Source organism: Capricornis sumatraensis, unplaced genomic scaffold (genome assembly GCF_032405125.1).
Source record: "Capricornis sumatraensis isolate serow.1 unplaced genomic scaffold, serow.2 scaffold1, whole genome shotgun sequence".
NCBI lineage: Eukaryota > Metazoa > Chordata > Mammalia > Artiodactyla > Bovidae > Capricornis > Capricornis sumatraensis.
Genome location: NW_027184612.1, coordinates 2,526,797 through 2,670,975, shown reverse-complemented (window position 1 = coordinate 2,670,975; position 144,179 = coordinate 2,526,797). Strand labels below are relative to the sequence as shown.

At 38.3% G+C, this 144,179-nt stretch overlaps 1 protein-coding gene across 3 annotated transcripts; it reads right to left on the bottom strand.

The window, feature by feature from the left end:
• Positions 1-50,968: 50,968 nt before the first annotated feature.
• On the bottom strand, positions 50,969-106,450 carry LOC138072308 (lysozyme C, kidney isozyme). 3 transcript variants are annotated; one of them, XM_068963425.1, is made up of 7 exons: positions 106,296-106,450; positions 76,191-76,300; positions 64,804-64,892; positions 56,799-57,135; positions 55,032-55,196; positions 53,101-53,179; positions 50,969-51,867 (listed from the first exon to the last, which is right to left on the bottom strand). In XM_068963425.1, the coding sequence occupies exons 4-7, from the start codon at positions 56,932-56,934 to the stop codon at positions 51,801-51,803; spliced, it is 447 nt and encodes a 148-aa protein (XP_068819526.1). In that variant the 5' UTR covers positions 56,935-57,135; positions 64,804-64,892; positions 76,191-76,300; positions 106,296-106,450; the 3' UTR covers positions 50,969-51,800. The 3 variants fall into 3 exon arrangements, with proteins under 3 accessions (XP_068819526.1, XP_068819525.1, XP_068819527.1); XM_068963424.1 differs by lacking the exon at positions 64,804-64,892; XM_068963426.1 differs by lacking the exons at positions 64,804-64,892; positions 76,191-76,300.
• Positions 106,451-144,179: the final 37,729 nt, after the last annotated feature.

Below are 144,179 nucleotides of genomic sequence, written 5' to 3'. Positions count from 1 at the left end.
CTTTACTACTTTTCAAAATCATAACATGGATAAATCTAAAGAGCTTTTCTATTTAGTATCTCTTGATCATAAAATTCTTGTTGGAAAGATTATTTATTAACAATCCAACAGCAGTCGGTAAACACATTAAAACTTAATAAAAGGTATAATTAAACAATATTTTACTGATGCTAGTATCTCCTTAGAATTTTTAATATGATAGAAAACTCAGTGCCCTGAGTTTATCATGGAAGCCTAGATAAAAGCCTGTCTCATTCTTCAGCAGTGTAGACCCTCTGTAAAATAAGAAACAAATATTATATATATGTATATATATTGGTCAGGCCCCCAGTGCCTGACACAGAACTCTTGAACTTGGAGATAGAGACACAAAGCTCTTGAGACTTTTGTTAATTTACTGAGTGATGGGACCATCTGACACAGAGCTCTTAAGTTCTTTGTGATTTCCTAGGTGATAGGAATATCTTTCTGTTCTAATGAGATTGCTCTTGGGTGGAGGATGGTCACCAGAAAGATCAAGCTGTGAGCAGAAGCCTGGGACTTGTGGTCCCATCTCCTATTCTCCAGGAGGGGGAACAGGTTGAAAGTGCAGTTTGTGATCATGCTAACATGATGAAGCCTCCAGAAAAACCCTATCAGTACTGGGTTCAGAGTATTTCCCCATTAGTAAACACATCTACGTGCCTGGAGGAGAGTGCATTTTAATTATAAAAGGTAGACTCTTACACTCAAGATCTTTCCAGACCTCATCCTATGTATCTCTTCATCCAGCTTTTCATTTGTATCCTTTATAAAATATAAAATAAGTAAACTGTTTTCCTGAGCTCTCTGAGCTGCTCTATCAAATTACTGAAACCAGGGATGGTACTGTGGGAACCTCCAATTTGCAGCCAAGTCGGTGAGAAATTTTAGGTAACCTGAAGACCTACTACTAGTGATTAGTATCTGAAGTTAGGGGTTGAGGGAGGGGCAGTCTTATAGGACTGAACCCTTAACCAGTAGGCTCTATGCTACCTCTGGTTAGTGTCAGAATTGAATAAAGGATATCAAGTTGGGAGAATCAGCGTGGGAAAAATCCCAGACATCTGGTGTCAGAAATGTTATGAACAGTAATTAAGAAAAAACACAGCAAGTTGGCCTCTGTTGCTGTTGATGCGATTTAGTCCCTAAGTCATACTGAATTGTTTTGTGACCCCACCAGCTTCCTCTGTCCATGGGATATTTCCGGCAAGAATTCTGGATTGGGTTGTCATTTGCTTCTCCAGGAGACCTTCCCAACCCAGGGACTGAACCCTCAGCTCCTGCCATGTCTCCTGCATTACAGATGGATTCTTCACCACTGAGCCACCAAGGAAGCATTCAGTTCAGTTCAGCCGCTCAGTCGTGTCCAACTCTTTGCGACCCCATGAATCCCAGCATGCCAGGCCTCCCTGTCCATCACCATCTCCCGGAGTTCACTCAGACTCACGTCCATCGAGTCAGTGATGCCATCCAGCCATCTCATCCTCTGTCGTCCCCTTCTCCTCCTGCCCTCAATCCCTCCCAGCATCAGAGTCTTTTCCAATGAGTCAACTCTTCGCATGAGGTGACCAAAGTATTGGACTTTCAGCTTTAGCATCATTCCCTCCAAAGAACACCCAGGGCTGATCTCCCTCAGAATGGACTGGTTGGATCTCCTTGCAGCCCAAGGGACTTTCAAGCAAGCACTAAACACCCACATATCAAGTGGAAATTACAACTCACTTGAGACTTGAGCTGAAATCACAAAAGTCATTCTAAAAGTCAACAGATTCATAAATGTAAAGAGTATACCAAACTCAGGGGTTGGCACAAGAGTCAGAGATTTTATTTTAAGCTTGAAAAGCACTTTAACATTGGTTATCCTGTTTGAATTACCCCGTGCATTGGAGAAGGAAATGGCAACCCACTCCAGTGTTCTTGCCTAGAGAATCCCAGGGACGGGGGAACCTGGTGGGCTGCCGTCTACGCGGTCGCACAGAGGTGGACACGACTGAAGTGACTTAGCAGCGGCAGCAAGAGCATTTTCTAGTGGCAGTGTAAGGGAAGGAACAATATGAACAACCCTCTTTATTTGTGAATATACACATACAAGCACACCTCATTTGATTGTGCTTAGTTTATCAAGCTTCACATACATTGTGGTTTTTACATATTGAAGGTTTGTGGCAACCCTGCGTTGTCAAATGATGGTTAGCATTTTTTAGCAATAAAGTATTTTCTATTGAGGTAGGTACTTTTTTAGACATAATACTATTGCACACTAGACTACAGTATAGTGTAAGCATAACTTTTCTGTGCATTCAAGACACCAAAAGAATTCATGTGACTCACTTTATCATATTTGCTTTACTGCAATGGTCTAAAACTGAACCTCCAGAATCTCTGAGGTGTGCCTACATATAAATACAATGAAGCCCTAAGAGCCTAAGTCTAAGGGCAGGGGACTTCTCTTGGGGAATTATGTTATTTTGGTGTTTTTGAAACATGTGAGCAATGTCTTGTAATCATTTTTCCCACCATCATTATTTTATTTTTTAATAGTTTTAATGTGTGCCCAGATTTCTAAAGTCACTAAAAAAACAATACATTCTAAAAAGAAATGGCCCTGAGACAAAAATTGCTGGCCAGTTTCTTTCCTATCATTGATATCTATTGACACTTAACATAATATGCCAATGGTTGTGCTATCAATGTCATTTCAAATGTGTATCCTTACATTCTCAAACACAGACATGAGTAGACATTTTATTCATACAAACAGAATCTTTTTAACTACTTTTAAACTTGAAATCATAGTACTTATCATAGTGAGAAATCTACAACTTAATTAATTACAACACAATTTGTCAAAAACCTTTTTTGAGAAAACTCAAGTTTTGAAATGTGAGTGTGAGAATCATATAAATCAAGCTCCCCTCTCCTGTAGAATTTTGGCCTGGAGTTTTTAATAATTATTTCAGGAACTATGTTAAGTGAAAAATTATAAACACATTTCACAGAACTTCTTATATATATGGCATTATAGTATATACAACCAAGAAAACAATTCTGCAACAATAAGCAATAGTCTTATGACTTGAGATATGCTTACTGATCATTTCTGATCAAGTATGTAATATTTAGTATTTTGATAACAAGAATGGTATGAGACCATCTCTATTTCTTACAATGGAAAATAAAACAAGTTATTATGCATGCCTCCTTCTTATTTCTGTATAATGCTTCCCCTGCATGCATTGTGGAGCCAAAACCTGACATGAAAGTTTATGACAGAGTGACACTGGAAAAATGTATTTTTTATTTGAGACAATTTTGCAATAAAAGCACATTTCAGTCCCTTAAAATAACAGTCAACAAGATTTACTGTATCAAATGTAAGTTTCACACCTCAGTCAGTGGTTAAGATTTCAAACAAACCCCAGCCGCTAAGCTGAAATTGGGTTTTAAAACCTTTAAGTTAGTTTGTTCCCAGATGAACATTTTTTTTTTTAACATGAAAAATCACACTTATCATGCAGCTTGCAAATTCTCTGGTTTCCATTTATCCATTTTATTATCTTTTTATTATTGACAGAGACAGGAGCCAAGTCAGAGCTACATTAATCCAGAAACCAAAAGTAAGTAGACAATATTGTGAATATTAATGCAAGGTGGCAGCTCTTATTTTTCACCATCCCATCCTATTTTTCCTTGGAACCAATTTGTACAAAACGTATTTAAAAATCAGAAAGTTAAAGACAACCAATTTCCAACTCATTGACCTACAAATTTGTCTTTGATTGCAGTGCACTTCTGTTGTAGCAGGGAGATTAGGAGTGGGTGCAGATCCCTTGGGGAGGGTACAATCACATGCTGACAATGCACCTGAGCTGCTTAATGTCCAGGGTAGGAACTGGAGGACATCTAGCCAGTTTATGAGTCCCCAGAGAGGGGGCAATGGATATCCATAACCGTAACACCTCACTCTGTGGGGAGCCTGTCTAGTTCTTGGCAAGAATTTTAAGCTTAATTTTTCCTGGATAGCTTTCCCCTCTCTCTTTTTCCTTCACTCTCTTGTTGTCTAAGTAAATAAAAGTAGACCTAAAAGTACATTCACACGCACACAGAGAGAGAGAGAAAAGAAAATTAAATGAAGAAAATCTCAACAGATTCGACCCTAGATTTGTTTTAGCTATTATGAACACTCAGACTTAGCACCCACTTGCTTTGCAAGTTTATCCCTAATAATGACCAATATTTGTGTACTGCCCTTAGGGTTACCAAAGTGAAAGTGAAGTCGCTCAGTCGTGTCTGACTGTAGCCTATCAGGCTCCTCCATCCATGGGATTTTCCAGGCAAGAGTGCTGGAGTGGATTGCCATTTCCTTCTCCAAGGGATCTTCCCGACCCAGGAATCGAACCCGGGTCTCCCGCATTGCAGGCAGACGCTTTACGCTTTACCGTCTGAGCCTTCGCAAATGTAACATCTACACAATAAAAAGTTTTTGCAGCAGGAATATAACTCCATCATACATATTGCAAATTTTAGTCTTGAAGATGGTTTTTTGAAATAAAGTCCCTGAGATAGAAATTAAATCTACTTTTCCAGAATTCAAAGTCCAATGATCTTTTCTCTATACTAAGTTGATATTTTCAACTTTGAAATGTTTATTAATTTGTGTGTAATTTATATAAAAATAAATTAACATTAGACTTCCTACATTTAGCATATTTAAAAAGGTAGACCTATACAGTATCCAAGTAATAAAAATACTAAAACACACAGTGTAATCCAGATAGAAGATGGATGCCAAGTGTCCTCTACTTGTTTCCTTTCCTTTAAGAATAAGTCCAGTGAAATGTGAAGGACTGCAAAATAGGGGAAGACGGCAAGCATGAAACACTGTGCCCTTTGGTTTTGTCATTTGTGTGCTCTTTTGGGAAAATGTGGGACTCACTGAGTATGATTATTTCTAATAAGCCCAAAATGAAAACTACCCAGGAGTAGTAGAATGGATTAATAGATTGTGATTTACACAAACAAGAAAATAACACACAGCAATGAAAAAGAATCATCTTCACTTCACCCAACAGTGAGACTTTCTTAAATACACTAAGTAGCAAAAAAAAAAAAAAAAAAAGAACCAGCCACAAAAGAATACATACTATATTATCAAATTTATATAAGATGCAATGCAGTCAAGCCAGTCGATAGGCTAAAAGAGGCTAGGAACAGTCCACTGTTGAAAGGAATTAGTATAGGGAGTATGGAGGACTCTGTCTTTATCTGCATGATGGGCACATGGTTGCGGTTTATTTGTCACCATCTTTAAAGTGAAACATTTATGATATTTGTACTTTCCTCTACACAGAATATACTTCAATAAAACTCGCAAAGGAAGAACATGGCTGGACCTTAAGACTGCATCTGTACCACCATGGATATCTTGGTGTAACTAACTGTAGGCTTTTTCAGGCAGAAGAACATTGGAAAAGTGTGGCCTTTGGATCCATTTGCCTGAGTTACAAATCTCCACTGCACTGTGACACTCAGCTAGCAATGTGTTCTAAGGGAAGTTTCCTAAACCTTGGTTTCTCCAGTAACTTTTTTATGGATTTGTGCCCCTCAACTACTCAGTAGGGACAAATAGCATAAACAGGAAAAAAACATAAATGCAAACCATATAAACTGAGAGACTGCAAACAAATTGATGGTATCATTTTTCCTTAGCCCTTAAATATCTTTGAGTTAGTGCTATCATTTGCAAAAAAAAAAAAAAAAATCAAATTCTGTATTAGGAAAGTTTGGTAATAATTCAATATGGCCAGCAACTCTCCATAGTTTAGTGGCTTCACACAACAGATATTATTTCTGACACTTGAATGTCCAGTTGGGGTTTTCTCATTTAATGGCCTTCAGGAATCCTGTCCCTGGCTCAGTCTTTGGGATCCACTCTCTTTTTATTTGAATAAAAGACACCTTAGGAAAGGTACATCTATTCTTAACTGCTTTGTCCCTGAAGATGTATGTGTTTTTCTCATTTACATTCATTTTGGAGGGAAGTAGCCACACGGCCCCATCTCTCTGCACACACTCTCAGGAAAGTATGACTTATCATTAGTCCATTAGCCACATCCGCCACATTGTCCTTATATTCTCCTACACAAAGTACAGATAATTTCTGAGGCTCTATCAGCTAGGCATTTCACAACAAAGTCATAGAAACGCCAGGATCATTTGATCTACAGACGCATGTGACTTCCTGAAATATATATTCCAACTTGTTGACTTTAAACTCAAGCTAAATACCAACGGATCTACTCGCACTTCTGAGACACAGCTTACATTCATTCACAAATGTTAGTTAGCCTAAGTCTCAACACCAAGGTGTCAGGTCATACCAATCTGAATTGAACACACTTTACTTTTTTGATTTTTAAGGTGAGCGATATCTTGGTGTTGTAGAAAGTACCCAGCACTGGTAACTGGGGTCATGATCCACCTTCTAAATTTATAATCAAATGTCAATATAATCAAAACTAGAGGGAATTCTTATATAGGACTTTTAAAAAATCTTCATAAACTTAAACCCACTGTTAAATATTGTTCTCTAAAACTTTGGAAATGAAAGTTTTACTTTTACAACAGAAGGCTTATATAAGATACAGGACTTATTCCAAATCACAAACTTGGGACCAGAACTTGAGGCTCTATATTACCAGTCTAATATATACTTTACTCCTTAGCAAAGCAGGAAAATGTCACAAGTAAAAATGTAACAATGTTTGCGCATAGGATACGCCAATGATCAAGTTTAAGAAAAAATTTGATAAATCTGAAAAGACAGTTTTACTGCTGAAATTCTCCCTGCTCCTTGATAGTTGACCCAAGTAGTACCAGGAACTGCAGTTGTATCAATAATACTCATAAATTGTATCTATTTCTCATTCTTCAATTATTTTTGTACTTGCAGGCTTAGGATTGCAAAACATAAGGCAAAAGGTATCACTTTGAAGAGTTTTCATCATTAGAAACTTTTGGTCCCAGGAAGTGGTTATTTCATTTTAATAGTCCTGTTTCTATACATATATAGGTGCCTCATGCCTGAAATGAATTTTCAAGACTGTCTTTATGCTAAGTATCTGGCAATCCAAAAACTATTGCTTCTGAAAATATGTATAGACCAGGAATGAAGGGTTCCATTTTTACAATGAGATGCAGATTTCCCATTAAAAAGTAAAGCTTTCATTTCCAATGTTATAAAGGACAGTATTTGAGCTTTGGTGAATTAATTTAGGAGGCTATAGAAGTCCTATAAAAGAACTCTTTCTAGTCTATGTATTTACTGTTGATTATAAATTTGAACATTACTATTAGTGTCCAGCTTGTGACTGAATATTTGGGTCAAATAAATATTGCTAACTGGTACTTAATCATTTTCAGTAACACTATTTTCAATTAAACTCAATCTCACAAGTTTATATAATTTTACAACTTAATTATATAATTACCTCATACTATTTGTACAATTTCAGGGATCAATTATCAAAATGTGTTGATACTATTTTTTCACTTGTCTCTGTCTCAATAATAGTTTACTGGTTTCAGTGACCTTTCTTCCATAAAGCAAAAAAGGAGAAAAAAAAATTAAAAAAAAAACAGGAAAGACACACGAGAAAGTGTGGAGGTTATTTCAGGGCTGACGTAAGATATGAAGAATTGTTCTAATCTTTCCTCCAGCTTTTAACAGTGTTTCAAACTCTATCAAGTAAGAATAGAAGACTGTTATGCAATGAAGGGCATTGTGGGCCTGGGGTCTTCAATATTTCTCTAAGTTTGTAGATTTCATGGTTACAAGTAAGTACAAGTAGTTAATAAGCTCTATGCACCATCTTCACTAACCCTACATACCTATGAACCAGCAAAATGTCTAGTACATAACACTTGATTAAAAATTAATGAAGTATGGTTAGCAGCAGTTCCTCTGCCTCTTGGCCAATCCTGACTTGTAGATTCTTCTCTCAATATTATAGGTAAGCGAAATAGACAATCACCCTGAAACTTATTCAAATGGCTAAGAAAACGCCTATGTCCCAAACTATACTGTCATCTGAAATTCCACTTTTGAGTTTCATTCATTTAGCTCAAAATGTTGGTCTTGTTAAAATGCAAAACAAATGTAGCAACAGAGAGTCAATAACACTTGAATCCCTTTTAAATTATTTAAACTTATGACAAATGAGTATCAGATTTATTTTTCCCTAGTGCAGTCTGGCCAGAGGAGGGAGTCATTCTGTGGTCATAGAAGTAGGATGAGAAAAACCCAAGTCAGTAAGATGAGTTTAGATGAGTCAGAACAAAGAAACTTATCTTACACTGTTGCCTATAGATGAAATAATACTAAAAGCATAGATATTATCTGGTTAATACCAGTACTTGAACATAATGAAAGTGAGATCCACTGATGTGAACTAGTTAAACAGCTAATCATTGTCAGAGTCAAGGTTAGTTTTTAAGAGACTTGACTTTTAGTTTGGTGCTCCTTCTTTCAACTTTGATTACTTACTTATAAATGCTAATCCTACTTCAAAGTAACCTAAACCTTATAAAATATTTTGGAAATTCCAAAGAACCATAAAAGGAGTATCAACAAATTTCTGCCTCTGTAATTTTGTATAGTATACATAAATAACTACTTAGGCTCCTTAAGAGTGATTTAATTTTCCAAACATGTAAACTATGATTAATTAAGTGTAAAGGTTTATGATTATGTAGTTGGAATATGGTTTAAAAATATTATCCATCATTTTCATCAATACTAAATCAGCTAATTGAAAGAATCATTGGGATCTACATCTATTAAAAAAAGGAAATTTTGTATTGCTACAAATATAAAGAAAATATCTTTCTTTCTAATTTAAAAATGTATTCAATAAGGAAATGACTGTTAAATAAAAAATTATTATACCATGTTCCATAGTCGAGTGCTGAGGTCAAGAGTCAAAATTAAGAATATCAGGCAATGTATTACAGTTCTCAAGAGAAATGGGACCAATAAGGCATAAACAAATATGTATATATGTGTTTATAACAATATATGTATACGTTTATATACAAACACATTCATTACAGTGAATTAGCTCCCAGGATTATAGAGATGCAGAAGTCTCAATATTTACAAGGTGGTAAGCAAGCTGAAGACTCAAGTCTAAGTCCACAATCCTGGGAATCAGGAAAGCCAATGATGTTGTTCCATTCTAAAAACTAGCAGGCTTCGAAGGTGGGATGATTTGGGAGAATGGCATTGAAACATGTATATTATCATATGTGGAATGAATTGCCAGTCCAGGTTTGATGCATGATACAGGGTGCTTGGGGCTGGTGCAGTGGGGTAACCCAGAGGGATGGGATGGGGAGGGAGGTGGGAAAAGGGTTCAGGATGGGGAACACGTGTACACTCATGGTGGATTCAAATCAATGTATGGCAAAATCAATACAATATTGTAAAGTAAAATAAACAATTAAAAAATAAATTAAATAAAAATTAAAAAAAAAAAAAACTACCAAGCTTGAGGTCAGGAAGAGCTAATGTTTTAGTTTGAGTCTAAAGGTAGGAGCAAAGTCAGCGTCCCAGTTTAAAGGACACAAGTTGGCAGAATTCCCTCTTCACAGGGGAAGGTCAGCTTTTCTGTTTTATTTAGGCATTCAAATGATTAGATGAGGCCCACCCACACTATGGGTGGGCAATCTGACTCAATATGCAGATTTATATTTTAATCTCATCCAAAAACACTCGAGGAAATATTTAGTGTCTTAATCCACTTGGGCTGCTATAACAAAATCCTATAAATTGGACAACTTATAAATAACATAACTTTCTCACAGTTCTGAAAATTGTACATCAAAAGATCAGAGTGATAACATGGTTGGCTGCTGACTTTTTCTGGATTATAGACTTCTTACTGTATCCTCACATAGCAGGAAACATAAGGGATCTCTGTGGGGCCTCTTTTATAAGAAAACTCATTCATAACAATTCATTTCATGACTCTTAAGTCACCTCCTTAGACCCCTAACTCTTAATACTATCCTTCTTGGAGCATTAGAATTTCCACATATGAATTTTGGGGAGACAGACATTCAGAATACAGAACCAAGAATAATGTTTAACCAAATACCTGGGCACTCCATGGCCCAGTCAAGTTGACACATAAGATTAAGCATCACAGGAAGGTCACACTTCCAAGTATCTTTCTGCATCACATTTTAAAATAGAAATACAAGAATTTCTTGGGAAAAAGGTTGAAACAGTTCTACAGTTAGGATTAAGACATACATAGGCATATATGGCAACTGAATATTCTGGGATAGATGATAGAACCAGACTTTCAAGATGTTACATAGAGCTGCTAAGAAAGACATGTCCTAAAGGAAGACTAAGTCAAGCAACATCATTATCATCAGAGAGAAGTGGCTTACCGGTACAGATTCGTGACTATTTTACAAAATGGTCTGGATTCAGCCACCCTAGGATCTAGTCTCACAAAACAGAAGGACTAAATGTGAAACCAAAGCAGCTGTCCCGTGAAATCTGCTATTCCAGAGCTAGGCAACTTGGCTCTAGACATCTTTCACCAAGCACAACAGAAAGAAAAGAAGTAACTCTGAAGATGATCTCCAAGCCCGTAGAACTGAAAAGGTACTAGGTAACAGCAGAATTGGTGGGTACTAGAGAATGTGCGAGCCAAGACTGCTCTGTCATGAAAAGGGCAGCTGGTAGCTGCATGCATGCTAAGTCGTTTCAGTCATGTATGACTCTTTGCAGCCCCAAGGACTGTAACCTGTCAGGCTCCTCTGTCCATGGAATTCTCTAGGCAAAAATACTGGAGTGGGTTGCCATTTCCTCCTAAGGGGATCTTCCCAACCCAGGGATCAAACCTGTGCCTCTTCTGTCTCCTGCTTTGGCAGGCAGGTCCTTTGCCACTAGTGCCACCTGGGGAGCCCCCTATGGCACCTGGTGTCTACATTCATCAGGGAGCACTGTGAGTGAGCCCTCTGTGATATCCTAAAACAGTGGGGGCAGCAGGAACATTCCTCAGAGTAGGGTGATTGATTCAAAATTTTATGTAGCCAAATAGTCTACTGATCAATCAGTGCTCCTGTTGTGTTTTACTGCTCCATACTCCGGAGGAGGCAATGGCACCCCGCTCCAATACTCTTGCCTAGAAAATCCCATGGATGGGGGAGCCTGGGAGGCTGCAGTCCATGGGGTCACGAACAGTCGGACACGACTGAGCGACTTCACTTTCACTTTTCACTTTCGTGCACTGGAGAAGGAAATGGCAGCCCACTCCAGTGTTCTTGCCCGGAGAATCCCAGGGACTGGGGAGTCTGGTGGGCTGCCATCTCTGGGGCCGCACAGAGTCGGACACGACTGAAGTGACTTAGCAGCAGCAGCTCTATACTCACAAAAACAAAACTGAGCTTCCCTACAATACTCCAACCCTAATTCCCTTCTCTCCAGAGGCACAGTCAGCCCCACAGTTCTAGGTCTCAATCCTCCATATAACAAGGTGAATAGTAAATAGGATTCTCTTCACACTTCTTTCAAAGCAGACATACCCAGGACCACGGACCATGATGCTGACAGTTCTTACAATGGCCCTTTGTGTCTGGAGATTGAGGACACCCAAAGGCTTCCCTGGTAGCTCAGAGGGTAAAGAATCTGCCTGCAATGCAAGAGACCGGGTTCAATCCCGGCGTTCAGAAGATCCCCTGGAGAAGGGAATGGCTACCCACTCCAGTATTACTGCCTGAAGAATTCCCCTCTGAGAATCTGAGAAAGACAAATGATAGTGTACTATAGATAGCTCATATTCTCTTGCCAGAACCACTTATCTTTTTCAGGAATTTTGTGTCGTTAAATACAATCATCATTAAAATTTAAATGATATAAACTTACTGTGAAATTAATTTTATTAAAAACAATACTAATGGATATTCAAAACTCATCACTTCCTAATTACTATACTGCATTTTATTATAATCTATGCTCTTTCTTGAGGTTATTTATATGTCTTAAATTTGTATGGTGGAAATAATTAAAAAAATCTGTGCCTAACTCTGCCTTCACTGACATCATGTTGGTAATGTGAAACTGACCGCAGTGGGAGCAGTCACACTACGGAAATTGGCAAACACTACAATTGGGGCCTCAGTTTTACAGAGAGTCAGTTATGAAACTGGCATATCAGTGGGTTGACAGAGTGAGTGTCAAGGTCTAACAAGGATGATCTGATCCTAAGTTACTGTGAGGTAAGTGAGGATGAAGAAGAGGAAAGTGGTTAGAAATTGAACATGGCACCCATGTATGACAGGATTTCTAAATGTGCTGTGTCTGTGGAGTGGATTTTAAATCATGATATTCTGAAATCCCCTCGACCTTCAAAGGGATCATTCCTGGTCTGATCAAAAAGTATTGGCAGGCATGACCTTTGCAAATGAGGACCAAGTCTCTCTTCACTTTTTCTGGTATAGAAGAAGCCTCCGATCTCTTCTACAAAATAATGGAAGGGTTTCCCACTATTAGATGATACTGTACATTTGCCCAACTTGGTGGTTTGTGTCTGGATCCAAAATAAATGTTATTTATATGAAAAAATCTGATATTACTTGTACTCCTAGTATTGTGTAATGATTCATATTTGTTATTGCATGGGGAAGGTGCCTTGTTAGTAAAAATTAAATGTGGTAGTAAGCATTTCTCATAGGGACGTTGATCATAAATTGCATTTATTACTAGGTTTCATATAGGCCAAATATTTGAAATATTTATATTGTCATAGAAAAAACAGGTGTGATTGATGTTTTAAATGTTTGAGTCTGATTCCAGAAATTATGCTGCATAGTTATAATTCCCCCTCTATCTCTCAGAGTTTGTGAGACTAAGAAATCATTATACATGTGACACCGGGAGGAGAATTTATGAAGTTGGTATAAAGGTCCTACAACCTTTCTCAAGACCCCCCAAATCATGCTACCTTAAAGATACTCTATGGATGGCGCAGATATTCCAGTTAGTCAAATGCAGCTAATGAGTTAGTAAAATTAGGGCTTAATGTTACTGGGAATTTGTTGATCCTCACTGATTAGTGAGTTAGTCATGAGAAAAACTGCCCTATCATTGTATCCCAGGGTCTAACCAAGGAAAGAGAACTATTTTATACCAGTCTGGAAGAGCTGTGAGACCAAACAAGGGATGTGTGACAATCCAGAGATTATTACCAGCAGAAGACTGCTATTTTCTTAGGCTGGAGGTCAAAGGAAGAAGGTGATATCACCAAGAGTCAAGACAGCATCTATGGTCACCTGGCTGACAGGCTTTTTAGGACCAGGGGTCACAGAGCTGAAGACATTCCTGCCAGAGATACCAGCAAGATCAAGATAGAGACAGAAAAAGACTTTGGTTTCTCCCTTCGTCCTGTTCCTCAACTACATATCAAGGATTCTCATTAAATCTAAACATGTTAACAGTGGGTCCTTGTATATGTAACTTCTAGGGGTCAGAAGAGCAAGAAAGGGAGAAGGAACAGATTTGAGGGGAAACACGTACGGGAAGAATATATCTAGCAAATCCAAAATATGTATCTATATCTAGATGGATAGATAGATAAACACAGATTCCCCCTAACATCCATTAATGCTCTGACAAGGCAAATAAAAATAATTTTTTTCCTTACCTAGGTATATTATCTAAGCGAGCATTGAATCAGTTACTGAATTAGAAGCTGGCACATTCAATTGCTATTTAGCTTCCTAAACGAGCACAAGATTGACCAAAGATCATGAGAGTCTATTACTGATCCAAGAGACTCTTTTTTCCCATTATTCTAAAGCTCTCTATCTGTTCTCAAACTGTGAGAGGTACTATAAAATAGAAAATCAGATTGATTTGACAGTTAACCCACTCTTTTTCACCTTGCCTTCTTTCAAATATGCTGAGAAAAGTAAAATGGCCTAAAGGAAAGAAGAAGAGAAGCATAAGTATCCTCTACAAACTCGGTGATGGATGATTGAGAGCTGACTCTTTCTCAAGTGCTTTTATTGGCCCACGTGTTAGCCCTGCATCCCATGAAACAGCCTGATGTAACATGCCAATATTAGTGTCACTTCTTTGCCATATCCTCTTTTCACCACCACAAAAATAAGAGTCCATCAGAAAATACATACTATGTTTCCTAGAGTTACTTCTGTTTTATGCAGATCCTCTTTATAAAGCTATCCTTAGAGTCCTCTTCAGTGTCATAAGCTTAAACTAAGAAAACTACCTTTCCTTCCTTTCTGAACATTACATCATGAGGAATGAGTCCTGTTACTTACAAAGATAGGCAGAATTCTCTCAAAGCATAAAAACCATCGATTTTGCTTGCTTTCCACATGCTATCTATGTACCACAGTTAAGAACTTCAAGCACACAAATTTGTTCTAGAGAACTGGCAACTCAAAAATACAAATAATCTTTATAGTATCAAGTAACCCTTAAACTCTTTGAAAAACAACCTTGCTTTAAAAGTTAGAGTGCAAAAATATTCAAAACAATTGGCACACCCCTCCGAAAGATTCTCTAACGTTCAGCAGAACTGAATTCACACTGAATCTGGTTTATGAGTAAAAGACAAGTCAACTTTAAAGCCAATCATAGATGACAATGTTTCTTTTCAATGTGCCTACCTTGGAGCCATAATTCTGCTGCTGCTGCTGCTGCTGCTACTGCTAAGTTGCTTCAGTCATGTCCGACTCTGTGCGACCCCATAGATGGTCTCCTACCAGGCTCCTCTGTCCCTGGGATTCTCTAGGCAAGAACACTGGAGTGGGTTGCCATTTCCTTCTCTGGTGCATGGAAGTGGAAAGTGAAGTCGCTCAGTTGTGTCCAACTCTTAGCGACCTCATGGACTACAGCCTACAGGCTCCTCCGTCCATGGGATTTTTCCAGGCAAGAGTACTAGAGTGGGATGCCATTGCCTTCTCCACATAATTCTGCTAAACACTCAAAAATTTCCTCTTGAATATTTTGTGATATATTAGAACCAGAAATAAGGGATGTTAGTGCTAGAAGGCCAGTCAACGGTCTTTAATTTAATTTAGATATTCTTTCTGCACCAGACTCTTTAAGATCATTGAGTTAGCTTAAGAATTTTGAAGCTGTGGAATTCAGGGCAGGACATTACAGTATGCCAATATTACTATTCTCCTGCTCTGACATTCTCCACTGATTGACAGATGAAGGAGAAGGAAGGGCAGTCACCATTAACTGAGAATAAATGAAAATGGAATATTAAAATTCAGGATTATCTGAGTTGACTGAATTGGCTGGCAGAGTGTTCTCCAGTTAAGAGTGGGGAAAGATTAATTCTGCACATGATGCCACTACTGCATTTATATACAAGTTTACTGGGACAATTGTTTGCCTTGAATTGTTTTCTTCATTTATTTCAGTCAGACAGTTGTGTTGACTGATTTTTCTTTTTGATGTATGAAATGACTCTTTGACTGAATTTACCATTTAATTTCCACTAATGCACTGTAAAAACAATAGTCAAATTAGACTGGCAGGTATGAAAAAGTCTACCACAGAACTAGACAGAAATATTGCGTTCTATAGGTACGTATGTCATATGCCCTGGGTTTTGGAAAATTTTTCCAATTTCAACTATTTTGCCACATGTTTCAGAAGTGTGGGGCCACTGATTTAATAGTAAAAATAACATTTGTGAAGTTCATATAAAAATAATTTTCTGTGAACCTGAGAATCACATAATGGGATCAGAGAAGAACTATTATGAACAATTTTACTGTTTCTTACTTATCAAGAGGTGTTTCTATGTGAAACTTTTGAACCTTCTTCTGGAAGATGGTTAGGAACAAAAGGTCTGAATATATTCATAGCAAATCCTTATTTATAATTTCATTTTCCCAATAATTATAGTTACTAAGATAGGCCATTTTCCATGTCCTATCTCATGATTTTAAGCTCCTATTGAACATCTGGAAATTGGTGACATGAGTAAGAAAGTGAAGCAATTTTTAAATTGTTATTGACTAATGCTGATTTTATAACGAGAGCTTCCTTACATAGTTGACTAATTTATCGTGGTGCAGATGGCTGGTTACTACTCTTAGAAATGAAAAAGATCTTAAAAAATTGTCCATATTCCATTCACCAACCTGTGTTCTCCTTCAAAGCAAAATTAATTCCTTGAAAATTAACATATTAGCTTAATTATAATTTTTAATTTTAAAATTAACTGGGGGAATGGGAATTTGGGGTAGGAAAAAGGGATGGAAGATGCGACAAAGTAAAATAAATCAAAGAATTCATAGAAAAATAAAACAGAAGTTTCCAATAGTAGGTAAGGACTTCTGCTTCCAACTATATCAGTTTACCTGAGGAACACATACTAGGAAGGTCAGGTAAATCATATGCAACATTTGACTGTGAGCATTATAAAGCCAGGATTCCCTGATGGCTCGAGGAGCCTGGCGGGTCGCAAAGAGTTGGACACGACTGAGACTTCACATTCACGTTATAAAGCTAATGAGGCAGCCATGCCATAGAAAAGTACTCAAGTGAGAATAGCATTCTGCGCATGCTTTTCTAGCCCAGTCATGTAGAAACTATTGATGAAAATCAAAAGTCTGACAAACCAAATGTGGCTCCTAAGAGGCAGAAAAGCCAGTAGATCTTAGGACAATGTCATAGGACTAAGGAGAGAGCAAAGTGAGAATTTAGAAATAACAAGGCAGCTAGAATTTTAAGGGTCAAAATCCCAGAGACAGGAAAGATTCAGAGACTCGAGCTCAATTCAGCAACAGTGGTCCCTTGACGTATCACATTTTCCATGTAGGGAGACAAGGCAAGATGCTAAGAAGTCAAACAAAAGCTAACTGAAGTCAAAGCAGAGACTCAGAAGTCTTATTATAATGCTGAGGAGATAAAACTGAGGTTCAGAACCCACCAAAGAATAGTGGCCCAGTGGAAAGCTAATGACATGAATTAGGACACTGGAAGTTTCTATATGTATGTGTATGTGTCTCTGTGTCCATATGAACGTGTGTTAGGAAGGTTGATGAAACAGCTACATTAAAGGAAACATCTATAAAGAAGGAAGATGAGTATGATGTTGGTGCAAGGACTGAAGATCAATGAGGTGATCTTTCCTTCTGCTCCTTACTTGGGAGTAGGAAATTCTCTCTTGAAAAAGGTACAGTTGACCATTGAACAATGCAGGAGTTAGAGACACTGACTCCCTATGCAGTCAAAAATTCACACATCACTTTATAGGCAGCCCTTCCCATCTATGGTTCTGCATCTGAGGTTCAACCAACCAGAGATTATGTAGTGCTGCAGTTATTGGGAAAAAATCCATATAGAAGTGGATCTGTGCAATCTAAATCCAGGTTGTTCAAAGCTCAACTGTAATGTCATTCAGATTCTCTACAACGTGTCATATCCCAAGTCTGGTATTCATTGAAGAACCACCAAGACAACCAAGAAAAGGAGAATCAGAATGAAAAACAGAACCAGAATCATGGATGACCTAAATATTAAAGTTCAAATATATTTGGATAAATATTACCAAGTTCAGAAAAATAGATGACAAGGTAGAAAATTTAACTAGACAACTAGAAACGGATTGAAGCGGAATTGACAGAATTCAAAATTATACTAAAATTAAAACTCAGTAGTGGACGTAACATAGGTGAAGAAAGATAAATGAACTGGAAGACAGAGTAACAGTAAAAATATTAAGGCTAAACATGGAAAACAAAAAGGATTAAAAAGTATAGAAAAGAGCATTTGAAACATATGGGCCACAGTAAACATTTTTATCATATGTTTAAATTGGAGTCCAAAGGGAAAAGAAGAGAGAGACTGGGGTGAAAGCAATATTTAGAAATAATAGTTGAGAGTTCTCAAAACTAAAAAGAATATACCAAGCCATAAATTCAACAAGCACTAAACAATGCAACAAGAGTAAATATAAAGAAACCATATCTAACACCACCACAGTACAACTCACAAATGGCAAAGAAAAACAGAGCATCTTAGAAGGAACCAGAGGAAAGACAACAGCGGCTGACCTTTGAACAATGCAGGAGATTACGATTACAGCTCACTTCTCAACAAAAAAGATTAATACTAGAAAATAATGGAAAGTGCTAAAGAAAATAACTGCCCACTGAGAATTCTAGAGGCAGAGAAAATGTGTTTGGAAGATGAAATAGGGAAATCTTCAAACAAACAAAATTTAGAGAATATGTTCTCATCGGAACCAACTGAATTAAATGATGAAGAGAGACCTGCAGGCAGAAGGAAAATTATCATAGATGAAAATAAGGACTTTACAAAGGAATTAAATATAACAGAAAGGATAAATAAGTGAATAAATCTAAATAAAATCTAACTGCACATAAGAGTAATAGTGAAATATATAAAAAATTAGAATGCATTAAAAACAAAAGGAGGAGGAAAAAGTAATAAAATAAATTTAAGGTCTCAGCATTGCTTGAGAAGCAGTAAAAGAGCTAATAAGTCATGGTGCATGTGTAATTGCTACTTATATAAACATTGTGAGCTAATAAAGGGAAAATGGAGTTTGATGAATTTAAAAGGAAGAGCCAAAGGAACATAAAAACGTAGGACAAGTAGAAAGCAAGGAGTAAATGGTCTATAATAAGATATATTAACTGTAAATATTCAAATTAAAGGGCAAAGATTTTTTGAAACAAAAATCTTAATTCCATGCCCCTTACAAGAGACCATAGTCTGACTGCAAGTTAAACGATGCAAAAATTATGTCATAAAAAGAATCAGCAAAATTGGAAAAAAAATAATGTGAGATTTGAAAGCAAAAAGTATCACTGGAGATAAGGCAGGATAATAAAACCAACCATTACTTTACAAGGAACATGTCATAAAACTAAACTTCAATGCAATATATGAAGGGAAATTCTAAAAACTAACTAGAAATAAAATCTAAATTACCTAGATCAGTAATTCAGAGCAACAACAAATCAGTAAACTACAGAAGATCTGAATACCATCGGTAAACTCTTTGGCCTATACACCCTGAGGAACCCAGAATTTAAAGAAACATATGTACCCCCAACGATCACTGCAGCACTATTTACAAAGCTACATATGGAAGCAACCTAGATGCCCATCAGTAGATGAATGGATACAGAAGTTGTGTATTAAATTACTCAGCTATAAAAGGAATGCATCTGAGTCAGTTCTAATTCAGTGGATGAACCTGAAGCCTATTATACAGAGTGAAGTAAGCCAGAGAGAGAAATACAAATACTGTATATTAACGCATATATATACAACTTAGAAAGATGATATCAACAATCCTACATGCATGGCAGCAAAGAAGACACAGATGTAAAGAACAGATTTTTGGACTCAGGGGGAAAAGATGAAGGTGGGATTATTTGAGAGAATAGCATTGAAACATGTACATTACTATATGTAAAATAAATGACCCATGCAAATTTGATGCATGAACCAGGGCACCCAAAGTCGGTGCTCTAGGACAACCCAAAGGGATACGGTGGGGTGGGAAGTGGGAGAGGAGGTACAGACTCGGGGGGACACATGTACACCTGTGGCCATTTCATGGTGATGTATGGCAAAAACCATCACAATATTGTGAATGTAATTATCCTCCAATTAAATTAATTGAAAAAATCTTTGGCCTAAATTTGCATAAAACACTGCATCAAGAAAGAAATGCACATTTATACACAAATTTTGAGGTGTACAGGGCACATTTTTAAGTTGACTGTATGCTGGTTATAAAACAAGACTCAGAATAATGAAGAAATTTAAAAATATATAACCAGTATTTCATCAAATATTTGGACATTAAAAACATACTTCTGGACTTCCACGGTGATCCAGTGACTAAGACTCCATACTCCAAATTCAGGGAGCCTGATTCTATCCCTAGTCAGGGAACTGGATCCCACAAAGAGTTTACATGCCACACCTAAATTGCATGCTACAACGAAGATTGAAGATCCTGAAAGTCACAACTAAAACCTGGAGCAGCTGAATATACAAATTTAAAAATATATACTTCTGATCAATATGTAGGTCAAAGATAAAGTCATAATAGGAATTAGAATTTTATTAATTGAATGATAATGAAACACGCACCTAGAGCGGGACATCCTGGAATGTGAAGTCAAGTGGCCTTAGGAAGCATCACTATGAACAAAGCTAGTGGAGGTGATGGAATTCCAGTTGAGCTCTTTCACATCCTGAAAGATGATGCTGAAAGTGCTGCACTCAACATGTCAGCAAATTTGGAAAACTCAGCAGTGGCCACAGGACTGGAAAAGTTCAGTTTTCATTCCAATCCCAAAGAAAGGCAATGCCAAAGAATGCTCAAACTACCACACAATTGCACTCATCTCACATGCTAGTAAAGCAATGCTCAAAATTCTCCAAGCCAGTCTTCAGCAATACGTGAACTGTGAACTTCCTGATGTTCAAGCTGGTTTTAGAAAAGGCAGAGGAACCAGAGATCAAATCTGCTGGATCATTGAAAAACCAAGAGAGTTCCAGAAAAACATCTATTTCTGCTTTATTGACTATGTCAAAGTTTTTGATTGTGTGGATCACAACAAACTGGAAAATTCTTCAAGAGATTTGAATACCAGACTACCTGACCTGCCTCTTGAGAAATCTGTATGCAGGTCAGGAAGCAACAGTTAGAACTGGACATGGAACAACAGACTGGTTCCAAATAGGAAAAGGAGTACGTCAAGGCTGTATATTGTCACCCTGCTTATTTAACTTCTATGCAGAGTACATCATGAGAAACACTGGGCTGGAAGAAGCACAAGCTGGACTCAAGATTGCCAGAAGAAATATCAATAAGCTCAGATATGCAGATGACATCACCCTTATGGCAGAAAGTGAAGAGGAACTAAAAAGCCTCTTGATGAAAGTGAAAGAGGAGAGTGAAAAAGCTGGCTTAAAGCTCAACATTCTGAAAACGAAGATCATGGCATTTGGTCCCATCACTTAATAGCAAATAGATGGGGAAACTGGAAACAGCGGCTGACTTTATTTTTCTGGGCTCCAAAATCACTGCAGATGGTGACTGCAGCCATGAAATTAAAAGACGTTTACTCCTTGGAAGGAAAGTTATGACCAACCTAGATAGCATATTAAAAAGCAGAGACATTACTTTCTCAACAATGGTCCATCTAGCAAGGCTATGGTTTTTCCAGTAGTCATGTATGGATGTGAGAGTTCTTTATAGTCATAAAGAAAGCTGAGCACAGAAGAATTGATGCTTTTGAACTGTGGTGTTGGAGAAGACTCTTGAGAGTCCCTTGGACTGCAAGGAGATCCAACCAGTCCATCCTAAAGGAGATCAGTCCTGGGTGTTCATTGGTAGGACTGATGGTGAAGCTGAAACTCCAATACTTTGGCCACCTAATGTGAAGACCTGACTCATTTGAAAAGACCCTGAAGCTGGGAATGATTGAGGGCAGGAGGACAAGGGGATGGTGAAGGATGAGATGGTTGGATGGCATCACTGACTCAATGGACACGGGTTTGGGTAGACTCTAGGAGTTGGTGATAGGCAGGGAAGTGTGCTGCAGTTCATAGGGTCACAAAGAGTCAGACACGACTCAGTGACTGAACCAGGCTGAATGAAAATATACTGTAGCAAAAGCTGTGGGCTGCACATAAAGCTGTGGTCACATAGATGCTTCAGCATTAGAATTATATATGTAATCATATATATATATATATATATATATGTGTATATATATATATATATATATATGTATGTGTGTATGTGTGTGTAAATGATAAAAGAATAAAGCTTCCAAAAGATACCCTATTACCTTGAGGTAGACAACTACTGAACGATACCTAATGGTGGAGGCAGGGCATACTTAAGAAGTTCAGGAGACCAGCAGAAGGCATCATTTGGAAACATGAATAGCTTCCAAATGAGGCTGTTTGAGAGCACAGTGAAGGCCAATGTCAGAAGCAGTCTTCGGGAAAGAGCATTTAATATATAAAGCGGTGGAGAAACTAAAATATATTTAAGATTTGACACTCTAATTCCTTTTAAGAATGATTTATGTTGCTAGGGAAAAAATAAGAAGTACTTGATGTAGAAGGCGAATAAGTTTATAATTTCCAGGAGAATCTTGGTACCAGGACTACAGAATGAAGAACTTGGGAGTCCCCTGGCTAATCTAGCAGAGAGAAAATGGAAACAGAGATGAGAGAGAGAAACAGAAGGAAATCTTTGTGCAATTTGGTGCTGCGTCACACCAACGCCTAGGTATGCCCTCCAAATCGTAAATAAATGCCACTATGTTCAGAGCTAACTCTGAGACAGTGATTAATATCCAAGAGATTAACTAGGGACAACTCTTGGAATCAACAATGGATGGAAGAAAAAGGACATCAGATTGGGCAAAGGTAGAAGTAAAGCTGTGTTGCAGCCTCAAGAAACCTCAGGTGACCCTTTGGGGGAGAGTTCTTAAAATGAGATGACCCCTTCAGGAGGATGTCCCATTCAGGAGGATGTCCCCCTGCAGGAGGATGTCTTAACCTTTATATTCTTACATCTGTCATTGGATGCAGGGCGTTGTAGGAAAGGGTGATGCGACCCTGGGCTAAGTGGCTCCCTCTAGCTGAGACTGGCTGCCTGCAGCATTTCCAGGGCTGGGGTAAAAGCGTCAGAATTTGAAAATAGATCAAGTTTCCCTGTCTGGGGTGCCAAAGTACCAAACACAGGCAGGGTATATTACAAATATTTCTTTAGCCTAGAGAAGAGGTCTTGAAGCGGTGAGCCACTCACTGGGAACCAGCAGGACATGAAGGAGTCTTGAACAGGTCTGAAGCTACTGGAAGGCCTTTCAGGAGCTCAATCCCATAATAAACATTGTACCTTCAGTGTAACTTTGCCCTCTCTGCCAGTCTTCCTCAGTTCCCATGCGGGCCCTTTTGGACTTGGAGTTCCCAGAGATTGAGTTGGAGACTTCCATGAAGTTTGCTTTCCATCTACTGGCTTTGGTTTCTTGCTCTCTCTGCTCCAAGCTGGTCTCTTCAAACTGCCTTTTCCATTTCTGCCAATAATAGCCCTCTCAAGACCTAACTAACACTCTTCTGGGGCAAAAGGAAGAGAATTAGTAAGGATAACTTTTATTTCTAGGAGGGAAGTTACCATATTCCTTCATAGTGTTCATCTCTTTGATTATTTAACTTGTATTCTAGATTACTCATGGGTATTTCTGCTCCCCTACCTTCAACCCAAGGAGGTTTTAGAACATTGTCCTATCTCAGCATCAAGTCTCTCTCCAACCTCCCTGTCTCTCTTTCCTTACCCACCTTTATCCACAGACTCGCAGGCTTTCTGGACCTCTGAGGAGGATAAGCACTTCACAGAATCTCTGCTACACAACCAAACATATTGAAATAACTTTTGATGAAGATATTGAAGCAACAGAAAGGAATACATGAGGATTGTTTCTCCTGAGGGTTCAATTATTTAGAGGGCCTTTATCAAACTTTGATTGATAAATCTAACCTTTCCTTTCTTGACAACAGTTGATCACACTGTGATGAAAACAAGTTAGAAAATGGAAAAATAATATTTGGATTTCAATGAAATAATAAAAATGCAGGGACTATCTTTGACTTTTGCAAAGTGAGAAAAGAGTTCACATTTCGACTATGTGGTGGCAGGAGTCCCTTTTAAAACAGGACCAGTCTGCACGATGCATTTAAAAATCAACCTTTTCAAATATAGCCGTAACACCCACAAGATTTTTCATTTCTTGGGGTCAGATAAACCATACTTCAGAGTGGTGCCTTGTATATTAAACTGCTAAACATAATCTGGAAGCACAGCAATGGCTAAAAATATGGAGCTGGCAGCTTTTCATTAAAATTGAAATATTTTTCTGTTTTTAATTCACTGTATAAAATTTTAAATGTCCAAATTCAGTCAGGTAGGTCTTCCTAATGATCATGAGCTTCAATCCTGCTAACAACTAAGCCTGCACTATTAAACTCTACTTTATCTGTTCCAGAAACTTGCTGGGTTTCTTTAATGCCTCTGTTACTACTTCCTTTGTGTCATTCATTCTGTGTGTTTCTTTAAAAACATAGCTGTGTGACCTCTGGAAGTTTTATTACTTCCTTGAGACTTGGTTGCCTCCTCTGTGAATATCTGGGTATGTATTTAGTATTGCTCAACAGAATTTTCTATGATAATGAAAATGTTTTCTATCTGTATTATCCAATGCAGTATTCACTAGCCACATGTAGCTAAAAAACATCTTTGAAATATGGCAAATCCAACGGAGAAACTGCATTTTTAATTTTAAAATTTGTTTAAATATAAAGAATCTCATGTGTTAGCCTCTACTGACAGTATAAATCGATGTAATATTTTAAGGATATTCTCCACTCTAAAACTCTACCACTCATTAGCTCAACCTAAATATTTTTGCCCTTTGACAAGCAGAAAATAATTTATGCTTCCCTTGAAATTATTTTTCAAGACCTTTGTCAGTTTGGGGACATTATATTCTTAAAATTGACTTTGCTTTATGAAACTTTAATCATGTTGAAGTTTCCTGCCCTTGGAAGCACCTTTGTTATTATGGGAAATACTGAGGATGAACAAGGACCATTTCAAGAGATCATGGAGAAAAAACTCCTTCTGGACTTAATTTCATTATGAGGATGCTCAAAATGTCAAAATGCTAAATTGCTTATAGTAAGAACCATGCCTTTTTTACACTATTTTCTGCATGGAGCTGGAAAATATATAGAATATTTTAAAATAACTGCATATCTATTTTTGAAGCTGATTTGGCTGTTCATAGCTTGCTAGCACTTTATCCATCTCACTATTTCACTCAGTAAACCAATGCAGTTGTTACATATGTGTCTGTGTTCCCTTCTAGATTATGTGTTTATGAAGTCAGAAACTGTATTTATGTCACAGCTCCTATGTATAGCACAATATTCATTGCTAATTCAGATCATGTTTTAAGATGAGACAAAATTTAACATTTTTATTGTAGTCATAAACATCTAGCAAACCAACCAGAAAATGAAAAGAATTTTGGTAATTGGCCAAGAACAAAAAAAAAAGAAATACTTACTGCAAAACCATATCTCTAATAACTACCACTGGAATTAGAACACACACAGCCTAAAATTATTTTAAAATATCTCATCAAACACTTTGAGGTGGTACCTAAAAAGATTACATCAGAAGTGAACATAATCATGTTGTCTGACCAGCATGGATCACGCATTCAAAGTAAGTGTATATTATATATAAAATAAGCAATCAGAACCCACTGTATAGCACAAGAGAACTTACTCAATACCTTGTAATAAACTGTAATGGAAAAGAATACATACACACACACACATAACTGAATTACTTACCTGTACACCTGACACCCAACATTGTAAATCGACTACACTTCAATTTTTTTTTAAGTGTAAAAGGTAGTATAGCTTCATAAATTTACCTCTGATATCCAATGAACTAACTGAAACAACAGAAGCTACAACTTTCTTGAGACAGGAAATGGACAGCAAACTGGGCTGTCACATTCAGTAATAGTCATACCTGTCCAAAAATATACAGACTCACTAATACATAGGAATTTTTCATTTTTCTGGCATTATTAGGCAATGAGGTATGCATATTAGAATTTTTTTAAGTGACAAATTTAAGAAGAGTATTTTAACCTTTACTCATTATTTTCTTCTAAAATTAACAAATGTATTCATCAGTGTATTTAATGTTTTCTTGATAACTTGGGGTCATCAGTTTAATCAACGTTTGCATGAATAATACAAATGGAAGCAAGACAAGCACTCATACTGAAATTGAAGATGACATAATATTATATCAACTGGAATAACTGATGAAGGAGTAAGGAAAAAAAAACAAAAACGAAAACAAACCGTGATCAAGAAACAGTCAAGTTCTGACTTCTATTTAGTTTCCAAAAGTGAATTGAAAGTGTTCAGTTGTGTCCAACTCTTTATGACACCATGGACTGTAGCCCACCAGGCTCCTCTGTTCATGGAATTCTCCAGGCCAGAATACTGGAGTGGGTACCTGTTCCCTTCTCCAGGGGATCTTTCCAACCCAGGGATAGAACCCAGGTCTTCCGCATTGCAGGTGGATTCTTTACTGCCTGAACCCCCAGGGAAGCCATTTCAAAAAGAGAAATCACAAATCCCAGTGGTATCTCCAACATTATTAGCTGTCTTTATCCCGTGTTTCCATTTTCCTTTCCTTTTTCTTCTACCCTAGAGGGGTTCCAGGAAATGTTTACAGCTGCTCTCAAGACAAATTCTAATTCTCAAAACTTCACAATATGTCCAGGAGATTAACAGTGTGGAGGTCAAATACAATTCATCACAGGGAGATGTGTTGTGAAAATAAAATCAGAAACTAGCTTCTAAACATGCAGAGAGAAGAGTATGGTGTCAGGCACTAATTTCCTTCCAAATTCCTCTCCATTTCTAAAAGATGTTTTTATTTACCATGATCCCTTTTTATTGGTTCCCTCTTCCAGACTGCTCCATTTCACCCATCCTCACACTAAAAAGACATTCACACTCTTTTTGATTCCAGTTATTTGCTCATTAAGTAATCATAGGACTGTCAGAATTAAATACAGAGTAAAATTAAAATACTGGAATCATTTGGAGGGTTTAAGCACCTCCACCAATAAATACTGGGTGTGGAATTCAAGAGGCTGCATTTGACTTGGCCTTGTCCAGTTCTTTCTCAAGAAGTATGAAAGATAAACCTAAACTCAGAGTTAATCAGATTGGCCTGCTTTCTCAGGTGGACTAGAATTCACTGCTTATTCCACCCACTCTGAGGTCAGTGGCTCTTTTCGGAGATGAGATGGACTCCTCTGCCCACTGCAGAGGCTCACTTCCCCCGGGCCCACTCTCTGTCTGAAATCCCACACTGAGGCCAGATGCCAGCCTTCCCAGGACATTAGTGGTCTTCTTTCAGTGTTTGAATTGCTCAGACTGAGTCCCCATAGACTCTTTCTCAGCTTGAAACCTGATCGTCAACCTCTTTACCTGACCTGGATGGTCACCTTCCTACTCTAGGCTTCAGCTGCTTTAGCTGGAAAATGATATATCTGTTCTTCATTTTAAAGTCTTCTTTCTAAAGCTCTAGAATGTGGTGACTCCATGAAAATGTTGCTCTCTGCTGGTTTCAACTTTGTAGAGAATTAAAACCACAATTACTCTAAGAGACAGTGAGTTACACTTGATAAGGAAAGTGTGATTTTATAGTTAGATTTACAGGGATGAAAGATGATTTACTATGTTTTAAGATACTCATGATCCATTCTCATGAGACTCAGGAAAGGAGAAGGGAGGGAGTAAAATAGTAAATGATTCTGACAAATTAAGTTAGCCAGGGTGTATCTAATTAGTTACAACTTGAATAAGTCACACATATCCAATTCAGGTTTTCTTTTAGTTTTCTAAGAAGGGATCCCAGTGAACAGAGTTCCATGTTCAGTAAACCCACATTCAGTGGTTTAGTCTTAAAAAATAGTTATGTTGCTGGAAGAAGAAATACTGCCCATCAGTCCTAATTGATGTTTAGCTATCAAATGCATTTGAAATAAATTTATTACTTTGGCTGATCTCTGTTTAACGCATTCCAAAAGGGGAAAAAAGCATACAGAAATTTATGGACTCTCTATCTTCTACACTAAAGTGTGTGATAAATTACATATTATTTGGCCATGAAATTAACAAGCCAGAGGAACTACACCATTAGCAAGGTATATAGTGGTGAGCAGCAGGCAATGATAATGATGTAAAACAAAATAGAGTGTGTATGTTAGCATAGCTGCCAATAAAGTAATCATTACATGCATGCATATGTATCTAAGACAGGTAAGCTCTTTGAGGGCATTTCCTATGAATTCTATATACCTATCAGGATATAGCCCAGTTTCTAGGGCTGAGAAAGCATTATTGTAATAAACTCAGACCTTTCCTCAATAGAGAATTTGGCCTACATGTATTCTGAACATCAACATTTCACACTGCTTTCAATATTCCTACACTAGCTGCCACCTCAACAAATGCAAGATAAAGTATAATGGATTATAAGAAGCTAGAAACAAAAAATGAAAGCAAGAGAGGCATAAAAAAAACATGGGTATAGAGTACTTCAACATTTATGTAGAGAGGACCCCAAACTAACCAGAGGTTACCTTAAACTCTTAGCATACACTCTAGAAACTTGAGTAAACTCTGGGAGTTGGTGATGGGCAGGGAGGCCAGGCACGCTGCTATCCATGGGGTCGCAAAGAGTCGGACACGACTGCGCAGCTGAACTGAACTGAATAGAAACTTGAATGAAAAACAATACAAGGGAAACTCAGAAAGACTGTTTTTTCACTTTACTGCATATGCCTGCCCATCTTAAATAATCTATATGTTTATATTCAACGAGAAAGCACTGTTTTGCAAAAAATATTTGGGTTCTATCAGAAAGCATGTAAAGGTTAGGCAACTCATAGCCTTCAGGTGAATAACTGTTTCTTTCAGGTTGTGAGCGTTTGAATTTTCCAGAAATATTTCCCCAAAGTTGAAAACTAAGAGAGTAGAAGGACAGTATACTTTAGAAGTTTTACACTGTCAAGATTTTTCTAGGAAGAATATCCTTATGGATTATCAACACAGTGATTCCAAGGAGATCAATTTATGCTGAGAAAATTACATAACAACATTCACTTCACCTCCATTCTATTGACAATAAGTTTCATTACTTCAACCTTGTGCTTCTTAGTAAAGTTTAAAAGATTGAGCCAAGAACAGACAGTGACAATGTCAGAGACTCAGGTGTACCTATAGGTGTCTTCACACAAAATCAGCCACCTAGGCTAAAGTCCTGATTTAAAACATTCCAGTATGAATGAATCTCCAAAACCATATGCTGAGCAAGTGAAGGTAGATCAAAAAGGTACCTTCTGTATTATTCAACTTACACAAATTTCTAAAATCAGCAAAATTAATCTCTAAAGATAGAAATTAGATCAGTGGTTACCTGAGGGTAGGAGATGGGGAGATTTTTGCAAAAGGTTAGGAGGAAACTTTCTAGAGTTTTAGAACTGTTGTCTACCTTTATGGGGGTGGTAGTTATACAAATGTATAAATTAATTAAAAGCCACTGAACTGTTGACTAAAAGAGGCAAGGCCTCTTCTCCAACTCAACTCCAGCTCCCATTTCACTCTGAAACCAAAGACTCACACCTTCCTGGTTCCTGGGCTTCCTTGGTGGCTCAGAAGGTAAAGAATCCGCCCGCAATGAGGGAGACCTAGGTTCAATCACTGGGTCTGGAAGACCCCCTGGGGAACAGAGCAGCCACCCACTCCAGTATTCTTTCCTGGAGAATTCCATGGACTGAAGAGTGTCGTGGGCTGCAGCCCATGGGGTCACAGGGAGTCGGATACGACTGAGCTACTAGCGCTTTCACTTTCAGGTCATTACCATATTGTGACAGCCCTGAAGAATAGTCCAACAATTGTTATGTCAGAGCCATTTGACAGTTTGTAGCTCTAAAAAAAAAAAAAAAAAAACCAAGTCCAGCATTTGTCAAAATTTTCCTGGTTTAAGATTGTGGTAATACAGCAGCAGTAATTCCAAAGTCATTTATGACAACCTGTGTGGGAAGCACTTCCCTTCGGGAAAATTCTTGGCAATACAATACTCCTTCCCCGACAGGTAATAAGAAAGCATGGTCATGGAAAGTTATAATACCTTCAGCTTCAAGAAGGCCTGAGGTTCATGCATTTTTTTTTCTTGAATTAGATTCCCCCTTAATTACTTTATCTGCAAGAAACTAATTATCAGAATTATGTAAGCAATTAAAGAGAAGCTAATCCATGTTCTTTCAGCTTGTTGACCTTTCCCACTTCTACCTGAAACATCAGGAATTTACATGCCTTTCTTTTTTTTACTGATTTGTACGTATGTGTCCTCATAATGAAAAGATCATTAAAATAAAATATCCTGAGTGCAATCTTAAGAAGTCGAGTCTTTTTAAAGTCTTGGAAAATGTGAAATCACTGATATTCATGGACAATTTTACATTCTGAAATTTACCCCCAATTTTGTAAATCTCTATTCTGTCTAGCAGATTTTCAAAATTTCTACCATGGTCATTTGTTAATTTTATAATTACATAATAAATGCATTAAACATACAATTTTCTGTTATCAATTGCAGTTTTTAAACTATTTCTCTCCTTGTCTTCAGCAGATATGTCATAGACTTGTTTTAAGTAAAGACTCAACATACAGAACTTTATAGTGACAAGAACTCTCCTGAGCCCTCTCCATCCTAAGACAGTGTACCATAAAACCACAATATATAACACTCCAAGTATTTCAAAATTATAAAACACTTATCTACTCAAAAAGAGAATACAAACTTGCACAGAAAATAAACATGTAAACGTTCATAAATAAACCACAATATAACTTGCTTCACAGAATATGCTGACTGTAATGTCCTGAGCCTCTCCCATCCTTAGGTAGCCGGAAATTACAACAAAATAATATTTCACCTTTGGAAGTCACACCATCTCTCATACCAACCACCCTATTGCTTCCTTGGAGAAAACAGGAAATTAACCTGAATATCATGCAAAAATATATATATAGCATTACTGATGTAAAATCTCTTTTTAAAGACAATAACTTCAATAGCAGAGGGAATTTTACCATTACAGGCTTCAGATAACCTCTATATTTCTCAGATTTCAGGCTAAATCATAAAATGCTATATTGTATCTAAAGCTATTTTTTCAATAGTCTATTTTATAAAATGCACTAGCAAAGCAATAAACACTGAGGATTATTCTGGCTCCCAAATCCTAAAGTCATTCTGATTATGTATGGGTGATCATGGGACATCACTGGACCCACCAGAAGACTGGCTGAAATGCCAGTGTTCTGACCAACTGATAAATTAGAAATTATTCAGAATCCAACTTTATTTTATTTCTTGTTAAGTAATTCCTATGAGGGATTTAGGATGTCAATGTAAAGTCCTATGATGTATAACCTTTACCCATGAGATGGGGAACAATGTCAATCCCCATCATAAATACTTTCAAAATGTGACACAGAAAATCCACTGTAGGGCATAGGACCAGCCAATCGGATATGAATCACACATGTCCGTTCATTTGGACAATCTTCAAATATTCATTTTTAAGTCTACTACATGCCAATCATGTACTGGGCTCTGAGATACTAAAACCATGCTAAATGCTAAAAACAGACAAACTCAGTTGTGGCCTTCCTGGAACTTATTACTCAGAGATGTGCCTTCACTGTAAATGGTTAGGTCTCAGCCAAAGCTGTTCTCATCAGCAAGTGACTAAGTGATACAGCTTGATTTCTAAACAGCCTGCACACTCTGTCACTTGCTTTCAATATTTTTGCTTTCCTGCAAGAAACATAACCCAGTGGTCCCTTTCTCCTCGTTAGTGAGGTTTAGGGAAAATTCACCCGGTGAACAATTCCTTGCAGCCTGTTTCGTCATCCTCTCCTTTGTGCTCTTGAACTAAAGAGACCTGGATTAAAGTCATTTGCTTTAATCCTATTATTTTAAAATATGGCTGCCCCTGCTTTGAGGATTTCTACTGGACCAAACTGGTGGCAAAGCAGCAATGAAGGACAGACAGGTACATTTCAAAAAGACAGCTCTAAAAATATCCATTCTCCTTCTGTTCTCCTCCCATCCCTCTGCTCTGAACACCTCTGCCCTGATGCACTGCCTTTATTCTCTGCTCCAAAAGGGTTTCTAAGAGCGGGGAGTATTTAGGGTTTCATTTGCTCCTGAGTCTTTGGTAGAAGAGAATGGTTCCTCATTCTTACTAATTCCACACTCCCATTGGTAACACAAAAATCATTGTTTTTAAAAAATATTTCCTCAGCTTCCCATTTCTTCTGGGCCAACACTGAAAGAATCTTTTCAAAGAAACAATATTCTCTCCCCACTACCCTTCTGGGCTTCAAGTTCCCACCTCTAATCTCATTTTCAACCCTTATTAAGGGATGCAACACAAAAATACAAGAACATTCTTTGTGCCTTCCTTGTACCAGCCAATTATTCTAATTTGTTCTGTCTCTAAAGAACAGAATGAGAAATCGATACAAAAGCTGATTATGTGATCTCTTCCAAGGGAAAGATCTGAAAGTTGTCTATTTACTAATGAAGCTCCATGTGTTTTAAGGGTTGACTGAAGCAACCATCAGGAATTTTCGTCTCTTAAATTAGTTTTTGCCACCAGATGCATGTCTTTCATTTTGGATAATGTATCTTTTCAGTTCAGGATACAACTGGGCAAAAGAAAAGAAAAAAAAAAGATAATCAACACCAGTAATATAGCTACCATCCTTCCCTGAGGAATTTCACCTACTTTATGAACACAATTGAGTATCAACTCATAAGAAAACTAACAAAGTCCAAAACCACTTCACAATAGCCTAGAGAGGTAAAGGTCGAAAATGATTATTGCCAGGCCCAGCAGACAATGGCACCTACTAGAAAGGGCACAGGACAGGAAAATCTCAGAAGCCTGGGTTCCATTTTCAGTTATTCCTGTAAGCACTAGTATGATCTGAGTGATCTCAGCCTGCTCCACTTTTTCCATTTATAAAAACTTGCATCATCCTCTCAACAGAATGAAATACAAGATCCAAAAAGCTATAAACCTTTTTAGGAAAGAAATAAAATAAGCAAGCTTTCTAATGAAAAAGAATAATTCAGTCCATGGAGACTTAGTAAAAATCTGCCATAAAGCAATTGTTTTCATGAAATTTATCTTTTGTGGCATATTTATTGGGGTAAGCAATTGAAGGAAACCATACTTAGAGTTACCATTTGTTCCAGAAATCAAAGTCATTAAGTTCAGGTTCAAACTTTGAAATATAAGATGTCCCTACACCTCATATTCACCATACATGTGAGAAACAAGATATGCAGACACATCTTCATGTAAATATCCCATATGTAGTGGTTTTCATACAGGGCCCCAAAGTCATTGCCATTCTTTCCATCCACATGTGGGCATCTCTCCCCTTGAATTTGGGCAGACTTTCTAAAGCTTCAAAGAATGGAGCAGGAGTCAGTAAATCATGGCTGGTGGGCCAAATCTAGGCCTCTATTTTCTTTTATAAATAAAGCTTTATTGGAACACAGCCATGTTCATTAGTATAGGTATTATCTGTAACTGTTTTCATATCACAGCAGTGGAACTGAGTATCTGCTATAGAGCCTGGATGGCTTGCAAGGCCTAAAGTACTGACTGCTGACACCTTATACAAAAAGACATTAAACTCCTGCAATAGACTATAACAAGGGTGATGCTATGTAATATCTAAGACTAGGTCATAACGGTCACGCAGCTTCTGCATGATTCTCTTGGAAAGCTTGAACTCTGGACACTCATTCTTGAGACACTCTACCTTGAATCCTAACTATCATGTTATAAGAAGTCCAAACCAGGCTGGCGGTCCTAAGATGGCCGAGGAATAGGATGGGAAGACCACTTTCTCCCTCACAAATTCCTCAAAAGAACATTTCAACGCTGAGCAAACTCCACAAAACAACTTCTGTAGGCTGCCAGAGGACATCAGGCAACCAGAAAAGCAGACCATTGTCTTCAAAAACAGGTAGGAAAAAATATAAAAGACGAAAAAGGAGACAAAGGAGGTGGGGAGGGAGCTCCGTCCCGGGAAGGGAATTTTAAGAAGAGAGGTTTCCAAACACCAGGAAACACTCTCCCTGCCGAGTCTGTGGCGAGCCTTGGAAACACAGAGGGCAACATAACCGGAAGGGAAAAATAAATAAATAATTTAAACCAAGAGATTACAAGCCCAACAGTAACTCCCCCAGCAGAAAAGCAGCACAGACGCCTGCATCCGCCACTGGGAAGTGGGGGCAGGGCAGGGACATGCGGGAGGCGTGGGCTGCAGTGCTTTGTAAGAATCGGGCAGGAACGCCCCACACGCAACCAGAACAATCTAACTTGGGCTAGCAAACCAGACTGTGGGATAGGTACCACACGAAAAGCTCGAACATAAGACACCTCCAGGACCGAGCACAGAACAAAGGACGGAACGGAAAAAGCCAGCTGCAGACCATCCCCCGCCGGGGATAGGCAGCCAGAGCCGTAAGGGCTGGAAAGGGGCAATTACAGACCCAGAGAGACTTTACCTACCAAACTGCAAACAGGCTTCTTTGCTAAGACTTCTGGGGGTGCTGGACGGTCACCATCTGCCTCACAAGGGGCGCCAGCGGTCCACCCAGAAAACTGAGCAGCAGGGGCAGAAAAGGCGGCAAGGTGCAGTGATCGCGTTCGCCAAACTCCTGAGCTACTCAGACCCGGGAAGGGCACAAAATGCAGTCCCAACCGAATCTGAGCCTCTGAGGGCTACCTGAGCACCAAACCTGAGCGGCTTAGACCGGGGAAGTGCATGCAGCCTAGGGCCGGCCTCAGACGGTTCCCGGCTGAGCATCGTAGAGCCGGAGCGGTTTGTGCGCCGCGAGAAGGGACAGGTCCAGCGGGGCTGAGACACTGTGTGCACACGACAGCGCTATTTGTTTGCAGCATCTCCCCTCCCCACAGCGCGAATGAACTAGCGAGCCTAAAAACCCAGCAAAAAGAAGAAGTTAAACAGAGGAAACCGCCTTGGAAATGACCCCACACTGCCCACAACATCAGAGAAGGGCCAGAAATATTTTTACTATTTCTAAAATCATTTCTTTTTTTTTAACTTTTTTTTTAATAGTTAAGTCTTCTATTTCTCCTCTAATTTTTATTTCTATAACCTATTATTAATATTCAAAAAAATGACTTTTTTTTTAAAGGCAAACACCATATATAGTCTTTGGTTGGTTATTGGTTTTTGTTTTTGTTTTTTTTTTAATAATTCTTGTGGCTTTTTTTTTCTTTTCTTTTTTTTTTCCTTTTTTCCTTTTTCCTTCTGCTTCTTTCTTTAATATTGTATTTTTGAAAATCCAACCTCTACTCTAGATTTTTAATCTTTGCTCTTTGGTTTTTGTTGTCAATTTTGTACATTTAAAAACCCAAACTTCACTACCCAATTTTACCTGAGAGCGAGATTACTGGCATGACCACTCTCTCCTCCTTTGGACTCTCCTTTTTCTCCACCAGGTGGCCTCTGTCTCTTTTCTCCCCCATCTCTTCTCTGTCCAACTCTGTGAATCTCTGTGTGTTCCAGACGGTGGAGAACACGTAAGGAACTGGTTACTGGCAGGATTTGTGTCTCTCCTTCTCATTCCTCTCTCATCCTCCTGGCCACCTCTGTCTACTTCCTCCCTCTCCTCTTCCCTGTATAACTCTGTAAATACCTCTGAGCGGTCCAGACTATGGAACGCACATAAGGAAGTGACCACTGGCTAGCTTGCTCTCTCTTCTTTTGATCTCACCGCATCTCATTCCAGTCACCTCTAACTACCCCCTCCCTCTTCTCTTCTCCTTGTAACTCAGTGAACCTCTCTGAGTGTCCCTCAATGTGGAGAAACTTTTCATCTTTAACCTAGAGGTTTTATCATCGGTGCTAAAAGAGGAAGAGGTAGGGAATCTACCTGAGAAAGAATTCCCAATATTGATAGTAAAAATGATCCAAATTCTTAAAATAAAAATGGAATCACAGATAAATAGCCTAGAGACAAGGACTGAGAAGATGCAAGAAAGGTTTAACAAGGACCTAGAAGAAATAAAAAAGAGTCAATATATAATGAATAATGCAATAAATGAGATCAGAAACACTCTGGAGGCAACAAATAGTAGAATAATGGAGGCAGAAGATAGGATTAGTGAAATAGAAGATAGAATGGTAGAAATAAGTGAATCAGAGAGGAAACAAGAAAAACGAATTAAAAGAAATGAGGACAATCTCAGAGACCTCCAGGACAATATGAAATGCTCCAACATTCGAATTATAGGAGTCCCAGAAGAACAAGATAAAAAGAAAGACCATGAGAAAATCCTTGAGGAGATAATAGTTGAAAACTTCCCTAAAATGGGGAAGGAAATAATCACCCAAGTTCAAGAAACACAGAGAGTTCCAAATAGGATAAACCCAAGGCGAAACACCCCAAGACACATATTAATCAAATTAACAAAGATCAAACACAAAGAACAAATATTAAAAGCAGCAAGGGAAAAACAACAAACAACACACAAGGGGATTCCCATAAGGATAACAGCTGATCTTTCAATAGAAACTCTTCAGGCCAGGAGGGAATGGCAAGACATACTTAAAGTGATGAAAGACAATAACCTACAGCCCAGATTACTGTACCCAGCAAGGATCTCATTCAAATAGGAAAGAGAAATCAAAAGCTTTACAGACAAGCAAAAGCTGAGAGAATTCAGCACCACCAAACCAGCTCTCCAACAAATTCTAAAGGATATTCTCTGGACAGGAAACACAAAAAGGGTGTATAAACCCGAACCCAAAACAATAAAGTAAATGGTAACGGGATCATACTCATCAATAATTACCTTAAACGTAAATGGGTTGAACGCCCCAACCAAAAGGCAAAGACTGGCCGAATGGATACAAAAACAAGACCCCTCTATATGCTGCTTACAAGAGACCCACCTCAGAAGAAGGGACACATACAGACTGAAAGTGAAGGGCTGAAAAAAGATATATCATGCAAATAGAGACCAAAAGAAAGCAGGAGTGGCAATACTCATATCCGATAAAATAGACTTTAAACCACAGGATGTCAAAAGACACAAAGAAGGCCACTACATAATGATCAAAGGATCAATCCAAGAAGATGTAACAATTATAAATATATATGCACCCAATATAGGAGCACAGCAATATGTAAGACAAATGCTAACAACTACGAAAGGAGAAATCAACAATAACACAATAATAGTGGGAGACTTTAATACCCACTCACACCTATGGACAGATCAACTAAACAGAAAATCAACAAAGAAATGCAAACTTTAAATGATACATTAGACCAGTTAGACCTAATTGATATCTAGAGGACATTTCACCCCAAAACAATGAATTTCACCTTTTTCTCAAGTGCTCATGGAACATTCTCCAGGACAGATCACATCCTGGGCCATAAATCTAAACATGATAAATTCAAAAAAATCGAAATCATTCCAACCATCTTTTCTGACCACAATGCATTAAGATTAGATCTCAATTACAGGAGAAAAACTATTAAAAATTCCAACATACGGAGGTTGAACAACACACTTCTGAATAACCAACAAATCACAGAAGAAATCAAAATATGCATAGAAACTAATGAAAATGAAAACACAACAACCCAAAACCTGTGGAACACTATAAAAGCAGTGCTAAGAGGAAAGTTCATAGCAATACAGGCATACCTCAAGAAACAAGAAAAAAGTCAAATAAATAACCTAACTCTACACCTAAAGCAACTCGAAAAGGAAGAAATGGAGAACCCCAGAGTTAGTAGAAGGAAAGAAATCTTTAAAATTAGGGCAGAAATAAATGCAAAAGAAACAAAAGAGACCATAGCAAAAATCAACAAAGCCAAAAGCTGGTTCTTTGACAGGATAAATAAAATTGACAAACCATTAGCCAGACTCATCAAGAAGCAAAGAGAGAAAAATCAAATCAATAACATTAGAAATGAAAATGGAGAGATCACAAAAGACAACACAGAAATACAAAGGATCATAAGAGACTACTATCAGCAGTTCTATGCCAATAAAATGGACAGCGTGGAAGAAATGGACAAATTCTTAGAAAAGTACAACTTTCCAAAACTGAACCAGGAAGAAATAGAAAATCTTAACAGACCCATCACAAGCACAGAAATTGAAACTGTAATCAGAAATCTTCCAGCAAACAAAAGCCCAGGTCCAGACAGCTTCACAGCTGAATTCTACCAAAAATTTAGAGAAGAGCTAACACCTATCCTCCTCAAACTCTTCCAGAAAATTGCAGAGGAAGGTAAACTTCCAAACTCATTCTATGAGGCCACCATCACCCTAATACCAAAACCTGACAAAGATACTACAAAAAAAGAAAACTACAGGCCAATATCACTGATGAACATAGATGCAAAAATCCTCAACAAAATTCTAGCAATCAGAATCCAACAACACATTAAAAAGATCATACACCATGACCAAGTGGGCTTTATCCCAGGGATGCAAGGATCCTTCAATATCCGCAAATCAATCAATGTAATTCACCACATTAACAAATTGAAAAATAAAAGCCATATGATTACCTCAATAGATGCAGAGAAGGCCTTTGACAAAATTCAAAATCCATTTATGATAAAAAAAACTCTCCAGAAAGCAGGAATAGAAGGAACATACCTCAACATAATAAAAGCTATATATGACAAACCCACAGCAAACATTATCCTCAATGGTGAAAAATTGAAAGCATTTCCCCTAATGTCAGGAACAAGACAAGGGTGCCCACTTTCACCGCTACTATTCAACATAGTTTTGGAAGTTTTGGCCACAGCAATCAGAGCAGAAAAAGAAATAAAAGGAATCCAAATTGGAAAAGAAGAAGTAAAACTTTCACTGTTTGCAGATGACATGATCCTCTACATGGAAAACCCTAAAGACTCCACCAGAAAATTACTAGAGATCATCAATGAATATAGTAAAGTTGCAGGATATAAAATCAACACACAGAAATCCCTTGCATTCCTATACACTAATAATGAGAAAGTAGAAAGAGAAATTAAGGAAACAATTCCATTCACCATTGCAACAAAAAGAATAAAATACTTAGGAATATATCTACCTAAAGAAACTAAAGACAGAAAACTATAAAACACTGATGAAAGAAATCAAAGAGGACACTAATAGATGGAGAAATATACCATGTTCATGGATCGGAAGAATCAATATAGTGAAAATGAGTATACTACCCAAAGCAATTTACAAATTCAACGCAATCCCTATCAAGCTACCAGCGATATTTTTCACAGAACTAGAATAAATAATTTCAAGATTTGTATGGAAATACAAAAAACCTCGAATAGCCAAAGCAATCTTGAGAAAGAAGAATGGAACTGGAGGAATCAACTTGCCTGACTTCAGGCTCTACTACAAAGCCACAGTCATCAAGACAGTATGGTACTGGCACAAAGACAGAAATATAGATCAATGGAACAAAACAGAAAGCCCAGAGATAAATCCACACACATATGGACACCTTATCTTTGACAAAGGAGGCAAGAATATACAATGGAATAAAGACAATCTCTTCAACAAGTGGTGCTGGGAAAACTGGTCAACCACTTGTAAAAGAATGAAAGCTCAATTCCAGAAAAATAAACGACCCAATCAAAAAATGGGCCAAAGAACTAAATAGACATTTCTCCAAAGAAGACATACAGATGGCTAACAAACACATGAAGAGATGCTCAACATCACTCATTATCAGAGAAATGCAAATCAAAACCACAATGAGGTACCACTTCACACCAGTCAGAATGGCTGCGATCCAAAAATCTGCAAGCAATAAATGCTGGAGAGGGTGTGGAGAAAAGGGAACCCTCCTACACTGTTGGTGGGAATGCAAACTAGTACAGCCACTTTGGAGAACAGTGTGGAGATTCCTTAAAAAATTGCAAATAGATCTGCCTTATGACCCAGCAATCCCACTGCTGGGCATATACACCGAGGAAACCAGAATTGAAAGAGACACATGTACCCCAATGTTCATCGCAGCACTGTTTATAATAGCCAGGACATGGAAACAACCTAGATGTCCATCAACAGATGAATGGATAAGAAAGCAGTGGTACATATACACAATGGAGTATTACTCAGCCATTAAAAAGAATACATTTGAATCAGTTCTGATGAGATGGATGAAACTGGAGCCGATTATACAGAGTGAAGTAAGTCAGAAAGAAAAACACCAATACAGTATACTAACACATATATACGGAATTTAGAAAGATGGCAATGACGACCCTGTATGCAAGACAGGAAAAAAGCCACAGCTGTGTATAACGGACTTTTGGACTCAGAGGGAGAGGGAGAGGGTGGGATGATTTGGGAGAATGGCATTGTAACATATATACTATCATGTAAGAATCGAATCGCCAGTCTATGTCCGACGCAGGATACAGCATGCTTGGGGCTGGTGCACGGTGATGACCCAGAGAGATGTTATGGGGAGGGACGTGGGAGGGGGGTTCATGTTTGGGAACGCATGTACACCTGTGGTGGATTCATGTCAATGTATGGCAAAACCAATACAGTATTGTAGAGTAAAATAAAGTAAAAATAATTTTTTTTTTTTTTTAAAAAAGAAGAAGTCCAAACCACATGGGCAGCCTTCTGCAGGCACACCAGTCAACAGTCCTTGTCAGCCCCAGTCTTCAAGTCATCCCATCTCAGGTGCCAGACATGAAATTAAGATGATCTAGATGATTCCAGCCCTAGCCACTCAAATCCTCATGAGCTGAGGTTTCAGACATCAGTTACGGAGTAGAGACAAGCCATCTCCTCTGGGCACTGTTTGAATTGCTGATCCATAGAATCTGTGCATATGTTAAAATTTCTCTTCACACACTACTAGGTTTAGACTTTCTCTCATGTAAGCGATTGATAACTGTAGCACTGTGTCTGTACACAGGAGATCTACATTTCACAGCACACGTACAAGAACTGATAAATCCCTGCATTGTATAAATTTTCTCTTTTAACCTCATAGACACTCCCTGAGAGAAGCAATATTGTCTCTATTTTATAGATGAGAAAACGGAGGCACGAACAGGTAACATACTTGAGTACTCAACAAGCAAATTTTAGTCAGGGTTTGAATCCAAGCAGTCAAGTTTCAGATCCCTTTCTCTTAGTCATCAAGCAATATGCTGAGAAAGGGGATGCAAGCTGAAAGCCATTACTTCATGTTCAAGAAGACAGAAAATCAGCAGGCATGGTTGAAAGAATGCAGGACTTGGGAGTTGTAAGACCAGAACTCAAGTTATGCAACGAATTCTCCTCTCATCTAGATATAGGTTTGTGTTAGAAAATGAAGAAGAGTACTACATATTTTGATTGTTAATGTCTGTACTTAAGAAAATTACCAAAGATGAGCATTTCACCAAGGAGTTATTTTGCAATGACAGAAATTACTGATTCAAAATTAAATCTTTATTAAGTATCCATTGCATCAGAAGTCTTTCCCATTCTGCATTTTAAAAATTCCTTTTCTGTCTATTCTTGGCTAAAGCCTTGAAGCCTAACATTTGGAAAGACAATAATTTAGGGGAGACTCCTATTTGCTAAGGTTAGAACCAAAAGAGCATGGTGGGTAAAAAGCTGCCCAAGGATATAAGTTCCTGCAGCTGGGAGGAGACAGAATGGATATCTGAAGATGTGTACTGAGCCAACACTAATTCTACAGCATCAAGTTAGAATTCAGGGAGCCAAACTGCTGGCAATTTTTCCTTATTCCACCCCCCGCCCCCGGCCCCCACCAAAAGCAGCAAAACAAGCACATTGGCAAATGAAGAGCATTAGCCATCACAAATTCCTTTTTAGAGGTGACCTAGCAAATGATTTGATGCAATGTAGACTATGATTTGGCTCCAAAAACCATAAGTCAGGCCTTTTATAAGAGGTCTGTCCTCAAATATCCATGATAGAATCTCCCCAGCTGATTATATTAATAAAATGCAAATAGGGTTAAGAGCCACCAACATAGCCAGTTCTAGACACATAATATTGGAGAGAACATTTAAACTGAAATTTAGTTTAACAGTAAAACAAACTGTGACTTTACTGGCTGGAACTAGCTAAGGGCTGTGGATTTAGCAGGATGAGAGAAAAAGATGACTAGGGAGTAAATCAAATGCTTTACACCTGTGCTTAGCTAATTGCTACTCATAATTCAGACAGTCTCATAGTACCTGCAGAGAAGGCAATAGCAACCCATTCCAGTACTCTTGCCTGGAAAATCCCATGGACCGAGGAGCCTGGTAGGCTGCAGTCCATGGGGGTCGCTAAGAGTTGGACATGACTGCAGCGACTTGGCAGCAGCAGCATAGTACCTGAACCTTAAAATCCCTTAGTTCTGTTAAAAAAAAAAAAAAACTCTTCAAGTAAATAAATTCTGAGAATTATATAAATCATAAAGAAAAAGAAGAAACCTTACTTTCTGAGTTAGTTGCTTTCATATTTACTAGTTCACTTTCATGACATAAACTAGATTATTTTTCTCTCCAGTTTATATTTGAGGAAAATACGGCTTTAAAAATGGTACTGAAACAATTGAACATCCCTCCAAATAAAAATAATGATAATAACCTCAACCTAAACCTCCACACCTTATATAAAAAATAAATCAAAGTGGATCATAACCTTAAAAAGTAGAGGGAAAAAAATAGAAAATCTTTGGCATCTAGAGCTAGGTGAGGAATTCTTAGACTTGACAACAAAAGTATGATCAATAAAAGCAAAAACAAGAAATTGGATCTCATCAAAATGAATTAAGAGTGCTTCATAGAATATCCTTTTTAAGTGGATGAAAACTCAAATTACACACTGAGAAAACACATTTGAAATCCCATATGAGAAAAATGACTTGTATCTATAATATACAAAGTATTCTCAAAACTAAACTTCAAAAAATGTAATTAGAAAATAGGCAGATGCAGGCAGAATACAGGGAAAGACATTTCCATGGAATAGAATATACACATGGCAAACAAGCACACAAAAAGATGTTCAACATCATTAGCCATTAGAAAAACACAAACTAAGACCATAATAAGATATCACAGAATAACTAAAATTAAAATACAGTGACAACATCAAGTGCTGGTGAGTATGAGGAAAAATTGTATCACATTGCTGGTAGGAATAGAAAATGGTTTAGCCACTCTGAGAAACAGCTTGACAGTTTTATTTTTTTAATCCTAAAACTAGATTTACCCTACAAACCAGTAATTGTATCACTGAGCATTTATCCCAAAGCAAAACTTAAGTCCCTGCAGAAACTTAAACATAAATATTCAACTAACCACATTTCTTTCGATGGGTAAATGTTTAAACAAGTTGTGATCAAATATTGTGATAGAATACTACTTAGCAACAAAAAGGAATAAATAATATATGCCAAAAATTGAAATAAACTTCAAGGGAATGATACTGAGTCAAAAACTTTAAAAAGCCAATCTCTGAAGATTAATTCATGATCGTGTTCATATATCATTCTTAAAATAACAAAACTGTGGAGACAGGGAAAAATTAGAAGCTGCCAAGGGTTAGAAACGGGGGTAGAAGGTGCAGGAGGGAACTTTGTGAGTTGTTTTGTTTTGTTTTTTTTGGTCCCAGTACAAATAACATAGCAATCTTCGTTTTAATCCCTAAAGATATTTAAAAGCAATTCCTAATATGAGGTGTCCAGATATTTAGCAATGGGAGCAGATCAGAGGTGACAACTTCAAAAGAGACTGTACTAATTCAAACTATGTGTCAGTTTTTACAACACCAGTGACACTACTTAAATGATACAAATTTTTTTAATGGAACATACTTTAACTATTCTGGATATCCAGTATACCAGATGGACCAGCAGCATTTTCTCTACATTTAATCTTATTTAAGAAAATAACTTTCATAATAAGACAGTAAGAGAAGAGAAGCCACAAACCTCAAGTACAGTTCTCACAGGAAGACGAGGTTAAAATAAGTGGTAGCAGTTCAAAAGCTTAAGCCATAGTACCTAAATTTGGCTGTGCCTTAGGATTATCTGAGAAACTTTTAAAAAACCCTCACACTCAGGATGCACCCTAGATCAATAAACTCATTTTAAAGCTCCTCATGACACCAACATCTAGCCAGAACCAGCAGACTAAACAGAAGGGGATGTTTCTACAAAAATCTTTTAAAAGTAAGTCCTTTCACCCAATCAGATTTACCTCCCCCAAAGACCTCCCTACTCAGCAAGTAAAGAATCTCCCTGCAATGCAGGTGTCACAGGAGACAAGGGTTTGATTCCTGGGTCAGGAAGATACCCTGAAGGAAATGGCAACCCACTCCAGTATTCTTGCCTGGAAAATCCCATGGACAGAGGAGCCTGGCAGGCTATAGTCCCAAGGGTAGCAAAAAATCTGGCATAACTGAGTGACTAAGCGCACACGCACACACACACACACATGTAAAAAAAGGCTAGATGTTGTCCATACTGAACTTTAATTAATACTTAGGACTTGCCAAAAACTTGAATCATGTTCACCCAAATTACATATCATTCTCTAAGTTTTTCAAACCCAGAGCTAAGGGGAAAAGTTTCCCAAAATGAGATTTTAAGTGCTCACAGAGGACTAGTCCCTGGAAAACCAGAAGAGCCATCACTCTGCGTTGAAACGTAAAGCGTTCTTGATAACCTTACCACTGCCAACAGATACTAGTCTCTGCCAACCAATGGAGAAAAGATATTTCCCATTCCTACCAGGGCAAATTCGGCTGTACTTCTCTTAGCTAGACCCCTTCTTTCCCAGGCACCACTGCCCTTCACCTGGTGGTGGACACTTTGGTTCTCTGACAGTGCAGCTATTTTGAAACTCTCAGGTGAATGAAAACCATCTGGAGGACCTATTATAACAAAGATCACTGAGCCCCTCTAGAGTTGCTGAGCCCATAAGTCTGGGACAGGGCCTTAAAACTTGAATATCTAACACAATACCAGGGGACACTCTCAGGCTGTCACCGAATGCCAAGTTCCTGTGCCTGAAGCACAGTGAGGCCAAACAAACCTAAACCCTGGAGTGTGGAGCAGAGAAAGGTTTACAGTAGGGCTGAGCAAGGAGAGGGGTGGTTTATGCTCCCAAAATCCCAAACTCCCTGAAGGGTTTCAGCAAAGCATTTTTTACAGGCCTGTCATAGGCAAGGGGCATCCCCAGGAATGTGATAACCTCATGTCCAATTTTGATTGGCTGATGTAGAGGTAATAGGGCAGTTAACATTATCAATCCTCAGGAGCCACAGGCCTGGGGGCTACAAGCTCCAGATCATCAAGTGGTTAATTTCTTCCATTTGGTGCTGGGTTTTAGCATCTGAAAACTCAGGAAATATGCATGAGATACTAGAGGGCAGCTACAGCTGAGGATACCAGGGACGGAATCTGCTCGAAGAAGGCCTGGTCGATTACTGCTTGGTTAATAGATGACCATACTTTGAGACCCACTCGAGGAAGGGCTGGTAGGTTACTGCTTGGTTACTAGATGACCATACTTTGAGAGCCACTCTTCTAGTGACTTGGAATGTTAAGTAATCGAATTCCTTTCCTTGTAGAGCCAACTATGGGGGGCAGGGAGTAAGTTTCGTCTTTGGTTGTGTTTCTTGTTCATTTAAATCAAAGCCTATTTGAGGGACTTCCCTGGTGCCCGAGTAGTTAAGAATCTGCCAGCCAATGCAGGGTACAAGGGTTCAATGTCTGGTCTGAGAAAATCCCACATGTCTTAGAGAAACTCAACCTGGCCGCCACAACTACTGAGCTAGCGCTTTAAAGCCTGAGACTTACAACTACTGAAATTACTGAGGTGCGCATCCCACTCCACAACTACTGAAGCCTGAGTGGCCTAGAGCCTGTGTTTCACAACAAGATAAACCACTGCAATACCTCAATGAGAAGCCCACCCAACACAATGAAGAGAAGCCTACTGCCCCCACCCATCCCCCGCCCTTGCTGCAACTAGGGAAAGCCACCGTGCAGCAAGCAAGACCCAGCACAGACAAAAATATACCTAAAAAAGAAAAAGCCTATTTGAGACAGTGCTGCACTCAAGCAGGCCGGCAGACCTGTCTCTTGCTTCAACAGAGTTTGCACAGAACCGACCCACGTATTCCCCGTCCTCTAGCCTCCACCACCCTCCAACCTCTTTTCCAGGTGCAACCTTTGGAATCCACCACTCAGCTCTCCTCGGCCTTTGGGACTAGCCAACATCAGTTTTGAGCTTACTTTACTCCTGTTCCACCAGGAACTCCCTGATTTGTCAGAATTATTCCACCGTGGTGGAGACTGCCGTTCACCGCCTGTTCATCACGCATCTGCGGGCACTTACCTCTTTCTGCGCTTCCACTGCAACCACAACAATGCGGCTCTGCACAAGCTAGGTCCACTTTTTTTTCCCCCATTGGCCCAGGAGAAGCCAAGAACGCCTAGAGTCTTCGGAAAACGCAAAACCAGTGTTGCGACTGCGCCCTCTTCTAGGATATGCAGAAGCTTCTCAAGAGAGTGGGGTAAAACCCAGGACGCTGTGAAGCCACCACTGTCATGGAGAAAAACCTGAACTGGGCCCTTCTGGATCTGTCTGCCCTGGTTCTCGCGAGCAGACTTGCGCCTCCGTGATTTCCTGGGGAGACCCGTCCTGGAGGAGCAGGTGAAACTCATATCAAGGCCTGTCTCCTCAGGCTCGCGGCCCCCCAGGCTGGGCTAGGTGAGTCTCTCTCTCAAAGGCTCACCCTCAAGCTCTACCAGGAGCCTCCAAAGCCCAGAGGCCTCTGAGGAGCCCCTCTGGCGTCAGGGCTTCTCCCTGAAGCCCCTTTTCGGAGCCACAAGGCAGCTGTTTAACCACTCTGGAGCCCTCTTTTCACGCCTTGAACCAAATGGAAACAGAAAAGCTTTTTGCAGTGGGGGGTGGGGCGGGGGGAAGCATGTTTGAAACTCAAACAGTATAATGAGATATAAAGAATAGATATATGAATTAATGTCCTTTTTACATATTTATTGCTCTCACTGTATCTGCATGAAATAAGTTTGTCCCCCTATTGGACTGGTTCTCAAACTTTGCTGCTTTTGTTTGAATTACCTAAAGAGCTTAAAAACAAAAAAAACTAGTGTCTGCGTCCCAGCCCCAGAGATTTTGATTTAATAGGTCTAGGAGGAGCCTGGGCACAGAGAGCTAAGTAGAGTTCCCCAGGTGATTCTAATGTGCAGCAAATTTGTGAACTGCCTCTTGGCTTCAGTCCAGCTAGTGATCAGCTATTAAATCTAAGACACATGGGCTATTGCGTGAGCTCTGTTGCTCTGTGTATTCCATTTTCTTCCTCCTGGAATATCTGTACCAGGGAAAAGGATGGACAGTTGTGTCACTTTGATGAAATGGACTGACATTTTCAATTAGCTTGAAGGCAGGGCGGGGGTAAATGCAATAATGCATATAGCCCTAGGTGAGTGGCTAGAAGCTTTTTCAATTGAGTCCACTCTACTGTTCATGCTAATGGTAATACTTCTCCTCTTAATGCAGCTGTAAACTTTATAAGCCCACAGGTAGAGCGCATCACAAAATATTCACCCCTCCCCATTGGCCCACTCTCAAGCTCCATTCCCTTCCCCAATACACCAAGGTACATCAGTGTGCTTGAGAGCAAAATAAACATATTGATCTTCAATTCCTCTCCTTTGCAGCTTCTCTCTTATCAGGAGATGTCAGCATTTAGTGCAAGGACAAATGCTTGCCTCTTGGGAAGTAATGCAGACCAAGCCTCCAAGAGACAAATGGCCTTTAGGGAGTGGGGGGAAATAGTCTTTCAAAAAGGTTGATGGCCTTTTCCAGTCATCTCATCTTAGAGATCAAATATCCAAGATAAAAATGGTTAAAAAGAAAAAGAAGAAGAAAGGAAAGAAAGAAAATATAACTTTCTTATTACATTATAATAAGGCAATTTTCCTTTAAATAAAACACCTTAAATTCTCTTTCCGAAATAAAATTTGCTATCCCATCTTTAGACTATCCCTCTTACTTCCTATATTATTCATGATGCTTAATTCCCCAAATAGCACATGGCTGAAAACAGAAGCTAACCTCTTGTTAAGCATGAACTAAATCTTTTCCTAGAGCCCACATTCAAGGTACAAATTGGGGTTGGCCAATACAAATATTTTATCTGAAATAAGTTGCAGTATTATGCCTCTTCAATATATTGTTAACACAATATAATTAATATAGTTACTATAATCAATATAGTTAATATAAGTGCAAGACATGGTATGATGCCACTTTGGTGATTTCCTTCATCCATGTAATTTTGAAATTTGACTGTATATATTTTTTTGTATTCTAATGAGCTTAATAATACCTTTCCAGGGATACAAAAATAAAATAAATCTGTAATATTCATGTGTGGTTTGCCCCTGGGGTGGATTATCATAATGGCGGGTGAGATATTTGAGCCTTTTCCCAAGTCATTAAAAAACCTCTGGCAAGCCGCCCCTGGTCCTCTCCAGGGGGTGGGAGGAAAGGATCTTTAATCATAATAATCCTGGGGGGAAAAATCTCGGAAATAAGACATCTGCTTCTCTGCCTGTTGTTTTGTAGAATAGCAACGATTGCTTTAGCAGCTTCCATTGCCATATGTGTACAATAAGTAAATGAACATAAAATTGAACGAACACATAAAAGAAGGATAAACCCACCCAGCTTAACAAATCCAGTCTCTCACCTGCTGTGCCCTGAAACATGAAAAAAAGAATCCCTGGATCATAAGGATTAATAAAATAACAGTCTCTGTTAACAATACTGACAGGCGGTACAGGATCATTTGTCTGATGTGGGGACTGACAGCTTAGCTGCTTAATTCTTAAGCCTGCCCTCTTTTATCACTTTTCTCCTAATTAGGCAATAAACATCACCTATACATTTGCCTTAGAAAAAATTAAAAGTTTGTAGTCCAAACATTCCATTTTGTTTTCTGTCCAGCTGGAAATGGAATACATGACTGAGTTTTCTCCATCATTCAGACAGTCAGTGTGGAAAATATCAGGGCTGTGAATCTCAGCGCAGTAAGATCAGAAATTTTTATATTGGTCTTTCCAAACCACTAATAATTAACCAGTACTTTGTATAATGCTAAAATCTTAGACTTTATCTGATATTTTACAAGTTCTGAAAACATTAGCAATTTTTCATAATCACATTTCTCATGCCTCAAACCTAGGTATTATTGAAAGTCCTTAATAATTCTTGATGAATAAATGTTTGTGAATTCTCACTGCTGCAGCAAAGTCATACTACTGATAAAAGAAATTTTATTTTAGATTTAGTAGCACAGGACAGAAGTAGGAGATTTTTGTGTGCTAACAATGGTAATAATTAAATGTGTAAAAGAAGTTTCATATATCGTTGTTGGTCATTCTAAAATGTAATTAATACCCTCAGTTTCACAAGCATTTATCACAAAGAAAGCATATCATGTGTTTCCATTCAAAGTGCTACAAGCTCAGGCAATAAATTCAAGAAGACCCAGGTTCAAGTTAATGGTTACCACTTACTGTCTATGTGACCTTGGGCAAGTTATTTAACCAAGCTAGGCCTTTATTTCCTCCTTTATAAGATAATGCTCGCTTCCCTGGTGGTGCAGAGGTTAAAGCGTCTGCCTGCAATGTGGGAGACCTGGGTTCGATCCCTGGGTTGGGAAGATCCCCTGGAGGAGGAAATGGCAACCCACTCCAGTATTCTAGCCTGGAGAATCCCATAGATAGAGGAGCCTGGCAGGCTACAGTCCATGGGGCCGCAAGAGTCGGACACGATTCAGCGACTAAACCACCACCACCACCACAGTTGCTGAGGAGAAGCTTCAGGGTTCTTGAGCCACCAGGAAGATAGTTGCGGTAAAGTGAAGTGAAGTCGCTCAGTCGTGTCCGACTCTTTGCGACTCCATGGACCGTAGCCTACCAGGCTCCTCAGTCCACAGAATTTCCCAAGCAAGAGTACTGGAGTGGGTTGTCATTTCTCCAGGGGATCTTCCCAACCCAGGGATCAAACCCAGGTCTCCTGCATTGCCAGCAGGCGCTTTACCGTCTGAGCCACCAGGGAAGCCTCAGTTGCGGTAAAAGGGAGTCTAAAATGATGCTGTACCTGGAGGGCTATTTGCAAGATGAAAGGTTACCAGGGCAGTTCTTACAGTAAAGGGGATGATCCAGCAGAGGGAGAAACTCAGGATCGGGAAACCCTCAGCCTAAACTGGAGTAGGGAGAGGGCTGTGATGAAGACTGCATGTGGAGACACTGCCATCGGCAGGAGCAAGGCCCTTCATCCCAGTGATAACGGGGAAGGAAGGGAGGGTGAGCCCACGGAAAGACATGAGCTCTGTTATGGTGGCCAAGAGGGGAGGGTTTTATATGAGTTGCTTCTGTTCTGTCAGTGTAATGTGAGGCTGGGTGGTCTACCACGGGCAGAGTGTGGAAGGCCAGTGGTTGGCGTGTGCGCCAGGACTTTGAAATGAGAGAAGTAAATAGTAACAGCCATTTTGAGGAATTGGGACACCAACACAGGATTTCAGAGAAGTGACTAAGATGACCAGGCTGATTAGAGGGCCCATTTGAGATTTGTGTTTATGAATTTAGTGTGCGGGAAATTCCCTGGAGGTCCAGTGGTTAGGGCTCCAAGCTTTCACTGTGGAGGATGCAGGTTCAATCCCTGGTCAGAGCACTAAGATCCCACAAACCTAGTAGCACCGCTAAAAAAATTTAAAAATAGAGATCTGTCAGCATGCTTATGTATTTTTCTTCAGCAATATTTAGCTATTTTTGGATTTTGTAAGAACTTTCTTTTTAAGATGATATATACCCTATCTCTTTATGATTAAATCCATTGAGGAAAAAATGTTACTTAATCTCAATGTGCATTCTATGATTAAAGAGAATATACACACAGAAAAAAATCTAGCTGTTTTGGTACAGGTGAGGATGTAGGAAATACTAAGTGTCAGATAATCTTTTTCTCAAATATATATGTATGTATTTTTTCAGAGACACTAAATGACTTAACAAAGAAAGACGAAGTATAAATTGCAAAGCTTTTACTGAAAATGTACTTTTTATAGCATTCATGATTTCACACCTGTGATTAACTAGCAATGATTTCAATACTTACAAACTCTTCTGCCTCTGAATTTGTGATAATGCATGAAACTAAGCTTATAACATTAAGAAAAAACAACAGCTCATCTAATCCATCTTTATATCCTTCATGACAGCAAGATGCACAATTGAGTTCTTTAAAAGGGCTAAAAGTGATTGACATAAATTCTGAGCTTATTTTTAAAGCTGTGTAAATGCAACATTTTTAAGACAACATTTAAAACAAAGGTCACACCTTATGAAAACAAAATTCTTAATTCAGGCTTTCTTCATTCTTAGTCATTTGGCATTCTGCTCCATTTAACATTTTATATTGCCCAACAAAGAGTGATTATCTTTCACTGTTTTTGGAGATGACTGAACAGATGACGGTGATACGTGCCTACTACACAGGTGGGATCTTGCCTAAGATCAGTTTGCTTAAAGATATTATTTTGCTATATTTTTGTTGAATATTGGGGAGTACTTGTATGATTCAAGATTAAGTCTGTGCTGTTTCTTTAAGAACTGAATGCTCTGGATATATATTTGATAATTAAGATTTTAGACAAATATTCACCAGCATTAGGTCTATTAAACTGAAATACACTGTGGGCCTAATATCAAATAATAAATACATGAAGTAAACATTAAGTATCTTAAAAGAAAGACCACATGATCCTTCTTCTGTAAAAAAAACATTATTTGTTTGAAAGTATGACCTTTCCCTCAACTATTACTTCCTGAATATGAAAAAGAGACAAAATGGGTTGAAGTAAAAACTCCAGCGTTACACTCCACAACCCTGAATGTAACTGGTGAGATCTTGGTTTTGACAATGACTTCTCCATGCCACCCTGTAGAGAAAGATGAAACAAATGATAATAAGGTTGAAACATAGCTTCACTGTATTACCTATATTTCAAGTCCTTTGGGAAAACAACATAGTTTATCAATACATGAAATAAAAGCTACAGACAGATCCAAGTATTGCTATTTATTACCTGGAGATATGTATACCAAGGACTTCACATCTCCCCCAAACCTTCGCTGGGGCACAGAACATCTGAGTACAAATGTTGAGTCCTGTGTAGTTCACAGCACAAATGCAAAGTGCATTCCATATTTACTTAATGACAAAAATAATGTCAAGATATGACAAGGAATTAGTATAAGTTGGAGAATCTTAAAACCTCTAGAAATTCCCAAAAATAAATTGAGGAGTAAAAGAATAAGATTTTGAATCTGTTAAAGTAGATTGTTTCTATGTTATACACCATTTAGCATGAATCCAAAGCTGCAATTTTCAGTTCTCAGTACCATACTTTGCTCTTTGGAAATATTCTCTCACCTCTTTCATAACAATAGGATAAAACAGCTCTCTCCTTTAATACTTAACACATACCACACTCTGTAATGGGAACTAACATAGTGTTGTACATCCATTATATTTCAAACACAAACAAACAAAGCAATAAAGTCCTAGAAAAAGAGGTCAAATTTGTGGTTAGGTAGAGTGAGGGAAGGGGAATTGGATGAAGGCAGTCAAAGGTACTACAAACTTCCAGTTATAAGATAAATAAATACTAGGGATATAATGTGCAGCATGGGGCTTCCCTGGTGGCTCAGCAGTAAAGAATTTGCCTGCAATGCAGGAGATACAAATTCAGTCCCTGGGTTAGGAAGATCTCCTGGAGGAGGGAAGGGCAACCTGCCTCAGTATTCTTGCCTGGAATCATCCCATGGACAGAGGAACCTGGCAGGTAACAGTTTATTGATCACAAAAGTCAGACAGGACTTAGTGACTAAAGAGCAAAAACAAATATAAAGCATGATAAATATAATTAACACTGCTATATTTTATATATGAAAAGTGTTAAAAAGAGTAAATCCTAAGAATTTTCACCACACACAAAATTTTTTTTATTTCTTTAATGTTGTATCCATGTGAGATAATGGATGTTCACTAAATTTATTGTGATACTGTTTCCTGATGTAAGTCAAATCATTATGCTATACACCTTGAACTTACATAGTGCTTTATGTCAATTACATCTCAATAAACTGAAAGGGGAAAAAAACCCACATACCATGCTCTAATGCCTTGTGGATCACTGACAACCCTCTTGGCACATGCTACAGCTTGAGTGATGTCATCTTGCAGCAAAGCTGAAAAAGAGGTGGTGAGAAGTGAAAATAACATTCATAGAAATGTTAAGTTTAGGCTCAGTCAGCTTTATTCTGTTAGGCTGAGGAAAGAACAACTAAAATAATTTTTAAGGGTCTGTTTATCTGTTGATGTTGGGGGAAACTCTTCATTCCATCCCATTTGGCATCTGTTTCTCATTTACCAAAGTCATTGGAAGCTCTGGAATTATTAATTAGCATGATAGAAGGTTTTCTTTTTACTAGGAACTATTGAAAAAAAAAAAAAAGACAAACAAGCAGAAACTGGTCTAGCAGGTTTTTGCTCAGCAATTCAACGCTGGAAATTGATTCTAAAGAAATAATAAGAGATGTACTGAAAGACATGTATACAAACTGTTTCATAGCAATTAATAGAGGGCATAAATGGAACTAGCCTAAATGTTTAACAGTAAGAGTTAGGTTGATACATTATAGAGCATTTATATTGTGAAAATCTATTCATTTTTAAAAAACAATAAGGATTGGTATTTGTTGACAAAAATAATTTTGTGTAATAAAGACAAAATTGTAAAGCAGTGACTATAGTACAATTTCACTTTTGTTATGTGGGTACAAATGTGTATAATATAGCTTTACATTCATGTCCGGGATTGTTGTGTATTCCAAAAGAACATGTGGATACCAAAATTTCTCTATGGTCATACATGTCTGGGTAGTAAGAATTTTTATTCAATGACAACAGGTTATTCCATAATACAAAATTTTTTAAATAAATTAACTGGATACAAAAGTATATTCTTAGACTCATCTTCACTATTAGGATTTGTAATATTTAAAAATTTAGCAGTATCAATTTTGCTATATTTCTCCAATATTTCAGGCACTAAAGATTCTACATGCTTTGGGAGGTTCAAAAAAAATGTAGGGGATATATGTGTACCAATGGCTGATTCACACTGAGGTTTGACAAAAAAGAACAAAATTCTGTAAAGCAATTATCCTTCAATTAAAAAATAAATAAATTAAAAACAATTTTTTTTAAAGATTCCACATGCTTTCTCTATTTTAAAAGGAAATCAATAGAATACTTGTTTCACCTCAATTAAGCAAATTTAGAAATTAACTTGTTAGAATGACAATTTTTATATAGGAGCTGTGTTTTTGGAGATTCGTTCTAAAGAATTTATAAATGAAATGTCATAATGTTTCTAATTCACCTTAAAATCACTCAGCAAAAAGAAGTTTATATACATATATATATATATATACACATAAGTAAATATGCCAAAATGTTAACAACTGTTAAAGTACGTGATGAGCATATTGATGCTTATTATAGTAATGTTTCTAATTGTCCATATATTTAAAATATTTTATCGTAAAAAGTAAAAACAATTTTTTAAAAATACCACGTATATTCCTCCACTTTGATTAACTAGTAATTCTTTTGTTTTCCAATAAAGGAGGGTAGATTTTTTTAAAAAAGGCCACCCAACAAAATTATCGCTAATCCTCCCCAAACAAGGAAAGTAGAAGGAATGGCATTGTTTTACAAAGTATCAATATGTCCAGTTATGATAAAGTGATAGGTCATTCCAGCAACTCCTGTATGTTAGCAAACAGCAAACTTTTATGATTAGAAACTGAAGAAATTAGGAGGAGGAGAATAGAGTTTCTAGATATTAAAATGGAGTTTTTATAGGTCCCTGATGAACCCTTCAAGATTTTTTTATTTCTATTGAATCTTGACCTATAGGATTGTTCCAATTTCCCCATAAGATGTTTATGGAAAAACCTGAACGAACTTTTTGGATAACTCAATAGGCATAACCAGGTGAGTCCTGTGCCATCACTCCACATTATCTTGTCTTACCGCTGCAGGGTATATGACAGGCATTAACTGCTCCTGGGGTTTTGCCATCATTACACCACCAGTGGCTATTGATTTGAAATATCCCATAATCAGTGCTTCTGTCTCCACTATTGTAGTTTGTAGCTTGTGTGTTATAACTGCTTTCCCATCTGGCCAAACACATCCCTGAAAAAAACATATTTTGAGTAATAAAGAGTGAATCATGTGACTTACAGTTCATAGCATAATCAGTTCTACTTAACTAGTTCTATTTTACTAACGACTTACTTTACAAGTATAAAGATGCATTTTACTTGTAAAGTGTTTTAACACTTTGGTGTTAAAGGTCCCTTCAGAAAATTCTTTTATTAGCAAATGATTTGGTAATACAAATGAAAAAGATAACATATTTTTAAAAATATCTTCCATTGCTATTACACTTTCCTTACTACTAACACCCAGGTAGGATTAAGCCTAGAACAGAAAAATCAACAGAGTTGTTGAGTGGGTTTGGTCATTAGCAGCAGATGCATATGTTAATGGAAAAATGCTTTTTATCAGAAAAAAATAAGGATTTTCTGGGAGAAAGAAAATTTATGATACCGAAGGCGAATTTGGGTATCAAATTATAATGCAGGCAAGAATCATAGAATAGGAAAGGCTGGGTCATCCATCCATCCATCTAGCAATTGGCTAACTCATTCAAAAATATTTATGGAGGAGAAATGTCTGAATTCAGTACGAAAACTACAGTGATGACATTGACAAATATGGACTAAAATACAAAGGAAATTTTCCTTATGGCACGTCTTAAATTCTGTGGAAGAAAATGAAAAATAATTAATGAACTAGAGTCAGAATAATAAAATGTCATTTCATGCTGCATTTCAGGGATCCTTATATAGATATTGATTGAGGGGAGATAGTTCTACTGTCCCTGTTTTAAGAGTTCAATGGAATTTTTAAAAAACCTTGATGTTAAAAGTGCAACATCATGTTAGGGGGATTAAAAATGAGAAAAATACTGCCTTATTCAGAACCCAAGATCCAAATTAGAAATGGCTAGAGTCAAACAACAAGGGCTTGACAGACATGTTCCAGGTGCTAAAATGTATCTTATAGTCAGTCTACATGTGCCAGTTGTCAAATTTAGTAGCACTAGAGGAGTACATGGGAACCTTGCATGCTTAGAATGATGTAGAATTTGACCCACCATGCCTCATTCCTTCACCTGGTACATCTGATTCTAAAAGAACAAGTGGATACTTTTAACCATTGTAAGTGTATAAGCTTTTGAACTGTGGTGTTGGAGAAGACTCTTGAGAGTCCCTTGGAGTGCAAGGAGATCCAACCAGTCCATCCTAAAGGAGATCAGTCCTGGGTGTTCTTTGGAAAGACTGATGCTGAAGCTGAAACTCCAATCTTTTGGCCACCTGATGTGAAGAGTTGACTCATTGGAAAAGACCCTGATGCTGGGAAAGATTGAAGGCAGGAGGAGAAGGGGACGACAGAGGATGAGATGCTTGGATGGCATCACCAACTCAGTGGACATGGGTTTGGGTGGACTCCGGAAGTTGGTGATGGACAGGGAGGTCTGGTGTGCTGTGGTTCATGAGGTCGCAGAGTCGGACACGACTGAGTGACTGAACTGAACTGAACTGAAGTGTGTAAACCCTCCAAGAAAGAAAAAAACATTCACTCAAAGACCCTTTCTTTTGGTTCATCCTCTATTAGTATCTGTTCTACACCTAGCTAACTATTTGAAAGGATGAAAAAGAGTTAACTTACAGTTTGCCAGGCTGATTCCCCTAAAGCCATCCATTCCAAATCTTTTCAGAGTTCTGGCAAGCTCACATCTCTCAAAGACCTTGCCTTGGACAGCGACCGAAAGGAGGAGAAGCCCCAGAATAAGGAGAGCCTTCATGTTGACTGAGAAGCCAGACCTCCAGGCTGACCAGGGGAGCTGGCCCTGCTTTTTAACATCTTTTCACTTCCTTCTTATGCGACTGGTTTGGGAGCTCCACCCTCTGAGACGTGGAAAACAGGAAATGTTGATCGGTTCACTAACTTTAAATTTTTCTTTCTTATGTTTGAAGAGGGACATTCTGACGTCCTAAGAATTAATCTGCAAGAAAATAGTGAAATGACATTACTTAAAGACATTGCTCAGGACTAATTGGGATTAGCAGTATTGCCAAAAGCGGAACTTTTTCCTATTTTATTATGAATTTGAGCAAGTATAAAAAAAACCTGAATGAACATTTGACTCAACTGAAAATGAATTCCAATCTTTCATTACATTTTTCTTCATTAAGTTGCTTTATGTGCCTTCTGTATGTTGCCTTCATCTTTTTCCTTTAAGATTATTTTATATACACTTTCCACAGAAGAACATTGCCTGTTGTTCAGATAGGTATATAGTACAACACTATGTTGTTCGGCCAAATTCCATTCCTAACTTCTTGGTTACTCTTGTAAATTCTTAATTTATAAATCAATGTTTCGCTATTAGAAGTAAGCCTCGTGCAAATAACATTCTTAACTCCATGAACTGTGAACTTCCAGATGTTCAAGCTGGTTTTAGAAAAGGCAGAGGAACCAGAGATCAAATTGCCAACATCCACTGGATCATGGAAAAAGCAAGAGAGTTCCAGAAAAACATCTAGTTCTGCTTTATTGACTATGCCAAAGCCTTTGACTGTGTGGATCACAACAAACTGTGGAGAATTCTTCAAGAGATGGGCATACCAGACCACCTAACCTGCCTCTTGAGAAACCTGTGTGCAGGTCAGGAAGCAACAGTTAGAACTGGACAGGGAACAACAGACTGGCTTCAAATAGGAAAAGGAGTACGTCAAGGCTGTATATTGTCACCCTGCTTATTTAACTTATATGCAGAGCACATCATGAGAAACGCTGGGCTGGAGGAAGCACAAGCTGGAATCAAGATTGCCGGGAGAAATATCAATAACCTCAGATATGCAGATAACACCACCCTTATGGCAGAAAGTGAAGAGGAACGAAAAAGCCTCTTGATGTAAGTAAAAGAGGAGAGTGAAAAAGTTGGCTTAAAGTTCAACATTCAGAAAATGAAGATCATGGCATCCAGTCCCATCACTTCATGGCAAATGGATGGGAAAACAGTGGAAACAGTGTCAGAATTTATTTTTGGGGCTCCAAAATCACTGCAGATGGTGACTGCAGCCCTGAAATTAAAAGACGCTTACTCCTTGGAAGAAAAGTTATGACCAACCAACATAGCATATTCAAAAGCAGAGACATTACTTTGCCAACAAAAGTCCATCTAGTCAAGGCTATGGTTTTTCCAGTGGTCATGTATGGATGTGAGAGTTGGACTGTGAAGAAAGCTGAGCACTGAAGAATTGATGCTTTTGAACTGTGGTGTTGGAGAAGACTTTTGAGAGTCCCTTGGACTGCAAGGAGATCCAACCAGTTCACTCTAAAGGAGATCAGCCCTGGGTGTTCTTTGGAAGGAATGATGCTAAAGCTGAAACTCCAGTACTTTGGCCACCTCATGAGAAGAGCTGACTCATTGGAAAAGACTCTGATGCTGGGAGGGATTGGGAGCAGGAGGAGAAGGGGACGACAGAGGATGAGATGGCTGGATGGCATCACTGACTCGATGGACATGAGTTTGAGTGAACTCTGGGAGTTGGTGATGGACAAGGAGCCCTGGAGTGCGATTCATGGTGTCGCGAAGAGTCGGACATGACTGAGCAACTGAATTGAACTGAACTGAATTCCTTTCTGACAAAGCCTTACTTCACGTTTTCATGTTAGAGCATAAAGAGTCATTGTAAAGCAAGGGAATTTTACAGCAAAAAAACCCCAAAAAAACAGAATATGCCACCCCAAGAATCTTCCCCTTTGACACAAGAAAAATTTTGAGCTGAAGGCAATGCAGAAGAAGAAGATCCAAGAAAAGTTCTCTGTTCTCCCCCCTATTTTCCTGAAAGCAGCACATAAATTTGTGCAAGAATTAATCATCAACATCCCTAGACACATATTAGGCCCAAGTCAGGACTAGAGAACTCTGGAAAACAACCTATACTGACTAGCTATTATTTTCCATTAGTTTCTGATGTATTTATTGTACCACTATTTGCTGCCCTTGGAAGCCCAGTACTCTTTGCCTCTGTCTTGTAGTTCCCCTAAAAATATATTGTTCTTTGGTTAAGATGATCTGTAAGTCCAAGTCCTAGACACCTCTTTGAGTTACTCACCACTTTCATTTCTCATAAGTATATATGAGATGTACATGTTAATATACTCATTTCCTTTTCTCTTGTTAAGCTGTCTTTTTGTTACAGAGTCCCAGCCAAAAACCTAAAATAGTGAAAGGAAACAAACATTTCCCCCTGTACAGTTTCTGGTGAGGAGGATGGGACCGTGAAAGGCTAGAACACTCCATTCTCCCTGGCGACTGCAATTGAAATATGGGATAACAGACAGCAGACCAGCAGAAGGTACAGATTCTTACCATGTCAGTCTCCCAGCTCTTTCTCTGTCGTGCACAGACAAGAGAGCAGGATAAAACTTTCTCCTTTTCCCTTCCTTTCCAAATTCACAGTGGCAGAAGAAAAACATTTGTGAAAACAGACCTTGAATTGTGATTCTCGTGAATCTGTTTTTGTTAATCAGCCCCTATGGTTACTGACTCTTAGCCTCGCAGGAAGAGTTACGTTTTCCTTTGTCGTCTGTCATAAGGACGAAAAACCATAAGATGAGAATCTCCATTTGTTTTGTTTTCTCTTCTGAGAACTTGGCTTTGTCACCAGTGAGAATACTCCCTTTGTGGGGTTGGCGGGGTGCAGGTTGTCAGGCTTGCATCAGCAGTTAGCCAGCCAGCCAGCTAGCAGCCGAAGACATGAAGGGACAGGCAATATTCTCTTTGTCCAACCATGCTGGCTGTCAGGGAAATTTGTCTTAATGAAGTGTCTCAGGTCATAAGAGGCCTTTAGGGCCTCTACCTTTGCTGCCTGGTTTGTGAAGGAAAAATTCTCCTCTCAGTATCACCTTTCTGGTAGCATAGGTTAGGAGGTCAGTTATGTAAGGTGTCCCACTTTGCAGGACATAGAGCTTTCTTTGTCACCTGAGACAAGGAAGGTCTTTGTTTCTTAGGCTTTCTCTGGAGTGGCTCTGCATCTTGAGAGGCCTACGTTTCTTAAGGGACAGCTCTTGCGTCCTAATAGTATAAGCTCTAATATTGGTTTTAAGCTCTTGTAAGCCCTAATATTGGTTTTAAGCCATGAAAAAGGCTCACTGGCTCAGACTCACAGTTGGAATAGATCTATTGAAGACTTGAACTTTTACACCTAAAAGGACTTTTAAGATAGCTCTCATCTTAAACAAGTGTCCTACAGGTACCAATGGGAAGATCAAATTGAGAAAAAAAAAAAAAAAAGGAAAGAAAGAGAGAAAAGATAGAAATAGATACAGAAGGTACAGGGTTTTCCTGATGGCTCAATGGTAAAAAATCTGCCTGCCAATGAGGGGGACCCTGGGTCAGGAAGATCCCTTAGAGAAGGAAATGGCTACTCACTCCAGTATTTATGCCTGGAAAATCCCATGGACACAAGAGGAGCCTCGTGGGTTACAGTTCACAGGATTGCAAAGTCAGACATGACTGAGCAACTGTGTGAAAGAAAAACAAAACACTTCCTTAACTTTCTCAACAAGGTTAGGAGGGGAACATCAGAGGACTGTCAAGAGCTACAGCTGGCACTCAAGCAGGTATAAAACTTACAGAAATATTGATAGCCAGGAAATAGCTTTGCCAAAGGTCCAGAAAAGGCACATGAAGGTTTGATTTATTGTCCTTTACTTTGTAAAGCCAACCCCACCAGCTCCAGACATCCCATATTTTGGGCCTGCACTACCAAAAAAATGTCAACATTGTTGAGTTCTCCTATCCTCCTGTTAAACAAAGGGAAAATGTAATAATAATGATCTTAGGTTTCTGATAAGGGCAAATATACCCTTGAGTTCCATCTCATATAAGACCTACAGTCCCTTCTCTGACCCTTGGAAATATTGATCTTACTGTATCTTTGAAATGTAAGCACCCAAAGAGATCCTTGTTGCTAAAGCAATTCAGTTCAATTCAGTCACTCAGTTGTGTCTGACTCTGCCGCCCCATGAACCACAGCACTCCAGGCCTCCCTGTCCATCACCAACTCCCGGAGTCCACCCAAACCCATGTCCATTGAGTTGGTGATGCCATCCAAGCATCTCATCCTCTGTCGTCCCCTTCTCCTCCTGCCCCCAATCCCTCCCAGCATCAGGGTCTTTTCAAATGAGTCAGCTCTTCGCATCAGGTGGCCAAAGTATTGGAGTTTCAGCCTCAACATCAGTCTTTCCAATGAACACTCAGGACTGACCTCCTTTAGGATGGACTGCTTGGATCTCCTTGCAGTCCAAGGGACTCTCAAGAGTCTTCTCCAGCACCACAGTTCAAAAGCATCAATTCTTCAGCACTCAGCCTTCTTCACAGTCCAACAATCACATCCATACATGACCACTGAAAAACCATAGCCTTGACTAGACAGATCTTTGTTGGCAAAGTAATGTCTCTGCTTTTGAATATGCTGTCTAGGTTGGTCATAACTTTCCTTCCAAGGAGTAAGCATCTTTTAATTTCATGGCTGCAGTCACCATCTGCAGTGATTTTGGAGCCCAGAAAAATAAAATCAGCCACGGTTTCCACTGTTTCCCCATCTATTTGCCATGAAGCGATGGGACCAGATGCCATGATCTTCGTTTTCTGAATGTTGAGCTTTAAGAAAACTTTTTCACTCTCCTCTTTCACTTTCATCAAGAGACTCTTTAGTTCTTCACTTTCTGCCATAAGGGTGGTTTCTTCTGCATATCTGATGTTATTGATATTTCTCCCGGCAATCTTGATTCCAGCTTGTGCTTCCTCCAGCCCAGCGTTTCTCATGATGTGCTCTGCATATAAGTTAAATAAGCAGGGTGACAATATACAGCCTTGATGTACTTCTTTTTCCTATTTAGAACCAGTCTGTTGTTCCCTGTCCAGTTCTAACTGTTGCTTCCTGACCTGCACACAGGTTTCTCAAGAGGCAGGTTAGGTGGTCTGGTATGCCCATCTCTTGAAGAATTCTCCACAGTTTATTGTGATCCACACAGTCAAAGGCTTTGGCATAGTCAATAAAGAACAAATAGATGTTTTTCTGGAACTCTCTTGCTTTTTCCATGATCCAGCAGATGTTGGCAATTTGATCTCTGGTTCCTCTGCCTTTTCTAAAACCAGCTTGAACATCTGGAAGTTCATGGTTCACATATTGCTGAAGCAATTACAGGACCGGAAACAAACAAATACGAGAGATAGTTTTTTAAGAAAACAAACCGTTTGATATTTTCATAAGCTCCCTTGCCCCAAATTTTGTCCATAGCCTCCACAAGATTATTCATTCAAGACAAGTAAAATTCTTAATAGTCTTTTCCACAAATATTGGCAAAAGGCTTTAGCCACCTGAGTGGGTAAATTTAACTTGTTCTATCTGCCAAAAATCCCATTTAGGTCTTCTATAAGCTAGAAAGTTTTTGTACTACTGTACTGGATATGTGGCTAAAATTTTTAAATGAAAGCTATGAGATCACAGTTTGCATCAGTCTCTATCTATATATCCATGTATATCTATGTATGTATGTTATGTATGTGTGATATTTTTATTCCTCTGGATAGTATTTGTAAAAACTTGTGAAAGACCTCTATTTAACTGGCTTAAAGACAATACAAGCACTTATTTAAACTAAGACTAGTCAAATAAGTTTATGTTGTCTCTACTTTATGCTTGAAATTATAAAATTATAAATTCTACTCAAGAACTAAATTTACAATAGAAATTATTTCCTTAATGTATGTCAATATGGTAGAGAAAAAAGTCATCTTTAAATTATTAGATTCTTTACTTCTGTAAGTTTTGCTACTTGCCTAGTTTGTCAACAAGAAAAATAACATAAAATGATGGTTAATTTTTAATATCATTAAATTTTCATGGCGACTCAAGCATAATTGTTAAGTACACATGAATTAAATAGATATAAGTGGTAGAAATGTTCGTAAATGAATTTTGCAGGTATCATTCATAAAATGTGTCTGCTTAAAAATAGTTTTCAAAATCTTTTTGTAACATTAACTTTAAATGATATTCATTGATATCTAGTTCATTTCCAAATAAAATAGTGAAATATTAATTGCCAAACACATGTTTAAGTTTATATGCTTTTCACCTCTTATTACAGAGAAACTAAAGGTATTTGGGTTTGTTAATAACATGTTGTTTTTACCACTTAAAAAAAATTGTACTATGAAAAGGCATATGTCTTTAAAAATCACGAAGTGATATATTCCTGGAAATTCCCTGGTAGTCCTATGGATAGGACTTGGCGCTTTCACTGTTGTGGTCTGGGTTCAATTCCTGGTTGGAGAACTAAGATCCTGTGGCGTCCACACAGCACAGCCAATAAATAAAGATATAAAAATTTAAAAGAGCAAATAAGATAAAAGATAAGGGTTCTAGTAAACAGGATTTTAATACAGGAGAAAGGAGAAGGGAAATTATTGAGATGAAGGGAACAGTAACCCTAAGGACTCCCTGGGGGAAAGCCAAGTTAAAGAAGTCCTGGAAGGCTTCCCTAGGGGTGCAGGGGATAACAATCCTCCTGCCAACAGCGGGCATGCGGGTTCGATCTCCAACTGGGAAGATTCCACATGCCGGAGCAACTCAGCCCGGGCGCCACTACTCCTGAGCCTGCCAGCGGCAACTACCGAAGCCCAGGTACCTAGAACCTGTACTCTGCAACAGAAGCCAGCACAGTGAGAAGCCCAGGCACCACAATAAAGAGTAGCTCCCCACCCACTGCAACTAGAGGAAGTCCACGTGCAGCAGCAAAGACCCAGCACAACAAAAAATAAACGTTAGTTGACTAATTTTTAAAAACCCTACTACAAATGTGTGTAATAGACAAGCTTAAAAAAAAAAAAAATGTCCTGGAATGTTTGAAACTATTGAAAGGAGTTTGACAACTCTGACTGAGATCTAGGGCGATGAATTAATACATGAATAAGTAAATGGAAGACTATGCAAACAAAAAGTAAGGCAATTGTCAATTCCAAGAAAACTAAAACACAAGAAAAGAAGATATACAACCAAATTATACGATCATAGTATACTCATCTGTGAGAGTTTGTACATGCTTGTAAAGGGGAACAAGACATGGGGAGTCCAGAGAGCTAAATCTTCATCTTCCTTGGCGGAAATCAGTAGAAAATACCCATGATTGAAAATAAAAAATGAATAGAATAATCATACTCTTGACATATATGGCCATAATAATAAAATAGAACTAAAGAAGCTAAAAATAGCTAAGAAGTTGAAAGACATTGCCTCTAGTGTTGGGAATTGGATAAGAAAGTTTAGGGCTATCTTTCAGCATTTAACTTATAACACCTCATTTGACTTTAAAAAATGTGCATATGTATTTTATGATTAAAAAAACTTTAAAACGTCTTATGTAAGAAAAAGGACTAAAAGATACACACCAGAATGTTTATACTGACACTCTTCAGAATTTTATTCAACTTGTATATTTTGGCATTTTCCAAGTTTTGTTCTTTCAGCATATATTACTTTTATAATTAGCAAAATAATAAATAATTACACATACAGAGAGGAGTGTGCAGAATCACTAAAAAAAGAATGATTTTTTTGAAGTCCTCAACATTCCTCTGTGTATATGAACTCACCCATATTGGTAGAAATAGTCTGCCAATTAACTTTAAATTTATCCTTCTTTCATGCAGCTCATCTGTACCCAGATCAGTGGTCTCTTAAGCTTCAATAGAAAGGAGTTAAATATTAATTTTCAATGAACTTCATGAGATGCATTAAAATGGCATATAAGCTATAGAAAAAGAAACATGAGAGAATATGTCAGAACAATCCTATTTTGTTTAGGATCATTTTTATTGTATCATTAACTTTCTTAAAAGACTGAAAAATACTCTTATAAGAATAGAATTTATATTTCTTGGAATAAGAGATAAGTTGCCAAGCTCCTGGAACACTGTCCCATCCAGGCCTTCATTTGGGAGATTATATTATTGAAGGAGGATAAAGCAGGAAGAAACATTTCCTGAGGCCTGGGTACTTGAGGAGGCAAATTTGGCCAGATCTGAGATGATAGTGGTAACAGGCTTGAGAAGTGGCAGGGCCCTGCATCCCACTCCGTGGGGGTCCCAGAGCAGTGGTAAGAGGTCTCTTGGATGGCATGCAGCTGCTGGGAAAGTGAACATGAATTGCTCTCCCTTGGGAATCAATAAAGCTTTTTTAAAAAAAATATTTATTTATTTGGTTGTGCTGGGTCTCAGCTGCAGCAATGTGAACTCTTAGTTGCAGCATGTAGGATCTAGTTCATTGACCAGGGATTGAACCCAGGCCCCCTGCATTGGGAGCACAGAGTCTTAGCCACTGGACCACCAGACAAGTCCCTCAACGAAGCTTCGAGAAAGAGCTTCTGCCTTCGAGTGAACCATGTCAGCCTGGGTAATTACCATCATATGAACATCTCAGTGATGGACTGAAACTCTAAGGTCTTCCTCAAGTTTTCTGGGCTTTGTCCTTTCTTGAGATGCTTGTAAGCTCCTGGGCAGGGGATAAGCTAAAGAAGTTTTACAACACCATCTTTTGGGGAAATGGGGCTTAGAGACAAATTTTGTTAGATTTAGAAAAATAAAGCAAAGTGATGGTTCTTGCACCCATTTATAGTATAGCAAATTTAGACCCTCTGCACTATTTGACCTAGACTTACCTTCTCTGAATGTGACTGCAGAGTGGGAAGTGAGATGGTTCTTGAGAGCCCTAGAGATGAAACTACTTTCCTGAAAATGGCTCTTCGATTTAATGATTTTGGTCACCACTGACCCTGGAGGTAAGCCACGGTGTTTTTAATTTTCAGTGACTCAGACCTCTCTGTCTTGATAATCTTGTTTCACTATAATCTATCCCATCACTTTTTTGCTGTTGTTGTTCCTGCAATCTGGTTTTTATTTTCTTGTCATTCAGTCACTCAGTTGTGTCTGACTCTTTGCAACCCCATGGACTGCAGCATGCCAGGCTTCCCTGTCCTTCATTATCTCCTGGAGCTTGCTCAAACTCATGTCCATTGAGTTGATGATGCCATTCAACCATCTCATCCTCTATTGGCCCCTTCTCCTCCTACCCTCAATCTTTCCCAGCATCAGGGTCTTTTTCAATGAATCAGCTTTTCGCATCAGGTGGCCAAAGTATTGGAGCGTCAGCTTCAGCATCAGTCCTTCCAATGAATATTCAGCACTGATTTCCTTGAGGACTGACTGGTTTGATCTCCTTGCAGTCCAAGGGACTCTCAAGAGTCTTCTTCAATACCACTATTCGAAAGCATCAGTTCTTAGGCACTCAGCTTTCTTTATGGTCCAGCTCTCACATCCATACATAACTACTGGAAAAACCACAGCTTTGACTACATAAAACTTTGTTGGCAAAATGATGTCTCTCCCTTTTCTAAATTAAAATCTATTTGTGTCAATATATGAAGGACATGAAAAACTATATGAAAATAGCATAACCTCAGGAAGTATTAATAACTGACACTGGTAAAAAAAAAAAAAAAGACCGTATTAATGAAAAGAGGCATTGGAATGAGTTTTGTCAAAGATTGTAAATAGTCACTTGCTATGAAGCAGTGCCATTCCGTGGTCAGGGCAGCTCCTCTCATTAGCCAGCTGACACTGTCCTTGTGTAGTTTGGCTCAGGGGTGCAGAGGACCTAGTCTCATCTCTGCTGTGGCAGCATGGCTGCTAGGAGAATTTGGAAGAGGCAGGGGAGATGGGAGGGCTGGCATGTGGGGTAAGGGACACAGCTGGACTCTCCCAGGGAGCCCAGATGCTGAAAGCTGAAGATGGAGTAATTTCTAATGGAGCTGTGTAATAGCCCTGTGAAACAGGACCAGCATCCAGCTGCTCCCAGCAAGTCCAGCATCCTAGCCACAGGTCAGAGTGGCTCTCTGTGGGGACATTCCCTGACTCAGGGCAGTGCTTCACCCTAATCCAAAGCTGGCATTTTGTTGGCCAGGTTCTTGGGTCATTGAAAAATGGTAAATGATTTGGGTTTGCCTAATCCAAACCAGTGTGTCTTTTTCGAGGATTAGTGATCACTTTCTGTTCTTTTAGCTCTCAATGTCTCTGTAATTTCAGTTCCCGCTCTTTGCAAAATAGATCGAACAAGCAAGATGCTTTCCTGCATCTCATAACACCACCCAAACTCCAGAAATCATCTAACTTTTGTACTTAATTTACTATGTAGTCTTGGTGTTTTTGTGTTTTGAGTCAGATACTCAGTTCATGGGCTTTCCAGGCGGCTCAGAGATAAAGAATCTGCCTGCCAAGCAGGAGACGTGAGTTTGATCCCTGGGTCAGGAAAATCTCCTGGAGAAGGAAATTGCAACCTACTCCAGTATTCTGGCTTGGGAAATCCCATGGACAGAGATGCCTTGCAGGCTACAGTCCTTAGGGTCGCAAAGGAATCAGACACAACATAGCGACTAAAAAACAACAATCTGTTCATACTGAGAAAAAATACTACTACTTAATATACACAAGAGGAATTATTTCTACTGTGGTGTCAATACTGTGCTATAAAAGTTATTGTGGTCTCGCACAGAGCCACAACTTACTGACCCATGAATTGATCTTTAAGCCTAAAACAGTACCAGCCTAGTCATCTGCCAGGTGCTTTACTGCTAATCACAGAGGAGACTCTACCATTCTTCACCCTTGCCATGCATCACTCTTTCATCTTTGTTCCTGCTGTCTCCTCAATGTGCTGTGCAGACAATGGAAGAAATAATAGGTGCTGGTGTCAAAGACAACGCTGGGGGGTGAGCAGAACCAGACCTAAAAGCTTAATCCCTGAAACAGTAAAGTTCAGCAATTAATCCCAAAGACAATGGAAAGTATTCATGAGTATTAAACTGGAAGGTAACTGGATCAAAATCTTAAAACAAAGTAAATTAACACTCTCGATTGCATTCAGGGACTGCTGCTAGAAAACTATACGAGTAATTCAGATGGCAGATGAAGTGGGAAGTGGATAATAGAACTAGGAGAATTCAAGAGATATTTAGGAGGTTTGAATAGTCAAGATTGGAGACTATTTTGAGACACAGGGATAAAAGGAAAGGTATATAATGCTAGCTTTTTTTTTACTCAAATGCTTGCAATGTGTTAGCCACTTAATAAACATTATTTATAATTCTTTCAGGGGTCTTAAAGATAGGTATTATGTCCATTTTACAAATGAAAAACTACGTCTCCCAGAGGAGAAAAGTCCTGCCCCAAGACATACAGATAGTGAGTGGGGGAGCTGGGAGTTAGATTCAGGTCAGGTCCATGGTCTTTTCAGTTTACCTCGTTACCTTGAAGTTCAAGTGAAAGGGAAGAAATTCTCTCACAACACACTATAACTTCTTTGTCTATCTACCTCTTGCTGATTTTAGTTCCCAATATAATTATACAAATCCATTTTATGTGTTTTAAGTGTGATTTTCATCTAAGAGGTTAATCTAACTCCAGGCAATGCCGTTAAACAATCAGAGACTATTTCAAAATCAGTATTCTTTTTTTGTTAAACAGAGATGTTACTTATTTATTTTTGGCTGCATGGGTCTTAATTGCCACAGGTGGGCTTTCTCTAGCTGCGACGAGTGGGGGCTGCTCTCTAGTGCTTGGGCCTCTCATTCCCGTGGCTTCCCTTGTTGCACAGCACTGCTCTAGGCACTCTGGCTCCAACAGCTGCGGCTCCCAGGCTCTAGAACACGATCTCAGCGGTGTGGCACTGGGGTTATCTGCCAGGTGGCACATGGGATCTTCCTGGACCAGGGATCAAACCCATGTGCCCTGCATTGGCAGGTAGATTTTTAACCACTGGACCACCAGAGAAGCCCCTAAAAATCAATTTTCTTAATGTGAGTACAACTGATAATTGTGGAAAGTTTTTTATTTCTTTGTGCATACTTTCTTTGTACTATTTACAAAGTACATTTAAACTTTCAGATTCAATGAAATTATAACTTTAGAGTTCACTTCCCTTTTTCACATTATGAACAGATATTTCCCTTCCCACATGGGTCAGGTTACAAAAATCCTTCCTCAGTTTACACAAAAATTGGGCATTCATCATTGAGAAATTGTAATGAAATAAGTAACTGATTTTTCAAACATGTGATAAAACATAATCTTGTTGACAAAGAGATGGGAATGTTCCTATTTTCATTTGCTCTTTCTAGAAGAGTATTCTGATTTCATTTCTCTGTTAAGTATGACTTTTGAGTTTAAGGTTTGATCTTTTTAGTTGTGCCAAATCAACTGCATATCATTAAAGTTCTTTCACTGAACTAAAACGCAGTGATTCCAATCTGTAAATTAGCTCTGGTAACATTACAAAATGCTGAGAAGAGAAGAAATAGTTGGAAATATGGGAATAAGGTAATGTACCTGGATCGTATTTTTTTTCCCTTTCTTGACAAACAAATATTTTATTTCTCCTCTTAAGAAGCAAATAAGATAATATGCTCAACTTCATATTAACAACAATTTATCTGTACACACTGAATTGAAGATGCTTCTGTTCTCTCTTTGACATCACTCTAAATGAAGATGCAGCCACAAATTATTTCACCCCAACACCTCACCTCAAGTCAATATCATACCTCTGTAAGGTGGCTGGTTGCTGGCATGTGAGTGGTCTATTTCCAACTCTGTTAAATAGGAAGGGAACTCACAAACAGCATCATTTTTCACACTGTCTCACATGAGCTGAACCAGAGATTATGAGGGCTAGTATCAGTGCTTTATACATTTATTTTGGAAAATAATTTCCTTGACTGCTGATTCAAAAGGATTTTCAATTAAAGAGTCACTTATTAATAGTAAATGAGAAATACTGTAAGAATATGGAATGATAAACTCTGCATACAGAATCTATGTGTTATCTTAGTAATTTTTATGTAAATCTCAAACTATTCTAAAATTAAAAGTTTCAGTTCAGTTCAGTTTAGTTCAGTCGCTCAGTCATGTCCGACTCTTTGCGACCCCATGAATTGCAGCACGCCAGGCCTCCCTGTCCATCACCAACTCCCGGAGTTCACTCAAACTCACATCCATCAAATCGGTGATGCCATCCAGCCATCTCATCCTCTGTCATCCCCTTCTCCTCCTGTCCCCAATCCCTCCCAGCATCAGAGTCTTTTACAATGAGTCAACTCTTCGCATGAGGTGGCTAAAGTACTGGCATTTCAGCTTCAGCATCATTCCTTCCAAAGAACACCCAGGACTGATCTCCTTTAGAATGGACTGGTTGGATCTCCTTGCAGTCCAAGGGACTCTCAAGAGTCTTCTCCAACACCACAGTTCAAAAGCATCAATTCTTCGGCACTCAGCTTTCTTCACAGTCCAACTCTCACATCCATACATGACCACAGGAAAAACCATAGATTTTTTTAAAAAAAGTATAAGAGAGAACATAGTATGTTCTGGAAATCTCCTTTGAAGTGGGGAGTGGAAGTGAAGAATTTGGCTAGGTAGGCAAAAGACTTTTTATGCTATTCAAAGGAGATTCAATACATAAATTGTATAGGCTGGATGAGGATTCCTAGATCTGTGGATGGGCTTCAGGGGTGTTGCAAAACCTCCTGAGTTGTATAAGATTATATTGTCTGAATGTGTATAGTATGTTTTTCTCTGAAGAAAGTTAAAAACTTTAATTATTATTCAATTATTCTTAAAGGGAAAAGCACATAAAATTGTTAATAATCACTGCTGAAGGTAATGTTGAAATTGAAATATTTCGAGCAAGAGATATGAAACAATTCTATTTTTGTGTGCAAAAAAGATCCCTTCCTGGTAGTCCAGACTATAGTGATAATGTGTATGTATTTGGAGAAGTAAGGCAGGAGTTAAAGCCAAGATGGTGATAAAGACCATGATCTTCAGACTTTTTTGAATTGTGGTCTACTTTGCAGGGGAAAGGAATGACCCCATAAGATACCCTACCCTACTGTTGCCACTTTCCTGAGAAAAAATTTACTCAGTCTTTGGGATGAAATGTCATTTTTGTAAACCAAAGTTTGATGGGATTATATATACATCAACTTTATCATTGTAGATAAATGCACTGTACAAAAAAGGTCTCAATGACCCATATAACCACAATGGTGTGATCACTCACCCAGAGCCAGACATGCTGGAGTGTGAAGTCAAGTGGGTCTTAGGAAGCATTACTACAAATAAAGCTAGTGGCAGTGATGGAATTCCATCTGAGCTATCTAAAGTCCTAAAAGATGATGCTTTAAAGTTCTGCTCTCAATATGGCAGCAAATTTGGAAAACACAGCAGTGGCCACAGGACTGGAAAAGGTCAGTTTTCATCCCAATTTCAAAGAAGGGCAGTGCTAAAGAATGTTCAAACTACAGTACAACTGTACTCATTTCACATGCTGGCAAGGTAATGCTCAAAATCATTTAAGCTAGGCTTCGACAAGATGTGAGTCGAGCGATTTCAGATGTACAAACTAGATGTAGAAAAAGCAGAGGAACCAGAGATCAAGTTGGTAACATCCGTAGGATCATAGAAAAAGCAAGGAAATTCCAGAACATCTACTTCTGCTTCATTGAGCACGCTAAAGCCTTTGATTGTGTGGATCACAACAAACTGTGGAAAATTCTTAAAGAGATGGGTATACTAGACCACCTTACCTATCTCCTGAGAAACCCGTATACAGGTCGAGAAGCAACAGTCAGAACTGGAATGGAACAATGGACTGGTTCAAAAATGGGAAAGGAGTATGTCAAGGCTGTATATTGTCATCCTGCTTATTTAACTTATATGCGGAGTACATCATGTGAAATGCTGGGCTGGATGCAGCTCAAGCTGGAATCAAGATTGCCAGAAGAAATATTAATAACCTCAGATATGCAGATGACACCACCCTAATGCCAGAAAGCAAAGAGGAACTAAAGAGCCTCTTAATGAAGTTGAAAAAGGAGAGAGAAAAAGTTGCTTAAAAGTCAACATTCAAACAACTAAGATCATAGCATCCAGTCCCATCATTTCATGGCAAATAGATGGGGATGGGGGCGGGGGGGGGGGGGGGGCGGAGCATGGAAACACTGACAGATTTTATTTTCTTGGGCTCCAAAATCACTGCAGATGGTGACTGCAGCCATGAAATTAAAAGATGTTTGTTTCTTGGAAGAAAAGTTATGACAAACCTAGGCAGTGTTTTAAAAAGCAGAGACATCACTTTGCCAACAAAGGTCTGTCTAATCAAAGCTAAGGTTTTTCCAGCAGTCATGTATGGAAGTGAGAGTTGGACCATAAAGAAGGCTGAGCAATGAAGAATTGATGCATTTGAACTGTTATGCTGGAGAAGACTCTTCAGAGTCCTTCGGTCTGCAAGGAGATCAAATCAGTCCATCCTAAAGGAAATCAGTCCTGAATAGTCACTGGAAGGACTGATGCTGAAGCTGACGCTCCAATATTTTGGCCATGTAATGCAAAGAACTGACTTATTGAAAAAGACCCTGATGTTGGAAAACACTGAGGGCAGGCGGAGAAGGGAATGACAGAGGATGCGATGGTTGGATGACATGAGTTTGAACAAACTCCGGGAGATAGTGAAGGACAGAGAAGTCTGGCATGCTGCAGTCCAGGGGGTCACAAAGGGTCAGACATGACTGAGAGTCTGAACAACAACATGGGTCACTATGCACCAGCATCCTGGCAACAGAGAAGAAAAACTCTTCCCCCGGAACAGGGATTCCCACATGCTGCAGCAGCAACTATCTCCAGGCTGGTGAAAGGTAAAGCCCACTAACTTCTTCTGGAGAAGGACTGAGGCTTAGCAATAGTAACAGCAGCTTTACGATCAACAGGTCATTTTCTTGAGCTGTCTGGGATGTCCAGTTTCAGGATGAAGTTAGAGTAACTATAGATACCGTGGACTGAGTAAGTATCCTTGGATTCTTTGAACTTCAAAGGAAGAATTGTTTAATAAAGAAGATAGAACACAATTTCCTGTTAATGTGGCCAAGTGGGATCTTAATTAGGAAAACATCTCAGAATGGTGAAGCCCAACACTAAGGCAGGCCACCTTTCAGGATATAGAAGTAGCTATAATTCTATTGAGTTATCTACCTGTAACTCAGGTACTGGATAAATATCCTTTCTTTTCAACCTCACCTTACCATGAAGAGGTTATCTACGGTTGAATTAGCACTATCAGAGCCCACATTTCCTATAAGTGATATAAACTTGGCTCCAAGTGCTTTATACATATTTGCCCAAGTAACCTATCTTAAAAAAAAAAAAAGGAGGAAAGATTACAAAGCTGCACTAATCTCTATGATCCTGCCAAGATCATTCTCATGAAGTTATACTTTATAAAGTATGTGCTTATGCTCATAATTTGTACTCTATGAAGCTCAATCTTTTCTTCTATAAAATGAGAGTACTAATATTCATCCTGTAGATTTGTTGAAATCACACCATGAAGATTACAGCAAAATTTTTTTTTTTTTTTTTTTTTTTAACAACCAAATGACAGCTCCTTTTCTACCCTATTAGTTCTTTCTCCTCTCTAAACAAGAAAAACAAATTATTATTTTAATATATCACATGCCATAGCATTTACATAGACCACTCTTGACGATCTCAACAAACCACAAATCCAGAGGTAAGAAGATTTTATCATAGTTGATGAATCTTATACTACAATAAGAGTGAGAGAAAACAGAAAATTTGTTACCTTCGTGGCATCTATTTATTAGTTGATTTTAGAAGTGTTTGAGGAAAACTAAATAATAAGAAATACCACCTGGAAAGACCACTATTAAAAACTTAGCACAGTAATCAAGATAGCATAATACTGAAGGGAAAATAAGACACGTAGGTCAATGGAACAGAATAGAAAGCCCAGAAACAGACTCTTACAAATATGCCCAGTTAATTTTTGACTAAAGAGCAAAAGTGACTAAATGGAGGATGGGCAGCCTTTTCAATAAATGGAACTAGAGAAATTGAAATTCATCAGCAAAAAAAAAAAAAAAAAAAAAAAACTTGACCTAAAAACTCACACTTTATGCAAAATTGTACTGAAAACAAAATTTTAATTTAAACTATAAAACTTATAGAAAATAACATAGGAGAAAATCTTTCAGACCTAGAATTAGGTAAAGAATTCTTAGGCTTGACACCAAAAGCATAATTCATAAAAGGAAAAAACAGATAAATTGGCCCTCATCAAAATAAACTTTTGCTCTGCAAAAAGACCCTATACAAGGATAAAAAGACAAATTAGAGACCAGGGGAAGATTCGGAAAATCACTTATCAAAATTCTTTTGTCTAAAACACATAAAGATCCTTCAAATCTCAACATTTAAAAAATAATAATCTAATTAGAAAACTGGGCATGGACAAAAATTCACAGACATTCCTCCAAAAAGGACAGGTATACAGCTGACAAATAAACAACTGAAAAGACTTTAACATTATCATCCATTAGACGGATGCTAATTAAAACTACAGTATCCTGTCAAAATTAACAATGGACTTATTATACAACCTAGCAATCTACTTTTGGGTATTTATCCTAGAGAAATGTCTTCTTTCCACATAAGAACTTGTATATGAATATTCATAGCAACTTTATTCTTAAATAGCCAATAACTGTAAACTATCCAAATTTCCTTGAGGTTCCTTAAGATGTTGTTTGTATCAATAGTTTGCATCTTTTTCTAAATCACTGAGTAGTATTCCATGGTGTGGACACACCAGTTTGTTTAATCATTCACCCACTCAATGAAATCTTACTAGTTTATGTTTTTTGGCTATTAAGAATAAAGTTGCTATGAATATTCATATACTTCTAAATATCACTTGGGTCAAAGAAGAAATCTCAAGAGAAATGAAAGAATTGTTTAAACTAAATGAAAATAAAAATACAGCTTATGAAAATGTATGAAATACACTGAAAATAGTGCTTACAGAGAAATTTACAGCATTAAATACATATATTAGTAGAGAAGAAGACGTAAAATTAAAAAAAGAAAAACACTAAAAAAAAAAAACCCCTAATATTCTACCTTAGGAAACTAGAAAAAGAAGAACAATTCAAGCCAAACCAAATGCACAAGAAAAGAAATAATACAAATTAGAGCAGCAATGAAATTGAAAATAGGAAAACAATAGAGAAAATCAACAAAGCCAAAATCTAGCTCTTTGAAAAGATCAATAAAATTGATAAACTTCTAGTAGGCTAAGAGTACAAGAGAAGACACAAATTACTAAATTCTGATACAGGTCCTGATCAGTCCAAGAAGAACTTTGAAAAATTATGCTAAGTGAAAGAAGCCAGTCACCAAGGACTACCTATGATTCCATGCACATAAAATGCTCATCCCAGGGAAGTACACAGAGACAGAAAGCAGATTGGTGACTGCCAAGTGCTGGGGTTAGGGGTCAGTAGGTGATAGCTGAAGGACACTTCCTTTCTTTTTGAGGTGATGAAAATGTTCTGAAATCAACTTTGGTGACAGGTATATGTATCTGTGAATACATTAAAAACCACTAAAGTGTACACTTTAAATGAGTGAATTGATGGTATGTGAACCATCTCAATAAAGGCATCTAAGAGAAACAACAGAGTGCAAAAAATTGTATACAACAGGCTAAATTTTCTAAGAAAAGAATGAGGGGGGGGTGACAAAATGTTTCAGAACAAAAAGCTTATCTATGCATAATATTTCAGGGAGGACCCAGGAAACAGAATATATCTATTGCCTCCAAGGAAGAGAACTGGTGACGGAAGGACATGCTTGGAGGAAACTTTACATTGTATTATCTTTTTGCATTTTCATGTGCCATATTATTAGGCAGATTTACCATGAAACTAATGAAGCTTAAACTTTGGGCCCCTCACTTGCACAGGCTCTTCATAAGGCCCCAAGAGGGCCCTAAACCATACTTACCTGTTTGTAAAATTGATGCTCATGTTTGTAAAATTTCCAAAAATGAGATGTGTTAACTTCCAACAACTCACCTTGCTATTTCTTTCCACTCCAAATTCCCCTTCTTTTACTTCTCCTTTTGTGATGTGTGAGGAAAGGAGAAGAAAGAATCTGGCTGCAAACATTTTTGGGAGCCCATGCTCTGCAACAAGAGAAGCCACCTTAGTGAGAAGCCTGAGCTCGGCAACTACGGAGTAGCCGGTGCTCGCTACAACCAGAGACAGCCCAAGCGTAGCAAGACCCGGTTCAGCCAATAAACAAATAAATGAAATTTTTAAAAAAGAAATGTTTGACCAGTTTTATTGAGGTATAAATAACATACAAAAACCGCACTTTAAAGTATACAATTTGATATGTTTTTATATATGCATACACCCATGAGGCCATCACCACAGTCAAAAAAGATCATATTCTTCACCTTCAAAAGATTCCTCTCGTTCCTTCATCAGATATGTGCTTTGCAAAGATTTTATTCCAATATTTTCATTATCTTAGCAGCATCTTTTTAAAAGCAAAAGTTTTATAAATTACACTGAAGTTCAATTTATTTATTTGTCCTTTTCTTGAGTATGCTTTTGCTGTTGTATCTAACAAACAAGTCACACGATTTTTGCTTATTTTTCTTGGAGGAGTTCTATTGTTTTAGGTTTTTCATTTAGGTCTACAATCCATCTTGAGTTATTTTCCGTATGTAGTGTGCAGTGTGGATTCAAGTTCATTTTTTTGCATACCGACATCTAGTTGTCCCAGCACCACTTGTTAAAAGGCCCATCCCTTCTCCACTACATTGCCTTTGTGCCTTTAAAGCATTTTTCTATATTTACAGAAACGTTGCAAAGGTAGTACTGACAATTCTGTCACTGAGTTTTCCCAATGTCAGTGTTCTAGTTTTGGCAAATGTAGTTTTCTCTTAGTTTTGTCTACGTGAGATGTAGACATTAGTAGATTACTATTAACTAAGTTCTAGGCTTTATTTGATCCCACTAGTTTTCCCACTAACGTTCTTTTTCTGTTCCAGGATCCAACAGGGAATACCACATTATATTTGTTTTCATGTCTTCTTAGGTTTTTTGGTTTACACATAAATAAAAATGCGCTTAGACCAAAGTTTTCAACAGGAACAAGAAAGAACATTAAATATTACTCTGAAGTGCTAATCGTTGTGGCTATTAAGATTTTAAAGCAAAAGTGACTTCCCTGGTGGTGCAGTGGTTAAGACTCCATGCTCCAATGCAGGAGGCCCAGGTCTGACCCCTAGTCAAGGAACTAGAGCCTGCATGTTGCAGCTAACAGCATGCGTGCCACAATTAAAGATCCTGGATGCAGCAACTAAGACACATCACAGCCAAATAAATTTTAAAAGGAAGTTCAACTGGATTAAAAAAAACGATTTTAAAGCAAAAGAATTTTCTTTCAGAGTTCATAATGAACAGCAGCATTATTAAATAGCAAATATTTCATAGGAATCATCAAAATAGCTGCTGTTTTCATCCAGGAACATTCGGAAAAATACTAAAATGAGAAAAGCTAATTAATATTTATCCAAAACACTTTATTAAAACTTAAAATGGAAAAATATGTATAAAATTAACTGGTAAAGAAACAAATCAGATAGCAAGTAATAGTCCATTACTGGAGATTTTATTTCAGATTTAACAGCCCTGATCAATTGTTGATTGTTGTGTAATATGGTTAATACAGAAAACCTTATGAGTGATTTTTAACTTTCTTATCAACTGAAAACTAGCTATGGCTTTATTCAACAAAGTGGAGCAACTTCTGGATGACTTGAACCTGTTGTTGAATGGTATTTGTAGTCAGCTGTATGATAAGAAAGCTATAATGAAAGATGTGAATAAAGCATTTTTTAAAAACATGAACAAGTACAGAATATGTGCTCTGTCTAGTTTCTTTAAATTCACTGGAGAAAATGTCACATCTTTGATATTAGGATTTGTTGAGTTGGATTCAACATTTTGCAACGATTATTTGTGTTCTTTTCAGGTATAATTCTCCACTTTTACAAAATAATTCTGTTACTAGAATTGCCTACATGATTTTCCAAAAAGATTCTAATTCCATATGCTAACTCACAAATTATCCTAAATAAATATATAAGGAGTATACATGCACGCATGCTCAGTCCCTCAGTTGTGTCCAACTCTGAAACCCCCTGGACTGTAGCCCACCACACTCCTCTGTCCACGGATTTTTCAGTCAAGAATACTGGAGTAGGTTGCCATTTCCTAGTCCAGGGGATCTTCCCAACCCATGTACCTGGAGGCAAATGAACTTCTCCAGTGTGACGGCAATATGTGAGGCTAGCTAGAGTTATGGTGAGAGTTCGTGTCCTTGCCAAGTGCTTGGATTGTTAGAAACAGAGGCTCTTTTTAAGTAGATATACACCAAATTCTGGTAAAAGTTCATTATGCCCTCCAAGTCCCCTATGAGGACACTGGCTTACTATATGAGAACAAAATGAAGGTCCATCATTAGGACTGTGGACCCTTAATGAGGTCACTATTCCAGAACTTAATAAACACACTCACTACTCTCTGACCAGCTCACTGGGAGGTGGCTATCTTGTAAAAATGTGGGCTCCTTGGGAGCTTCAGCTTTATACAAGGCAACACATGGAAGATGGCCTCTCAAATGTGGCTTGGCCATTCCTGAACACAACATGACACTCAGATTGTGAAAGACCCCAGACATCCACTGATTAACAACATTCCCTTCCAGTTACTTTCCCATACAATGTTTTCTCCCATCATCCCCTCCTGAATTCAGTTCAATCATCCTTTTATCCTTACCACTCCATTAATATCATTCCACTCAAAGTCACCATGAGTTCCAGATGTCACAGCCAAAGGTCAACTCAGTCTTCATTTTATCAAAACCGTCAATAGTATGTGACACACCTCACTCCGTTTTGAGAAACTAGGCTTCCAAGACACCCTCCTTTTCTTTCCCTCTCTCCCTCCTTTCCTCTCCTTTCCTTCCCTCTCTATCCCACACTCCCTCCTTGTCTCCCCACACTTCCATCTCTCTTCTTTCTCTCCTCTCTTCCTTTCTTCCTTGGTTCTCTTACCTCACGAGCTGCTGCCTATCTTTTTGGTTGCATCATTCTATCTTCCCTATTTCTAGGTATAAGAGCCCCCTTTTTCAGACTGTTGACCTTTCCTCTTTATCCATCATTGTTCTCCTGGTGATCTCACCTGGTCCCACTGCTTCAAATATTATTAGATACTGATACCTCACACAGTTGTACCTCTAGTCATGAAATTGTCCCAAATTCCAGATATGTACATCCAAATGAGTACCTAGCTCCCCCTTGGTAGCCTAATCGTTGTCTCAAACTCAACATGCCCAATATGAAACTTTTTATTTCTGCTCCCACCAAAAAATTAAAAAAAAAAAAAATCCCACCCAACCCTCCAGTTTTATCTCAGTAGAAAACAATTCTATTTTTTTATTTCTTAGGTCAAAGACTATAGAGATATCCTTGATTTCTTTCTCTCTCATTCAGCTTTTGTCCATCAACAAATGAAGTCAGCTCTACCTTTAAAATATACTGTCTTACTGCTTCTTCACAACTATTGCCTCAATCAAACCACTTCAATTTCTCACCACACTAATGCAAAATTGCCAGTTGGTCTGCCTGCTCCCACAACTGTTCCCTAACCATTTCTTCTCCAGATAGTGACCAGTGATAAAAGGGGGATTGCGACACTCCTCTACTCATACCCTTCCATGCTTCCTGTCACACTGTGAGTAAAAACTAAAATCTTCACCATTCCCTATAAAGCCCTACCCAGCCATGCCCCCAAACATCTTCCTAAATCCATTTCCAACCATTCTCCTCTTCCCTCATTCTACTAGCCTTTGCTGCTTCACTTATACGTAAAGTTCCTGTACACACACAGCTCTGCAGCTGAATTATCTGTTTTAATTCACCTAGTTGTTCCTTTGCTAGTCCATACTCTTGTTATAATATTTTCATCGGATCCCTTAATATCTGGTGTAGTCATCCCCCCTTTAATTTTCTTCATCGACACAGATTTGGCAACTCTGAACTCCATTCTTTTATCTGAATTTTAGAATTTGTTATTTTGGATACCCTAAGTATCTTAACAGTAATTTGATTTGCAAAGCATTGAGTTTGCAATTTGGTTGATCTTTAACTTTGAACGTGAAGTCTTCCCATCTTTAAATATGGTATATTTGCCCAATTATTAAAACCTGTTTTATCTGCTTTGTTAGAGATTAAAATATTTCCCCATAAAATCTTGAATATTCTTAATTAGTTTGATTCCTTTTCTCTTTTGGCCTCATCCTTCTCCAGCCTTTCCCCACCTTAAGCCCCATACATATATACGTGATTCAACATTACTCTCTCAGTGGCCTCTCATGAGTTTTGCATTAGTTCTTCAGGTCTTCCTAGATTTTCTTTTTTATCCTGCGGCATCTCTGGAGCTAGGACGGCAAAGGCAACATGCAGCCTATGCTGGTTTGCCCCCATGGTCCCACTGATTGTCTATGATGGTTTGAGCTGAATTATTTTACTATTGGCAAGTGAATCTCCTAATTAAAACATGTCAGTAAGTGGCACATATAACAAAATGACAAATAGGGTTGTTTATGGGCATTATAGGAGAAAGCAATGGCACCCCACTCCAGTACTCTTGCCTGGAAAATTCCATGGACAGAGAGGCTTGGTGGGCTGCAGTCCATGGGGTCGCTAAGAGTCGGGCACATGACTGAGCGACTTCATTTTCATTTTTTACTTGCATGCATCGGAGAAGGAAATGGCAACCCACTCAGTGTTCTTGCTTGGAGAATCCCAGGGATTGGGGGAGCCTGGTGGGCTGCTGTCTGTGGGGCTGCACAGAGTCGGACACGACTGAAGTGACTTAGCAGCAGCAGCAGCATGGACATTATTTTATATTTGTCATATGCTCTCTATCTCACACCATCCAGTCCTTCTTAATCTTCCAGGCTCCCTCTGAGTCCTCCAGCAGCCCAGGTCATCACATGGCTGCTAAGTCCTACTCCTCTTTCTGTTCCTTCCACCTGCTCTGCACAACAAAGCTCTTCAGCATCCAGAAAGGCTGGATCTTCCCTCTACCATCAGATCGGGATTTCTTCTTTTTGAAAAGTGATCTAACTTTAAAATTTAGAAGCGATCATTTGTTTGTACCAAGAGATTTTTCATCCTAACAGAGATAGTTTCAATCCAAATTAATTTATAATTGGTGCAAAATTTCACAGTATAACCAATGAAAGCAATTCAATAAGTATGGTAGAGAATGGTCCTGGGTTGTAGCATTATCAGGTAAGTAAACAAGTTCTAAGAGACTTCCACAGATGGTTTATTCTTTACAGTATTTTCTCCATTTTTATAACTTCTTCCTTTGTTTTCACTTTGCTTAGCACCTAGGTTTTATAATGTAAAAGTGAAAGTCACTCAGTTGTGTCCAGTTCTTTGAGACCCCATGAACTATATAGTCCATGAACTTTTCCAGGCCAGAATACTTGAGTGGGTAGCCATTTCCTTCTCCAGGAGATCTTCCCAACCCAGGTCTCCCACATTGGAGGTGGATTTTTTACCAGCTGAGGTTTTATAAAAATTCTACAGTTTTTTCTTTCTTTTTTCCTTATGCAACACTGTGACATTGTAATGTGGGCCTGTAGTTCTCTGACGGAGACAGGGTTTTATTCATCATGCTGTTTAAGTGCAGGTCAGTCTTAAGGCTAAGACACACGATATGAAAAAATTATGAAATCTGAGTCTCTTAAGCCTAGACATTAACCCAGCAAACCTCTAAATTCTGATTAGCTTTCTCTTTACCCTCATTTTACTTTCTCTTCCCATCTTCACTGTGTGAAATTTTAAGTTCGTAATAGGGTAAAATTGCTTCTACCTTTGTTTGTAAGATATGTCATTTCAAAATTTAATATCTGAAAAATATCCAGAGGGGAATTTCATCAGATACACTCCACTCATTAGTACAAAGGCTACTGAGGTTCTCTATAGAGTCTATGTAGAATATAAGGATCACTCTTTTGTGTGTCTTGCTTGTTTTATTTTTTCTTATTCTTGTCTCCTAAACTATCTGTAGTTACAAATATCTAAACAGGTATATTTGGTACATGCAGAAGTCTGTCAGCATAATAAGCAAATGTTTTAAGTTAAAGTCTCTGGTAAATTACACTTGTGTTCTTGTACCGTTTAGTATGATTTTAGTAAATCATAAGAAAATTGATGGCTGCACTAATTAACTTTTTTCAGTCATTTTTAAACTTTCAGATTTATAAAATGTAATCATTGTTGCAATTCTTAGTGTTTTATATTTCTAAAATATGGTTGTTTCATGATAATCAAATATAAGTTATATTGGAAATATACTCGTTAAAAAATACTCCCTATTTTTTATATTTTCACTAGCTATACCTAGACAACATAAAGGCAGCTATTATTTTTTAATCAACAGTGGTTGTAAATATTCTATTTTACTTTCTTAGTACTAGACTATAGCACCAAGTGATACACTTACTGTTCTATTTCTGATATTACGATTTCAAGGCAGTTGTAGAAAATGCTTTAGTAGATGTAATAGTCAAAGAAGAGTCGCTAGAATTTGGAAAGTCATTTTGTAGTTTAAGGGGAAAATTAATTTTGTTTTGTTGTTTTAACTTTTGTTTGCTTTTCTCAAAAGTCCCTTCTTAACTAGTGAACCCAAAATGTCAGGCCTGTAATCCCAGCTAGAGCTTTACCAGGTGTGTGTACTTCCCGGATCACACAGTTCAATGAGCTGTATTATCTGTCTCTGCACAATCTCTTCTGAAGTCAGTTGCTGATGCTGTAATCATAACCCTTGAAATGTATGGGTAAATAAAAGCTCCTTTATCAGAAATGTATGACTACTCACTTTCTCAAGAGACTCTTAATGGCAAAATTGTGGCAAAATGAGAAATTTCTTCCCTCCTATTTATTTGAAAACAACAAATTATAGTCATGATTTCAAGATTTCCTTCCAGGGCCTCATTAAATTGCCTCCCATGTCATAAAAAACCTCTTGTGAAAGATGCTTCCGGAGGAAACTTGTCACATTAAACTGTCAGTCAAGTCCTCTTCTCAAGTTTTGCTACTGTCTTTTGATCCAAGAGGAGCCACGGAGATGAACCATCTCTTCCTTAAGATTATTTAATAAATAATTTTCCATCCATTACTCTTATGCATAATAATCAGCAGCACTCTACACTATACAGTCTTGTATGTAGAGCCTACTTTAGATTGGGATGTGGAATAGACATTTTAGAATACTAAAATCATTTCCATACAAAAAGCCAAATTATTAACCTAGCAGGAGATTTTGTTGTGTTTGGTTTGTTTTCTAAAGACTGAGACACACTAGATAAAGCGTTGTTCATCTCTTCCATGAACCATAAAATTAAAGGAGATAACTGGGTTTTCCACACTTGATTCTTTGTCTCTGCAATAGAATAGGTTTTTAGCATTTGAGCAGCTTAAAGCCATTTGGTTAGTTTTTCCATATACTTTCTTTAAAAATCACTCTTCAAAAGTGCCAAGTTCCTGATTTGAAAACTCTAATCATTTGGTTTTGACCAATTGTGTGGGAAGAAATATAAAATAGTTTTTCTTCTGTTCAGCCATATTTTCTTTGGTCAATGCCATTTCTGTTTTCTTGGTTTATTCTTTCTGGATTTTTCTAAATCATTACCCTTCATACTGAATATTATGGGGGAAATATGAGCTTAATTTTTTTTTTTTTCCAAAACCAGTCTTTTGATAAAGGGCAAAGTTGAAGGCCAAAATAGACAGATAGCTCAATCAACAGATTGATTTGTACCTCCACTAGTTTGTTCCTCCACCAACATAGGCTACATTATATTTTCAGTAAAAACAGAATTTAAGACATTAGTAATAGAAGTGAACAATTCATTAAGTGTTTGATAGGTTCTCATTCTAGTTTATATATTAATCTTTAAAAATATTAACTACTGAGTAGCTCACACAAAATGGAACTTTTTAGAGGGAATTTAAGCTGATTTTTCTGTTCAGAAATTTTATAGTTAGTTTTCAGATCAGATTCATGATTTTCTCTCCTATGTTCTTTGTCTTACTTACACTGTTTTATCTCAGGGTACAACAAAGAACAAAATTAACAGTGCCTTAAATGTGAGAAAATACAGTGGGTCCTCATCATTTAATTCTTACAAGAATATTTTGAACTGAGTGTTTTTACTTTCATTTGCAGATAAGAAGGTTGCAACTTGAATGGCCTATGTAACTTGCTCAAAGTCATAGTGCAGAGCCCTGAGGTTCAAACTCAAACTTCTTTTATTCCAGAACCTAAATTCATAACTAAAATACTAACTCCTAAAAGCTATGTGGACATCCTAGTGGGCATTAGAAAGGTGTCAAAGAATGTTAGAATCAGACGAAATATTAGTGAGCATGTCATTTTAATATGGATAAACAGAAGTTTATAAAGGCAATGACCTTAATGTCATATTTTTGTTTAACGGCAGAAGTCAAATATCTTCCTATTTAAGTGCTCACTGAAAATAATCTCAAAATCATTATTTATAATTTTATTTAAAATCCTTTTTGACAGTATTACTTCTATAACGTAGAAAAATCTTATGGTTGCTATGTATGTATTTTCTTTTTGCTGCTCTAGTCTTGCATGTATGCTAAGTTGCTTCAGTCATGTCTGACTCTTGGTGACCCTATGGACCAGAGGCTCCTCTGTCCAAGGGATATATCTCCTGCATCGGTAGGCAGGTTCTTTACCACTAGTGTACCTTGGGAAGCCTACTGGGTTAATCAACTTAAAAATAAGTCTTTTGTCACAGAAGAAATTTCTAATTCCCAAAAAAGTTGATTTCCAACATGACAATTTGAAACCTCATGGGAAAGACTTGAAAGCCTGGCTTGTGATAATTGATTTGATTCACAAAAATTACTTATCATCTTTTTTTCAATAATTGTTGCTTAAACATTAGGTAAAACAGACAAATTTGCTTAAGTAAATGTTATATCTCAAAATTTTCAGCACTATACTGATTTACAATAATTTTTCTGAGTTTAACCTCTGTTAAAAGGCAGCCATTCATTAAAAATCATTGCTCCCTCCATAACAATAAAGCAAATAATGAGTGTGTGTGTGCACCCACCTGTTTGTGTGTATATGTTTATATACACATATATATTTGAAGATATTCAATAGTTGCAGATGTAAAGAATTCTAAAAGTAAGATATAGAGAGGAATGAGATCTTGAGTAAATAAAGGAAGATTGTTGGCAATTCCCTGGTGACACTTGCTGAATACAAGCATAGAGGAGAAAGATCAGACCTAGCATAGTGAGAGGTAATCTGTTGGAGTAAACAGCATCCAGTAGAGTTTTCCACAGCTGTGTAGGTGACATGAATGACTGGAATCTGGCAGAGCTAGTTTTTTCTTCCTATAAGACTTCACTCACCCAGTAAACATTTACTAAGAGTGTGGCATTATAGAATGCTGGGGGACAGACTGAGGAAGAAGAGGAATCTTCATAAGTCTTGCACTTTAGTTCCAAAGTCCTGCTAGAAGGATGTGCCTATAATAATATCTTATGGATATCAATCTTTAGACATTTGAAAGCTGACATGAATTAAACAAAAGTGGCGAGACTGGGCACATTCAGGGCGGTGAGGAAATGTAGATCAATGGAACAGAAGAGAAAGCCCAGAAATAAACCCATGCATCCAGGGTCAATTAATCTACAAGAAAGGAAGCAAGACTCTACAACAGAGAACAGAGAGTCTCTTCAATAAATGGTGCTAGGACAACTAGACTGTAAAAGAATTAAATTAGAACATTCTCTAATATCACACACAAAAATAAACTAAAAATGGATTCAATAGCTAAATGTAAATGTAAGACCAGACACTATACGACTCCTTAGGAAAACATAGGCAGAACACTCTGACATAAATGGCAGCATAACTTTTTGGATCTGTCTCCCAGAGTAATGGAAATAGAGGAAAAACAAACATATGGGACTTAATTAAACTTAAAAGCTTTTGCATAGCAAAGGAACCCATTAACAAAACAAAAAGACACCCCATAAAATGGAGAAAATATTAGCAAGCAATGTGATCTACAAGAGATTAATCTCTAAACTATACAAACAGCTTATATAGCTCAGTATATTTTTAAAAAGCCAAGCAAAATATGAGGTCCAAATAGACATTTCTCCAAAGAAGCCACACAGATGGCCAAAAGGCACATGGAAACATGTTTAACATTGAGAACTATTAAAGAAATGCAAATTAAAAGTATAATCAGGTATTATATCATCTCAAGTCAGAATGGCCATCATCAAAACATCTACAAACCTATTTATGAAACAGAAATAGTCACAGATGTAGAAAACAAACTTTCAGTCACCAAGCAGTGAAGGGGAGAGAGGGATAAATTGGAAGATGGGGACTGACATGTATACAACACTATATATAAAACAGGTGAGTAATTAGAATTTACTGTATAGCATGGGAGCTCTACTCAGTACTCTGTAATGACCTCGAAGGGAAGATAATCTACAAAAAGAGTGTTTATATGTATATGTATAACTGAATAACTTTGCTATACAGCAGAAACTAATACAATATTGTCAATCAACAATACTCTAATAAAATTAATTTTTAAAAACACACAAATAAGAAATGCTGGAGAGGCTGCTGAGCAAAGGGAGCCCTGCCACACTGTAGGTGGAAATGTAAATTGGTGCTGTCATTATGGAGAATAGCATGCTATGTGCTAAGTTGCTTCAGTCAAGTCTGACTTTTTGAGACCCCATGGACTGTAGTCCCCCAGGTGCCTCTGTCCACAGATTCTACAGGCAAGAATACTGGAGTTGTTGCCCTCCTTCAGGGGACCTTCCTGACTCAGGGACGGAACCCATGCTTCTTATGTCTCCTGCACTGGCTGCTGCTGCTGCTAAGTCGTGTCAGTCGTGTCCGAATCTGGGCAACCCCATAGATGGCAGTCCACCAGGCTTCTCTGTCCCTGGGATTCTCCAGGCAAGAACACTGGAGTGGGTTGCCATTTCCTTCTCCAATGTATGCAAGTGAAAAGTCAAAGTGAAGTTGCTCAGTCATGTCCGACTCCTAGCGACCCCATGGACTGCAGCCTACCAGGCTCCTCCATCCATGGGATTTTCCAGGCAAGAGTACTGGAGTGGGGTGCCATTGCCTGCATTGCCAGCCCGGTTCTTTACCACTAGCACCACCTGGGAAACCTGGAAAACAATACTGATGTTCCTTAAAAAACTAAAAGTAGCATTACAGTGTGAAGCTACAATCGCAGCCTGGGTGCATATCCAGAGAAAACCATAATTTGAAATGCACCCTCAGTGTTAACTACAGCACTGTCTACAAAAGCTAACATATGAAAGCAATCTAAATGTCCACTGACAGATTAATGGATTAAAAAGATGTGATATATTTGTACAATGGATTGTTGTGTGTGTGTGTGAAGTCACTCAGTCGTGTCTGACTCTTTGCGACTCCATGGACTGTAGCTTACCAGGCTCCTCTGTCCATGGGATTTTCCAGGCAATGGTACTGGAGTGGATTGCCATTTCCTTCTCCAGGGGATATTCCCAACCCAGGGATCGAACCCAGGTCTCCTGCATTGTAGACAGATGCTTTACCCCCTGAGCCACCGGCTGACATAATGCAATTTACAGCAACATGGAAGCACCTAGAGATTACCACACTGAGTGAAATAAGTCAAAGAATAACAAATATTGCATAATATTGCTTATAAGTGGAATTAAAAATAAACCATGGTACAAATAAATGAACTTATATACAAAACAGAAACAGACCCATAGACAAAAATACAAACAAACAAACAAACTTACAGTTACCAAAGCAGAAAGGAGGGGAAGATAAATTAGGAGTTTGGGATTAACATAGGCAATGGCACCCCACTCCAGTACTCTTGCCTGGAAAATCCCATGGATGGAGGAGCCTGATAGGCTGCAATCCATGGGGTCGCTAAGAGTCGGACATGACTGAGCGACTTCACTTTCACTTTTCACTTTCATCCACTGGAGAAGGAAATGGCAACCCACTCCAGTATTCTTGCCTAGAGAATCCCAGGGACAGGGGAGCCTGGTGGGCTGCCATCTATGGGGTTGCACAGAGCTGGACACGACTGACGCGATTTAGTAGCAGCATGTATAAAATAGATAGCCAGGAAGGACCTACTGCACAGCACAGGGAACTATATTAAATATCTTGTAATAACTTATAACGGAAAAGAACCTGAAATTCTTTTTCAGAGTCACATATATAAATATTTACATGCATATATATGACAATTCAATCATTTTGCTGTATACCTGAAACTAACAAAACACAGTAAATCAACTGTATTTCAATTAAAAAGGAACACAATATTCACAGAAGAATTAAAAAGTTCTAGCGAACTGAAGAAAAAAAAAAAAGGAAGTTAAATTGCAACCCACTGCTGACATGGCTCATCTCCTGAATCAATCGATACATAATCAGTTTCTTATCCTAACTGCCAGAGAGAATGCTCTCTTGCTGGGATGGGGGACAGATATTTCTTTGTCTGTTTGTTTGTTTGTTTTTTAATGTATAATACCTGACATACAACCACAAATTTCAAAACACGTAAAGAAACAGAAAAATGTCAACCAAAATTAAGAGCAAAAATAAAAAAATAGAAGCAGACACATAGCATCGCAGATTAGAACTTCTGAAAAGGAATTTTAAATGTCATTATACATATGTTAAAGAAATATAGGCAATAAAGACAATAACTGAAAAAACAATCATTTAACAAAGAAATGGAGACACAGAAGAGAAAATAAATTGAATACTGTACAACTGAAAAATAAGGTGTTTGGAATTAAAAATTTTTGAACAGATTTAACAGAAGATGGGCAGCAGACTGAAGCATCAGTGAATTTGAATTAGGTCAAGATAACTTATAAAGATAAAAGCACAGAGATAAAAAGAATGGGAAATAAAGAACATAGCATCAAATAACTTCTTCCACCAACATATAAGTTGTAATATCAGTAGAACCCATACTTTTCCTTTCAAAACTGATGCATACAATAATATGTCAGGGGAGAATAGTCTTTAACAGTCTTTTTCTTCTCTCTCGTCCTCAAGGAGAGGGATGTGACATCATTTTTTTTTTTCTCTCAAATATAAATTTCTTGAGTATATTCATTAAACTAACATTTAGGAAATTTCTACTGTGGCATCGGTTCTGGAGATATATAAGTCAGTAACTACTATATGGTAGAATGGTGGAGTATGTAGATAAAGCAGCGAGCAAAATAAAGATACTCTCCACGTGCATGCACTTTACTTTTAAGCAAAATGAGACAGAAAATGAAACTGTGTGTATGTGTGTGTGATCATAAGGGTTTAAAAACAGTCAAGTAGTAAAAGGAGATATCATATGCACAGGGGATGGAGGAGTGTGTAATATTTGAGATAGTTCATCTGGATATGCCTCCCTGGTGACTTCACATGTGAATAGACACTTCAAAAAAGTTAGCTGACATTCAGGCCATGAAGATACGTTGGAAGTGTTTTCAACAGAAGGGATGATGAGTGTCAAGACAGTGAACCAGAGGCATTTACGCTGTGTTGGAAGGACAGAGTGTACAGCCTGGTTAGTGGAGAGATCAGGGTGCAGCACAGTAGGAAAAAAAAGGAAAAAAAGGTTAGCTGGAGATAGATCATCAAAGGAAGCTGAACCAGATAAGACCTTGACCTGTACTCTAAAGGATGTGTGTGGGGTAATCTATCTGGCATATTTGAAAACAAAACTTTCTCCTCTTTTGTAGAAAGACAAAATGAAACAGGTAGAAATAAGAACAAAGAGTAATAGTCCGGTTAAAACATGTTCATGGCTGGGCTAGGATGGTGATAATGGAAGTGGAGAGATGCAATCAGAATTTAAATATAATTTTTAGATAGTATTAAAAGCATTTAAGTATGGATTCAATGTGAGATAAGAGCAAAAAAAGGAATACATGAGTTACCCAATGGCTGTTTAAAATGTTAGTGGGTACAAAATTTTCATCTTGTTTGTGAATTGCCAATAGTTTCATAGAAATGCTTTTGAAAGGAAAATTTTGAGTCAGTGTAAACAGAAAAAAAAAACGGTTGACATAATTACTGATGTTGATCATGTGTCAAGTTGAAGAAAATACTGGGATATACACCATGTATTTGTAATCCTTCAATTCAGTTCAGTCGCTCAGTCATGTATGACTCTTTGCGACCCCATGAACTGCAGCACGCTAGGCCTCCCTGTCCATTTCAACTCCCAAAGTCCACCCAAACCCATGTCCATCGTGTCGGTGATGCCATCCAACCGTCTCATGCTCTGTCGTCCCTTTCTCCTCCTTCCCTCAATCCCTCCCAGCATCAGGGTCTCTTCAAATGAGTCACCTCTTCACATCAGGTGGCCAAAGTATTGGACTTTCAGCTTCAACATCAGTTCTTCCAGTGAACACCCAGGACTGATCTCCTTTAGGATGGACTGCTTGGATCTCCTTGCAGTCCAAAGGACTCTCAAGAGTCTTTGCCAACACCACAGTTCAAAAGCATCAGTACTTCAGTGCTCAGCTTTCTTTATAGTCCAACTCTCACATCCATACATGACCACTGGAAAAACCATAGCCTTGACTAGACGGACCTTTGTTGGCAAAGTAATGTCTCTGCTTTTGAATATACTGTCTAGGTTGGTCATAACTTTCCTTCCAAGGAGTAAGCATCTTTTAATTTCATGGCTGCAGTCACCATCTGCAGTGATTTTGGAGCCCAGAAAAATAAAGTCAGCCACTGTTTCCCCTGTTTCCCCATCTATTTGCCGTGAAGTGATGGGACCGGATGCCATTTTAGTTTTCTGAATGTTGAGCTTTAAGCCAACATGTTCACTCTCCTCTTTCACTTTCATCAAGAGGCTCTTTAGTTCTTCTTCACTTTCTGCCATAAAGGTGGTGTCATCTGCATATCTGAGGTTATTGATATTTCTCCCAGAAGTCTTGATTCCAGCTTGTGCTTCCTCCAGCCCAGCATTTCTCTTGATGTACTCTGCATATAAGTTAAATAAGCAGGGTGACAACGTACAGCCTTGACGCACTTCTTTTCCTATTTGGAACCAGTCTGTTGTTCCATGTCCAGTTCTAACTATTGCTTCCTGACCTGCATACACGTTTCTCAAGAAGCAGGTCAGGTGGTCTGGTATTCCCATCTCTTTCAGAATTCTCTTGAAGAATTTTCCACAGTTTCTTGTGATCCACACAGTCAAAGGCTTTGGCATAGTCAATAAAGCAGAACTAGATGTTTTTCTGGAACTCTCTTGCTTTTTCCATGATCCAGTGGATGTTGGAAATTTGATCTCTGATTCCTCTGCCTTCCCTAAATCCAGCTTGAACAGCTGGAAGTTCATGGTTCACGTATTGCTGAAGCCTGGCTTGGAGAATTTTGAGCATTACTTTACTAGTGTGTGAGATGAGTGCAATTGTGTGGTTTTTTGAGCATTCTTTGGCATTGCCTTTGTTTGGGATTGGAAAGAAAACTGTCTTTTTCCAGTTCTGTGGCCACTGCTGAGTTTTCCAAATTTGTTGGCATATTGAGTGCAGCACTTTCACAGCATCAATTTCCAGGATTTGAAATAGCTCCACTGGAATGCCATCACCTCTACTAGGTTTGTTTGTAGTGATGCTTCCTAAGGCCCACTTGAATTCACATTCCAGGATATCTGGCTCTAGGTGAGTGATCACACCATCATGATTATCTGGGTCTTAAAGATCTTTTTTGTACAGTTCTTCTGTATATTCTTGCCACCTCTTCTTAATGTCTTCTGCTTCTGTTAAGTCCGTACCATCTGCCCTTTATTGAGCCCATCTTTGCATGAAAAGTTCCCTTGGTATCTCTAATTTTCTTGAAGATTCTCTAGGGCATCAGTGACCCTACTTTGCTTTCATTTATCTACAAAACTGTCAAATATTTAGTTTATTTCTTCCACATATTCTTCATTGGTTTATTGAGATAAAATCTACATAAACTGAAATATGCAGACTTTAACTTGGTGATTTTTCTCAAATACACACACACACACATACACACACACACACATGCAACCGCACTAAAAGATACAAGAACATTTTTAAGAAAGATATTGTTTCTTCTATCTCTGGCTAGTCTTAACTTCCCCTTTGTATTTACTATTTAGATTTTTACTATTCTAGATTAACTTGGCCTGGATTCAGTTGATTGGTCTGATTTTTTTCACTCTACGTTTTGAGGTTTATCAATTTTGTTTTGAGGATCAGTTAGCTTAAGTTTTTAAATTAATGTTAAGTAGTGTTCTCTCTCAAAAAAAAAAAGAAAAAAAAAAAAAAAAACCCAGTATGTTTACCTGTTCTCTTGTGGATTGGTATTTGAGTTGTTCCAGTTTGGGGATATTTAAAATAAAACTGCAATATATATTTCTGTACAAATAAGATTCTTCATTTTAATTTATGATGTTTTCTTAGCAGGATATAAAAATTAGGTCTCATAAAAAATAAATTCATAATTGTACTGTGCTCAGCTGTGTCCAACTCCTTGTGAGCCTTTGGAGTGTAGCCAACCAGGATCCTCTTGTCCATGAGATTCTCTAGACAAGAATACTGGAGTAAGTTGCTGTTTCCTCCTCTAGGGGATCTTTCTGACCCAGGAATCAAACTCACTTCTCCGGTATCCCCTCCACTGAAGGATGATTCTTTACCTGGTGAGCCATCAGGGAACCCCAGATAAAGCCAGAATCTTTAAAAGGAGACCCCTCTTTCTACACTAAAATAAAAATTATCTTAAAAAGGAGAAACATGGAAGAAAAAAATAACTCTCAGGTGGCTTCCTAGAAACAATCTTTTTTAAAGAAATGAAAAAATCGTCTCTGAGTGTTTGCAGCCATATTTAGCTCTTGCACAGGTTTCACGTTACAACTGATGCCATTGGGGCGTTCTGAATATATTCAAACTGGTTTTTAATTTTAAAGTTTTGGATTGCTTGTTTATTCAGGCACACAACTGAAGCAACACCAAATCTTTTCTGGAAATGGATTAATGTTTAAAATCACCCCCCACAGTTTACCATACATGCTAAAGAAAATATCGCCCACCTTCTACTACACACACATACACAAAGAACATACTCGGGGAAAAAAGGTACCATGAGTGAGAGTTGATAGAAGCAATAAACTGAAGAATTAGACTCACAAAGTTTGAAGATACTGTAATTATCAGATAGAGATCATGAAAATTTTGTTTATTGTTGTTGAGGAAATAAAAGAAGGAACTGAATAAATGACTGAAAAAACAAAAGACAGAAAAAATGACCAGACAAATTGAAAATATAATATCTAAAAGAGAAAATAGAACAGGTAAAAGAGAAAAACTATAATTGTTAAAAGGTAAATCTCAGTACATAGACTAGCAAGAAAAAAGACATACTTACAAAGTAAAATTTGTAAGCTGGAAATTCGTTTTTCTAAGGCTACCTAGAATGCAGCAGAGAAGGATAAAGAAAAGGAAAATGTGAAAGAAATGTTAAGAGACCTGGATAATACCATGACACTTTCTAATATACAGTTTCAGAGGGATAGAATAGAGAGCACATAAAAAGGAAATAGATGTATATCATCTCTCAAAATTACAGGCTGGCTTGCTTTCCCTTACTCACAATTTTTGAAATTGAGACATCATTCACATCACTTAAAATTTACCCTTTATGAGTATCTAACTCAGTGGTCTTTATTTATAAAGTTGAACAGTTAGCACCATCTAGTTCCAGCACATTTTCATCGTCTCCCAACAAATGGGGCTTTCTTGGGTGACTCAGTAGCAAATAACATGTCTGCCAATGTAAGAGTCATGGTTGGGAAGATCCCCTAGAGAAGGAAATGGAAACCCACACCAGTATTTTTACCTGGGAAATCCCATATACAGAGGACCCTGAGGGCTACATACAGTCCATGGGATCATGAAAGAGTCGACACAACTTAGGGACTAAAAAAGAGATACTATTCCCATCGAGAGTCACTCTTCATTCCATTTTCTGTCTATGTGGAATTATCTATTTTGCACATCTCAAATATATGAAATCTTCACATATGTGATCTTTTATTTCCTGTTTCTTTCACTTAGCTCAGGTCACGAGCTCCTTATTGCAAAAATCATGCTTAAATTGAAGAAAGTACAAGAAACCACTAGGTCACTCATGTATGACCTAATCTAATCATTTATGATTATACAGTGAAGGTGATGAATAGATTCAAGGGATTATATCTGGTAGACAGAGTGCCTGAAGAACTATGGACGGAGGTTCATAACACTGTACAGGAGGTGGTGAGCAAAACCATCCCAAAGAAAAAGAATTACAAGAAGGTAAAGTGGTTGTCTGAGGAGCCTTTACAAATGGCTGAGAAAAGAAGAGAAGTGAAAGGCAAAGGAGAAAGGGAAAAAATATATCCAACTGAATACAGTTCCAGAGAAAAGCAAGGAGAAATAAAAAGCCCTTCTTAAATGAACAATGCAAAGAAGTAGAAGAAAACAAAAATAACAGAATGGGAAAGACTAGAGATCTTTTCAAGAAAACTGGAGCTATCAAGGGAACATTTCATGCAAGGACGGGCACAGTAAAGAACAGGAACAATAAGGACCTAAGAGAAGCAGAAGAGAATATTAAGAGGTTGCAAGAAAGCTGAGCCCCAAAGAACTTATGCTTTTGAACTATGTTGCTGGAGAAGACTCTTGAGAGTCCCTTGGACTGCAAGGAGATCCAACCAGTTCTTCCTAAAGGAAATCAGTCCTGAACATTCATTGAAAAGACTGATGCTGAAGCTGAAACTCCCGTACTTTGGCCACCTGATGGGAAGAACTGACTCATTGGAGAAGACTCTGATGCTGGGAAAGATTGAGGACAAGGGGACGATAGAAGATGAGATGGCTGGGAGGACAAGGGGACGATAGAAGATGAGATGGCTGGGAGGACAAGGGGACGATAGAAGATGAGATGGCTGGATGGTATCACCGACTCAATGGACCTGAGTTTGAGTAAGCTCTGGGACTTGGTGATGGACAGGGAGGCCTGGTGTTCTGCAGTCTATGGGTTCGCAAAGAGTCAGACACAACTGAGCAACTGAACTGAAGAATACATAGAAGAAGTATACAAAAAGGTCTTAATGACCCAGATAACCACAATGGTGTGATCACTCACCTAGAGTCAGAAATTTTGGAGTGTGAATTCAAGTGGGCCCCAGGAGGCATTACGATGAACACAGAGGAGGTGATGGAATTTCAGCCGAACTATTTAAATTCTAAAGGATGATTCTGTTAAAGTGCTATACTCCATATGTCAGCAAATTTGGAAAACTCATCAGTGGCCACAAGACTAGACAAGGTCAGTTTTCATCCCAATTTCAAAGAAGGGTAGTGCCAAACAATGTTCAAACTACTCTACAATTGCACTCATTTCACCTGCTAACAAGGTTATGCTCAAAATCCTTCAAGCTAGGCGTCAGCAGTATGTGAACCTAGAAGTTTCAGATGTACAAACTGGGTTTATAACAGGCAGAGGAAGCAGAGATCAAATTGCCAACTTTCACTAATCTTAGAAAAAGCAAGAGAATTCCAGAAAAACATCTACTTCTGTTTCACCAACTATGCTAAATCTTTTGACTGTGTGGATCACAAAAAACTGTGGAAAACTCTTACAGAGATGTGAATACCAGACCATCTTACCTGTCCCTTGAGAAACCTGTATATAGGTCAAGCAGCAACAGTTAGAACTGTACACGGAACAACAGACTGGGTTGTTGCCACCCTGGTTATTTAACTTCTATGCAGAGTACATCATGTAAAATGCTGGGCTGGGTGAATCACAAGCTGGAATCAAGACTGCTGGAAGAAATATGAACAACATCAGATATGCAGATAATACCACTCTAATGGCAGGAGGTGAAGATAAACTAGAGAACCTTTTCTTGAGGGTGAAAGAGGTGAGTGATAAAACTTGCTTAAAAGTCAACATTCAAAAAACTAAGATCATGGCTTCCAGTCCTATCAATTCATGGCAAATAGAAGAGGGAAAAGTGGAAACAGTGACAGATTTTATTTTCTTGGGCTTGAAAACCACTGCAGATGGTGACTGTGGCCATGAAATTAAGACAATTGATCCTTTGAAGGAAAACTACGACAAATCTAGACAGCATATTAAAAAGCAGAGATATCACATGGCCGACATTGTTTGCATAGTCAGAAAAATGGTTTTTCAAGTAGTGATGTTCAGATGTGAGAGTCAGACCATAAAGAAGGCTGAGCAAGGAAGAACTGATGCTTTTGGATAGTGGTGCCAGAGAAGACTCCCGAGAGTCCCTTGGACAGCAAGCAAGGCTTCCCTGGTGGTTCAGTAGGTAAAGAATCCACCTGCAATGTGGGAGATCTCAGTTCGATCCCAGGGTTGGGAAGATCCCTTGGAGAAGGGAATGGCTACCCACTCCAGTATTCTGTGACCAGAGAATCCCATGGACTATAAAGTCAGATACAACTGAATGACTTTCACTTTTACTTCGGACAGCAAGGAGATCAAACCAGTTAATCCTAAAGGAAATCACCCTTGAATACATACTCACTAGAAGGACTGATGCTGAAGCTGAAGCTCCAATACCTTGGCCACCTGATGCCAAGCGTTGACTCATTGGAAAAAACCCTGATTCTCCAAAAGACGGAAGGAAAAAATAGGGGACAGCAGAGAATGAGAGGGTTAGATAGTATCACCAACTCAATGGACATGAGTTTGAGCAAACTCTGAAAGATAGTGAAAGACAGGGAAGCCTGGCATTCTGCAGTTTGTTAGGTAGGACATAGCGACTGAACAACAACAACAACAATTTGTAAAATTCATCCACACTGTAGCAAGTATCACTTCATTCCCTTTAGTGGCTGAATACTTTCCCATTGTATGGATATACCACTGTTTACGTCTCCATTAATCAGTGAGGTTCATCATTTGGGTCATTTCCACTTTTTGGTTACTGTCAATAGGGCTATTGTTTTGTTTGGTCTGATGGACATTCTACTCCAAAGCTTTAACTAACACTCTCTCAATACTAGTTTTTAACAACTATGCCTGGCCCTAAACCTTAAACGTATGTTATGATACTGGGAGCCACGCCCTAGGCAGTATGTGTTTAGATGTAATGAAATACATACATTCCATTATGTATGTATTTGTGGAATAATGTATGTAATAGTGGAAGAAATGTATGTAAAAGTGGAAGAAAGTATTTAAAAGTGGAAGAATACGTACTTCCACTTTTATAAATTCATGGGGTCACAAAGAGTCGGACACGACTGAGTGACTGAACTGAACTGAACTAAAGGGGCATCTCTGTGTTGGCATTTAGGCTGGATGTAAATATACTTAAAATATCCCATGCTTTCACTAACCTCATGGTCTTTCAAAGCAAAAAATTTAAAAACCTAAATAATTTTAACTCCTACTGAAATGTGTCCTGAAATAGATTTCTTACTGCTCTCTAAGGAAATCACAATACATTATCAATATTTTATTGTTTTTATTTTCTTCCTTGGAAGTCTGTGAAGAAGTCTGTACAAAAAATCAAACAGTTTTTTAAATCTTTATCAAACAAAACTATTTTAATGAATCTTTATTCTTTGTTAGAGATACTCTATCTGCTCTATGCAGCATCTGATTGAGAGAGATTTTTAATTATGCTAAGACTCATTGGAAAAGACTCTGATGCTGGGAGGGATTGGAGGCAGGAGGAGAAGGGGATGGCAGAGGATGATGAGATGGCTGGATGGCACCACTGACTTGATGGACGTGAGTCTGAGTGAACTCCGGGAGTTGGTGATGGACAGGGAGGCCTGGCATGCTGCGATTCATGGGGTCGCAAAGAGATGGACACGACTGAGCGACTGAACTGAACTGAAGGTACAACTGAGAGTCCCTTGGATTGCAAGGAGAACCAACCAGTCCATCCTAAAGGAGATCAGCCCTGGGTGTTCATTGGAAGGACTGATGCTAAAGCTGAAACTCCAATACTTTGGCCACCTCATGCGAAGAACTGACTCTGATACTGGGAGGGATTGGAGGCAGGAGGAGAAGGGGACAACAGTGGATAAGATGGCTGGATGGCATCACCGACTGGATGGACAAGAGTTTGGGTGAACTCTGGGAGATGGTGATGGACAGGGAGGCCTGGCGTGCTGCAATTCACGGGGTTGCAAAGAGTCAGACACGACTGAGCGACTGAACTGAACTGAACTGAAGGTACAACTGAACCTAACATGAAGCATGAAAGACATGCTTCGCTTTCAACTGCAGTCTTATTTCTGTCCTAGCTCACAAACTTTCAAGCCTAAGTCAGAATATGCTGTCTTTTCTCCTTCACTTAACATCTGATGTGTACAACTGAAGCATGAACAGCTGGTACTGATCAGAACAGGCCAAGCACTCAAAAACTTACATCAGTGGAGCAATGCCGGGGGTCAGACGTCCTTGGCAAAACTCACTAAACATTTTTGTAAAATTACTTACAGATTCATCAAGTTACCAGTAATATTTCTACATGGATGAGATCCAAAACACATTTATGTGCCTGTTGATGTGCTTTTCAAACTCAAGCAAAAAGTAAATAGTTGCCCAATCAGCATTACTGAAAATATGGGACCTGAGAGAAAGGTGCATAAGAGGCAAATTAAGTGAGAGGGGGAAAATAAAAAGGTATTCCCAGAGAGAGCTATTCTAGATGTTACTAGGATAACTTTTAAAAAGAAAATGACCTTGAAGGTTGGAAGTTCATTTGAGAGGGGGTAAAAGAAACAGTCAGGTCTGTGATCCAGAATAAAAAGGAAATGGAAGTGCTTTTATTTTGCCCCTAGAGCAATGGAAATTTATTGTGTGTATTTGGATATAGATTTTATTTTATTTTTTACTACCCTGGTGGGTGAGCTGAGCAAAAAAAAAAAACAAAAAAAAATCCATTTTATGACATTATGGACCTTTTAGACAGAGATTTAGGCCACTGGCAAGAAACATTAGTTTATTTGGGCAAAAGGTTAGTCCAAAGATAAGGCATCTTTCTCACTGGGCTGGCTTACCAAAGGGACTCTTCTTTTCCATACACCTTGAAACAAAGGGAAGGGTAAAAATTCTTAGGAAAATAAAATCTATGTTAGTTCTGTGAGACAGTGTGTTGTCACTGAGTACACAAATCTTGTTGGCTTACTTATAAAATAAGCAAATCAGATAGGGAAAGCTGTGAAATTAAAGCTTAAACTTAGGATGCGTTCTGTTTGTATTTCTTCAACAGGCTTCTGGGAAAGTAAACTCGTCTTTGATTTTCTCTTTGCTCCTCTCTTTGCTTGCTTTTCCTGTTGTTGTTCAGTTGCTTGGTTGTCTCTGTCTCTTTGAGATCCCGTGGACTGCAGCACGCCTGGCTGGCTTTGCCCTCAAATTATGGCAATTGTTTACTGTTTGAACGCATTTCTCTTTGAGAGACAGGATTATGTCTTTTTTAAAAATTATTCCCAGTGTCTGGCATATAGTAGCTGCTCAATAAATATACAGACTAAATCATTCATTTGCAGCAATCGAGATTATGAAAAGGCTGTCCTACAAACCATACTAGTTGAGATTAAGATCATTATTCCTTATTTAGAATCTTTTCTCTGAGAGCATGTAAATCCCTTGGGTTTGGGAGAAAAGAAAAAAAAAAAAAACTGGAAGAGTTCAGTGGATTGGCTTTCCTTGAAAGACAGCCAACACTTTTTTCTCCTGATCCATAATTAGAATAAAGTAAGGACAGCCATTTAGATGTTCTTTCAGCAGTTCCTAAATTAACCCAGACTCACAAGAGAAGGGGGAGGAAGAGACTGGGAGGGAAAAGAAGGAGAAGATAGAAGCAAAAAGAAAGGGAAGCAGAGGAGGACAGAGGAGGATTGGCTAAGAAATCTACTGCTGTGTTTGTCTGAAGACATTAGCACTTTTTATTTAATTGTACTTTTGGTCCCAAAATTTATTTTTACCACATGTGCCTTGTTTTAAACTAACTCCCAGAACTGTGCCACAAAATATTCCTGCTTCAACATCACACCTGGGTCCAGTTCAAGAACCTAACTACTTCTAGTCCACATGCTAAAGCCTTGCTCTCATATGCCAGGAAAAATAGCCAGTGCCATTTAACATCTGGACCCAATGTACTCTCTTTACTAATTTATATTTGTGTAATATTTTATTTACCAAAAGATAAAATCAGTAAAAGTAGATAGTGAAAATCATTTAGAAATTTTAATGAAAATCTGAATATAGTAAACGCAGATTTATAATTTATACTTTCATGATTTTAATGTTATATATGCCTAAAATGGAAAATATCTTTTAAATGCAACTAACTGCCCATCAGCAGTCAGGCATGAACCTGGGATGTATCCATTCTGTAGTACATATTCTGTATTTCAAATACATATTGAAGAGGTTCTAGCTTATCATTAATCCTGGTTCTTACTGAATTTGCATCATCAAAATGCAACACTTAAAAGCAATTTTTCAGTCTCTTGGATGATATAATTTTGGTTGTATCTTCTTTGCTCTATACTTAAGACCATTTTCAGTTTTACATCTATAAACACAATTTAGAATGATCAATGAGTTTTTAAATTTCCTCATGACTTTCTCCCCCAATCACCTTTTCTTACACATCTGTCTTCAGCATTTGCTGATTACAAACTGTATCAGGTAAGTTTGGTGCAGAGATATCATAACAGGTGAAAGAAGGGTGTCACACATCTTTTAAATAAAATGGAATGGTCTTGTTTTTCTCACAAATATAGATGGTAATGTGCTTTCTGTGTTAACAGTTAACTATGAGGAAACCAAATATCTTTTTCATCCTTAAAATTTTATTTTGGATCATTATTGATTTTTGAATTTGAGAAAATTTATCCAGGACATCATAATCTGAATGTCTGAAATTTTTGCTTATGAAATGAATTTCACTGTCAGATTATAGAATGTTCCTAATCTGTCTGCATTAGGATTCTGAATCATCTCGCAGTTGTGAAATATCTTCCTCTTACAGTTTTCTTCAATTTGCCATTATGGACAGAGTATGAGAAATTATGAGTCCAAAGTTACGTTCCACAAAAGAGTGGAGTACAAAGATGATGTCTCCAGTCCCCTTTTATATCTTCTCAAAAAGAGAACCTGAAGCATGAAACAGTAGTGATAGTTTATTTTAATAATTTACTATCCTTCTAGGTTCCTTAATTACTCTTGTGTTTGTTTATAATTTTTTTAAAGTATATCTGGGAATAATTGATAAGTAAGTTGACTCATTGGAAAAGACTCTGATGCTGGGAGAGACTGGGGGCAGGAGAAGAAGGGGACGACTGAGGACGAGATGGCTGGATGGCATCACGGACTCGACGGACGTGAGTCTGAGTGAACTCCGGGAGTTGGTGATGGACAGGGAGGCCTGGCGTGCTGCGATTCATGGGGTCACAAAGAGTCGGACACGACTGAGCGACTGAACTGAACTGAACTGAATGAGAAAATAATTCCTAGGATGATTAAATAGCAAATGTTTCAAGAAACAGAGAAAGATGAAATCACTAAGAACTCGTATCTCAAATATGTTAAAGGTTCCAATGGATTCAAATGATTATTACAAAACAGAGCTTTATTCTAGTTTCATAAAAATAGGTGTATCTTTCTCTTTATTTTTTGGAATAAAGAGAAAGAAAGAATAAAAGTCAAGAAATATCAATACTTGCAAATAGAGTTATTCCAAAATAATTAATAAACTAAAACTGGGTCATATGAACCTTAATGGTATATTGAGTTAATCAGATATTATAGCAAATACTTTAGAACAACAGAAATCAGCAGTATATATTTGTGAGTATGTTGAAACATACCACCCATTCTTACAATTCTGTACAATATTGGGACTAATACTCTGGCGTTCCATTTCCATTTTATTCACTGCAACATTCCTCATAAATCCAATTCAGCATCAGTTTTACTCTGGATCAGTCCTGAGGACTTTGATCTAGCTCACTGCCCCCACAGGTGGAAGAGTGTGAAAATCTTGATTTGGTAAACAACTTGAGCTTTTGATCTGAAAATAAATAGCTTCCACGGAAATAGGACCAAAATATATTTTATTTCTCTGGCTGTCTCTCTCGTTTTCACTCAGAAACTCCAACTGCATACAGATGACCTCTCTCCACATTTTATCTAGGAGCACCTAGTGGGTATCTCACACGTGCTGAAGAAAATGTCAAGTCTCTTTCAGGCATAGTGCTTCTTGGTACTTCTCTATTAGAAATAGCCATGGTCCTGGCAGGAATTGCTGGTCCAAGTGCACAGTTCTCTCATTGATAAAAGCAGCCCACAATTTCTTTATCAGTAGAGGGTACAAGTCTAGAGGAATGAATGATGTCTATTTATTCTCTTTAATAATTGACTGGAAGGGTCCCGAAGGATTACTGCTTGGGCCCTAATGTGTTACAGAGTTCAGGGAAGCAATGTGTCCAGATTTTTCCTACAACTCTCTCTTGATTTCCTTTTGCCTGAGATAGGATTCCACAACATTTGGCAGGGCTGGCTTTGAGTAGAGGCCACCTGCAAATACTTTTTTTTTCCTGAGGATGACTAAAAACATCTAATTACTGCGTCTTCACTTACTTTTGTTATGTCCTGGTAGGTTTTCTGCAATCTCCTTGAAAATGGATGCCCATTAAATTCCCTTAACTAACTGGTTAGATATGCAAATTTCATTACAACATTCTCTTTCCTTTTGGATAATTCAGACAATGTACAAAGCTAATGCATGTGGTGCGCTCATCCAAACATTTGCCAAAAAGGGCCCACATTTTATAAAGGCAGTGGTGCAAAAGAAAAGGCAATGTCTTAAACTGCAGTCCCTCTGTAGTTAAATCTAAAGGAAACATATGATTTTTTTGTCAATAAATGTTATATATTCTTATGTCAGAATTTGGAGGAAAACAAAACAGGAACGAAAATATGGCCTGTGTCATACTATGCTCATGATTATTAACCCGAGCTGAAGACAGATATAGAGAAAAGAGATGGAATGGTATTTTAAATTTGAAATTCATTTGTCTTAACTGTTTATGCTGTGACAATATTTTGGTTGATTCCTTTTAAGTTGAATAAAAATAATTATGTTAAATATTCAATTTTACAAAATTGGCATCACATTGTAAATTTAGCTTTATATTCTCCTTTTTCACTTAAATTTATATTTGAGCATTTTCTATGTCATCAAACATTACTTGAAAATACATTTTAATGGCTTCATAATAGATTATTTTAAAGAAAAAATACCACATATTTAACTAATCTCCTATTGTTAGACACTTAAATTGCATCCAATTTTTCATTATTATTAAAAAAAATTATAAACAGTATTATATGTAAGTTTTTGACTGAGTATCTCTGATTGTTGGTTTCTCTGGGATGGATTTCTTGGAATAGACTTACTACTCAAAGTTTATGGTATTTCTAAGGCTTCTGAAGATACGACCAGCTTGCCCTCCCAAAAGGGGTTTATGTATTTACAGTTGGTTAAGTGCCTTTCAAAGCATTGATTCTAAGGCCAAAAAACTTTTTAAACTCTCTTCTGCCCCATTTCAGAGCTGAAGTGTCAAATCAGATGGTTCATTTATTTATCTGACTTACTTTCCCAGAAGCATGCAAAAATGTGTTTGTTCCGACAAATTCTAGTCTTTTAACATTTCCCATAGGTTATTAAGATAACATGACCTAATAAGAAAATTCATTTAAAGGTGACAAATTTTGCCTCTGGTTGGGTGACCCAACTTACTTAGAAATATTTTCTTTCATTTTTGAGTGCCTATTTTGAGCAAACTTGCCAAGGTCCACACAATTTTGGAAGGGAAGGATTATTGATCCTGTTGTTTGTATGGACGTTGAAGATGACACTGAGAAAGCTTTGTCCCATATGACATATATAATACATGGCAGAGTCATGATTCAAAACTCAGGTCTAATCCTATAGGCTGGTAGAAAACATTTGCAAATGATACAACCAACAAGGGCTTAGCTTCCAAAATAAACAGATTGCTTCTACAATTCAGTAACAAATAAACAACCAATCCAATTGAAAAGTGGGCAGAAGACCTTAATAGACATTTTTCCAGAGAAGACAAACATATGGCTAACAGACACATGAAAAGATGCTCATCAGCGCTAATTATTACAGAGATGCAAATCAAAACTAAAACAAGGTATCACCTCATACTAGTCAGAATGACCATCATACAAAAGTCCACAAACAATAAATGCTGGAGAGCATGTGAAAAAAAGGGAACTCGCTTACATTGTTGGTGGAAATATACATTTGTGCAGTCACTATGGAAAACAGTATAGAAGTTCCACAAAAAACTAAAAATAGAGTTACCGTATGATCCAGCAATCCCACTCCTGGGCATAAACCCAGACACAACTATAATTCAAGAAGATGCCTGCACCTCTGTGTTCACAGCATCTTTATTCACAACAGCAAAGACATGGAGACAGCCTGAACATCCACGGATAGCTCTGTTTACAGGAGCCAAAACATGGAAACAACCTAAAGGTCCATTGATAGATACATGGATAAAGATGTGGTGTGTATACAACGGAAGACTACTCAGCCATAAAAAAGAATGCAATAATGCCATCTGCAGCAACATGGATGGACCTAGATTATAAGTGCAGTCAGAAAGAGAAAGACAAATATCATATACTCTCACTTATACGTGGAATCTAAAATATGACACAAATTCACATATCTAATAACCAAAATCAACTTAGATACAGAGTACAGACTTGTGGTTGTCAACGGAGAGGAGAGGTAGGGGAGGGAAGGACTGGGAATTTGGGTTAACAGATGAAAAGTATATATAAATAAATGGATAAACAATACGGTCCTATAGGATAGCACAGGGAACTATTCTCAGTATCTGAGATAAATCAAATGGGAAAGAATATTAAGATGAACATATATATATATGCATATATATATATATCTGAGTCAGTTTGCTATATAACAGAAATTAAACACAACATTTTAAATAAACTGCACTTCCTTAACTTTCTCGACAAGGTTAGGAGGGGAACATCAGAGGACTGTCAAGAGCTACAGCTGGGGCCGGCCCTAGGCTGCGTGTACTTCCCCGGTCCAAGCCGCTCAGGTTCGGCGCTCAGGCAGCCCTCAGAGGCACAGATTCGGCTGGGACTGCGCTCCGTGCCCTTCCCAGGTCCGAGTAGCTCAGGAGTTTGGCGAGCGCGATCGCCGCGGTTTGTCACCTTTTCTGCCGCTGCTGCTCAGCTTTCTGGGTGGACCGCTGGCGGCCCCCGTGAGGCAGATTGTGACTGTCCAGCACCCCCAGAAGTCTTAGCAAAGAAGCCTGCTTGCAGTTAGGTAGATAAAGTCTCTCCGGGTCTGCAATTGCCCCTTTCCAGTCCTTACGGCTCTGGCTGCCTGTCCCCGTGGGGGATGGTCTGCAGCCGGCTTTTCCGTTCCGTCCTTCATTCTGTGCTCGGTCCTGGCGGTGTCTTATGTTCGAGCTTTTCGTGCGGTAGCTATCCCACAGGCTGGTTTGCTAGCCCAAGTTAGATTGTTCTGGTTGCGCGTGGGGCGTTCCTGCCCGATTCTTACAAAGCACTGCAGCCCGTGCCTCCCGCGCGTCCCTGCCCTGCCCCCACTTCCCAATGGCGGATGCAGGCGTCTGTGCTGCTTTTCCGCTGGGGGAGTTACTGTTGGGCTTGTAATCTCTTGGTTTTAATTATTTCTTTATTTTTCCTTCCTGTTATGTTGCCCTCTGTGTTTCCAAGACTCGCCACAGACTCGGCAGGGAGAGTGTTTCCTGGTGTTTGGAAACCTCTCTTCTTAAAATTCCCTTCCCGGGACGGAGCTCCCTCCCCACCTCCTTTGTCTCCTTTTTCGTCTTTTATATTTTTTCTTACCTGTTTTTGAAGACAATGGTCTGCTTTTCTGGTTGCCTGATGTCCTCTGCCAGCCTACAGAAGTTGTTTTGTGGAGTTTGCTCAGCGTTGAAATGTTCTCTTGAGGAATTTGTGAGGGAGAAAGTGGTCTTCCCGTCCTATTCCTCCGCCATCTTTATACCACTTCACACCAGTCAGAATGGCTGCGATCCAAAAATCTGCAAGCAATAAATGCTGGAGAGGGTGTGGAGAAAAGGGAACCCTCCTACACTGTTGGTGGGAATGCAAACTAGTACAGCCACTATGGAGAACAGTGTGGAGATTCCTTAAAAAATTGCAAATAGAACTACCTTATGACCCAGCAATCCCACTGCTGGGCATACACACCGAGGAAACCAGAATTGAAAGAGACACATGTACCCCAATGTTCATCGCAGCACTGTTTATAATAGCCAGGACATGGAAACAACCTAGATGTCCATCAGCAGATGAATGGATAAGAAAGCAGTGGTACATATACACAATGCAGTATTACTCAGCCATTAAAAAAAAATTCATTTGAATCAGTTCTGATGAGATGGATGAAACTGGAGCCGATTATACAGAGTGAAGTAAGCCAGAAAGAAAAACACCAATACAGTATACTAACACATATATAATATGGAATTTAGAAAGATGGCAATGACGACCCTGTATGCAAGACAGGAAAAAAGACACAGCTGTGTATAACGGACTTTTGGACTCAGAGGGAGAGGGAGAGGGTGGGATGATTTTGGAGAATGGCATTCTACCATGTATACTATCATGTAAAAATTGAATCGCCAGTCTATGTCTGACGCAGGATACAGCATGCTTGGGGTTGGTGCATGGGGATGACCCACTGAGATGTTATGGGGAGGGAGGTGGGAGGGGGGTTCATGTTTGGGAACACATGTAAGAATTAAAGATTTTAAAATTTAAAAAAAATTAAAAATAAAAAAAAAATAAAACGTTTTTGAGACACAGTCTGAAGAAGCAACTTTTTGTTTCAAAAGTGGTTGAGAATGAACAGGCCTCCACTTCCTTACACTACCTGTAAGGTTTCCCTGGTGGCTCAGACAGTAAAGCATCTGCCTGCAATGCAGAAGACCCAGGTTCAATTCCTAGGTTGGGAAGATCCCCTGGAGAAGGAAATGGCAATCCACTCCAGCACTCTCGCCTGGAAAATCCCATGGACAGAGGAGCCCGATAGGCTACAGTCCTTGGGGTCACAAAGAGTCAGACACGACTGAGCAACTTCACTTTCACTTTCCTTACACTCCTAGTCAGCAGTATATACTGAGCTTACCCATAGCCCACTCAGGTTCTGGTCCCGTTCTGTTCTGGTTCTATGGGCCATTATATGTAGTTGTGAGCAGCTAAAGTAAATAATAAAAAGATTAACAAGGTGTTTTATGACAGTGAAAAGTATACTTCTTTTTCTAATATTTACTTTATCTCCACCTTTTATACCTGGGTAAAATTAATAATCTCTAACTAGAAACTCCCTCCAAAAAGCATTAATTAAACTCTGTCTTATAGAGAATACAGTAAATGATGCTTCTTTGAAAAGTCATCTTCTCCAAACAACAGATGCGAAGCTTAGCTTCAAAAGTATGATCGGTGGGACTTTTTGGTTACCATCTGCATGTGTGTATGAACAGTGGGGGCTTCCCTTGTGGCTCAGATGGTAAAGAAACTGCCTGCAATGTGGCAGACTCAGGGTCAGTTCTTGGGTTGGGAAGATCCCCTGGAGAAGGAAATGGCAATTCACTCCAGTACTCTTGCCTAGAGAATTCCATGGACAGAGGGGCCTGGCAGGCTACAGTCCATGGGGTGGCAAAGAGTCAGATAAGACTGAGCGACTACATTTGATCCTTGGTTCTATGAACAGTGGGACTCCATTGTTCAGCTCGTAGAAGCTGCCATTGAAAGTAGGCCTTGTGAAGTGGGAGGAAAGAGCACTGCAATGAGAGGTAGATTCAAGCCTTAGATCTTCCACCAGGACAAGCTGAGCTTTGAGTCAAGGCCCCTAATGCGACTCAATATGCTCTCCTTTAAGAATTACCTATGTTAAGAATTCTTCATGAAATTCTTGAGATGAAATAATGCAATGCGTGAGAGAGAGAACACGCTATACTACACATGTGGAGGAGTAATGAATACTATCCTGGTTCTGCGCCAAAGAACCCAGATGAACCCACCTGTTCCAGAGGGTGTGAATTCTGGATTGGTTTCTCAGTCTCCCCAAACTTGAGTTTCTGATTCCAGAAAACAGAAATAAGAATTATTTTCTTATTACACAAAGAATTACTCAAAGGGCTGTTGTGAGGTTGGAGATAACATACGCCAAGCATCTGGTCTAGTTGTTGACACACAAAAGGGGCTGAACAAATGATAAGTGGGATAAAAACAAGTTGATAATAAGGGTTAGAGATAGTTCATGACAAGTATCTAGTCTAGGTCTGGTCATGCAGCAGGTGCATACTAAACACTAAGTGGGATTATAACGACAGTGATAATAGTCACAATAAAACGGTTGCTACTGATGGTGATGAAGACAATGACAATGACAAGGATTATGATGATGAAAGAAAAGAAATGCTATACAAGATAACTGGAAAATTTTATCTGGAAGCAACATGGTGTAGTCAAAAAGTGAAATGAATTTTGAGTTTGGAAACTGATTTGACCTCTTAGTCATATTTTGAACTTGTAAAAGTTATTAACTTCTCTGAGCCTAGATTTTCTCATCTGTATGAAGTCTGGTATTTCTTAGAAAGGAGATGTAATTAAAGCATGTAATCCAACTGCTGCCATCTAATATATTCTGGATACACATTAGCCCCTTTCCCTCCTTCTGCCATCGACATACATATAGAGACCAGCTTTTTTTTTTTTTTTTCATTTTCTTTCAAGTTTTGGACACTGGTATACTCTCCACACTAAAGAGTTTGTTTTTTTTCCCATTCTTTTATAATACAAGTCTATATCTCATAAATGAGAACAAAACTTTATACAATAAAAGACTCCTGCTTTTTCTGCCCCTTCAAAAAAAGGAAAGTGGGTATCTCAATATCTAACACTATCAGACACAAACTGAGATGATCATATATTAATATTATCATACATAAATTAAGATGATCTATATAAAGGTAAATATGCCTACTGTAATAAGTAAACTTCCACATTACACTAATTTATCATAAAACATGTTGATTCTTCAAAGGCATAAAGTCTAACTGTAATAGGTTGCCATGGAGGACTCTGTTTCTTACAGGTTAAAACTATCTTCAACAAGAGGCTTGCAAGGGCATGTCAGGCACTGGTATCCAGCCGGCAAACGAGGGGAGAGAGAAGATCATGTGGGGGAGGATTTGCACAGGCCAAGCCTGGAAGGACGCAATTCACTCATATTCCACTGTCGAGTGCCAGTCACATGGCACCAGTTATATGCAGAGAGAGTAGTGAGAGCAAGACTATCTAGCTGAGAAGTCACTTTCCAGCAACAAACTTTATGGAAGAGGAGTCTTATGGTGGAGAGTTTGTCATATTTGCCAGTTAGCTTTTCTTGCCCTCAACTATCCATATCCTTCCTGCCAAACACTGTACACACTCTCCATTTGCCCAAGGCAGGCAACCCAATATCCACTTCATACTCTCCATTCAACTCAAAGCCCCGGATCTCCAGAAGATTCACAGTCCTCTTATTCATGTCCATTCCTGGCTTCTCGGGTCCAGTGGCCTAAGGCCTGAAAGAACAATCTATCTGCAGTTTTCTACAGATTAACCGCTAAATAAGAGTGAAGCAGCTGCCCACACGGATACTCACCATGGAAACCAGTTTCAAATGGAAGATGTCAGCACAGCAACTGTGGAGACCTCCTACTTTGAGGGCAAGAAAGTTTCTTAAATAGCCCAAGATTCATGGATATACCCCCTCTTTCCTTGTTCTCCATGATCCGAGGCTCAGAACTATCTGAGGTTCTTCCTTGTCCATATTTAAAAAGGAAATTGGGACAAATGGACAACTTGGAGACTGAATAACTTCTGTGGACTACTTCTTATGCAAATGTGGTGTATCATGAATTGTTTTAAAGCTTGACAAATTAAAGGGGATTTTTAAAAGGTTAGTCACATCGTCTCTTGGCAAGATCATTTCTTCCACATATTATTAGAACACTGATCCATTTCCTTATAGATTATTTCAAATTCCAGTAACATTTGACAAAGTTGAACTTCACCTGAGACATGAGCTCATGAAAAAGAGTGACAATAAAGAAATCCCTCACCATTTTGTGTTCTGGGAAACAGCTTACTACCAAGGATCACTCTTCCCCATATGCCGTAGATAAGGGTGGTCCTTGCTAAAGAAAGCAAGTATATTCCTAAACCCACTGTGAACCAGTATGACACATTAAAGCATTTTATATTTAAGTGCATTTTATTTATTTATGAAAGATTATGTAACCAAAATGGTTTTATTTAAAGGAAATGTTCTAATCTTACCCATAAATGATAAAATTCACACAATCATAAAATACACAAATAAGTAGCCTTTCAAAATTATTTCTATTGATAAAAATACATGAAATCAACAACAAAAAGATTCATAAGGCAAATGAGAGCTGAAAAAAATAATACAATGGATTTTCTGGTAAAAAACAAAAACCTAAAGTCAATAAGGAGATGAAGAATGGCTTCATAAACTTTGACCATAGCCCTAAACTGAAGAAGATGTTTATGTATAAACCATTCAGAAAGATTTCATTTGGTCGTCTTCATCATAGCTCATGAAGCCCTGCTTCAGAAAGGCAATAGTGCACACTATTTGAAACATGTAAAATTAATGATTATGAGGCCTGTGATTTCTGCAGTTCCAAGTTAGCATCATTATTCCAGTTTTTAATACTCACATTCTTTATAACGAGCTTTGCATTTTCTTTGGGTGGATATATTGCAATTCCACATAGCTTAATGGGGAAATTGTGTTAGGATAATACAGGAATAAAAGGTGCCCCTTAATTTCCTTTTTTTTTTTTTTTTGTTAAGACTCCAGAGTCCCTTGGACTGCAAGGAGATCCAACCAGTCCATTCTAAAGGAGATCAGCCCTGAGTGTCCTTTGGAAAGAATTATGCTAAAGCTGAAACTCCAGTACTTTGGCCACCTCATGTGAAGAGTTGACTCATTGGACAAGACTCTGATGCTGGGAGGGATTGGGGGCAGGAGGAGAAGGGGACGACAGAGGATGAGATGGCTGGATAGCACCACTGACTGGATGGACGTGAGTCTGAGTGAACTCCGGGAGTTGGCGATGGACAGGGAGGCCTGGTGCGCTGCGATTCATGGGGTCGCAAAGAGTCGGACACGACTGAGCGACTGAACTGAACTGAACTGAAGGGAAAAATAAAGTATTGTATAATGTGAAAGTGAAAGTCGCTCAATTGTGTCCGACTCTTTGTGACCTCATCGACTGTATAGTCCATGAAATTCTCCAGGCCAGAATACTGGAGTGGGTAGCCTTTCCCTTCTCCAGGGGATCTTCCCTGCCCAGGGATCGAACCCAGGTCTCCTGCACAGCAGGCAGATTCTTCACCAGCTGAGCCACAAGGGAAACCCAAGAATACTGGAGTGGGTAGCCTATCCCTTCTCCAGGGGATCTTCCCGGCCCAGGAATTGAACTAGACTCTCCTGCATTGCAGGAGGATTCTTTACCAACTGAGCTATTGTATAATAGTCAAATAAAACTTCACCAAAAAGTATAGTGCAGTTTTTATGTTGCTATTGGTGTGTGCATGCTAAGTCACTTCAGCCGTGTCCGACTCTCTGCAATCCCATGGACTCTAGCCCACCAGGGTCCTCTGTCCATGGGATTATCCAGGCAAGAATACTGGAGTGGGTTGCCATGGACAGGCCAAAATCAACCATATAGATAGAGTTCTCTCTGTCACTCAAAAATGCTGGAATTTTAGGGAGCACACTACAAAGTTTCCTTTATTCTCCCAAGGTTTTTTGCCTTAATTACCATATCAGTTATCAGATATGTGGGAGCTCAGGGATGACAGATGAACTTACTTTAAGGATGGACACTATATACGGTCTTTCCAGGTAGTGCTAGTGCTAAAGAATCCGCCTGCCAATGTAGGATTTACAAGAGACTCAGGTTCAAACCCTGGGTTGGGAAGATCCCTGGAGTAAGGAATGGCAACCCACTCCAGTTATTTTTGCCTGGAAAATTCCATGGAAAGAGGAACCTGGCAGGCTACAGTCCATGGGGCTACAAAGAGTCAGACACAACTGAGTGAATAAGCACACACATACAGACACTATATATACACATACACAATATAATCTCAAACACTCTTGTTCCACAAACCAACAAAATATTAAAAATATTTGCACATTTCATGTTTCTAACCTTATTAGCCAGTTCTAGACTGTCTTTTAACCTTGAAATTGACACAAACATCCATTAATGGGCCATGTGCTCCTGCTATGTGCTTCTGAAAATATAATCATTATATTTTCAGTATTTGGCAGCTACAAAAAAAAATTGTGCCTCTGCTCACACTTATCATAACCCAGAAGTAAGGAAATAAAAACATCCTTTAGGCAATGAAACAGTAAAATCAAAAAAGTTCCATTCAGATTGCATGAAAATGCACAGCCACTTTCATGCAGCAGCCTATTCAGTGCACAAGAGCACAGGCAGCAGTACCAGGCAGCCTAAGTGTGACTTCAGGCCCCACCTCTTCTCTCTATATGCACTGACCAACTTATTTAATCAGTCTGTGCCTCTGTTCTTACCTGTAAACTGGAGATGAAAATGGTGGTGGCTTAGTCACTAACTCATGCCCAACTCTTGCTGTGCCCTCCAGGCTCCTCTGTCCATGGGATTCTCCAGGCAGGAATACTGGAGTGGGTTGTCATTTCCTTCTCCAGAGGATCTTCCCGACCCAGGAATCAAACCCGATTTCCTGCATCGCAGGCAGATGATTTACCAACTAAGCTATGAAGGAAGCCTGGAGATGAACATAATGGTACCTATATCTAGTATATCTAGCCTATCCCTTCTCCCTGGGTTGGGAAGATCTGCTGGAGAAGGGATAGGCTACCCACCCCAATGTTCTTGAGCTTCCCTTGTGGCTCAGCTGGTAAAGAATCCACCTTTAATGTGGGAGACCTGGGTTCGACCCCTGGCTTGGGAATATCCCCTGGAGAAGGGAAAGGCTACCCAACCCATTCCAGTATTCTGGCCTAGGGAATTATTCCATGGACTGTATAGTTCATGGGGTCGCAAAGAGTCAGACACGACTAAGTGACTTTCACTCACATATCATGGCATTTTTTGAGGCCACAATGGTTAATACATTCAAAGTGCTTCAGGAGTGCCTGGCACAAAGGAAGTGCATTTTAAAATGTCTAAGATTTTAAAATTAAAAAAATAAAAAACTAATAAAAAAAATAAAAAAAAAATAAAAGTAGCTTAAACCAGTGGAAAATAAAATAAAATAAAATAAAATGTCTTTTCTCCTCAATGTGTTGTTATTATCATCATCACTATCACCATCACCATCATCATTCCTGGCCAGAAAGACTAGCTTATAACTAGAGTAGATGAAGCAATATAATTAAAGATACAGATGAAAGTAGTTGATTACAGTAAGTCCCCAGGAGAAGGATGTATTCTAACAATAAGAAAAAAAATCTAGAAAAACTACAAAGAAGGCTGGAGGATGACAAGTACACTAATTTATAGCCACTCCACGAGGTATTTAGAAACAAACCTGTAGACATTCCCCTGTGACCCAACATCCCAAAATCCATTGAATATTTTTCACATCTTGGGACTCCTTTCAGAATGGACAACCAAGAAAAACAGGTTGATCCATTTATTATTATTCCTAGTTTATTTTTATAAATGGAAACATATTTGATCTTAAAAAACAAAAAAAAATACAAATTTTATTTTCTTATGAAACAGTGCAGGGTTTAAAGAAACAAAATTCTTACAGTTGTATAAAGCGTCTGCCTGCAATGCAGGAGACTCAGGTTCGATTCCTGGGTCAGGAAGATCCCCTGGAGAAGGAAATGGCAATCCACTCCAGCACTCTTGCCTGGAAAATCCCATGGACGGAGGAGCCTGATAGGCTACAGTCCATGGGGTCGCAAGGAGTCGGACACGACTGAGCGACTTCACTTCACTTCTTTTAAAGACAGAGTCATTGTTGTCCCACTTAGTACTGCTACCAGACCTTTGTTATTGGTTTTAATAATCCCAGTCTGGTTTGGCTTATTCCAGGTGTTAAGGCAGAGGTGCTAAATATATTATCAATACCTTCTTATTACATTAGAAAAACTTAGCATAGAAAGAAGGGTGGATGGAGATGCTGGGCAGATTTGAAGTGGAAATCTGCTCTTCTGTTTCTGATAGACTTTGAACAAGGTATTTAACATCTTTCATCATTTGTTTTCTTGACTATAAATTGGGAGAATGATATAATTTATAAAATTAAAAGAGAATAAATAAAATACTGTAAGTAAAATCATTGGCACATTGCCAAATCTCAATCAATATTAGCTCCAATCTACCGCCCCTGCTGGCTTTTCTGAAAATCAACCACCACCAAAGATACTTGTACATTTCCCTAGTAGGACCAGGTTAATTACATTTCTCTTCATTCTCCTGATTCTATGCCTTTTTAGCTATCACTTTTAATTATGAATAAACCCTTAAACAAAAATGCAATTCAAATCAAGGAAATCAAACCAATATTTATGGAGCAATTCCCTCATGTTAAGTATGGTGTTTAATTATCTAGTCAATTTTATGAGATTTGTATTATTATCCCAAAGAACTGATAAGATCAAGGCTTAAAGTAATTCATCGGACATAGTTAATAAGTCTTAGAATAGAGTTTTACACTCCTAGCCAACTTCAAAGTTGTCTAGGCTTTTCTAGCTTTCTCCAGGAGTTCTGAACCCTTAAAAGTAAAGGGCATTTTTTCTATTTAACTTAAATTGAGTGATGTCTTGCTTGCAATGAGATAGATGTTCATCTAACTTTCTGGAATACAGTAGTAAACCAAAGAGAGAGGCCTTGCTGAAATGGGGCTTACAAACATTGGGAGGAAAGGGAGATCAGACAGTTTATAACATCTATTTTCTATTATATAAAGTATACAAAGACTCTCCATGGAGGTGCCTTTCTAGCAGAGATGCAAATAACATAAGGAGCAGACATGACAATATCCAGTAGAGGAGCCTTCCATGCAGAGCATGAGCTAAAGGTTGAGTGGTGCAAGTCGGGCCGTCATGTTTGTGGAACTGAGATGAGGCCAGTGGAGTGAAGCAGATGGTCAAAAGTGGTGAGTGGTAGGTCATGAAGTAAGCAAGAGTGCTGCCTGACATTTTTATTAGACTATACAGGTCATGTGAAGGACTTCTGCTTTATTTCAATAAGATGAGAAATATCCCAGTAATGGAGAATTGATGAGAGGAGTTCTATGATAGGAAGAGAACAGACTGTGAAGGGAACAAGAACAAAAACATAGAGACTAGGAAATTGTTGCCATACTAGGAAATGCTATTGGGAGGAATTATTACAATACAAGCAAATCTCCAGGTCAGATTATTTTCTTCCATTTATCTCCAAATCATTATTCTTTCTTCTTTTACCACTTAATTTAACCAAACTTGACACTTCTCATTTCCTGTGATACTTTCAACCTCTACACATCAAAATGCCTTACAAGATACCACGATTTACTATAATGTCTAGAAATTAAGAGAGTGAAGTACGATGTAAAGTTTTCTTTCTGTGCAAGGCCAATTGCTCCAGCCACACTGGTCTCCTTGCTGATTCAGAGGAACATCCACATAAAATCAATATGTCACAGAAGAAACATCACAAATGAGTGGGAGAATGACAGTAAGTAATTCCAGGACAACTGTTTATATGTGTGGGGGAAAATTTTTGATCCCTACTGAACATCATTTACAAAAATTAATACCAAGAATTTGAACAACATAAATGAGTGAAAAATTTCCAACAAATATGGAATCTTATTTTAAAAATATGAGAGTGGGAGGCTAGTGTTAAGATTTCAAGGTAGGAAAACTCTGACTAAATAAGATGCTCAAATATATAAACCATGAATATCAACCCCTCCTATCAACTTTATTCTTTCTGACCTTATATTGCAGGTTGGCAAAAACAGGTTCCTGTCCTGCTGGACCATGACAGATTTATTCGCTGTGCAGAGAAATTATAACAGTGAAATATCTAGTTATAGGGCTTTATGCTCTTTGGCAATACATACAACAGTTTAGACTGTTTTTTGTTAAATGAAAGGAAATTTTTCTCAATGATCCATTAATCATAAATACAGTTTCTATACGTGACATCTAAACACTTTCAATTTATCTATAAAATACATAGACAATAATACATTTTCTTACTGTATAAAAATTAAAGTCTGGTAAGATTGTATAAGTTTAAATGCTTTGGGATGTTTTAAGCATGCTAAAAATAACAACTATTATTAAAACTAAGTCAAATATAGGTTAAAAGTAGAGATCTAAGGCATGCATTATGAAAACTGTTAAATTTTGAAAGTCACTTCTCTTTAGGTTTTCTGGTTAGCTGAGACAAAACTGGGAAGTCCTGATTTATCAAATAAATTGTTTTTTCCCTCTGTTTCATTCTACTAGAGTAGATTTGGCCAGTTACTATTTTGACAGATATGTAATCTCTCTGGATCAAATGTAACCACAGTGATTATTCACATTAAGCCCTCGATTTTGCCAAAAAACGGAAAACATGAGAGATTTCTAAAACGTTAGACACATGGGAGCCTCAATTTTTCTCAATTGAACTTTCTTTTTTTTTTTTTTCTAAAGTATTCAAACTGCTTTGGATGGGATATTGTTTTGTGCGTTTGAATGAGATAAATCACTCATATAAGGAGATGATCCCAGAATGTAGTTTGATGAGCAACCACAAAGCACCAGGGAAAATTCACACACACACACACACACACTGTGGCTATTATCTCAATAAACAAGCCAAAACAACAAAGAATTGAGATATTAGGTAGCAAAACACAGTCCACTTTTGTTGATATAACTGATACAGGTTAGACAGAATTGTTATGTGTACTTAGATGACAATGTGGAGATGTGAGACAGCCAGAAAAAGAAGACAAGGTAGGGGCTATTGAACTACTATGGGAAGCAATAAACCTAGGTATAATATTAATAGATCAAGGGCATATGAATTGCAGGTTTCCTCCTAGCTTACACTGCCATCTAGATAGGCCCATGGTAGCTAGCAGCAGAAATATAGTATCACATGACATCAAGTTGTACATCCTATAATCCTTGGTAGTAACTGAAAGAAATCTCTCTCAAGAGCAAGATGTATTAAGGATGATAATTTATGATTCCAAGGACGAAAGCTTGGTATGGTTGGTATCAGGCATTGCTTGATTCCCTTCTCCTTTTTTGCTTTTGTCCAGACAGCAAATGCCCAGGAAAAACACTTAACTGCCCAGAATTCCTTGCAGGTAAGAGGAGGCATGTGATTCATTCTGACCAATGAGATAGAAATGGAAGTCTGTCTGCCTGAAGAATAAACTCCGTATTTTTTTTCATGATAAAAATGAAAACTTGGCTGGCCACCCTTTGCCTTTTGCCTGTTATTCTTCTTTCTCTGTGGAGTCTGGATTCAAGGTTAAGACTGGTGGGGCAGAGGGTTGGAAGGAGGCAAATCCCTCTCTGCCTCCAGATTTTGATTAATGTAAGAGCAAATAAAAACCTCTATTTGATTCAGCCACAAGAGTTGGATTTTGGTTACATGCCACTGAACAAAATCCTATGTGACACAGCAACCAGAGGTTCACTACGAATGAGTGTTTCTCATTATCTTATAGTGTGATATTCTTAGCAATGGAGACAATTTGGAATAATATTAAATTACATGGTTAGAAGAGTAGCTTTCAGTTATCAATCAGTCTTGATTACTTCAAGGAGGAAAGTCTCAGTTTAGTGCTTGTATGCCTTAAACAGCTCTCTGAAACTTGTTTTTCTCCCTTGCAACAAACTGAGATACACTTCAGACTAAGGACCTTTGTTAAGCATAATTATCTAGCTAAAATTTAATAGCACTGTTTTGTTCCATTAAGTCTGGTTTATAGTTACCTTCTCATTTTTGACAGTGTTACTGCATTTCCATTCATGACAATGATATAAAGTTTCTTTATAAAATATATTCATATAAAAATATGAATTGATTTGAAGAAAAATACTAATACAAACAAAAGTGATACACAGAGAATTTTTTTTTTTTTTTTAAGAAAGACAGTGGTATACAAATGACTACGGTTGAGCCCTAGATAAACAATCTTGCCTATAAGAGTAATGGCCGACTCACTAACACTTTTGGGTTATATCATATTTAACAATTTAAAACAGCCTTGACAGAACTCACCCTGTTGGTCAAATATCCTCAGTACTGAAAATAAACCAACATCGGAAAAGTTTTACGCAAAATTTCTTGACCTTCCCATAAACTTGTGAAGATAAACAGGATGCTTCAGGCCTACTATGTCCTCATCTAGACTGTTACTAAATCTCAGTCCAAATTTCATCCTCTTTAATCCTAAAAAATTATTCCACAGTGTTTCCTGTATGGATGATCAATCAATATTTGTACAGTTTCAGTTATTGCAAAGGAGGATTGCCACAGGAATATTCTATTGGGCTAAAATTGCAGATTCATCACCTAGGATCATCTATTCAATAACTTGAAACTTATTAAAATTTGAGAGTGAATGTTGTATGTCAACACTCTGGTCATCTCTCTGTTCATCTGTTTGAAGTAGCAAGTTTGGCTGCTAATACAAATATTATTTGCTGTTGCAAGCTCCCTTATTTGAGAAATCTGAGGTTTTAGTTCTTAGGCATAATCTTATAAGAAAAACAAATCAAAGCAAAGGTCAAATTGTGAATGAAAATTCAAAACCAAAGCTCTGCAACTATGGAAAAGGAAAGCTTACAATTAAGAATCACAGATTCTCTGATTTCAAAGTTTGCCAAATGTCTTCTGTATTCACTGCAGTGCTCAAATAATTATCACATCGAATTTCATAACAAAGGCCTTGGAAAGACTGAAAAATTGTCTAGTACTTATACACACTCCTGATAATTTTATTATGACAGTAATTTGTTCAAATATAAGCTATGTGCTTCTTCCTCTTGTTGATTCTCATCATTCCACCTTAAAAATGGACATCTACAGTGAAGTTACAGGCACAGAAGGATGATGGGTTACTGTATAAGGAAAGGACATAGAAAATGATTCAAATGATAAAAGAACAAGGCTGGAACTGTGGCTTGGATCTGAAGCATGCAGGACAGTGCAGAGGATAAATGGCAAAGAATTATCACCTTTGGGGCTAATGCAGGAGCCAAGGGCATAGTCAGGGCTGGGGAAGAGTTCTCTAGCTTCAGAGCCGATGCTAAAAGGCAAAGTGGGAACTAGATGAATTCTCCAAGAAAAGCTGCCTTACAGATTACATCTTAATTCTAAAATACTGGCCTTGAGACATCCAGTTAGGTGCTGCTACTGCTAAGTCGCTTCAGTCGTGTCCGACTCTGTGCGACCCCACAGACGACAGCCTACCAGGCTCCGCCGTCCCTGGGATTCTCCAGGCAAGAACACTGGAGTGGGTTGCCATTTCCTTCTCCAATGCATGAAAATGAAAAGTGAAAGTGAGGTCGCTCAGTCGTGTCCGACCCTTCGTGACCTCAAGGACTGTAGCCTACCAGGCTTTTCTGTCCATGGGATTTTCCAGGCAAGAGTACTGGAGTGGGATGCCATCGCCTTCTGCAGTTAGGTGAGGATTATATAATAGCAAGGAACTGTGGGTTGACCAGAGGTTAAGAGGTACTGTGATTCTGACCTTCTGTTGTGCAGAGCACCCACTACATTATGTTAACTCTTAGACTTCAATACCACTTGGGGAAAAGAGCTGTTGGGCTCCAAACTGAACCCTATCATTTCTGGCTGGGCTAATCTGCAGTCTAGAGAGTGAATGGTGAATGAATGGTAAAAGTCGCTCAGTCATGTCCGACTCTTTGCGACCCCATGGACTTGTCCATGGAATTCTCCAGGCCAGAATACTGGAGTAGGTAGCCTTTCCCTTCTCCAGGGGATCTTCCCAACCCAGGGATCAAACCCAGGTCCCCCACATTGCAGGCGGATTCTTTACCAGCTGAGCCACAAGGGAAGCCCAGTCTAGAGAGTATTCCTGGACTACTGTGAATCAGTCTGAGAAACTGAATACAACCTCATCTTTGCTCTACCATCTTTAGAGTCAAGTCAAGTGGCTGGTTCTACAGAAACTGGAAGTTTTGGCACATGTATCTGAGAGACAAGTTGCTGGTAAACAGTAATCACTGTCCTGGGAGAAAACACAGCTTAGGACAAAAGATAATTAAAAACCAGGAAGGAAGTGATTTGAGTAAGCATGGGCAAAGCAGAGATCACAAAAAGCAGCAGTAAATCCTAGTGGGTCTCTGTTCTTGGAGCTAGCTTGATCATATTTCAGCCAAACTAGGAGTGTCTCCTAGTCTAAGGTACCTTGAAAATAAGATACAGTTGGTAGCACTGTCTCTTCTGTACAATAATGGTCATTATCTATTCAGAAATAATATTGTCCTGATATATCTAAAACTGTCATAAAGTAACAAGATCATTCAAGCTTAGTTGGGTGTACTTGTGTGAGCATGAATGTGAGCTTTACAAGAGACATAATACATATGAATAGATGAGAACAGCAGGTTTTTTTTAAACCTCAGGTTACATAAAAGAGTGACTGCTGAGTAAATGTGCGGCTGCTGACTATTGGGATGCTGAGCCAGTTTTGAATATTTAAGCAATAATTGATACTGTCTTCAAAGAGATGAATGGCTCCCATGTTGAGACCACATATTGTTATGTTTACTTAGAGGCTGAGTTGATGATAGGCTTTATATTACACGCAGGAGAGAAATGAGAGTCTCTGAAAGATGTTTCATACTAATATTACTGTCAACACACAAGAGAGACAGACTGGCTTCTGACATGAACTTTACAGATTTCACTCTTCATGAGGAATTAGAATTAAGTTTTAATTGAATCCTTAATTAGCATTATCCAAATATATTTGGGAACTGATTCATGGTATAGAAACTTGTTCAGATTAATGTTAGAGGGAAGGAGGAAGTGATTTTCTTTAATATTCAGAAGAGAATATCATGACATTCAGATAGGCTCCTTTTGAATTATACCCTACAATTTGTAAACATCTATCAAATAACCAGATATTTTGAGTCTAATATATATAGGGAAATATGACTAGATTAATTCTTTCTGTCACTAAAGTATTCATTTTGTTTTTGTTTTTGATCACACAGCATGGCATGTGGGGTTTCAGTTTCCCAGTCGGGGATCAAACTCACACCCCCTGCACTGAAGTGCAAAGTCTTAACCAAAGGGCCACCAGGAAAGTCCCATCTGTCACCTAAGTGCTTCACTTTGGTTCAGAAGCATGGTCCAAGAGGTGAGGTAAACGTGGCGGTAAGAGATATCTAGGAAACTTCTGACTGAGTGAAGTAAACAAACAGGGTTCCTAAGGAAAAAGACCAACATTCTAACCTATCTTCTAGACAGTTCTCCAGCTTCAACTCAGTTTATTTACTGTTTTTGTTTTATATTCACTCTATGCAGCAGAATGACTACTCTTACATACTGAATTCACTAATTCAAGAATGTTAGAGTCAATGTTTAGACAATCTAGATGTTCCCCCGCAATGTGTAATAGCCAGTTAGTAAGTGTAAATTAACAATATAAATTGAGTATGCTAAAGTAAGGGAAAGAAAGTGATCCACAGACACTCTAAGGTTAAAAGGTGACCTCAGAGGCCAGCTGCTTTCTATATTTCATAGGTGTGAATTACCAAAAAATAATGGAGCAGAACTGAAGTTTCAACTTTAGATATATCTTTAGATGTAACCATGGTAAGAATATTAGTATGAACATCTATGCTTGGAATATTCTTAGAGAGCTCACTAACCCTTGCTCTTCTCTTGAAAATGTAATTTATTGGGTGTTGCGAATTTAATCCACCTAAAGCTCCCAAGTGTATCACCTATCTTTCATGCAACTCAGTTGGGCCAGCTCTCTCTCTCTGCTGAGGCCATGAAGATCCTTTTTAAGCCTCTGTCATTCTTAGAACATGAAGGTATTTCATATCTTCTTTAAAACGACCATATCTATTTTAGGCATAGCTCTATCTTGATATGGAGAGCTTCTTATAGGCAAATAGAAGTTAAGTGGGATTCTTTAGGACTGATTCATTTTTTAAAAGATTTTATAACCATGACATTAACATGAAAATATAATCTCTTTAAAATACCCTACTAGTCATTCTCAGATAAGATGGGAGAACATAGTTTTATATATGTATTCAAAGGCAGTCAAATATCAAGCTAGTGAAAAATAATAGGTTAGGACTGCTATACAAACATTGATAATTAAATTTTGAAAATATCTTAACAGAGAAATATATAGTCATAAGATTTTAAAGAACAGCCCATATATTATGATTTAATCAAAAATTTCCAGGAGGCTGTGGTTTTTTATCACAACAGTTGTTTTTCTCCACCACTTACTTGTTCTCCTATTTTCTCATGTTGAATAATCCTTATAAATAATCATTTTATTTTCCCAGTAATTTAGAAATGGTGCTGTCTACACACAAATAGGAAAAGGAGTATGTCAAGGCTGTATATTGTCACCCTGCTTATTTAACTTCTATGCAGAGTACATCATGAGAAACGCTGGGCTGGAAGAAGCACAAGCTGGAATCAAGACTGCTGGGAGAAATATCAATAACCTCAGATATGCAGATGACACCACCCTTATGGCAGAAAATGAAGAGGAATTAAAAAGCCTCTTGATGAAAGTGAAACAGGAGAGTAAAAATGTTGGCTTAAAGCTCAACATTCAGAAAATGAAGATCAAGGCATCCAGTCCCATCATTTCATGGCAAATAGATGGGGAAAAAGTAGAAATAGTGTCAGACTTTATTTTTGGGGGCTCCAAAATCACTGCAGATGGTGACCGCAGCCATGAAATTAAAAGATACTGACTCCTTGGAAGGAAGGTGATGACCAACCTAGATAGCATATTCAAAAGCAGAGACATTACTTTGCCAACAAAGGTCCATCTAGTCAAGGCTATGGTTTTTCCAGTGATCATGTATGGATGTGAGAGTTAGACTGTGAAGAAAGCTGCGTGCAAAAGAATTGGTGCTTTTGAACTGTGGTGCTGGAGAAGACTCTTGAGAGTCCCTTGCACTGCAGGGAGATCCAACCAGTCCATCCTAAAGGAGACCAGTTCTGGGTGTTCATTGGACGGACTGATGCCGAGGCTGAAACTCCAGTACTTTGGCCACATCATGTGAAAAGTTGACTCATTGGAAAAGAACCTGATGCTGGGAGGGATTGGATGCAGGAGCTAAAGGGGACGACAGAGGATGAGATGGCTGGAGGGCATCACCGACTCAATGCACATGAGTTTGGGTGAACTCTGGGAGCTGGTGATGGACAGGGAGGCCTGGCGTGCTGTGATTCCTGGGGTCGCAAAGAGTCAGACACGACTGAGCAATTGAACTGAACTGAACACATGTCCATATCTATCACACTTGTATTTCTACTTCCTTGTCTCTGATTTGTATTATTATTCTGCTGTATTCAAGTTTCAAACTATCTTAACATGAGAGAAAAAATTAAGTAAAGCCTTCCTCTGAATTTCCTCAAAAAGCTAATGACTAAAGGGCTAACAACACATGGCTCCACAGATAAGCTTCTTTTGCCTCCTTCACAGGGTGTGCACATCTTCCTAAGATTGTCTTCCACTTACTATTTTACAGGCACAGAAGCCCCTCCTGAGGATAACAACATTCACAGAGAAAGCCTGCTCACAAGGTCCTTGATTTGGGAAAGCACTACATTTTCCCCTCAGATTTTCTGCTCTTCCAGGGATCAACACCTGCAAATCATTTTTTCCAAGTGTCAGTGATGCAAATGGCATCTATTCTTTCATGTATTCATTCCCCAATGGGAATTTTGAAAAAGGGGGATCGCCTATTTTATTTGCTTCTAGAAAGAAGTTTTTTTTAAAAATAATAAAAGAATGAAATCCCTAGGAATACATCTACCTAAGGAGGTAAATGACGTGTACTCAGAAAATTATACATAAGATGCTGATGAAAGAAACGGAAGACAACAAAAACAGAAGGAAAGATAACAATATTATTGGATTAGAAGAATTAATGTTAAAATAACCATACTACTCAAGGCAATCTACAGACTCAAGGCAATCCCTATCAAAATACCAACTGCATTATTCACAGAACTAGAACAATTTCAAAATTTGTATGGAAACTCCTGCATAACCAAAACAATCTTGAGAAAGAACAACAGAGCTATAGGAATCATGTGCCCTGATTTCAGACTATAGCGCAAAGCTACAGTTAATCAAAACAGTATGGTACTGGTGTAAAAACAGACACAGAGATTAACAGAACATAATAGAGAGGCCAGAAATAAGCCCACACACTGATGGGTAATTAATCTATGACAGAGGAGGCAAAAATATACAACAGAGAAAAGACAAATCTCTTGAATAAGTGGTGTATATGTAAAAGAATGAAATTAGAACATTCTCTAAAACCATACACAAATATAAACTCAAATGGATTAAAGACCAGAATGTAAGACCAGATACCATAAAACTCCTAGAGGAAAACATATGCAGAACACTCTTTGACATAAATCATGGCAACATTTTTTTGTATCCATCTCCTAAGGTGAAAAAGATAAAAGCAAAAACACATAAATGGGACCTAATTAAACTTAAAAGCTTTTTCATAACAAAGGAAACTATCAGAAAACCAAAAGAGTCTACTGAATGGGAGAAAATATTTGTAAATGATATGATTCATAAGGTGTAAGTATCTAAAATAAACATACAGCTCATACAACTCAACATCCAAAAAAAAGAAAAAAAAAACACAGTAAAAAATGCACAGAAGAACAGGAGAGAATTTTTTCCATAGAATACATATAGATGTCCAACAGACACATGAAAAGATACTCAACACTGCTAACCATCAGTTCAGTTCAGTCGCTCAGTTGTGTCCGACTCTGCGACCCCATGAATCGCAGCACACCAGGGCTCCCTGCCCATCACCAACTCCCGGAGTTCACTCAGACTCATGTCCATTGAGTCAGTGATGCCATCCAGCCATCTCATCCTCGGTTGTCCCCTTCTCCTCCTGCCCACAATCCCTCCCAGCATCAGAGTCTTTTCCAATGAGTCAACTCTTCTCATGAAGTGGCCAAAGTACTTGAGTTTCAGCTTTAGCATCATTCCTTCCAAAGAAATCCCAGGGCTGATCTCCTTCAGAATGGACTGGTTGGATCTCCTTGCAGTCCAAGGGACTGTCAAGAATCTTCTTCAACACCACAGTTCAAAAGCATCAATCCTTTGGCGCTCAGCTTTCTTCACAGTCCAACTCTCACATCCATACATGACCATATGGAAAAACCATCGCCTTGACTAGATGGACCTTTGTTAGCAAAGTAATGTCTGCTTTTGAATATGCTACCTAGGCTGGTCATAACTTTCCTTCCAAGGAGTAAGCATCTTTTAATTTCATGGCCTGCAGTCACCATCTGCAGTGATTTTGGAGCCCAAAAAAATAAAGTCTGCCACTGTTTCCACTGTTTCCCCATCTATTTGCCATGAAGTAATGAGACTGGATGCCATGATCTTCGTTTTCTGAATGTTGAGCTTTAAGCCAACTTTTCACTCTCCACTTTCACTTTTATCAAGAGGCTTTTTAGTTCCTCTTCACTTTCTGCCATCAGAGAAATGCAAATAAAAACTATAATGAAGTATCACTTACTCCTGTCAGGATGGCTATTATCAAAATGACCACAAATAACAAATGCTGGCAAAGATGTGGAGAAAAGGGAATTCTATACACTGTTGGTGGGACTGTAAATTGGTGCAGCCACTCTGCAAAACTAAAAACTATGGAGGTTTTTTAAAAAACTAAAAATAGAACTACCGTATGAATCAACACTTCTACACCTAGGTATATATCTAAAAAGAGAAAAAAAAAAACAAAAAAAAACCACCACAAATTGAAAATGATATGCATCCCAGTGTTCACATCAGTATTATTTCCCATTGCCCAGAAATGGAAACAACCTAAGTGTCCATCAACAGATGAATTCATAAGGAACTCTGGTGTGTTTGTGTATATATTTAAACACACACACACAATAGAGTAATACTCAACAATAAAAGGGGTTCCCTGGTAGCTCAGATGGTAAAGAATCTGCCTGCAATGCAGGAGACTTGAGTTTGATCCTGGGTTAGGAAGACACCATGGAGAAGGAAATGGCAACCCAATCCAGTATTCTTGCCTAGAGAATTCCATGGACAGAGGAGCCTGGTGGGCCACAGTCCATGGGGTTGCAAAGAGTTGGCACGACTGAACAACTAACACACAACCATAAAAAAATAATGATATTTTGACATCTGCAGTAACATGGATGGACTTGGCGAAGTAAAAGAAGTCAGACAGAGAAAAACAAATATGCATGATATCACTTTTAGTGGGTTCTAAAAATATAAGAAACTACCGAGTATAACAAAAAAGAAACAGAATCACAGATGTAGAGAATGAACTAGTAGTTACTAGAGAGGAAAGGGAAGGAAGAAGGGGCAATATAAGGGTAGAAGATAAAGAGATACAACCTAGTAAGCATAAAATTAACCTTAAGAATATTTAAGAATATACTCTACACCATGGAAAATATAGCTAAATTTTACTATGAACAAAGATATTGGAGGTGATGGAATTCCAGCTGAGCTATTACAAATCCTAAAAGATGATGCTGTTAAAGTGCTGCACTTAATATGCCAGCAAATTGGGAAAACTCAGCAGTGCCCACAGGACTGGAAAAGGTCAGTTTTCATTCCAATAACAAAGAAAGGCAATGCCAAAGGATGTTCAAACTACCACACAACTGTACTCATCTCACATGCTAGCAAAGCAATGCTCAAAATTCTCCAAGCTAGGCTTCAACAGTACATGAACAAAGAACTTCCAGATTCTCAAGCCGAATTTAGAAAAGACAGAGGAACCAGAGATTAAACTGCTAACATCCGCTGGATCATATGAAAAAAGCAAGAGAATTCCAGAAAAAAAAACAGCTACTTTTACTTCATTGACTACTAAAGCCTTTGACTTTATGGATTACAGTAAAGTGTGGAAAGTTCTTAAAGAGCTGGGAATACCAGACCACCATACCTGCTTCCTGAGAAATCTATATGCAGGTCAAGATGCAACAGTTAGAACTGGACATGGAACAATAGTCTGGTTCCAAATTGGGAAAGGAGTACGTCAAGGCTGTATATTGTCACACTGCTTATTTAACTTATATGAAGAGTATATCATGCGAAATGCCAGGTTGGATATAGCACAAGCTGGAATCAAGACTGCCAGGAGAGATATCAATCACCTCAGGTGTGCAGATGGCACCACCTTTATGGCACAAAGCGAAGAGTAACTAAAGAGCCTTTTGATGAAAGTGAAAGAGGAGAGTGAAAAAGCTAGCTTCAAACTCAACATTCAAAAAAAGATGATCATGGCATCTGGTCCCATCACTTCATGGCAAATAGATGAGGAAACAATGGAAACAGTGACAGTGAGAGACTTTACTTTCTTGGGCTCCAAAATCACTGCAGATGGTGACTGTAACCATGAAATTAACAAAGGCTTAACTCCTTAGAAGAAAATCTATGACAAACCTAGACAGCATATTCAAAAGCAGAGACATTACTTTGCCAACAAAGGTCCATCTAGTCAAAGCTATGGTTTTTCCAGTAGTCATGTATGGATGTGAGAGTTGGACCATAAAGAAAGCTGAGCGCAGAAGAATTGATGCTTTTGAACTGTGGTGTTGGAGAAGACTGTTGAGAGTCCCTTGGACTGCAAAGAGATCCAACCAGTCATTCCTGAAGGAAATCAGTCCTGAATATTCACTGGCAGAACTGATGCTGAAGCTGAAACTCCAATACTTTGGCCACCTGATGTCAAGAACAGACTCATGAGAAAAGACCCTGATGGTAGGAAAGATTGAAGGCAGGAGTAAAAGGGGACATCAGAGGATAAGATGGTTGGATAGCATCACCAACTCGATGGACATGAGTTTGTCTGAGCAAGCTCTGGGAGATGGTGATGGACAGGGAAGCTTGGCATGCTGCAGTCCATGGGGTTGTGAAGAGTTGGACATGACTGAGTGACTGAACTGAGTTGAACTGATAACTGGAGTACAACCTTTAAAAATTGTGAATCACTTTATTATGCACCTGTAACTATATAATGTTATACATCAACTGCAAATAAAAAATCAACCAAAAAGAATTTTCTGGTTATTGGAAGTTATATAAAAGCTACTCTAATTTGGTGATTTCCAAGTGAAGCCGTTAATCAACTAACCTATGCCACTAGGGCACTTCCTGGCCCCCCTCAGCAATAATACCAATAATGCCTTTTCACTAGAGAGCAGTCCTGTGCAGTTCCCTCACTGGTCTTGACCTGTGAGGACACTTATTAAAACCATTAGGGAGCATTAAAACCTCATTAAAACCTGGTATTGAGTGAAGCTTGTAATCAACATTGTCTGCTCCAGAGATCTGACAATGGGACTGCCTGGAGAAAGCTCTGCACCCTGGGGCTGGCTGAGCCATGCACACTCAGACTGATCTTGTCCACATTAGACTGTGGCCTTGAAAGTCCCTTATGTCTCTACATCTTTGGACTTTGATCTCTAAAACCTACATAACATCTCTTAGGTCCTAAAACTAGATTATTTCTTATTTACATATTAACACTTATGAAATGGAGAGCAATCATAGAGCCAAATATTTTTAAAGTAGTATCTCTCCATTTTCCCAATGCCAAAAACTATCATTAAGTCAATAGTGGGTTCTATCTGCAGTAGAATCTTTGAGATGAGAAAATATCACAATAAAGTATTTGGGAGACAAGGGTGTCCAAAGTAGGCTAATAATTTCAAACTCCTTCAAATATACACTATTTAAATATTCTTTATTTAGGCATTTATTTTGTGAAGCTAAGGGAATAAATGAATTTCTTAGGGCTAGTGGCATGAGCTTCAAGGACTTTTCAACTTGCATATGTCCATCCCATCACTTCATGGAAAACACAGGGGGAAAAGTGGAAACAGTGACAACTTTTATTTTCTTGAGCTCTAAAATCACTGTGAACAGCGACTGCAGCTATAAAATTAAAAGACGCTTGCTCCTAAAGACGCCTGGCATGCTGCAGTCCATGGGATTGCAAAGAGTCAGACACAACTGAGTGACTGAACTGAACTGAAATCAAGATTGCCAGTAGAAATATCAACAACCTCAGATATGCAGATACCTCTCTAATAGCCGAAAGTGAAGAGGAACTAAAGAGTGTCCTGATGAGGGTGAAAGAAGAGAGTGAAAAAATTAACTTAAAACTCAACATTCAAAAAGGATAGATGTTATCATGGTCTCTATTTATAAATGGAGAAATAAACGGGTAAACAGATTCTATAAACTGCTCAGCATCTCCCAACCTATAAAAGGAAGGACCAGAATTCAAATTCAGGGCTCTCTGACTTCAAGTGAAGTGAAATGACGTGAAAGTTGTTCAGCCATGTCCGATTCTTTGTGACCCGATAGACTATACAGTCCGTGGAATTCTCCAGGCCGAAATACTGGAGTGGGTAGCCTTTCCCTTCTCCAGTGGATCTTCCCCACCCTGGGATTCAATCCAGGTCTCCTGCACTGCAGGTGAGTTCTTTACCAGCTGAGCCACCAGCGAGGCCAAGAATACTCAAGTGGGTAGTCTATCCCTTCTCCAGAGGATCTTCCTGGCCCAGGAATCGAACCAGGTTCTCCTGCATTGCAGGTGGATTCTTTAACAGCTGAGCCACCAGAGAAGCCCATTTCTGAATTCAAGGTACAGATATTTTCACTGCATCTATGATGGCTTCATAAAATTTGCAGAACAGATTCAAAACACAGTATTTTGAAAAAGCTGTTCCCTGTCTCTTAGGGGAAACTATTCCAAATTCACTTGATTTTGTCACGGTCTGTAAAACATATGCAGCAAATGAGATAAAAGAACAAGCAAATCCCAGAAATAATTTTCAATCATTTTATTTTTTCATTGTAAATTCATTCCTAAGTATCTTTTTCTTTGTTGGTTCTTAGAAGTAATACTATCAAAATCTCTGGGTACACATAAAACCACTTATTGTTATTAATGGTTTTAAAAATATTTTCATGTTTGAAATAGTATCTTTTTCAGAAAAAGTGAACATTTCTTATTATTTTCATGGGGTTATTAGTATGATATTGGGGGTTTTATCAAGAAGTTAATTTTCTGGTTATTCTTTTTTTATTGTAAAGTGAAGAAACAGGGTCTAGAGAATAATTTTCAACATTGATAAAAACAAGGAAGGCAATGAGTTGTGAATGCAGATGCTGAGTAAAGGTAGAAAGCAGTAACTCATATAAACATCTATTTTTTCTGGTCTTGAAACTGATGTACTACAATGATAATCTGAGGTGCACTATAATGTAGGATTTAAAGGAAGTGATAGCTTTACAGATATGCATTATCCTCTGAATTTATAAACATTTAAATAATACAAGCATCACAGTGATAGAAAACAGGTGCACTGGCACAAAAATGAAATTGTAATGTAGTGTTCTGTCAGATATTCATTTTCAGACTTCAAATTTCTTTCAGAATAAGTTGTGTCCCTGCTAAGTCACTTCAGTTGTATCTTACTCTTCGTGACACCATGGGCTGCATCCTGCCAGGCTTCTCTGTCCATTACGTTCTGAAGGCAAGAATACTGGAGTGGTTTGCCATGTTCTCGCCCGGGGGATCTTCCCAACCCACGAATAGAATCCATGTCTCTTAAGTCTCCTTCATTGGCAGGTGGGTTCTTTACCACTAGTACCATATGGGAAGCCCAGCATAAGTTAGGTAAACATTAAAGTTACAAAATAACTGTCATTTGTCAAAAACAGAAATGTAAAATATTCAGGGGCGTTGTTTTTTTTTTTTTTTTTTTTTTGAGGATCCACATCAGCACCATGATCTGAAAACTACAATGTTTATGACCAAACCAAATATTTGTTCCATTCCTTTGAGACACTATTGGCTTGCAGCCTTTTCTTTGGAGAATGGATAGATTGGTGTTAGCTCTACTCTGGTGGTTAGGCCACTTAGCTACACTGATGTATTTAATTACATGGTTTTAAAATTCTGTTTATGCCTTCAGAGGAAATTAATGTAATTATAATATAAAGTTAGTTTCCTCTTTTTTGTTGCTAGGGACACAAATCTACACAAGAAGAGGCTTTCCTGGTTCTTTGTTTGTCTTTTGTTTGAACACGTATCCTTGAATTTTTTAGCTCCAGACAGAGTTTGATAGCAGCAATTCGGGTTGGCAGAAAAACCAATCTGGGGTCTGGGAGTCAGACAGAGTTTGAAGCAGAGCTTGTTCACCTATGGGTTGAGAGACTAAAGAAACAGCTGGGCCTACTGTGCTCAGTTTGTCATCTGTTTACTGTATATATTAATACCTTCTTGACAGGACTGAGATAAATTTTAAATGATTTGGATGTGACCATTCCTCTTATGTGGGCTTCCATGGTGACTCAGTGGTAAAGAATCTGCCTACCAATGCAGGAGACACAGGTTGGAAGATCCAGGGTATCTTCCCAGCCTAGGGATCAAACCCAGGTCTTGATCAGGTCTCTCAGGAAGATCTCCTGGAGAATAAAATGGTAACCCACTCCAGTGTTCTTGCCTGGGAAATCCCAAGGACAGAAGACCCAGTGGGCTATAGTTCATAGGGTCACAAAAGAGTTGGACACAACTTATTGACTTAAACAACAACAATTCCTCTTATGCAGGAAACGACTCAGGAATTTTGCTTTTGTTTTCTTTTTATGTTGGAGAGTGGGGCAAACAGGCATTATTTTGTATTTCATTTTCTCCTATTTGTCTGTGAATATGTGTTTGAATGCCTGCCTCATCATTATTGTTCAACACTACAGAGAAGATTAACATATCATGTATTTCCTGCATGTAAGGTATGGACTCCTGTTCTATCAACATTCTTTATATCCGAAACCATCCAGGAACTGTGATGTAGCTATTCTGCAAGGGAGAGGACTTTTCCCTCACTGCCACCATCATAGGAGATGTGGTTCTGCTTCTGCAATTTCTCTTCTGAAATAATAAAAAACCAGCCTTTAATGCATTGGTCTGCAAAAATTAAGTACCATTTACAATAGCACTCTCATGGAAAACTGTGTTCTAAGTTTACTGACACAAGACAAACTTATGAAACCATCCACACATAAGAATCTTAATTTTGCATAATGAGTACATATATTTCTGTCTACTTACAGGCCAGGAAGCAACAGGTAGAACTGGACATAGAACAACAGACTGGCTCCAAATAGGAAAAGGGGTACACCAAAGCTGTATATTGTCACCCTGCTTATTTAACTTATATGCAGAGTACACCATGAGAAACGCTGGGCTGGAGGAAGCACAAGCTGGAATCAAGATTGCTAGGAGAAATATCAATAACCTCAGATATGCAAATAACACCACCCTTATGGCAGAAAGTGAAGAAGAACTAAAGAGCCTCTTGATGAAGGTGAAAGAGGAGACTGAAAAAATTGGCTTAAATCTCAACATTCAGAAAACGAAGATCATGGCATCTGGTCCCATCACTTCATGGCAAACAGATGGAGAACCAGTGGAAACAGTGCTTGACTTTATTTTTCTGGGCTCTGAAATCACTGTGGATGGTGACTGCAGCCATGAAATTAAAAGACGCTTACTCCTTGGAAGGGAAGTCATGACCAACCTAGACAGTGTATTAAAAAGCAGAGACATTACAAAGGTCCATCTAGTCAAGGCTATGGTTTTTCCAGTATCATGTATGGATGTGAGAGTTGGACTATAAAGAAAGCTGAATGCAGAAGAATTGATGCTTTTGAACTGTGGTGTTGGAGAAGACTCTTGAGAGTCCCTTGGACTGCAAGGAGATCCAACCAGTCCATTCTAAAGGAGATCAGTCCTGGGTGTTCATTGGAGGGACTGATGTTGAAGCTGAAACTCCAATACTTTGGCCATCTGATGTGGAGAGCTGACTCATTTGAAAAGACCCTGATGCTGGGAAAGACTGAGGGCAGGAGGAGAAGGGGAAGACAGAGGATGACACTGTTAGATGGCATCACCGACTCAATGGACGTGAGTTTGGGTAAACTCCGGGAGTTGGTGATGGACAGGGAGGCCTGGTGTGCTGCAGTTCATGGAGTCGCAGAGTCGGACATGACTGAGCAACTGAACTGAACTGAATATATATCCAGTGCATCAATGCTATTAAAAATAATAGAAAAGGCCTGAAGATTATCAAAAGAAAATTTAAGCTATATACTTAACAAGATCCAGAAAAAAGGTAAGTCATCTTTTTATTACAAATGCTATGCTTTTTTGTTTTCTTAAATATGTACCATATTTCATGTTAAATATTGCTTTAGATTAGAAGCTTTTTCTCATTTAATTAAAACATGGAGCCTAGCTCTTACCATTACAGAAACTTCCTACTGTAATATGTTTATAAATACTGACTTTTAAAAACCTTTGTTTTCTTTTTTTTTTTTTTCTTTGCTTTTCAAATGTACTTCATCAACATTTGATTTAACTCAAAGTTGCTATATGGGTTGAAGCAGTTTCTGAAAGTCTCAAAACTGAAAGTGTTAGTCATGTCTGACTCTTTGCAACCCCATGGACTGTAGGCCACCAAGCTCCTCTGTCTATGGGATTCTCCAGGCAAGAATACTGGAGTAGGAAGCCATTCCTCTCTCCAGGGGATCCTCCCAACCCAGCGATGGAAAGTGGGTCTTCCGCATTGGTAGATGGGTTTGTTACCATCTAAGCCATAAAGGAAGCCCCAAAAGCCTAGTTACTACATGATAATGAGTATGAGAAAGAGTGGCAAAAGGAGAGAATGCACAGTTAGACTTGAAAAGTATAATGTTGAATTCAGGCAAGGAGTATGATTCGGTGGGAGACAACTGGGACTGGAGGGCAAAGAGTCAGTAAAGCAAGCTCAGTTAACAACTTGTGCTGCTGCTGCTGCTGCTGCTGCTAAGTCGCTTCAGTCATGTCCGACTCTGTGCGACCCCATAGACAGCAGCCCACCAGGTTCTGCTGTCCCTGGGATTCTCCAGGCAAGAACACTGGAGTGGGTTGCCATCTCCTTCTCCAATGCATGAGTGTGAAAAGTGAAAGTGAAGTCACTCAGTCGTGTCTGACCTTCACGCACCCATGGACTGCAGCCTGTGCATCCCTGGTCGAAAGTTGCTCAGGTCTCCATCTATGCTTGCTACTGCTACTGCTAAGTCGCTTCAGTCGTGTCCGACTCTGTGCGACTCCATAGACGGCAGTCCACCAGGCTTCACTGTCAATGGGACTCTCCAGGCAAGAACGCTGGAGTGGGTTGCCATTTCCTTCTCCAATGCATAGAAGTGAAAAGTGAAAGTGAAGTTGCTCAGTCGTGTCCGACTCTTCGTGGCCCCATGGGCTGCAGCCTACCAGGCTCCTCCACCCATGGGATTTTCCAGGCAAGAGTACTGGAGTGGGGTGCCATTGCCTTCTCTGCCATCTATGCTTAGAGAGATGAATTAGGCAGCCCTGAGAGTCGGCCATCTCTGCAAACTAGTTGGTGTTGTTGCTGTGGTTTAGTCACTAAGTCATGTTGTGAAGTCAATTTGCTTCTGGCTTTAAGTAAAACAGACTTTGAAACTCCATGTATTGTAGCTCACCAGGCTCCTCTGTCCATGGGATTTCCCAGGCAAGAACACTGGATTGGGTTGTCGTTTCCTTCTCCAGTGGATTTTCCCAACCCAGAGATCGAACCTGCATCTGCTGCTTGGCAGGCAGATTCTTTACCACTGATCCATCTGTGAATCCCCTCTACAAACTAAAGGAACAGATAATCTATATAAAAATTATATCAAATAGAGACCATTGGGGTCTCTCCAGCCATTCTGGCAGGAGACCCCGGTTCAATTCCTGGGTCTGGAAGATCCACTGGGGAAGGGATAGGCTACCCACTCCAGTATTCTTGGGCTTCCCTGATGGCTCAGCTGGTAAGGAATCTGCCTGCAATAGGGGAGACATGGATTCAATCCCTGGGCTGGGAAGATCCCCTGGAGAAGGGAAAGGCTACCCACGCCAGTATTCTGGCCTGGAGAATTCCACAGACTGTATAGTCCATGGAGTCCCAAAGAGTCAGACACGACCGAGCGACCTTCACTTTCACTTCACAGTCATTCTGGCATGAGTTGTCTGTGTCATGTGATGTTAGAGAGACATGTTAGAATGAACTGCAGCATATGATCTCATTTGTGCTTATTCAGCAATGGCATTCACTCTTGAACTTAAGTCTCTGGGAAACAAAGTGATTTTAACTGCTTGTGATCTTGGTACAGAATAGAGAAAAGTAAGTGAGGAGTTAGGTTAATTTTCTTTACTATAATAAAAGAGGAATTAGGCTTAGATGAACATTTTTAAAAAAGCTTTCTCTGTTTTTAGGCATGTATTTTGCTAAAAGATGATTAGATGACTTCATGCTTAAGAAGTTAAAAGTGAAAAAGGCAAGCCTCGTGGATTGTATCATTAGCTGATTAAAGAAAATGTTACTAAACGACCCTGTATGCAAGACAGGAAAAAAGACACAGCTGTGTATAACGGTCTTTTGGACTCAGAGGGAGAGGGAGAGGGTGGGATGATTTGGGAGAATGGGATTCTATCATGTATACTATCATGTAAGAATTGAATCGCCAGTCTATGTCTGACGCAGGATACAGCATGCTCGGGGCTGGTGCATCGGGATGACCCACAGAGATGTTATGGGGAGGGAGGTGGGAGGGGGGTTCATGTTTGGGAACACATGTAAGAATTAAAGATTTTAAAATTAAAAAAAAAAAACGAAAGAAAAAAATAAAATAAAGCAATACAAAATAAAATAAAATAAAACATCACCATCAAGCATATGACCTGATCTAATTAGTTGATTACTAATTCAGATTTAGTGTTGAGTACCTTTACTTTGAACATCAATTTCAGCTTAACAGAAGTTCTTCCTGCTTCTCTGTCATCATAGAAAACAAGGTTTGGCAATTGAGCAATTAAAGAACTGAATGAATAAATATTAGATTAAGGCTTTTCCTGACATCCATTTCACACCCATGTTCACAGCATGTCATTACAGAATAGAAAGCCACGTCTCCTTTCCAAACAAAATGGCATCTTTCAACTTGATCAAAATCTCTCTCCATCCAAAACTATATTATCATTTTTTTTAGCACTAGTAAGTTCCTGACCCTGTGCTCTATTATGTGAATCTCAGGACAAATGAGATAGAGAATCTATATATAAGTACCACAGTGTACTGGATTAGAAAGTCACATTAACAATCTCCTGTGATTAATGATGGAAGGAGAAAGTGGGCATTGGTGATTACAGTGGAGAAAAGAAGAAATAGCTGTAACCCCTGTGGGCTAGGTAGACAGAATTAGAGAAGGCAGTTCTGTATTAGCACAAGGGGAGATGAAAGGAACTCCCTCTGCCTTTCTAACTTATTCCCTTTATCGGATTTTTAAAAGGTGGATGTCATTACCCGGCTCCATTTCTAGTCTCTCTCCCATTTTATCAAGGTTTCTTTCTCTTCCTCCTAATCTCTCATATTCCTTTCCTGCTAGAGACCAATAGTCTTATCTGTGCAGTGGCAATGATCTGGAGGTCTACTGACTAATAATTTCATTAACTCTCATGATACTTGTCATAAAAAATAATATACAAATGGCAATCATTACTTCAATTCTACATATTTAAAATTTAAGTCACAAAGAATGAGACAGATTTTACTAGGGTTACATAGAAAACAGAGGAGTCAAGATGGGAATGCATGAAACCCCAGAATTGCATCTTTAGATGAGCATTTCATATCATATATAGTCACCCTGAACTTCATTAATAGACATTATCAAAACAAAAAATGTCAAATTTCATCTAGAAATATCATAACCATACTCATGTTATAGCATATTGCATTATAAATTTTAAAATAATTCTAAAGATTGGAACATATAATATTTTACATTTTCAGTTTTTATAATATCATTATCATTCACTAAATTTGTAATAGTGTGAAACCAAAAAAAATTTCTTAGGTTGAGCCTGTGAGTTTGTTTGTTTGTTCATATGCACGTGTGTGCAATGTTTAGTCTGATTATAATGGCAGTTTGAATGCTTGGTTACTCTATAGAGATTGGCAGTAATTAGCATGACAGACAAAAGGAGGAAATGTAGTCCACTTATGCCTCAGGCTGAACTAATTTTAGTGTTAAGTATGAATCTAATATCCATAAGTAGGGAATAGTTATTAAAATGTATTGACTCAGAATCGTATTTGTAGTTTTATAACAAAGGTAAGAACTGCCTAGCTTCAGTAAGACCACACACAGGTTTTGTTAAAGATAAAATTATGAAAATATTGTCTGGATATAACTCTACTAGGAAAATTAGTGTCTAACAATCCATGGACATAAAACTTGAGCTTATCATTTCTGTTAAATGTTAATGTTTTTGGTATAACATGTACTCAATTAGGAAGTAAATTTTACAGATCAGTTGAAAATAGGATCTTTATGCAATATGCGTGTATGTTTACAGACTATATCTCCCAACCTCCAAGATGAAATTAATTTGCTTCTGGCTTTAAATAAATTAGATAGTACCTCAGTGTAGATAAAGCTGAAGACTCCAGTTTTGATAGTATCAGGTGAATTGGAGATTTGGGAATTTGATTCCAGTGACTTTTTATGATCTCTCAGTCACTGTCATGTTATTAGAGTATCATAAGAAAAATTCTGTCATGTCGCTTCTAGATTTTCAGAGAACTATGGAAACAGCAGTAAATCTGACTCTCCTTCAACATATCCTAGTCCTATACCCTTTCCACAACTGTACTGTTGCAGCCTGACACATGTAAAGAGATAAGTGAAAGGACATGTAGCTACAGGAGAGCCACACGCGCACTGTCACCTTGGGATCAGCAAATTATACATGAGACCTTAAGGAAGTAATCTAACCTCTCAGAATTTAGTCATTGTAACTGTAGAGATAATACAGACCTGACCACATCATGAGACTATTTAAGTATCTCATTGATTGCTGACTATTAAAATAGGTCAATAATACTGTCTGAAATACAGTGTTAAAAATACTATTAACAATGAGCATGTGCTATAAAAACTAATTAGGGCTAATAAACAATTTCAGCAATATTGCAGGATATAAGATCAAACATAAAATCAATCATATAGCTATGTACTAGTAATGTAAAAGTGTAATTAAGCAAATAAGTCTATTTATCATAGCAACAAAAGGAATAACATATTTAAGAATAGGTTAAATGAAAAATCTATACATTGAAAATGATAGAACATTGAGGAGGACATAAATAAATCAAAAGGTATGCTATGCTCATAGACTGGAAAGCTTAATATTCTTAAGACGGTAATACTCCTCCAAATGAGGTATAGGTTCAACACAGTCTGTATCAAAGTCAAAGCAGGATATTTTTTTAATTGACAAACTGATTCTAAAATTCATATGAAAATTAAAGGTTTTCAAAATAACCAGAACCGTCTTTCAGAAGAATACTAAAGTAAAATGACTCACATTTTCTAAGTTCAAAACTTCATATCTAGCTACAGTAGTCAAAGCAATGCAGTATGGCAGAAGGGCAGATATATAGATTAATTAAACAGAATCAAGAGCTCAGAAATAAACCCTTACACTTACAGTTAATTAATTTTTTGACAAGAGAGCCAAGGCAATTCAAAGGAGAAAGAAAAGAATTTCTATAAATGGTGCTAGGAAAACTTGACATCCACATATGAAAGAATGAAGGTGAACCTCTAATTCACCCTACATAGAAAAATTTATTCAAAATGAATCAAACACCTAAATGTAAGAGCCAAAGTTATAAAAAAGCACAATAGAAAACCTAGGCATGTATCGTCATTAACTGGGATTTGGTCGTGGTTGTTTAGACACAAGTACAAACAGGAGACAAAAGAAAAAATTAACTGGACTCCATCAAAATTTAACACTTTTGTGTTTCAAAGGTTACCATCAAGAAAGTGAAAAGATAATCTGCAGAATGGGAACAAAATGTTTGCAAATCAGGCATCTGATGGACTCTACTGACTAGAATATCTAAGAACAATCAAAACTTAAACATAAAAATATAACCCAATTAAAAAATGGCCATAGGGCTTGAATAGGGTTTTCTACAAAGAAGATACACAAATGGTCAATAAACACATGAAAAGGTGCTCAATATCATTCAGTTCAGTTCAGTTCAGTAGCTCAGTCGTGTCCGACTCTTTGCGACCCCATGAATCGCAGCACGCCAGGCCTCCCTGTCCATCACCAACTCCCGGAGTTCACTCAAACTCCCGTCCATCGAGTCGGTGATGCCATCCAGCCATCTCATCCTCTGTCATCCCCTTCTCCTCCTGCCCCCAATCCCTCCTAGCATCAGGGTCTTTTCCAATGAGTCAACTCTTTGCATGCGGTGGCCAAAGTACTAGTTAATGCAAATCAGAATCACAGTGGGGTACTATTTCATACCCAGTATTGCAATTAAAATAAAAAAAATAAACAAAAAGGAAAATAAGATGTGTTGATGAGAATATGGATAAATCAGACCCATCATAATCTTTGGAAAACACTTGGGCAGTTCCTCAAAGAGTAAAACAGAGTGTTACTATATTGCCCAAGACTTTCACTCCTAGATTGGTACTCTCCAAAACTGAAAACTGTATTTACAAAATAGCTGTAAGTGAATGTCCATTGTAGCATTATCTATAATAGCTAAAAAAGGACAAGCAATCCAAATGATGAACCCAACTGATAAACTGAAAACAAATGTAATAAACCTGCACAGTAGAATATTATTTAATAATAAAATGAATGAAGTACAGATATATGCTACCACAAGGATAAATCTTGAAAAGGTTATGATTTTTAAAGGAAAAAAAAGTCAGAAACAAAAGGTCACAGGGTGCATGATTCTATTGCTAAGAAATATCCAGGATAGGTAAATTCATTGAGATGTTCTTTCACTGAAAGTAAATTTACTGGTTGTTAAGGAATGAAGTGGGGGAATGGAGACAGAATGCTAATGGGTATGGAGTTTCTTTTCAGAATGATGAAAAAAGTTCCAAAATTAGACAGTGATGACAGTTTTAAATCTCTATAAATATACCAAAAACCACAGAATTTTACGCTGTAAAAGATGTATTTATGGAATGTGAATTACATATCAATAAAACAATAATAATAAGTAGGCATTCCAGTAATGCATTCAAGGTAAGAAAGACACAGTTTGCTACAACACATGAAATTCTTTTTGTTAACTGAAGTTGAAGACAAAGGTTAACATTGAAATCTTTTCTGGGATGAGCAAATATTTCTTTAAACAATAAGTTTGTTCAGACAGGTAAACATTTTGGGAGACCAGGGAAGCCTGAAGACTGAGTGTCCATTAAAGTAGGGTCCAGAAATAAAAAGCTCTGGGTCACCTACGGGCAGCCTAAGACACTTGCCATCTTTGTGCAGAGGTAGACAGATTGATTAAAGGAAATAAGAAGATTCAGAAAACATATAAAAAGAAAGAATGAAAAAAACAGATTAGAAAATAGAATTCACCTTCATCAAATTTTGCCCAGATCTAACACTGCTCAGAAATATAATCCTAAAAAATCACTCCCTATGCTTTAAGAAGCAGTGGTTTTTAAAATATTATCTTTTTCTTCATATGTCTTCCTTTGCATATTACAAACATCACACAACACATTTATTGGATTCTTTTAAGTTTATGTCTTCTAAACTTGTATCAAACTCTGCAAACAGATCCTTAATCTCACATGTATTAAAATTGTGGAATAATTACATAGGCATAAAGCTCAGGTAAAGAAAATTTACCATAATGTCCAGTTCATGAAAAATTATTTGTTCTATAATTATGAGGCTCAGAGTGTACTTTATCAGAGAAAGTAAAAATTTCCTTAGATCATTAATTCATCATAAGTTACACAAAATCATGTCATACTCCTACGTCTAATTTGAAGTAGTAGTATTAATTTAGACCTATACTCTTACAGAGAAATGTCCACTTAGAGAAATGAACTTTTAGGTCATGTCTATATGACCATAAAAAGTGTAAAAAAAATTTACTGTATCCGTGGGCTATCTTAATTAACATTCTGCAGGTGGTAATACCAGGTCACTGCCCTTGGCATAGTCATAAAAATGTAACCTAGGCAGAAGAACTAACCATTATTATTTCTTATTTTCCCCCAATAAGATTATGCTATGGTTACATAGTTCTAGCCTAACAAGCCAATTCAGTAGCACAATTAGTTAAGCTATCCCAAAGGAGGCTGTTGAATGTTAGTGAAAGGAGTATTTCACTTGAATTCAAACAAGCTTAGTCCCAGCATTTGCCATTAAAATTTAATATGGTAGTATATGTAAGAAAGGCACAGGAAGTTTCTCTTCTTCCCTCTATCCTTCCCTCCCTTCATTCCCTACTTCTTCCTTCCTTCCCTCCACTTTTCTTTTCTTTCTCCCTCCCTCCTGCCTTCATCTTTCTTTTATCCAATAACTTTCAAAACACCCTTTTCATATTACTATTTAGAATACTTCCTTAGAAGTATTATCGTTGTTATCTGACTATCTCTTAAAGGAGGCATGGACTATAAAATATTCAGTCATTCTTCAGAGTACAGTTTCAAGAGCTAACAGAACTCCATGTAATGACAGAAATGTTCTAAATATGCAGTCTGTGAGTTGTCACTACTGAGAATTTGAAGTGAGATTAGTGCAATCTGTGTGTGTGCACACTTAGTCAAGTCCGACTCTTTGCAACCCCATGGACTGTATAGCCCATCAGGCTCCTCTGCCCATGAGATTTACCAGGCACGCATACTGGAGTGGGTTGCTATTTCCTTCTCCAGTGGATCTTCCTGACCAGGGATCAAGCCCGAGTCTCCTGTGCTGCTTGCACTGGCAGGCGGATTCTTTACCACTGAGCCAGGTGCCTGAGGTTTTGAATTCTGAATTTAATTATTTCAATATGGCAAGTTGCTATATTAATGCCCACTTGGAATTAATTTAAATATTTAAGTACATATAAATTGCCAATAAATAATTAATAACATTTATAACATTCTATTACATTAATAAATATTGATATATATTAATATAGGTATAAATATATGTATAAATTTAACTATATATTTTATTAAACTAAAGATATACAATATTAGTTTCAGGTGTACAGCATAGAGATTCAATATTTTTATAGATAATATTCCATTTAAAGTTATTACAAAATAATGCCTATATTTCCCTGGGCTGCACAATATATCTTTGGTGCTCATTTATTTTATGGTTAGCAGTCTGTGTCACTTAATCTCATACTTCTATTTTGCCCCTCCCCCATTCCACTCCATACTGGTAATCACTAATTCTTTGTACTTATGAGTCTGTTTCTTTTTTGTTATACTCATTTGTTTTACTTCTTAGATTTTGTGTATAAATGATAACAGAGTATTTGGTTTCTCTGAATTATGTCACTAAGCATAATACCTTAGGTTCACCATGTTGATAGAAATGGCAGAATTTCTTTTTTATGGCTGAGAAATATTGTGTCTGTGTGTGTGTGTATTTTCTAGAGGTGATTTGAAAAGCACAGGCTATTTATTATCATACAAAATTGACCCCATGTGGAAGAAAAGCAAGGGCTTCCCAGGTGGCTCACTGGTAAAGAATCTCCCTGAAATGCAGGTTCTATCCCTGAACTGGGAAAATCTGCTGGAGAAGGAAATGGCAACCCATTCCAGTATTCTTGCCTGGAGTGTGAAGTCAAGTGGGCCTTTAGGGGAAGCATTACTACAACCAACTATAGAGGAGGTAATGGAATTCCAGCTGAGCTATTTCAAATTCTAAAAGATGATGCTGTGAAAGTGCTGCAGTCAATATGCCAGCAAATTTGGAACACTCAGGAGTGGTTACAGGACTGGAAAAGGTCAGTTTTCATTCCAATCTCAAAGGAGGGCAATGCCAAAGAATGTTCAAACTATGACATAATTGTGCTCATTTCACATGCTAACAAGGGAATGCTCAAAATTCTCCAAGTTAAGCTTCAACAGAACATGAATCGAGAACTTCCAGATGTGTGTGCCTGTGTGCTTAGTTGCTCAACAGTGTCTGACTCTTTGCCACCCCACGGACTACCGCCTACCAGGCTCCTCCGTCCATGGGATTCTCTAGGCAAGAATACTGAAGTGGGTTGCCATGCCCTCCTCCAGAGGATCTTTCCCACCCAGGGATCAGACCCAGGTCTCCCGCACTACAGGCACATTATTTTCCATCTGAGCTAGCAGGGAAGCCCAAGAATACTGGAGTGCGTAGCCTATCCCTTCTCTAGGAGATCTTCCTGATCCACGAATCACACCAGGGTCCCTTGCATTGCTGGCAGATTCTTTACCAGCTGTGCTACCAGATGTTGTACAAGCTGG

Excerpts from the sequence above, each read along its gene's own strand:
- LOC138072308 (XM_068963425.1), bottom strand. The coding sequence starts at position 56,934 with ATGAAGGCTCTCCTTATTCTGGGGCTTCTCCTCCTTTCGGTCGCTGTC. Across the intron at positions 55,197-56,798 it reads GGGAATCAGCCTGGCAAACT|GGATGTGTTTGGCCAGATGG; the intron begins GTAAGTTAACTC and ends TGTTTTTTTCAG. Across the intron at positions 53,180-55,031 it reads CTGTCATATACCCTGCAGCG|CTTTGCTGCAAGATGACATC; the intron begins GTAAGACAAGAT and ends CCTCTTTTTCAG.